Below are 144,179 nucleotides of genomic sequence, written 5' to 3' on the forward strand. Positions count from 1 at the left end.
ACACACACACACACACAGCTGCCATTGTGCAACAAAAGTGTAATCTGACAAGAGGAGAGAAGTTGGCAACATTTGAGGGGAAGTAAAAGCTGACTTTTCACAACAGCATATGTTGAAACACTCATCAGTTACATGTGTTGTGCATAAAAGGTTCATGGTCAATTATGAATAATCTGGAAGTAAACCAAAATGGCTTTACTCTTTCAGTGCCAAGTCAGCTGAGGAAAAAAAGCTGCCTGTAGTGATCAGCTGTTTATTTTTCCACAAGATACGCTTCTTTGTTTGTCTTATTCATCTCCTCTCATCCTTGTTTTACAGATAAGTATGCAGAATTTGACCTGAATGACCAAGGAGAGATTGGTGAGTAGCCAGCATGTGAAACAAACATGTTAACCAAATGCTGACTAGCAGCAGGATACAATTACTATCATTGTGTTGTTATTGTCGGGAACTCTTTCACTCTGGATGGTAGACCCTTCATTAACTCGATAGGTGCTCATACTCTTCCATTAAGTAGACTGCATGAGATGGCGTTATATAGTTTGACACATCAGTGATCATCCAATTAGAAAAACGTATATTATCCAAAATTGTCTTTATGTTTTAAACAAAATGTTGCATTGGGAAAAATACTAAAACTTGTACTTGGAGCGCATGCGTGAAGTCGTGTTTTTTCTCGCTCCCTGTACAGAATTTGGACACCGATTGCCAAAATGTTCAAACATGTTTTATAGGGCTGCATGATTTTGGAAAAAAAATCGTAATTGCGATTTTTCAGACCTGTCTTTCAATTTTGATGCGAGATTCGATTTCAAAAGAAAAGTGACTTTTTCTTTGCTAGTTTTTTTTTTTTGTATAGCTTGATCATAGTGACTTGCAAACTGCGACAAAATAATAACCATAGATCTACAAATAAAAACAGAATACGGCATTGCAGTTGAATTAATGGTCTTTATTGTCATAATACAAAAGTGCAACAATACTGGAGGGCTTCTTCTTTCAGTCAAAAAGTGATTTTGAGAGCAGCTGGCCAGCTGCACTCTTAACATCTGGTAACCGTGACTTGAGCAAAGTCTCCACAATGATTTAACTACAAGAGTCCCGATTGTAGCGCTTTGAACTACTTTAATAACTCCATAACTGTGATCACCATTTCTTTGCGCACTTCTGACATTCCTCAGAGTACAATTTAATTGAGTAATTCCTTTACAATGTAATGAGCCACTGAAATAGTGCCGAGTTTGTTTCGGGGGCTGCAGGAGCCGGGCACACGGATGCTTGACTGCCAGCAGATACTAGCCTATCACGGTTCACTTTATTGGCTAGTGCCATTAATACTTACCTCCGATTGGCTAGCGCCGTTAAAGCCAGAACTGTGACAATTTTTGTTGGCCAAACACAATCATGGTACTATAAATCCTTGAGCAAAAACGCAGGGCCTTGCGATTACACAATCGCACTACGTCACATCGCAATATCAATTTCAGTTAATCATGTCCAGTGTACACTTGACGCCAGAAACGAAATGTCGCCCACCAGTGGCGTCAGACGCAGTTGGCCTCAGGTATGCGCAGGGCCCAACATTTTAAGTCTTCGGTGAAGCACAGGTTAAGGGGCTGGTGACATGTCGGTTAAATGTTTCAAGGGGGTAAATAAGTGGAAAATAGTGTTCAACACTGAATTAGATTATGCGCAGAATTTACAAATTTCACAAAACTAAGCAGGCATCTCTATTTTTGCTTCTGCTCAGATCTGATGGGACTGAAACAGATGATGGAGAAATTGGGCGTTCCCAAGACCCACTTGGAACTGAAGAAGATGATCATGGAGGTGACGGGCGGCACCAGTAGCAACACCATTGACTACAGGGACTTCGTCAAAATGATGCTGGGCAAACGCTCGGCCGTGCTCAAACTGTGAGTCCAAAGCCTTCTAACTATCTGCCGACCGCGTCAGCTGATTGTGACACCCTTCCGCCAGGGGTTGGGGGTTGGAATTGTGATGTCACCGGCACGTGCGCCGCCTCTGTTGTTAATCTCCATAGCAAAATAAACCGCCCTTCGTTATTCTTAGCTACGGGATTAGGTCAGTGTTTATTGGTAAGTCAACGATAACCGAAAATAAGACATTTCCCGCGTTAAAGTCATCTTCATTCCATTAAAGAAAATTGAAAAATTGAAGGCACTGTGACGTTTGCCGCTATTTTGAATCGGGTTATCGCGGATGATCCTTTTTAAAGCAGCCAGCCTCGAGGGGCGAGATGCATGTCATCCCTGCGGGACTAAGCCGGGCGCTCTGTTCAGTTGGCAAATCTCCTTATCCTTAACTGCAGCAAGCACAGAAAATTGCACAACTTTTCCTCCTTTGCCCTCCAAGCATTATTCATGTCAAAATACACCGCCCATTCTCACAGAACTGCCATTAATTCTCATGATTGGATTTGATTATGATTCAAAAGCTTAGGATTCGATCTAATTGAAGTTGGATTGTGTCGTGTCAGGTGTCCTTAAAAAGTTAAAAGTAGAACATTTTCTCCATTAAATATGTGTTTACAATGTCCAACTGAGTACAAAGAGCCTTTAGATTTTTTCTTTACTGCGTCTATCTGCTTTAATCTTACTTCTACCAACGCTGTCCAGGGACACGCAACACATAAGGTAGGAGGAAAGGGCAGAGGTTGGTTTTATTAGTGTAGCGAGAAAATGGCAAAAGTAAGAAGTCCAAACGCCAACCCAAACCCCAAAAAAGAGGAAAAAAGCTGAGTTTATTTGAGTGCGTCTAAGATATACACGTACTCATGAATTATCTGACTGAAGCTGTGCTAATGACTTTAAGCCAGGAGATGGCAGCAGAGTATAACACATTTTCAAATTCCCGACAGCTCTTTTAGGATGCCATTTACATTAGCTTAACATTTTTAGTCCATGTACACACCGCTGCCCGTCAATTTTGAACTCTGATTAGCAGGATGACGCTTTACACTGAAAAATGATAGCGGCAGATAATGAAGGTGCTGTATCTGAGTCAGATCAGCAGGCTTCGCTTGATACTGGTAACCATCGAAAGTAGTACTTGGTGTTTTATGTAGGTGGGAAAACCCCTACCCGACAAACTGGAGAGGGATGGGTGATGCCAGGCTGTACTTGCCTAAGACGCACCACAAGAAGTGATGCCCCCTACGACTCAGGTGGTTAAGGGATTTGGAACAAAAAAATGCTCTTGCTTTCAACACTTTTGATTTAATACTACGTTTGACATCGATGACACTCAATGTCCCACTCCCTACCTGCCTAATTAAATCAAAAATGAGTTTTGGGGTCTTTAGCCGCACTAAATATAAGATTCCCTACCTCTCTAGTTTAATGAAAAGCGGAACTTCAGCGTCTGAAGCTATCAGTGGCCCTGTATGTCACATTCAGTGCCAGGCTATTTAAATGGAAAATGGAAATTTTAACATCTTTAGCCGTCAGTGGAACTGAATGTCAGATTCCCTACCATCCCACTTAAATGAGAAATGGACCTTTGAAGTATGTATTTGAAGATGGCACTGAATGTCACATTCACTGCCAACTACTACTTTTAACGATGTTTTTTTTTTTTTTTTTTTGCAAATTAAGGTAAATGAATAACCGTATATACAAATATATATGTATAATAATTTTGATGTCTTTAGCAGTCAATGGGACTGTCTCAACAAAAATGGTAGAAGAAGAAGCACATCTGCTGATATCTTAGTACGTTTTAGTAGTATGCATCAAAATTCAACTCAGTACTGCTACTCAGAGACAGAAACCAACCGGGTGGCACGCTTTCCAGAAATCGATCTGACTTTCAGATGCTGCTAGCGGGCCAGCATGACCCAGAGAGCTTCCCACGAAACGTCCAAGTGAAACAGATCGGGAGATATTGCTTGGGGGGCTATTGACTGTTTGCCAGGGGAGCAAATGGGGACTCTCCAGGCATTTTACAGTCTGTGCAACTTGACCTGATTATTCTCCCTTGATATTTTTCTCCCCCAAGCTTTCACATATTTTTTTTAGTTTTTCTACTAAATTGAAATGTGAACTCCGCAAGTGAACCTTGGATTTGGCCATGAAGTGATAACTCACATCTTTGTTCCGATAAGATTGTTTATTTTATTTTTTTGGGGACGGAACAACGAGATTACAGAATCACATTCTGAAATCGGACAGCAAAAATGTTGGTGTGTGTCAATGACAAACAATGATACAATATCTGGATTCCTGGTGAGGAATGTAACCATGACTCAGTAAGTCCATCGCAATTTATAAAAACGATCCCAGAGGCAATATTGACGCCATTCCTCACAATCTTCAGAATTCTTTACTGAATGTCGCAAGGTGAACAAATCAGCTCCCTTGAGGCTGTATGCAAAGTGAGAGAAAGGCTTGAATATTTTCAAGGCATTTTTCAGAAGAAAAAAAAATGGAATAAACATCCATTCCTCCTTGATGAACGGACAGCGGTGTACGTTCATGATGTGTACTTTCCGGGAGACCACTGAAAATGCCAGCAGTGGTAGCGGCGTCGAGAACAAAATGAGCATCAGCACCTTGTTCAACATCTGGACACTTTTCTCCGAGGCTTACTGCAGCCCCTGTGCGAGTTTCCCAAAAAAGGAAATGAAAGCTCAAAATAGCTGCCGTTGAAACTAACAGTGCGTGTATTACTGCCCCAGTCACTTGTATGTTCGGAGTTTAGGCACATTTATTTTAGATAAGAACATTTTTAGTATTTTTTTGTTTTATTTTATCCTTTGTAGTTATATTTCAGTTGGTTTTGTTTTCAAGCAACCCAATTTGGAATGAAAATACATCATTGTAGATTAACACCCAAAAATAAATGACAATGTTAAAAGCCTGCTGTTTTATGGTATTAATTGTGAAGATGAAAACAAAAGACAATTTTTCCAATAATTACACTTTAGTTTGTGGGCTGTGCGGATAAAATCCAATATAAGACTACAATCAGCAGATGCTCATTTTTTTTTTAATTCAATATTGGTCACTGCAACACGTAGCAGCCTGGCAATGCACACAACCATTTTGGCAGCCAACCAGTCGGCACATCACTACCACTTATAACAAAGTTAGATCTCGTCTCAGCAGCAGATGGCACCATTAAAATGGATATTACCTGCAGCTAGTATTTGAAAATGTTCTACTTGCTAATTAAGGGCTATACAAATAAACATGACTTGACTTGAATGAAGACATCTTCCGGCTGAAATCATCATTGCAGCCTCTGTCAAGCTGCCTGTGTTAGACGCCCTCGATTAAACTCGTTTTTCAACTTGTTTGGGGTTTAGGTTGGCCTTTATACTGTATTTGAAACGACCCTTTTCTTACTTTCACCATTTTCATCCTAGAATAATAGAAAACCTCAAGCATAAGCATGAAATCCCTCTGCAACCCACCTCCCTCCCATCTCTCCTGCTTCCTAATGTGTGTTACGAGTCCTGAACAGCTCTGCTAAAACTAAGAGATAAGCAGATAGGTGCAGTGTAAAAAAATGTAAATGCTCTTTGAACTCGGGTGGCCATTATTAACATGAACTTATAAGAGAAAATATTCAATTTCAACTTTTTAAGGACACCTCAAACAACACACCCCAGTGGGAAATGGAGGTTTGGTGTGAATAACCGTCAATGGCACGCCGAGTTAATATTTAATACCCCTTGAGATTTTTTGTTATTAACTTTCTTTTGAGTAAACTTGACTTGAGGTAGGGTTGTTGATGAGGCGAGACAAAAAAAACTATGTTTGATCAGTGAGTCTGGACAATAACGGTTTTAATGGATTTCAAACTATAAATTAAAAAGAGGAGCAGATTTTTAAAATTACTCTTAAAAAAAATTTGATTCATTCAATTTCTTGGCCCTATTTTGAAGAGATGACGTCACTTTGTTTAACTGATTTCTTTTCAGAATGTTCTATATTTAATTGGAAAAATCTTTCACCATAACACATTTCTTTCGTCAAATACTGTAAATTCTGGACCACAGAGCACCCAATTAAAAGCCGCATGCTCAAATTTACGAACAAAAAATAGTTTTTGCTCGAACCGCACGGGGTTTAAACAGCCTTATAAATACACCTTTTTGCGTCGGTTTCTTATATTTTAACTCTGGTGGACACCTAGGGCCAACCACATGGGGAGTTTCGCATCGACATATCTGGCTGCAGAACTCTAACAGCGCCATGCCCCGCACACCTGACATTGTTTTCAGCATTGTTGTTTTCAGTTGTGCTCAGAGTTATTTACGACACGTGTTTTCGGACCTTTTGAGATGGCATTTACAAAGATGAGCACATATTAACTACTGCGCAAATGAGATGCGAACAAGAGTGATTGGGTGAAATGCGAGCCCTATATTTCTAGATTACAGCGCCAGGGCAACCTTACTGTGGAGAATAGTGCCAGATTGCAACACAGACATCAAAGTCCTCTTTGTTGTCATTGGTGAATACCGCTTAACCGGACCAAATGGTGACAACCCTTCAAAAATGCTTAAAAAATATATATATATACACATATATATATATATATATATATATATATATATATATATATATATATATATATATATATATATATTTATTTATTTATTTATTTATTTATTTTATTTTATATATTTTTTTTTAATAATTTTATTTATTTTTTTATTTTTTTTTAGACCCGCGAAGCTCTGAACCCACGGACGTGGAACCGCGAAGTAGCGACGCCCCTTCAAAAATGCTTAAAGAAATATCTATTTTTTAATTATTATTGTTACTTTATTATTATTATTTTTTTAGACCTGCGAAGCTCTGAACCCGCAAACGTGGAACCGCGAAGTAGCGAGGTCCCACTGTATTGTGGGATCATTGTAAATGTTCAATAAAGTACTGTTAAACCTCCCATTTTGCTCCTGTTATGTATTATATGTTGGCAAAAACATTCCTCTATTTCTAACGGGGTGTCACAAATGTCTTCAGACGTCACCACGGTGTTTTGTGTTAATTGAAAAAAAAGAACTGCACTGTGTAAAGCCGCAGGGTTTAAAATGCAGCAAAAAAGTAGCAGCTTGTAGTTCTAAATTTGAGGTATTAATAATAAATTAAAGGTTACTCTTTTTCTTGCTTCTACAGAGTCTTGATCTTCGAAGACAAAGCCAACGGGGCCACGTCCTGCAGGCCGGACGGCCCGCCTCCAAAGCGGGACATCTCCAGCTTGCCTTAAGCCTAAAAACCCCGCACACCCCGCACCTCTTCCATGCCTCGACAGGCCACTTTTCAACTTTCTTACCTTGGTGGACCACCGACGGACGGAGGAGGGTATTTTTGTGACGTGTGGTGTGTGAAAGGTGTCCGCTTTGCAAAAGACGGAAGGAGAAAAAAAAAAGTGATGACTGTGAATATCTGTTAGGTGAATTGGAGTATCTGTCGTGTTTGTGTCATCTTTTTTTCTTTTTAGCAATGGTTGAGTGTTGTTTATTAAGGGAAGATGCTTTTTTTTTTCTTTTTAAAGACGCGCACAAGCAGCTTTCTTCATCCCATTTTTGCAACTGTCGTAGAAATTCACGCCGCGCAGAGCTCTAAAGATTGCAATGCCCCCCTCCGCACGGGGCCCCACTTCCAGCCGAGCTGGAACACTGATCTGGAATCAGTAACTAGCTTGCCCAGTCCGCTTTTTGGACTTTTCACTCGCACTGGCGTCGCGGTTTGAGGTCGAGCACACAGGCAGGGACCGACTTATCGATTCACTGGCACAAACGACATTTTTATTGTTATTGCGCGGCAATAACATTACAATCATGTTCCTTCCAAGTGCCTCAGTGCAAAAACAACGGGGAATGCGCGGTCCAAGCAGTAAAAACGACCTTGAAATCTGTGTTTTTTTGTGTGTTATATGTATACAATAATTTTCTTTGGTGTTCAAGTGATCGTGCTTCACCCAGTCACTCCTTTTATAACCCTTTCTCATTGTAAAGGTTGCCGAATCAATATTTAATTTCACTTTGGCATTGCAAGTCACTTAAAGTCCTTACTCAACCCAGGCCTGCAGGTATTGAAGCCCAACCGAGACCAAATAACTTGATATGCGGGACCAAGTTTGGAGCAAACCCTGATTTTTATATTTGATTTGGGAGGAAATGGGTGAATTTGGATGACACCGCCTTCTGCCCACTGTTTTAGGTTCAACAATGCCACTGCCGAGCCCGCCGCCATCACGCGGCACAGACCCCGCTACGCGGAGCATGAGGCTGACGGAAAAAAATAACAATGACGGGGGGTATTTTTTTATTTTAGTTTTTCAATCGCTGAGAGAAACCTGACCCGAACCCAAACGTAACTATTTTTACATTTTTAGGCCTGACTCAACCCTTATTTCGGGCTGAAGATTTTAACTCTATTGTCAACCTCAGACAATTCCTCCCCTTATTAATGGTTGCAATTCCCCTTATTAAGCGACAATACACCTTACAAACGCAAAGCGGCACCTATTTACTCACACCAAGAAAGATTATGTAGAAAACGGCGACAACTTTAGCAATCTCTGACGACGTTGTCTGCTATCAACAATCAAGACAATCCAAACAAGAGCCTAAATGCTGAAGATAAGATTGGTCTAACGAAAAAAACAGTTTATTTTTAAGTTTGAAAAGAAATAATTGTACAAAAATGGTTTTACTGTGTACGCAATTGATCAAACATCGTATGAAATAGGGTTGATACGTATGCATTGACAGGTATGTACTCACAGTATGAGATCTATTGCTAAAATGTGCTAGAACGGATTTCTAGGTTAAATAAAATTGCGAACGTTGGACAATGTTAACATTTTAGTCCCTAAACAAAAATGTATGAAGAAAAAAAGCATATGGCAGCTAGCATGCAGGCTAACACAGCAAGCTACAGCCCAACTTCCAGAGATTTTTTTCTACTGGGTCCGGTGAAGCAGTGTTCCTCAACCTATTTTCTGCGCTAGATCACACTTTTTATTGACTAAATATCGACACAATTACTGTAGAAAATGTTTTGAAATGTATTTTGAAATTAAAAAGCCTAAAATACTTTATTTTACCTTGACTTTTTTTATGTCGGTCGTCAAATCACTTAACCATTTCCTTGGTGTGTTTTGGGCAAGTACAAATCTGGTGAGCCCATCCCTCTCCTGGCCAACATAGAAAAAAATTGTATTTAAAACTGGCAAAATGATTGACCAGTGTTCTTCCAGTAAAATCAGAAAAATTAATAATTTAAATTGTTTCACTTTTAATTTTCTTGAGAAAATGCTCCAACATCATCCAACATGATAACGCAAAAGGTAATTGGCTTTTATGTCAGGTAATTTCCCCCAAAATAACCATCGTTTTTCCTATCATGGATCAATTTCCTGCAGCACACAATATTTCACTGGTTGAGAAACACTGCAGTAGAGAATGCTGATGCTATTTTAGGGTTGATTTAAAAGCTTGTTTATACAAATATAAGTACCTTAGATGTACCACTTTTTACTTTGTCGTGTCCGTGCTGTTATTTGTGTCTCTGCCGCCAATCACACTAGATAACAGTGTCATATTTTGAGGCCCATGTCATTTGTTATTTGTTATCCTTTGAGCCGCGGTTTGCTTTACAGCGTTGAGGCTTTTTTTAAGCATTTAAAAAATGTTTTTTGCAGACACCAAAGGAATTAAAGCACTCTTCTTGAAACGCTGTTTCCTTTGATGATGTTTTAATGTGGTGTTTTTTTAAATCGATGGAGTGGGAAACACTTAAGCAAAGCAATTGGATTTGGTTTCCACTTTCCAGCTCACTTAACCTGTCAAAACACAATAATCTCTGAAAACGGCGATTCAATTACTTTGATTCATTTCCGTTCCGTTCTGTGATTTGCCCTGTTGTAGTCTGCTGCCGTCTAGCGGCAACCAAATGTACTGACAGGAGTGGCGCTAATTTTGAAAAAAATTAATCGTCTTTATTGACATAGATTAAGACGTATGTTCGTTGTTTAGAACGAGATTAAATACTCCAGGAAAAACATGTAATATTTTTTAATGAGCTAAAGGAATTTTAGGATACATATGAAGATTTACGAGGAAGTGCTTGTATCAAAAAAAATATTTTGCAAAAATAAGTATGATTTAAACTATAAATATACATTTTTCTATGCATGGGCAAGATATTATTTTCACAGTGTTGTGGGCTTGTTTATTGTGGTGATGGCCCTGGGGAAGAAATTGTCCCTAGGCATCTTAGTCATTCTTTTAAAGTAGCAGTTTGTATTATTTAGCGCCTGCCACTGGTACAGAAACTCAATTTATTCGGAAAAAAACATGTTGGCTCTGCTGGGGTAACGTAAGCCGGCAATGTCCACCAAAATGGGCAGAGAACAGATTACCGTACTATTTTCTTGGCTGTGTTGATGAGTGTAAAGTTCTCTTGTCTGCTGCCATGCACCCAGCATACCATGTCGGGAGGCCAGGTCACCATACATGCCAACATTTTGACATTAAACAGCGGTAGATTTTATCACACTCACTATGCGCATAATACTACGTCTCCAGAATATTAAACTTAAAAAAAAAAAAAACAATATGTAGTTGTTTAAAACCAGAAGTGGCAAACTTTTACCAAAACTGAAATCTAATGCGATCATTGGAGCAGTTAATTCCCGCACACAAGACTCTTGTTTCAAAATAAAGCAGCTGTAGACTATATTACTAGTCTCGAGTCAACATTTCTTCTGAGTCAATTTGGAAAAGCATTAGATTTATAATAAAATAATCTGTAGGTTTTAAGGAGGAAAGCAGTAGCCTAATACAAAGTGAAAGTGTTTGTAAGTATGGTATGCTTTAAATTTAAGTTTATATCATAGAGGTGGTCTTTGAAGCCGTCAACCGTTCATTTTTACTTCCCATATTTGTTTTTGTACATTGTGGAGATACCAGTGTCTTAAAAATAAGGATGGCCAATTCGGAGCGAGTTTTGCTTATTTGAGCGGGAAGTGCACTGTGAGTGTAAACAGAAGATAAGAAAGTGGTGGCACCCTAGCTTGAAGGGACTGAGTTATTGTGTTTACAGTCTTCGTTTGAAAAAAAGGCAAAAGATTAAAGGAGGGGTGTGTAAACTATAGCCTGTACAAATACACTTAAAATAGTATATGTGAAATTTTTCTGTTGCAGTTAGATTGTAATCCATAACGAGTAAGACCACGGAAGCGGACAACAGATTTGCTAATTATTTTTGCCAAAGTGAGCAACTTTTCTCCTGGTCACACATAATTCAATAAATAGAACATCGAAGGGAAGCCATGTATGTTTTACCAATGGTTTATAACTAGAAATGGGACAAAATTCAACTACAACAGCAGCATGGGGTTCATTTACACAAACTATTCAAAGTGATTTTGTACAAAGTGGGATACTGAAAGTCAGCTAGCCAATTTTAAGTAAACAACCAATTATTTTCCGCAAACACAATATTGTTTATTATTTGTCTTATACAAAAACTGCTACAGGTCAAGTTAAACTCCATCCATTATCTGCACCGTTTATCCTCAGTAGGGTCGCGGGTGTGCTGGAGCCCATCCCAGCGATCTTCGAGCAGTAGGCAGGGGACACAGAGACAGATAACTCACCCGCTCATTCACACCTAGGGACAATCTGGACCGGCCAATTAACCTGACATGCATGTTTTTAGAATGTGGGAGGAAACCGGAGTGCCAGTGCACGGGGAGAACATGCAAAGTCCACTGAATAAAAAATTATATACAGTGTGTATGTCATTGGTATATTACAAATTGTTTTCCGAGATAATGCATTTTAAAAACAGTCCGTCTCGTCCTGAGTTCTGATGTCATGTGAAGAACACCAGCACTCTAGCAACCCAATCACCATATTGAGAATGTCTAGGCGTTGTTTTACAGGTGGGTGAAGAAAAGGTGTAATAAATAGTGAGCAGCCAAAATGGGGCAAACTGGCAAAAATAACACACACAGAGCTAACGGGGGTTAAACCAGCCGGGACACGGCAGGCTAGTTGGCTTCCAAAGATGACAAAACCAGGACAGATCTGCAGAAAAACGGGAGGCTGGCTGACCAAAAACATGCAGTAAGCAGCCAAGATACCCGGAAGCCAACAAAAAACCATTACGATAACAAACAAGAACCTAGCCAGGGAAAAAATAATTTGCACGGCAGGCTAGCCAGCTAGCCGACTGCTAACTGGGCTAACTTGGAAGCCCAGGGGGCCCACACTCTAACGGGTGAGCTATCTAGACAATATTATATGAACTGCAAGACATGCGGCGAAGAACACTATCGTAAAAGTTAAAATCACATACCTAAGAGGAGGAAAAGGCAAAAAAGGAACACGCGGTGTACTGGTGACGTCACAGCTCCAGGGGATATGTGGTCAATCTGTCTACTCTGAGAACTATTTTCTCAAGAGTGATGGCGCGTGGAATATTTTGGAACACACCTACATGAGTGTGGAGAGGAACACTGCACGTTCTGTGCCTGATTGAAAAAAATATTATTTTGTAATGTTTTTAAGTATTTCCAGAATTTGAGTTTTGATTTAGGACAGCACGGCCGCACAGTGGTTAGCGCGTGTGTAGCACAGTTCTGGGGTCATGAGTTCTGAGGTCATGAGATCGAACCTCCTGTGCGGAGTTTGCATGTTCTCCTCGTGCTTGCGTGGGCTTCCTCCGGGCACTCTGGTTTCCTCCCACATTCCAAAAACATGCATATCAGGTTGATTGGCCAATCCAGATTGTACCTAGGTGTGAATGTGCCCTGCGACTGCCTGGCAACCAGTTCAGGGTGTCCACTGCCCGAAGATAGCTGGGATGGGCCCTAGCACCCCCGCGGCCCAACTGAGGATAAGCGGTGCAGATAATGGATGGATGGATGGAGTTTTGATTCAATGATTTTCAATTGACTAAACGATTTAAGTATTGATTTAATGTTTTCCAATTGATTTAATCACAACAGCAGTATAGTTTTATACGAATTTGTTGTGTTTGGTAAATAAATTTTGACCCGAGCATTTCGTAAGTACAGTAGCTCGGATGCTGAAAAAGTGTGAGCGCCCGGTGTAATTCACTATTTGTCAATAAAGCTTTACACAAAGAAAAAAGGACCGGCCCCGCCCACTACGTGAGGCGAGGAGCCTCTGCCGAAGCTGGGAGATCAGTCCATCTGCGCCCGCCGCTCGCTGCCTGGCTAGCGAAGCCAACTGCGGGGAAGATGGCGACGGAGAAAACCAAACACGAGGGCAGAGTCAAAATCGGACATTACATCCTCGGTGACACGCTCGGAGTGGGCACGTTCGGGAAAGTGAAAGGTAAGACGTGACAAGAGAGAACCAACAAGCCCTCCGTCCCCTCACTTCAGTGAAAGATGGTGGCCGGCGGAGCTCTTTAGCATGGCGGCTAATTCAACCAAGCTAACTTGTCAACCCGGCTTCGCACTTGTTGGCTCTCACGCTTACTCAGTTTTGCTCAACTTATTTGCGACAACGCCGGGCAAGGGCTAGTTTTGCTGTCGATCGCCAAAGAGCCGCAAGTCGCTCGGTCAGGTAGCCACTGTGAACTGGAGCTCGTCCTCCCGAGCTAATGATTAAAAACAAACAAACGGTTGCAAAAATCATTTTCCATTAAACACGAACCCTCAACTCAATGAATCGATTCCCGGCCATAGTTTTTTTTTTAAATATATAAATGTTTTAAAAGCAAAGCTTGCTAGGTGCTGTGGGTGCAGTCACGGTGCAATGAAGTTTTAGACTGAGGGGCGAAACCAAATGACGTGACCGACTCTTCAATGAAGTCTTCGGCCATCATTGTTTGTGTGCCTTTGTGTGTTTTTATAGCCTTGAAAGGTTAGAAACTACAGCATTTTCAAGTAGTGTTTTTAAATGTAACGTTCACGTACTGCAAAGACAAAAGTTATTTGCTTTTCCCTCCTTTTCCTTTAATCATTATAACATTCTCAATATCAAGTCTAGTCATGTTTATTTGTGACGCCCTTAATCACAAAGAGTCTCAAAGGGCTGCACAGATTATTGCAAACCACAGACTATTATAATAATAATAATAATAATAATTTCCTTTGTATTGTCATTCTTTGTAACAATGTACACAGAACGAAATGTCGATACACCTGACCCGTTGTAGCGAGTCGGTGCAGCCGCAGCCAGAGGGCGCCGCCATTATACCAATTAGGTATGTGTCGGTCGAGGCGCGAACCAGCGACCTCCCAGTCTCAAAGCCGGCACACTACCATCTAGGCTACTGAGCTGGTTATGACACATTCCCTGATCTAAAACCTTCATGAGGGCAAGGAAAAACTCAAAAACCTCAACATGAGGAAAATGGAGAAACCTTGAGAAGGGCCCGCACGTGAGGTAATCCCCCTTTCAGGATGACCAGGCTGCAATAACAAACAATACACAGCTATTGTCAACATAAAATATGGATTATTCATATGCTATAGAATAAGAGTGTGTTTTAAGCCTAGCTGCATAGGAACAATAAGATTTATTGTATGTGAGAGTTACTAAAATAAAGTATCAATTGTTAGAGAGAAGTATCCATCCATTTTCTGAGAAGCTTATCGCTGCTAGGGTCGCGGGGGTAATGGAGTACATCCCAGCTAACATCGGGCAGGGGGACACCCTGAACTTGTTGCCAGCCTGTCGCAGGGGGCACGGAGACATACAACCATAGAATAATTTGGACCGGCCAATTAACCTGGCATGCAAGCACGGGAGAGAACATACAAATGCATAGTCCGCCACCCCTGCTCTTACCGGTGAGCTCGCCGCTTCTATCAGCGCGGAAAGCAGTTAGCCCCACAATGCTAACAGCGTCATCCGGGATAGATGAGTTTAGCCATGTCTCCGTCAGAATTAAAGCGCAACAGTTCGTCATCTCGCGGTTCGATGTAAGTTCCACTTGTAAATGGTCCAGTTTGTTGTCCAGGGAGTAGCATAAATGGCGGCGCCCTGTACGGCTGCGGCTGCATCTGCTCCCAACAGTTTCTTACATTTTGGTCAAAAACCCCAGTCTTCGACTCAGTTTTTGAGGGCGAACAAAGACAACTCTAACTGCAGATTAATATACGATCGCAGTTTTTTGCTGGATATGCGAACATCCAGAAATCCAGCGCTCGTTGCTACGACCACTCTGGAGTGTTTACTTAGCCTCGGAGTGCTACGTCAACAAGACCCAGCGGCCTACAAAACCATTCCACCTAACGGTCTTTATATTGATGACAAAGACGTATTTTTGAATAGGAACAAGCAGGTTTCTTCCATGTGAGAAATAAAACAACAAATATATATGTTTCCGTAGTGAAGTGGTTAGCACATTTTCCCAAGACGCGGAATGTCACTGGTTCGAGACCAGGTGGAAACAGCTATTGGCCTGGAGAGGGATGGGCCCACAAAAGCATCGGATATATTCAATAGGTTCACTTTGGCTTTATTTGCCCAAGACACACCACAGGAAATGGTGCCCCTAGGACCCTAGTGGTTAAGGGATCCAACAAACCACCCAATCATATATAAAAAAATGTGTTTATAGACCTTAAAGGTATTTCATTTAGTGGAATGTTCAAAATTATCTGAAGTCAAGTCATGTTTATTTGTATAGCTCTTAATCAAGGTAGCACTAAGGTCCAGCAGCAAGAGTGATGACGCGCCGGAGTCCATTGCCAGTAGAAGATCATTTGTTACCTTAATCAGGGTTGTCTCAGTAGAGTGGTTAGCCCTGAATCCTGATTGCATAGATTCAAAAAGATTGTTCTCAGTTATAAAATCATTCAGCTGCTGAAAACATTGTATTGATGATCAAGTATTGTTCATGAATTTAACGTCCATGTACTGCAAAAAAAGTTGCCTTTCTCCTACTTTTTTTCCTAGACGCTATAAAAATGCACAATAGGAATAATTGGGATACTAAAATGAAGTATGAGTGTGTCTTTTATAGCCTTATAGTCTTTTATGGCCCTGAAAAGTTTTACACCTAGTATCAGGTAGAAACATATCTGAAAATTTTGTCGATGACGAAGTGGTGTTTATTAATGTAACATTCACGTACTGCAACATTTAATTTGTTTCTCCTTCGTTTTTTATCTGAAGCACAAGCATTGCTGCATAGTAACAAACAGGTATCGTCTATGTGAGAATAACAAATATAAAGTGTCTCTTATAGCCTTAAAAGATTATAAAACTTGAATTCAGTATAATATGGTTATTATTGTTTTGTAAGGCCATGCATGTAACTGCACTCTAAAACCTGATTTCAAACAAACTAATCGACAGTTTAGTTGCTTCTTTCATGAATTGAATTCTTATTCATGTGAACCTGTTGGATGTATCCGATGCTTTGTGCTCAAACACCTCCTTGATTTTTTTTTCTTATTTGCTGGGGCCGCTATGAACCTTGGTCAACAAACAAATTATACAGCACAACGCTTGCTAACACGCTTTAAAGCACTTCATTGATTGTGGTGTTTGGCAAGAATGCATTTCTATTTAATATAATTTGAAAAGATAAATGCGAGAAATTCCTTACAATTGGTTCATCCCTTTCCAAGCACACTTTTGACCCTTCTCATATAAACGCTTTTTTCTGATTGATCATAAAACCCAAATTCTAATCTTAAACTTAGTATGGTCTGCATCTAAACATCCTAGCAGACAGTTGTGCTGCCTCCAAGCACTAATGCTTCTGATCCATCTGCTAGAGTAAAAGGAAATGAGAGGCACACAAAAATCAATATCCACAGGCCTGCCAATACACAGCTTAAGGGAGAGAAAAAAAACCCTGCCGCTTGATTTTACATCAGTGGAAACAGGATCTACTTGCTTGTTCAATAGCCCAAGCTTTGCTGTGCAACTGACATTGGCCAACATTATACAGCTTATAGCAGGGGTGTCCAAACTTTTCCAAAAGGGGGCCGCATTTGGTCAGTTGAACATGTGTAAGGGCCGGCTACTCAGCCTGGTATTCCTTGACCAGTCCTTAATAAACTCTCCCGTCAAAAGTTTGCAGTGCTAGGCAATCAGCGTCGCAACTTTGTAGCTCGCCTTGGTAGCATTTTCATTTGACTCCCATGGTCTCGTGGATAAGCTCTGCTGTGTCGTTATAACAACTTCTAGTTACTTCACCTTTTTACAGCGTTCTTTTCCAGTTAACTTTTTGAAATTAGCATGGTTCTCTGAAAGCAGATGCAGTTGTTTTGGATTTTGGTTAAAAGAATACTCCACTTGTTTTTTCAACTTGTCCCGGAAGCAGTGGCCTTCACAGTCAACTTTCCTTTTTGTATTTACAGTCGGAAATGGGGTGGGCGAAAATTCTCTCTGAAAACTAAGAGCAATGTAGCCAAAGGCCATCTATGGTGAAATGTTTTGTTTTTGTACAAATTTGTTTTATACTGGCGGCCCACATATTATTAATTTTATTGCAGAGGCCACAGGCCAGTAAACATTTTTATCATGGGCCGTAACTGGACCTAGGCTAGACTTTGGACACGCCTGCCTTATAGTGTATAACTCCATCCAATTATGTTTTTCCTGTGTCATTTGGTGTGCTCCGAGATTGTGGTCTTGAAAACATGTGCTATAACTTAAAACCTTCTTTGTTTAGTCGTAAAAGCTTGGTTTGTTAGAGGTTATAAATGGCACCTTTACCGGCAACGAAATATTTTACTTTTTAAAAGCAAACTGACTCAGGTCTGGTAAATCCATTGCTGTCCTTCACACAGTGGGCCAACATGAGCTGACCAAGCACCAAGTGGCCGTAAAGATCCTGAACAGACAGAAGATCCGTAGTTTGGACGTGGTGGGCAAGATCCGGCGGGAGATCCAGAACCTCAAGCTTTTCAGGCACCCTCACATAATTAAACTGTAAGTCCTAGATTACTATACAACCCACGCGCACATCCTCTAATCCACCCTGCTGCCACATTATTGCCACCCACTGAGCCTTTTCTAGCCTCAAACGGTAGCCTCCAAAGCCCTACTTATTAGGAATGAGATTGTCTGACAAATTATTGTTTAGCATTATTGTTAAATATAGCTTCAATTAATACACCCAAGAGGATCAGTGGAAGAGGTGCAATAATTGAGAAGGTAAAGGGTACATTTAAGCCCTTGTCAAATCATTGATCTAACACGATGGTTATTATTTAGATGGAAATTTTTACTAGGATGCCTTGGTCAGAAAAAACACGCCTTTCTAAGTTAAATGATCCATTGGCATTCCATGCTGGACTCCTGGTGCGTTCATAGACAAAACACACAGTCAGAACGTTGCGATAAACAACGGAAGAGCTCTGGCCTATGAATGTTTTGTGTTTTTCAGTTATGTATGGTCCAAGGCAGAGGTAAATGCATGAATACAAACTACTATATTTTAAGATAAATCCAAACAAAGGTGCTAAATCTTGTCTCAAGACAAAAACTAATCTTCAGTGAATTTGAATACACTGTCTATTGTTTGTTGATATCATAAAACATATGAAATAGTAATGTCAGAGCCCGCGTCTTATATCCTATTTAAATATGTTTCCCTCCCACCATTACTCAAAGCAAGGTGTGAGCAGAGTCCTACTGTAAAATGGTCACAAAATAATGCGAATGAGAAGCCAATGATCATGTATTTACCTTCAAGTATGTGACATGGTCACGGTTTTAACCCTGGGAATCGAGTGGTCATAATTCATCTTACATTCTGTTTTGTAGATGCAAATCTTCATCATCTTTTAAATCTACAAATACTCGTCTTAAAAGCCCATAAGACGTCGGTACTGGCTTTTTTTCATAACTTGCACAACCTACATGCTTGAAACAATACCCACGAAATGATAAAAGGAGGAGGTCACACTCACGTGTGTTCTGATGCATCTTACTGGATACCAAATGGAAAATATATTATTAACATTTCTTCTTTAACATCCTTAAAGTTCGAAATATTCTACAGCGCTCCTGCCACCAGTGGTAGAAACACGGTATTGGCCTCCTATCCTGAGTCGTTAAAATGGTGAATATTATCTGAGAGCCAGATGTACCCATGAAAAGAGCCACACCTGGGTCACGAACCATATGTTCCCAATCCCTGGTCTAATGTTTTAGTCAAATGAATATTTTCACATTAAATTAATCCTAATTTATAATTACCGATAGCATTGCTGTCAGGAACATGGCTGAAAAATCAAAATCGCGGTAAAGGGTCCCACAGCTGTACATACAAAAACCGTTTTCACAAGATGGGAAGGCACACTGGTTGGAGCGCTTGATTGTTTTGGAAGTCTCAGGCGGTTCATTGGAGCAAAGCCACATACTAATTGTGTTTTTAGTGAGCAACTTGCTTTTGAAAAATGCCTCAACTTCCCAAAAGCCGCTTTAGCTTAATATGTCACCTTTCAATCCAAAAGGTAAACAGAGCTGCAAAAATGTTGACGCGTCAGACCCCTGAAGTTCTTAATCAACGGCCAGATTCACTCATCCATGACACGGAGCACGTCTCTAAAGCAGTGGTCGGCAACCTTTTCTGTACCACGGACCGGTTTAACGTCTGACTATTTTCCTGCGGCCCGGCCCGATAAAAACATCAGTAATAATAACAATAATAATTGCAACAAACAAAATCCACTGTGTAATCAGTAATCCACTTGGGAATCTAGATGACATGAAAAAACATTTGATTTTATCTGATCATCACACTATTTTTTTCTAGAATGTTGTGTTTCCTGAACTCTTTCCCATAATGATCCATTACAATGTTGTACAATGTGGCATTGTGAGTAAAAATAGTGTGATTATAAGATAAAATCTTATGCCATTTCGTTCGTCATCTACAATCCTGGTGGTTAGGATTTGGCGCTTTGACCACAGCGGTCCAGGTTTGATTCTTGATGCATCCGGTGTGAGCAAATGAAGTCAACCGTAAAACCTCGATATGACTCGCACCTAAATTTTGATTTATTTTTTGTGGGGAAAGAAAAATGCGTGTAAAATACCGAATGAGGAAAAAATATGGCTTTTTTTTCTTTCGGTGCGGCCCAGTACTGGTCTGCGGCCCGGTGTTTGCCAACCACTGCTCTAAGGCGGTTAGTTTTCACAAGACAAGAATTGTGTAACTCAAGAACTCTATAGAAATTAGCTATTGACGTGTAAATCAGTCAATCGAATTGAATTATGTACAGTTAGAAGTGTTGCAATAAGTATTTAAACTGAGCACAAATTGTTTTACATATCACATTAACAAGTAGCTGACTCAAATCGCAAACCCTGGCTATCATCAAAATGGACTCGGCTTTGTTTACATTGGCGGTGCTGTGCACTCTGCCCCACTGTTGGCAAAGATGGCATCTCTGACACATACAAAGAGGCTGACATTCCTCGACACGGATGACATGACGGCGCTATGCGAGCAATGTGGCACCTAGTGTTCTGTAACGTTGCATATCAAATCTGGGTCAAACTTAATACGGTGGTACCTCTTTATACGAGCACCTCCAAACACGGGAATTTTGATATATGGGCTTTCTTTGCAACAAAAAATGTTGCCCGCCATTCGAAGAAAAATCCAGGTCACGAGCAGTCTGAGGCTACCATTAAAGACCGCTCTTGACCGCTCAGCTTCAGCTGGTTCTAGTTTGCACATGCAACACCCGCAAAAGAATTGTGCTGTAATTTTATTGTTTTTGTTTACGTTCATTTAAAGTTACATCAAAGGTACGGTGTGTAGTTTTAGGTGTCCTTAGAAAATATTTGATTTTTTTAAAAATGATTACTTAAGTATTAACTATGTGTTTAAAATGCCCAACTGAGTTCAAAGAATCCTTTTATATATATTTTCACCGCGCTTATCTGCTTTTATCATCGGTGTTCTGGCTACTCAGCGCTTTAGGCTGGACGGAAAGCGGTAATGGGAGGGTTATAGTGCTGAGTGATTTTCTGGGCGTGCTGATCGGTTTCATTTATTCGAAATAAGTAAGAAAAGGACCGTTTTAAGTACAGTCCAAATGCTAACCCTAACCTTACAAAATATTAAAAAAAGAAGAGTTTATTCGAGCGCTTCTAAGTCATGTACATGCACGTGGCAGACAGGTAGCTTCACAGCGGGTGCCATGATGATTTCAGCCGGAATATGTCATCAGTAAGTAGAATACTTTTTGAAGTAACGGACACCACCTTTAACTTTAATTTAAGTGTACAGTAAGTGCTTACATCTCTCAATCTCACACCAGTCAACCTAAGCCAATTGAATTGAATTGTCTTTATTGTCAATGATATCAACCCTTTTGAAACATTAGACACCACACTCAAGGGAAAACATGTCATAAAGACTGTAAAGAGAAAAATAAGATAAAAGACTGTCGGGATAAATCGCCCTCATTACTAATGGTCGCAATTCCCCTTATTAAGCGATAATAAACCTTACAAACACAACACGGCAACTATTTAGTCACATCAAGACGTACTGTAGAAAACCGTGACAATATTAGCGATCTCTGATGACGTCATCTGCTACCAGGGAGAGAGACAATCCGCATGAGAGCTGAAATGGGCAAGACGAGATCGGTCTTCTTTAAAAATTGTTGTACGGTGTACAAAACGTAAACGATGACAGGTCTGTCCAAACTCCATCACTCCTTGCAATATACCCCCATCCCTTCTTCTGCACAACGCACACACTTTCGTAACAGCGACTCCATCGTTAGTGCTCATAATAACCTGCATTTTCTTCTGTTAATATCATCTTATTTATCTTATTACTGTACTTTTATGTTTGATTAATATTTGATCGTGTTTTTAGTGAGAATGGGAACGGACCAATTAGTTTTTTATTATTTCATATCAGAATAAATTGCCCGTTACACAACCAATCCGAGCTATCAGCACGATCCTGGAAAGAGGTAAGTTTGTATAAAGAGGTACCACTGTAGTCAAAATTGAGGAAATATGTATATTGTGATGTTTCTGAATGGCCAACCAATGACAATCCCTGTAGATATCAAGTCATCAGCACCCCGACAGATATTTTCATGGTGATGGAGTATGTTTCGGGAGGGGAGCTCTTTGACTACATCCTCAAGAACGGAAAGGTAAGCGTTTTTGATATGTCTTCCTCATTTAAGGTTTCTGTTTGATCAGTTTTAAGCTCAGTTGAGGGTATATGAGACCACATCGCCAACTTTGCAAGTATTCCCCTAAGAAGTCGGAACATAGTTCTTACCTGGCACTTTCGCCTTTCCTTTTTCCGGCAGTTGGATGAGAAGGAAAGCCGGCGACTGTTCCAGCAGATCATCTCGGCAGTGGATTATTGTCACCGGCACATGGTGGTGCACCGAGACCTCAAGCCGGAAAACGTCCTGCTCGACGCGCACATGAATGCTAAGATAGCAGATTTTGGTGAGTGGGGGTGACTGATCTACAAAATCATATTTGATCTTTATAAAGGAAAATGAAGGTGTCATAAGTTAGGTATTACAACAAATTTTTAAAAACAATATAATTTTAACAATTATCAACAATATAATATTATTTAAGAATAACCTTTTTGTGCCAGTTCATTATTCTGATCAGTATATAAAGAAGAATTATACAAACTATGGCTGTTTGTGGCACACAACCATATCTTAGCGGTCGGGAGCATATAACAAAAATCATCATCCTTCAGAATGTTCTATATAGTTTAACTTTATTTAAACATCCAAAGATGACAATTTAGAGAGCTAAAAATAAGCTTCATGGGCAATTTGCTATTGTACTTGATACATTGCAAAAAAAAAAAGATACCTTTCTCTGATCTATTTTTCGAATGATTTGTCTTCATAAGAAAGAAAATCAGACACTTTAGGGATAAAGTAGTGAATTTGCTCACTGTTTAATCCATTACCTCACTTGTTAACCAATAGTTGTCATTATCAACCTTTTTTGTCTACATGCACAACATACAGCACAGATAAGATTACTTCCTCTCACCCTACGTGTAAATAACACAAAAAATACAAATGGCAAATAACAACTAGGTCAAAAAGAAAGCAAATAAAAATATGAGATCATATAATACGGTCTAGAATAAAGTGTGCAAAGTGTAAGTCAGAACCTAACGGTGAATCAAACAATTCACTATCTTTTGAGTATGTATATTATGTTGTAGAAAATTTTAAATTCTACTCAATATTATATTAAATACATTCAACAATAATTTGAACGAGCCAATATTTTTATACAAGTTGAAAAATCAAAATATATTTAAAAATATGTACCGTAAATATACAGGACTGTGAATCTTTATATTTTTTATATGATTCAGAAATATTGAAAAAACTAAAATATATTCCTCAGAAAATGCTTAGACAAATATACATCTTTATTGATATTTTTTTTATAAGTGTAAAAAAAAGATCATTTGAAAATACAGGACTGTAACCTCAGACTATGCTTCATATTGTTTTACACCAACAATGGAATGTAAATGTAGTTTGAAATTTAAGTATGTACAAATAATTAATAACAAGATTCTGTGTACTCAATATTGTTTATGTAACATTTTATTTTCAAATGAACTCTTGACGACGTTTGTGGTCGCATTTGTGTACAGGTTTATCGAACATGATGTCAGACGGCGAATTCTTGCGAACGAGTTGTGGTTCACCTAACTACGCTGCTCCTGAAGTGATCTCGGGAAGGTGACTGATGTGCATTAGCTATGTTGGGCACATTACTGAAAAACAGTAATTAGTTACAGTCACTAGTTACTTCATTTGAAATGTAACTTTGTTATTACCTATATTACTGACACCGAAAAAGTAGAGCCTTACTCCGACTTACAATTGACTATTTACTCGCATAGATGACAACCCCCTAAAACGTTTTGCAGTATCCACATAATGAAAGAAAAAAAAACATCTACACAAATGTGGAAGCAGTGAACCCTTTATTGGTTTTGGCCTATGCAATCCTGCGAGTTTGCAAACAAATGCCGAGCCGAGACACTCCTTATCCATTTGGTCTCTGGGCTTCAAACAAGATCTTCTTTTCCAAATTAGGGTACTATCCAAAATGTTTCAGTTTTTCCTCCAGGCATGGTGTTCTGCAAAAATAATTTTACAAATAGAAAGAGCAAAATTCAGTGCACTGTTACTGTTAATTGTTTACATTTGCCCTATTGATAGAGTTGTTGTTCCTGGATTAACCACACCCCCTTCCCCATGTTTTGCCTACCATTCGCTATTTGTAGCAACCAACCAAATATATTTGCATTTAAGATGCCCCCTTTATTTGAACATTTTATTTTATATTTGTTAAGTTGGCGTTGATAAAAGTATTAAGTAGGGATTATACACGCATGAGGAGAAATTCAACACATTTGTACCCTATTATAACTGTTGTACTTTCTAGTTACATATAAACATGCCTAACTGTTGTGTTACTGGCGGATCTAATATTTGCATTTAATGTGAAACGCAGTAACGCTTTATGTAGTAACAACTGTTCAGTTACCAAACCTCATTAATAACGCGTTACAGTACTCGTTACCGTTCCAGGAACGTGTACCTTTGTAACGCGTTTGTCGCAACACTGTTCACTAGAACCACCAAAGCTTCATTGAATAATCCGTCATTATTTCATTTCATCCGTGACGTCAGATTATACGCCGGGCCTGAGGTGGACATCTGGAGCAGCGGCGTGATTCTCTATGCACTGCTGTGCGGCACCCTTCCTTTCGACGATGACCACGTGCCCACGCTCTTTAAGAAGATCTGCGACGGCATCTTCTTCACGCCGCCGTATCTCAACCCGGCCGTCACCAGCCTGCTCAAGCACATGCTGCAGGTGGACCCCATGAAGAGAGCCACCATCAAAGAGATCAGGTGAGAGGCAAGGGTGGGCAAACCATGCGGCCCGGCAGGCTTTATAATCTGGCCGGCCGAACGAAAATGGTCAAAGTATAATGACGGTCTAGAGTACTACTAATTTTTTTTAAAGTAGGGTTTTTAATTTTGGGTGCCAGCTTTGTCCCCATTCTCCTTTTGTGTGTCTACTACAAAATACAAGTACCGTATTTTCCGCACTATAGGTTCCTCTGGATTATAAATCGCACCAGCCAAAAAATGCATAATTAAGAATGAAAAGACACATTGCAGTATGGGTTGCATTTTTGGCGGAAATTTAATTGACAAAATCCCACATCCAAAACATAAAACTCATCTTGAAAGGCAAATTAAAATTAAATAGAGAACAACAGGCTGAATAGGTGTACGGTAGACAAACGTTACATAACTGACTGACATGCCTGGTAATGTCAGTAACAACATAACCTATTAAGAGTTTACTCAGTTAACTCTAGCATAAAGAACATGCTTACCCAACTATCCGTTTTACTCCGAATCCCAAAATCCGAAGAAAATCTTCATCCTCTGTATCACTTTTAAACAAGTTCCCCAACTCTGGGGTTTAGACGATGCGAGCTTCCTTCTTCCACGTCGTCACCTCTCCTCGCTAACTCCAAACCTTCTTTCCTCTGATCATTTACCGTTTTTGGCTGCATCTTTTGCAGCTTGTAATCTGCAGAATGTGATTTTATTTTTTTTGCGCCATTTCTGTCCAGCCCTTTCTCAGTTGTTTTTATAAATTGCCGGCAATGTTTTAATTATCAACACAGACCTAATGTGCACAAAAGTACTACTACAGAAATACTTAAAAATGCTACTTCGTAAATTCTATGGAAATACTCCAGATTAGTATAATTATACTTCAAAATTACTAAGAAAACAACAAAATACTACTACAGAAATACCACTATGAAATACTACAAAATTACTACTAGGAAATACTACTATAGAAATACTACAAAAAATGCTACCACAAATAACACTTAAATACTCCGAATTCCTACTATGGAAATACTACAGAAATACTACGAAAACTCAACTACAGTAATACTGCAAAACTAAATATACTTTGTGAGCATTTTAAAACCAATTTGAGACTAATTTTATTCAAAGCAAATATAAAAAGAAATACAACACGTAGATGTCTGTGTGTCAATTTGCCACGCCACTCCAAATGTTTGAGGTGTGAGGGCTTACGTCCTGGGCTTTGTCCACAGAGAGGACGACTGGTTCAAGCAGGACCTCCCCAAGTACTTATTCCCCGAGGACCCCTCCTACAGCAACAACATGATCGACGACGAGGCTCTGAAGGAAGTGTGCGAGAAATTCGAGTGCGCCGAGGATGAGGTGCTGGCCTGCATTTACAACCGTGACCACCAGGACCCGCTGGCGGTGGCCTACCATCTCATCATCGACAACCGCCGCATCATGAACGAGGCCAAGGACTTCTACCTGGCGTCCAGCCCGCCCGACTCCTTCCTGGATGACCACCTCACCTCGTCGGGGACTTCGGCGGCCGTGGTCAAGCCCCACCCGGAGCGCGTTCCCTTCCTGGTGGCGGAGACGCCGCCTCGACCGCGCCACACACTGGACGAGCTTAACCCCCAAAAGTCCAAGCACCAGGGCGTGAGGCGGGCCAAGTGGCACCTCGGTATCCGCAGCCAGAGCAGACCCAACGACATCATGACCGAAGTGTGCCGCGCCATGAAGCAGCTGGACTACGAGTGGAAGGTGAGACTGCGTATTTACAAGGGCTGGCTATCCATATTAATTTCCTGAATGAATTTGATTTTGATGTACTACAGTTCAGTTCACTGCAATGGAATCCATTATCAAATAATAGAAATACATTCAGGAAAATACGTTCCAAAAAGGTATTCACAAAGACTATTTCTTCATTTCAATTAGGCACTGAGCATGTAGTGTTCCTCACCACGATTATGTAGATATTTTGCCAAATATTCCGCTCGCCTAGTCTCAAAGTTGACTGATCTAGCTATTTTCCTTTAGAGCTGTTATGTCATTGAAGTAACACATCACTTTCAACATGGCGATTGTAGTGAACAGCGATTGCATACCGCTCGTTTCTGATTGTAGAAATGTGAACTTTGCTCTTCCTTACACTGGGGACCTTCTGACTGTTTTGTCCTGGTTGCTTGCTTAGACCTTTAAAAGGAGACTTGAGTAAGTTTAACTTCTGCTGTTAGAGCGTATGTTCCTTCTTTCCGTTCACCTCCTTTTAGAAAGGCAAATGTGGCTTTTCCTTTGTTTTCTTTCCTACATGTGTCGCGGTTGGTATGACTTTGTCCAGCTAGCTCCCCGTTTGCATTGGGGCTACCGAAGGCTCCCTGTTTAGTTTGCTCCCGTTTAGCCCCCAGAATGAGCCCATCTGGGTTTTGGTCACATTTTGCGTGTTTACGAATTCAGGAATACCTTTTATTATATAACAGGTTCCCACGGATTCTTGAAGTCTAAAAATAAGGCCTTAATTGGTATTAAAATGTCCTAAATCCAGTTTTCAAAAATGTTAAAAATGTGAGCACATTCATAAGATTTATATTTGTTTGAACTAAGTCGATTTAGTAAAAAAGGTCATGTTTCATGCATCATGATAAAATCCTTCATGAATGTAGCAGAACAGTTCTATGAAATGAGTAGTTTTCTGCCAGTTTTGAGGATCCACGATGTACTATAAACGTCCTTCTTAATTGTTTTCCATGTCTAAAGCTTTGGAGATTGTTATGATTTTTCAGATCGAAAGTTTTCAACTGGACCAAAATGTGAACTAAATGTTTAAAATTGCCTCTAAGTCATTTAGTGTTTTTTTGTTTTGTTTGTTTCATTTTTTTCTTCAACTTGGTCTTAAATTAAATTTCAAAAGGAATTAAAAAAGTGTCAATGAGTGTTGAATTGAAAGCTGTAGGAACCCTGATGGATGGCATGATAACAAAACCCTGAGAGTTGAAAAATGTTGAACTTTGGGAAAACAAAACGCTCATCAATGACACAGTTTACCCAGCCGTCTTATCACAGTGCACAAGTTATATTGATCAATTTCACATTTATATTTATATTTGAAAAATATTATATTTTTAATATTAAGTTCATGAGACTTTAAATACCGGCAGCCTGCCAGATTCTTCTTATGTATGGGCGTCACTGCGTTTGTAGAACATCAATTTAGTCCATGACTGAAACATTCATTAGTATTTTTTTCCCCTCTTTCAGGTCGTAAATCCCTATTACTTGCGAGTAAAAAGGAAAAACCCGGTGACTGGCATGCAGACCAAGATGAGCCTTCAACTCTACCAGGTGGACAGCCGAACCTACCTCCTCGACTTCAGAAGTATCGACGGTACGTCCTAAGCTCAACAAAATTAGTAACTTGCCTATTACGACGTTTTAACACCCCTGGCAATACAGTGGTACCTTTACTTTCGATCAACCCATCTGACAAAGGTTTCAGTATCTGATGTATCTTCCTTGTTATATGATTAGTTTTCCAGTAGCCGAAGTCAGTGACGCAACCGCTAGAGGTTCACACAGGTACGCACCAACAGCATGCTGCCTGGTTTATCAGCTAGGTGAGGCCCTACTAAACCCCCTGCATTAAATTGTCAAATGGTTTAGTCCATTGATTCTTTGGTTGCAGCAAGGAAATGCTGGAGTCTGCCTAGGTTCACAGTGCAGAGTTTAATGCTCATTTTTTGGGAGATGGTTCGCATTTCCAACTAAATGCCACTTGTATGTGATCTCCTGTGTGAACGCCACAAGTGTCCCGCATGCGCAGAAGAAGACGCGTGATCTCGCACGCAATGCGCTTAGTATTTCATAAAGAACTCATGGATGTTAACGGCAGAGCTTATCTAGCAATTCTAAGGGTATTGTGCTACCGGAGGCAGAACAAGTACATATAAACTTGTAATTTTCAGATGAAGATTAAGTATAAAGAGCACCAGGATTTGAACTATGGCATTTTGTGTGGGTTCATATTTGTAGTGCAGGTGGCATGAATGTGTCTCAACCATTCACGCAGCAGTCTCATTTCAAAAGATCAGATATGTATTTGATTCAAGACCTCATATAAGAGTGGTCTGGTGTTAAAAAAATTGGATATGAGCCGTTCAGATGGACTTTCAACAGATCAGATACAGGTCGCGTTTGTGCAAGAAAATCCGATTTACTGTGGTTTGAACCTAGCCTCTTGACGAAGACAATGATCCAGAGGAGATGGAATCAACTGCTGAAATTAAGGATGCGATCGCTTGCTGGGAAAAACTGCAGGCTTCTATAACAATATCCTAATAAAGCCAGAAGTGAATGGACAATGCAAATGTTTGAAACGTTTTAAAAACATTCTGCTTTTCGGACAGACACAGCAATCGTTGGATCGCTATTTTATGCGTCCAGCAGCACAGTGAGTGGAAAAGAGTCCCAAGTGGATTATATTTTCACTGACTTTATTTTTCATATTCATACGGTTGTCGTTGTTTGAATTGTTGTTGATTCATTTGTACTGTACAGCAACTTTATCATTTGCATTTCTATAGCCTTTTTTTTATATCTATCTATCTCTTGCTCTCTATCTATCTATCTATCTATCTACCTTGGTTATATCCCTCAAGAGGGGTAACCGACAGCAAGACAAACACATACAATAACAAAGAAAATAAAAGGGAAAAAAAACAAACATAACATTTTTTGGACCATGGCCAACCCAAATGCCCAAAAACTCAAACAAGTTAGGCACCTTGGCACCTAAGTCGGTCATGCTTTCGTCCCTCCAGAATGCGGCCATGTCACTTGGGTCAGGGTGACACAACACACTCTTGTTCAACAGCAGGGCCCGACAACTTTCACTAGTTTACCACTGCCGCATCTTAAAGGTGTCCTGCCCATCCCTTAGAACGCGCCCAAACATCCCACTATCCTTTCACAACACCTCTCCACTCATTCCTATCACCAACAATAGCTCTAGCTTTCACTAGATTTAGACCTCTTTCCTGCAGTGCATTCATAACACCATCTATCCACATCAATCGCGGCCTTCCCCTTGGTCTCCTTCCATTTACTTCTGCTCTGTAGATCCTCTTCAACATTCGCCCCTCATCAACCAACCAAGTACTCTCTTATAAACACGCTTGCTCAGTTCCACGACTACTCCAGTTCTGTCTCTCACAATTTAATTTCTCAATCTATCCAATCTTGTCACTCCTAACATACTCCTCAAACACTTCATCTCAAAAACATTTAATTTCCTCCTCAAATCTGCGTTCAGGCTCCAAGTCTCTGCACCATACAACACAGTCGGCACAATCGCACTCTCATACATACCCTTCTTAACATCCATACTCATACTCTTGTTGCTCATCACTCTCCTCAGAGCACCTACAACCTTGCTTCCTTGATTGACTCTGTGCAATACCTCGCACTCCATTCCACCAACTGCAGCCACATCACAACCAAAGTACCTAAAGCTTTCAACTTCTCCCAGCACCTGTCCATGCAACCTAATTTTAACGCCATGCCCACCACGTGAACACTTCATCACCTTACTCCTCCCAACATTCACACATAACTTACGCCTATCACATACTCTTCCAAACTCCGCTACCAACATTCTCAATATTTCCTCAGAATCAGCCAAAAGCGCTGTGTCATCTGCAAACAACAACTGACTTACCTGCCACACAGTTCCACTGTTATCTATCATCTCTACACCTCTGCCAAATACTCTTGCAATATTTATTTATACTATGCGGTATATTTAGGAACATTGACTGAACATTAGTGTGCCTCCAGGTCAGTTCCACTTGATTTAATGGGGCTTTTGGTTGCATTTTATGACTTTGGAACGGATGAATCTCTTTTCCATTGATTTTAATGGGAAAACGTGTTTCGGTTTGCAACCGTTTTATATTACGACCTTACTGCTGGAACCAATTAGATTCGTAAGTAGTGGTACCACTGTATTTCACCTTTATCGCTTACCGGTGTTTTCCCAGACGAGATGTCTGAAACCAAATCCGGCACGGCGACCCCACTCCGTTCTGGATCGGTGGGAAACCACCGTGCGACTGTCAAAAGCGAGACGGATGGCGCCGAATCGCCTGCCGGCGCGGCCCCGCAGCCCAAGACTGGCGCAGAGGGTTCACTAGCGTCTTCGCTCACCTCGTCCATCGACTCGACAGGAGGCGCCGACGTCCTGGCCGTCCCTCGGCCGGGCAGCCACACCATCGAGTTCTTTGAGATGTGCGCTAACCTCATCAAACTGCTCGCACGATAGCTTGCCATAGCCTTGTCCCATCTACCAGTGTTTTTTTTTTTTTTTTAGGTTTGTTCTTTTTTAGCAATAAGCATGCAATTCAACAGCCGCTCGAGCCCCGGACGGCAGAGGGGGAGAGCATATATCAGATGGATACTTTAACACCCTATCGAGTGATTACACTGAAATTGTTGTACTGTCGAGCCAGCTAGCTTCCAGTGCAAAAAATATTGTAAGATCAACTTTTTGTGTTTGTTTTTCCTGTGCGGGAGAAGGAAGAAGAAGCACATTTGCACACTTTATATCATTCCTGCTGCTCTTATTTTGTTTTTTCCCAAGCGACGACGCGCTCTTCGGGCCTGTCAGGAAGTGCAATGATAACCCCGCCCCTTTCCAAAGTCACTTTTTGGGTTGAAGTTATCATAAGTCATAAAGCGAGATGTTGAAATAGTGCTTTAGCGCCATCTTGTGGAGTCTTGGTAGAAAAGGTTCAATCGGGCATTCAACAGCAAAGTAGTGCTTTGACACCTTTATTTCGGGGGGGGGGGTTTAGGTCACTCGCAATTGTGTAGGTGGCTTAAATATATCAACATTCAGGGTGGATTTACACTACAGATCTCAAAGATATCAATGACATCCACCGTTATAGGGACATTGTGTATTATTTTTCCACCAAATGTCACTGTAAGGACTGCAACCCAAAACGAGTGCTAAAAAGCACAAGGAATAATGTAAATGAAGGAGACTCAAAATGACCAAAACACACCATTTTACTTTATGACCATCCTTTTTGAGGTTTTTGGGTACCTGCAGCAGCATGATAGCGGACAATCATGCCAGCTCCGTCTAGGTGAAGCTTATGTAAAATAAACACAAATTCCTTGAACGCTTTTTAAAAAAAAAATGTACTAATACATGCTGTTTCTGGTAATTTTGCTTATTATTCAAATCCATATTGTTAGTTTTAATATTTTTTACCAGGAAGTGCTAAATAATAAACAATGTCCCTTTAACATAATGACACATAAATAACCAAGTAAACAGTCATTGCTTTGAATATAACAAAACAGCCAAGTTCAAATTGCAAAATCAAGGGTGTATAAACTGAGGCACAGGGCCACCTGTGGCCTACTGACTTTGTGCTTTGATACAAATGATATTTGCCCCTAAGATTCTAACTACTCCCATCTGTGCCAGTTGCAAAGTGAAACCACAAAAGGCGCCAACAACTAGTGGATGTGTAATTTTTGTCACCCAAACCTTGCTGTGTAAATCCAGCCCAATTGACAATACAGGGTGTGGTTCCCGAGATCTATTGCTGGATATTTTTTTTTCTCCTATGCCACCTGTCAATCTTAAATTGATCACAGATGGATATATTCTTTTTTCATTTGTTTATCAGCCCGTGTTAAACACCCGAGGCGGGGAGTGTGTGAATTGCCAAGAATCATGTGCCTACTTGATGATAAATGTAAAGGACAGTATTTCAACTTGACAATCTGAAAATTAGCACCCCCCTCGTTTTGGAGCTTTCAAATACTGACCTTTTTTTTTTTTTTTTTTCGTTGTGTATGGCTAACTATTACATAACATTTCTTATTATTTGCTTCTATTACAGTGTAGATCTTCTGGAATTATATTGTAGTGATGAATATTTGCCTTTGTTGTCCGTGCAGTTTGTTATAAATGCCATGACGAAGAATTCCTTACCCTTTTCACGTGTGGATTTCATGACCTTAAAGAACTACATGCAGCTGTTTGTTTTGTTTTTTTCCCAGACAAGCGTTTGAATGTGTCACAAAAATCGAAATTGTTTTATCATCTGCTGTCAGGTTGCCTTATTTGGTGGGAGCGGGGAACCTTCTAAGACCCCAGAAGATTAAATTCATTGTTTTCATTATTAATGCTATTGAAGATTGAAATAGGACCAAAGGTTCCCCGCCACTGCCTCATCTTTACTGTTTTCCGTTTATAACTGTTTTGATTCTGAGTAATGTCACACGTTATTAAAAACAAAAAAATATCTATTTCTTTTATATCCGGTTTTATTTTTCCTAAACTACTTTGGATATCTGATCTGGAGGTGATTGGTCTTTCATTCCTCCCACTCTTGAACAATACATTTTGTTTTCATCAAGCAGTATCAATGGTTGCTGATTTTGACAGGTACAAAATGGAAATATGTTGATTACTACATTTCATTCCCAATGAACATCTAAGTTGACTTTCGGAAAACAAAATGGAATATAGTCAGAATCGTGGATTTTAGGAAAGCGTATAATTTTTGGAAGCTGTTTTTTTTCCTCCCATGTATGCATGTAGAAAATATGAGGGGGGATGTGACGAGTGGATTTTGTCTGTTCCGTGTGTAAAGGGACCCCAGATGAGTGTCGGAATCGTTTGTATACACAAATGCCTAAATAAACTGCTAAATTGCACACAAACTTTTAAGAAGGACTGTCGCTTGAGGATATTTTTTCAGGTTATTTGAATGATTTGGCGCAAACTCCAATATTTAAGGAAAGTTGCCATTTTGAATGTGTCAAATGTGACTAAAACTAATACCGGTTAGTTTGGGTGCCAGAAATCCTTAAAATATTCGTATGTTTTTCTAGGATTGAAAAGTGCTTGCATTTTGGGTGAAGTGGTTGTTGATGCTTGAAACTGTTGCCATGTTTTTTGATGAGTCGGCTTAAAAATAATGCAGACACTGCTCTCTGGCGGCTTTGCTTTGCTATTGTATTTCTCCTTCCCTCACGATTAACGGCAACTGGTATTAATTTGTATGGCATTGTCCTCAAAAAGCGTCATAGTCCCCTACTACGGATCATGCCCAAGAGGACAGTTTGTATGCATCACCTAAACCGGTCACTATAAAATATGTATTATAAAAAGATTGTGCATCAATTATGGACATTTACTATTTCCCAGTGGTAAATTGTAATGGAAAATTTCTGCAGCTGAAAATACGAGCTATGTATAACTAATTTTTACTTAAAACCTAATGCCTTTTCCTATGTATATCAACTACATCCCTAGCGGTATAGTGGTTAGTATTGGGCATTCTCACTGCTGTGATCTGGGTTTGATTCCCATTGCATCCAATGTACAAATGTGGTCAGCGATATGGTCATTGCTTGAATACGATAACATACAACCAAAAAGCCTCTTGTGGAGACAGTAGCTCAACAGAGTGCTTGTCTTGGTGCTGAGAGGTAGCATGTTCAATTACCGGCTTCTCCGAGCTAACTGTCGAAGTGTCCTTGGGCAAGACACTAATTCCCTAATGTCCCAGATAAACATTTAGGCGCCTTGCATGGCTGTTAAAGCTATCAGTGTGTGAGTGTGTGTGTGTGAATGGGTAATTGTGAAGCGCTTTGGGAGGAAAAGCGCTATATTAATGCAGACCATTGTCATTGTCTTCAGTGACTTGAAAAGTGCTATTTAAATGCAGACCATTTAGCATTTATCTCCAAAACAAATATATTTCACGATTTACTCAAAATCTAAAAATAATTTCTTCATAAATGCACACACAACATTAAACATCGCATATATGCATTGCAGATACATTTGGGGCCCCGCAGAGTACACGATTCACACCGGATTTCTCCCTTTACTTGTACTGGATAAATTGGAAAAATTGCTTTGAAAGTCTTTAAAAGTGCTTGTAATTGGCCATGAAAAAGGTTCACCAACCCTCAATGACTATTTTACAATTCTAATTAGCTAGTGTAATTTAAGAACAGTTTGGCACCCAAACAACCTAAAGACATGCATCATCTTAGCTATTAGGCTCACGAGTTTTTTTTTTTTTTCATCAAAACTATAACTTGGTTATGTTTTAACACTCAATCTGTTTTCCAGCTATATACACATTTTGAATATAAATTGATACATAGTTTCTATTGTGCTACCGGAATTTCTTTATCTCTTACATAAAATCATCTCCGAGGGTGGAGTACTTACTGTACTGCACGTGACATATTTTGAGTTGATATAAGATTACTTTGAAGTGTAATATCTGGCATACTTTGGATTGTATTTTTACACCATTTTGTCGAATTATTTGTGTGAAAGATTCAACATATTAAAAGTTCACGTTTAACGAAAACATTGAAACGTAATATTTACGACTTCCGGTTTCAAAGCTGCATCTCTTCTTCGAGGAAGCTCTTTGATGGCACCAACACAACACAGTCAACATTAGAAGCGAATGCTAGCTTTTCCGATATTAATTAATATTTTATTAAATATTACACTTTAAATTCCTTCTAGAGTCGTTTCTGCTAAGGTGATACCGTCATGTCGGAACGCGACAGTAACCCGTTCACGGAGCCGGAGCTCAGCAACCCTTTTCAGGTAAGACTGGTTAGCTAGCTACTTTAGCATAGCTTCGTTTTTTGTTTGTTTTAGTACGACATACTACAAAAACGACGTTAACATATTAATTCGAAGTAACGACGTGTTAAGCAACTTAAATTTGTGAATAGTTCAATATAAATGTTTTAAATGACACCTTTGCTGGAATTTAATATTGTGAAGTCACACGATTTCAATATGAATGACTTGCAGCGATTAATCGGTCAGTTTCATACAAAATGAGGTCAGATTCCAGATTTTGGACTATTACGACAATGCAGGAATGCATTTTCTGCACAATGTGAATTATTCACACAGAACCCTGCAAGGGGTTTCATGTTTGGCGTTCGCTCAAGTACCAGAGGGCAAGCATATGCCACCCACCAGCAAGATCACTACTGTTATCAATTTGACACACTTTCTCTCAAAATCAGGACAAAACATGAAGTAATTTTCCATTGGCAACAACTTTTCATTTTATTTTGTTGTGATCGTTTCCTTTATTGTGTACTATTTACATTTTTTTTTCAAATGAAAAAGGAAGCCTAATAAAAATCCTTACTTTTATTATTTATTATTAAATAGCTTGATTCCCCCCTCACCGATCGTCAAATACAAGGTTATAATGAATTTAACAGCTTTAATAAGCAATTGACAAAACGGAAGGAAATAAAAGGGCTGACAGAAAATAAGCCGGAGTTTATCTTGGTCCCGTTGTCCCTTTGACAATCCAAATTCTTTTCACAATAATCAAGCCATATAATTAGATTTTTATAACCAAGCATTCATCCATCCATCTATTATTTGCACCGCTTATCCTTAGTAGGGTCGCGGGGGTGCTGGAGCCCATCCCAGCTATCTTCGGGCATTGGGCAGGGGACACCCTGAACTGGTTGCCGGCCAGTCGCAGGGCACACAGGGACAGACCATTCGCTTGCTCATTCACACCTAGGGACAATTCCGACCGGCCAATTAACCTGATATGCATGTTTTTGGAATGTGGGATGAAACCGGAGTGCCCGGAGGAAACCCACGCAAGCACGGGGAGAACATGCAAACTCTACACAGGAGGTTTGATCTCATGACCTCAGAACTGTGCTGCACACGTGCCCCAGGCATTCTATTTAGCATAAATCATAAGACAAGAGAAATACAATTTATTTAAAAGAAGAAATCAACATAATCTTGTGTAGTATATTATTTAGATTTCATTAAATAGATATTATTTGTATTCATTTTCATTCATTCTATCACTTTCTGATGACTGTTAAAATTAGCCAGATTATTTGCAGATGTTTTGCACAGTTTAAGAAATATTTTATGGATTATTTTCCTCATTTTATTATTTTTAAATAGACTTCTTTGAGTAAAATGACTCTGATAAACTGTATTGTTTAATAATCAAGTGTGGTGAAATACCATTTTTAATAATATATATATATTTTCAACCCTATCCTGCAATCTTTTTTTTTTTGCAGTTTGGCGTTTTCAGAAAAATCTTGTGTGCATTAAAAATGATAAACCTCATTTTAAGAAATAGTTTAAGAATTATTTTCCCCTTACTTTTTGATTTGAGTTTCTCTTCAAATAATCCTCACAAAATATGTATTATTTGTAATTGTACGTGTATTAATGAAAAATAAAAATAAATTTTGAAATAAAATTCCTAAAATAGTCTACCAAATCAAGCACTTTTGTTTAATTTAAAGATTTTTTTCCCCACCAAAAATTAAAAATCTAAAACATATACAGAAAAATATGGAAACAATTAATCATCCTTAAAACATCTATTTAATATACCATTTTGTCATGTTTTTGCTGTATTGTGTTACGGAAAATATATTTATATTGAATATATAGTTTTTGCTGGGGAGGAGCTCACAGAAATTCATAAAAAGTTGTATATTTGCTTGGTTTTATTGAGAAAATTCTACAAAATTAATATATAATATTATTTACTATTGTTATTTTTACAAAATGTAAGTAGAGGAAATAAAATGCAAAATCAATAATCTCATATTGGTCAGGAAAATATATGTTGTTGTTTTTTAATGAAAAAATTATCTTAATACATCATTCTTTAGAATTGTGTACTTCGAGATGGAAACATGTTTTTTTCCATAGAAGTATTATTATTTTTTTTTTTATATATATACGGTTCACAAATATAATCATTGTGGCACCGCTTCCTGTGTTGTGTCTTGGGCAAGTACAGCCTGGCGGCACCCATCCCTGTTTTGGGTCGTTTTGGGGGGTAGGAGTTTACTCACCCACATAAAACCAATAGAATTAGTTTCTGTGGTTACCAATTGCAGGAGAAGCCTACTTAACTGACTCAGATACAGCACCTTCATCATCTGCTTGCTGTGTTTCTTTTTGGTTATTCACTAGCATCATTTCGTTCTTCAAAGACGAGCTGATCTTGTGATGACAATACGAATACGCGAGCCGTTAAAAACCTGAACTGGCTTTGATTCACATTATTAATGTTTCACAACATCCCTGCTGTGAATTATTTAAGACGGCGATCTGGTGACGAGCTGTAGCTGGCGTTTATGTGTGGGTGCAATGGGGAAAATTCGGAAAGAGGAAGATGCTTATCGCAGTTGGGATCGACGGAGCGCGCGGGACTGATGCTAAGCTAGTAGGTGGGCAGGACCTTGGCGGCGGTGGCGTTGAGCTTAAAGGATGGCGAGCAAGGTACGAGGAGGACTGGTTAATAAGTTAACGTTTTGTTTTTTTACGAATACGTTTTTTTTTCCCAAAAAAACCTATTGCAATACATATCCTTCTGTTAATCAGTGGTGAATTTGTTTTTGTGTGTGCTGTGCCTGAATAAAAATCCACAATTAAATGAATAAAAACTGTACTTACCTATTGAAAAAAATGAATGTATTATTTGACTTTGAAAAACACAATAATTTCTTATTATATGTTGATATTTGTTCAAAAAATATTAATATTCATGTTAGAAATAGAAAGTACAACGTCTCCATTAATTTTCAAGTGATAAAATGAAAAAAAATATATATTTTTGACTAATTAAGTCCTAGAACAAACATAAGGACCTGCCTTTTGCCAATAGGGCAATCACTTTAATTTTACATAATATTCAAAATTATGTATATTTACACAGAAAACATTTTGAAATATACCAGAAAAACAAGGTGAATATATTGTAGAATAAGAAAATAAACAATATGAAATGAGGAAATGATCCGCCTACTCGGTAAGGATGTTCTCGTTTTTTTCGGCGAAGTGTGCCATTTCTGCAAGAAATTTCATGTGATTTACTTTCAAAGTACTGTAATATACTCAAAAGGTACATGAAAAAATCCATTATAAAGTTCCTTGGGTACTGATGGCCTGGAGTAGCAGTCTTTATTTGTTCTTAAAGGGACAGTGTGTATTATTTAGTGCCCGCTAGTAGGAATTAAACCCTAGTTCATTAAGAATATAACATTGACTTAGAAAATAAGCAAAAGTACATAAGTTAAAGGTTTTTTGGTTTTGGTTTGAACAAATTTATTGACACTAAAAACAGAAAACAATCATGACAATCTCAACAGCAATTAAGCACATTCACAATATTATATTCCAATATTACGTTTTTAACAGCAAACACAAAGTGAGGTTTTAGGTGGTTTAGATATTTTGCTTGGAGTTAAAGCTATACACATAATTCGGCTTGACTCGACAATTTTATTTTGCGCCCATAAAGTTTTAACTTAAAGGGACAATGTTTGTACTAGTTAAAGTTCTTAGTGGTCAAAAAAACTTTGTATTTTAAAAGAACAATAGTGAAAATACATGAGCTGTAATACAATCATACATTTTACATAACATGAGCCTGATCTAGAGAGTGCTGACATAATTGTCAGCCATCTTGCTGCTATGGGTAACCCAAAACCTTTAAGAGGGTAGGCCTGGGGTTGCAACTCAATTTAAAAAAAAAAACTAACAATAAATATGTTTTTTGGGGAGCCGCAAAAAAAGAAAAGCCTTACTGTATATAAATTCTTTTTTTTATTTTATAAATGGGATTTATGCACAAAAAATTGTCATTTAATATTTCACATTTATTCTTAAGATTTGAACACATTGGATAACTAAGAATATTTTGGTCCTTCCACAAAAACAATAACTAAAGAAAACAAATATTTCCATCGCTAGTGTTTTCCTTTTTAAGATATTTCTTAAAAAGCTCCAGGAGCCACTCGGGAAGCATTAAAGAGCCACATGGGCGTGGGGCGGCAGTAGCTCAGGGGGTAGAGCGATCGTTTTAGGATTAAGGGATCCCAGTTCGAATCCCGGCTTGTCCGTGTTACATGCCGAAGTGTCCTTGGGTAAGACACTGAAACCCCAATACCCCCAATAAGCAGGTTAGCGCCTTACATGGCTGCACATATCACGGCCGCAATTGGGAAATGTGAAGCAAAATGTAAAGCGCTTTGGGAAGTCATTGACTTTAAAAGCGCTATATAAATGCAGATCATTTCATTTCATTTCACATGCGGCTCTAGAGCCGCAGGTTGCTGACTCCCCAGGCTAGACAGGAGAAAAATATGAATTGCTGCTTTTTGGTCACTAGCCTTGTTTTTACTCCTTCCTTGTGCTTTGTAGCGCACGTTTTCGGCTGCCCGACACAAGACAGCGAAATCTTGTGGTCAAATAATACACACTCCCCCTTTCAAACGTTATTTTTTTCTATGAGCCCGATACTTTTTTGTACGGTCAGTCTGAAAATCTTGCGGTGTGTTTAAGGATCCTTCGGTGACCATGGCGAGACAGACCACAGCGACGGGGTTAGAAGAGTACAATCCCTTCACAGACTCCAAGACGGTGAGTGTTTGAGCGACTGTGAGTGCCTCGTTGTTCGATTCCACTCAGTCTGGTTGGCTTAGCTTCCCGTGAGAGGTTAAGATTGGGCCTTAAAAAAATACAGCCCAACCTGAGCTAGGTCCGCGGATATCATAGCCCGAACCTGAACGATTAAATTAAATTTGCAGGACCGAGCCAAAAGCAAACTCAAAATTTCATTGTTTTTTGGTGAGGACAACAGTTTTCCATCATCTATAGATTTTATTTGGAGTTGACAGGAAATTTCTAAGGCCGTCCGGGTTGAAAATCGGACCTTAAACAACAGATGCAGTACAGTAATTCCTCGTTTAATGTGGTGCAGATACCCCGCGAAATTTGAAACTCCGCTAAGTAGAAACCTTTATTTTAATTATCTATTTATTAATCAAGAGCAAACCCTGTTTACTGGTTCAAGGATTTGATTAAGAATAAAAGTTGTGTACTTTATTAACATTGTTTTACAAAAGACTGTTGTACTTTTAAATTATAACTTCAAAAGTTATGTTGCTGTATTATTGCGAAAGGACCTGATCCACTTCACTTTCCGTGATATTTTGCCTGCCATCATGTGGCCGTTAAGGGAAACTGCATTTACCTCTCAGGTCTGTCCTACTGAAAGCATATAATAATAATAATAACAGAACGAAATGTCGATTGCACCTGACCCGTTGTAGCGAGCCGATGCAGCCGCAGCCAACAGAGGGCGCCGCCGACCACTTTTTAAGTCTTTGGAATGACTCGGCCGGGGCGCGAACCACCGACCTCCCAGTCTCAAAGCGGGCGCCTTACCATCTAGGCTACTGAGCTGGTATACTGTACTCTAATATATTCATAATAAAACATTTTTTAATAAGCCTCAGGGAGCCTGCATGTAAGCATTTGTTTAGCCATTCAGAATGCAGAACACAACGCATGATGAAAATCTGCGAAGAAGTGACCGGCGGTAAGAGGCGTGAAGTAGCATGGAGTCTCTGTACGTCTTTAAGAAGCTAGCGTGGCACTTTATGAGAGAGAGGGAGAGATAAAGAACAGCAATGTCGGGTCATTAATAAAAAAAAAGGCACTGAGAGAGAAGCCCGGCCTGACCCGAACATAATGATTGACATTTTAGACCTCAGGCTTAAGATCTTACCTCTGTTTTCCGTCTAGTCGGCAAAGACGAGCATGCCCCCCGCCGCGGCACCCGGCCCCCCTACGCAGCCGGCCATCATGAAGCCCACCGAGGAGCCTCCCGTCTACTCGCAGACTCGGCCGCAGGTAGTTCTAACTTTTTTTCTTGGCCCCCTTGCACTTAGCTGACGACTTTGAACTTTACTTCAGGAATCGACGGGGGGTGCCAGCGAGCTTTTGAAGAGGCAGGAAGAGCTGGAACGGAAGGCGGCTGAGCTGGATCGGCGGGAGAGGGAGATGCGCTCGCTCAGCGCTTCTGGAGGTGCTTCACAAATTACTTGACGGGCAGTGGGGTAACTAAATTTACAACCAAATATATTTTTTTCTTTACAAACAAACACACTTTTATATTTGACATTGATAAATTGGAACTGTAGTAGACCCCTTAATATAAAGAGAAAACATCAATGGATTTTGAACTTGCAAAGACGGTGAGAGAAGCCTTCAGATAAGGAATTCCGTCACCTAAGCCCTCTCTTTCATTATATCTTCAAGGCTACAAAAAGCAGACCAGCCCTGAGGGGTGTGGATATCAAAGAACATCAACATGAACAAAATAAACTTATCTGATAATACAACTTTTCACGTAGGAAAAATACTCACCTCATCCAACAGGCTCCTAAAAAAGGCAAATATTAAAAACCATGACGGCTGTATTTTTGTTAGATTTTTATAATAGTTATATATTATTTTTCAAAAAGATGTTTTCCTCTTACATTTTTAATTGAAAAAAGATGGGATACATAAAAATAAAATACATATTCTTATAATCTGGTCCACCATCGGACGTAGTAGGGGAGGAAAGCGGTGTCTTGTCAACACTGTGGAATGTGGAGATGGCCCAGGATGTTCTAGAGCAGTGGGCAGAATACTTTGAAGACCTCCTCAATCTCACCAACACGTCTAAGTGTGAAGAAGCAGAGCCTATGGACCCTGAGTTGGGTAATCACATCGCTGTGGTTAAAGCTCCTAGGTGGTTATTCCCTGGGGTTGGATGAGATCTTCCCAGAGTTCATCAAGGCTCTGGATGTATTGGGCTTGACTCGCCCATGTAACACCGCATGGACATTTCGGGACAGTATCTCTGGAGTGGCAGACTGGGGTGAGACAGGAGAGTGTGTTCCAACTACAGTGGGATCACACTTCTCAGCCTCCCTGGTAAGGTCTGTGGGCAGTACTTTGGGAGTATGGGGTACCGGACCGCCTTATCCGGGCTGTGCAGTTCCTACATGACCGGTGCCAGAGTATGGTCCGCATTGCTGGCAGTAGGTCGGATTTGTTTCCAGTGGGAGTTGGACCCCGCCAAGCCTGCCCTTTTTACCGATTCTGTCCATATCTTTTATGGACAGAATTTCTAGGAGCAGTCTTAGCATTGAAGGGGTCCAGTTTAGGATTCAGCATTGTATCTCTGCTTTATGCAGATAATGTGGTTCTGTTGGCTTCTTCAAGCCGTGGTCTTCAGGTCTCACTGGAGCGGTTTGCAGCGGCCAAGATGAAGATCAACACCTACGAGTCCAAGACCATGGTTCTCAGCCGGAAAAGGCTGACCAGCTATTTCCAGGTTGGGGATTAGATCCAAGTAGAGGGGTTCAAGTATCTCGGGGTCCTGTTCAGGTGCGAGGGTAGGATTCAACTCGAGATTGACAGACAGATTGAGGCAGCGTCTGCCGTTGTGAGTAGCCAGCTGAGGTGACTCGGGCATCTGAAGTATATCTTCTGAATGTGTCCCTCTGGAGATGTTTCGGGCATATCCAAATACAGAAAGTTCCCATAGATACTATACGTTATTCATATTTAAAGTCTTCAATAGTTTGTTTTTATTGTTCGGGTTTGTTTTATTGGAAAAACATAAAAATACGTAAAAATGCATGAATATCATGATTTTATTCCAGCATTCCCCTAGAATTGTGTTTTCAAGGGTTGAAAAGTTTTTTAATTTTGTGTGAAGTGCTTGTATAGTGTTGCCATGTTTCTTAACACATCTGCTCAATAATGCGAATACACGGCTTTCTGGTGGCTACGCTTTGTATTTGCATTTCCTATGAAATGTCAGGTGCATGGTCAGTCGTAGGGTCGTTGGGGCACCATTTCCTGTGGTGTGTCTTGAGCAAGTACAGCCTGGTGGTGCTTATCTGCACCTTAACAGGGCACTATGAAATGGGTATTAGTATATCAATTATTATGACATTATTGGCCATGCAAAAAAATAAGGTGGCGTGTTCCCCAGTGGTAAATTGTAATGGGAAGAACTTCCTGCAACTGAAAATGTAAGCTACATACTCAATTTTACCCAACACCTATATGGTGAAAGATTTGTCTCAAATCATATCTGCAATTCATTTAAGATCTGGGGCAGTAAAACTTGTTTTAGAACATTCATATATCCTCTAACTCCTTGCAGGCAGGAAAAATAACTGGCCCCCCTTGCCAGAGAAGTTCCCCGTGGGCCCGTGTTTCTACCACGACATCTCAGTGGACATCCCGGTGGAGTACCAGAAGACGGTCAAGATCATGTACTACCTCTGGATGTGTAAGTGATAACTCTATTCAGTTTTTACTATTGGACACCTGCAAATTAGATTTTATAGGTTAATTATTATTATTTTTGGGCACAGTTATTTGTTGTTTCGACATCGTTGTCGCTATCGGCCAGTCATGTTGCTGTTCTTTGATCACCACACCCTTTAGGGCTGATCTGCTTTTTGTAACCATGAAGATTTATAAAAAAAAAAAAAAAAGATTTGGAAGGCCTTAGAACAGCGATGAAATTCCTTATCTGAAAATGTCTGTCCCTGTCCTCCTTGCGAGTTGAAAATCCATCGATGTCTTCTCTTGTGTCTACTAAACTTTAAACTTAAGCCCCTCCCTACCACTTTGTTTGGTATCTTGTTGTGGTCACAAGGGCGCCGTCATGTTGTTGGCTTGCGCCGTCACATGCCGGTTTCGTAACGACACAAATTATACGCCCGGAATTAAAATGGTGATATAAATAGTGACATCGTGCAATTCGATGATAGAGATCCCTCTGTCTACGCGGTAATGGGGACCAGAACCACCCACATTATTGGCGAAGTAATGTCACACATTTTTTCCCTTTTTTTTTCTTCTTCTTTATTGATGCGCAGACTTGCCCAGAGAACGGTTTGGTCTAAATTCAAACAGTCTTTTACATTTGTCAATGTTTTTCTTTGGGCGGACTTTCATTTAAGGGGCTTGCTGACTTACCCACTGAGAGAGAGAACACATTAGAAAAAAACTACTTATTTTGAATTATTCTATGTCGTTTTTTGGGGGTGAACCTTGATTAAAAGCCTTGCCTGCTAAGAGCGAGCAAGAAAGAGATGGTGAGAGAGATGCATGGTTTAGGCACATGACAAAAGGCGCAAGACACAAACTCTTCTCAGCAAGGTTCAGAAAATGCAGAGCAGGTGTCCGGTCACAGCACAGTATGAAAGACGCTATAATATGAATTGGCCAATTTTCATCAAAGAGCACAAGTCAAGAGGTGCTGGCCAATCGGCATGCATCTTGGCTGTCCGAACTGTTCCTCTGTGGTGCGGGAAGTCAAGTCATGTTTATATGTATAGCCCTAATCACTAGAAGTCTCAAAGGGAATGTACAGACTATAGACTACTATTAGCAGAATGTCCGGTTGACAATTTCCTAAAGGAATCATCAGTTGTTTTTGTTAATTGTATCGCAAATTAGCTTGAATCTTGGCTGCCCGAAATGAAATGAAATGATCTGCATTTATATAGTTGTTCCTTGGTGGTGCAGGAAGCATGAGATGTTTTCTTTTATTCGATCTTTTCTTTTAATGAAATATATTTTCCCGCGAAGGAGTGAACCAGCGATAGCTGAAGTGCAAAGTAGCGAGGGGTTTCTGTACACACCATGGCGTTTGCGATCATTTATATAATGAGAAATCTCAATATTTTGATGAATTTTTGTTAATATACTTTGAAAAATACATTTTTTTAATAATAGAAGTTTTTGAAATTCTGGCGGGACCAATTAAACCCTGGCAGCCCTTCGTATGTATGGGAAACACTCCATTATTTTAAATAATGTCTTTATACATCAATGAGTCAACCTTATTCATTTTTTAAAGGAGGAAGTTTATGCGGCCGTAATGTGCCCCAGGGCTAGGTTTGGACACTCCTGCTATAATCTGCCTTTTTTGCCCTCCAGTCCACACGGGGACGCTGTTGGCCAACCTGGTGGGCTCGGTGGCGTGGTTCGGCGTCGACTCGTCCCGCGGCACCGATTTCGGTCTGGCCATCCTTTGGTTCCTACTCTTCACACCGTGCTCCTTCGTGTGCTGGTACCGGCCCGTCTACGGGGCCTTCAAGTCAGTCTTTCATCCGGCCACGCCCATTTTTCGACCTTGGCCCCGACCTTCACAATGTTCACCTCTTATTCTCCAGGAGCGACAGCTCGTTCCGCTTCTTCCTGTTCTTCTTTGTGTACGTGTGCCAGCTGGGCGTATACGTGATGCAGAGTGTGGGTATCCCCGGATGGGGAGCCTGGTAAGGGACTCATCGCTGCGATGCCTTCAATGCCTTGCGTCGTTTTCACACTTGGCGTTCTCGGCGTCAAATTCATATGAAATAATTATTTGTATGCTAAGAAAAACAACACCTAACCCCTCATTTAAACTAGAAAAACATGATTAGCATTACGATTTAAAAGAAAACATCCATCCATCCATCCATTATCTCCACCTGTTATCCTCAGTAGGGTCGCGGGGGTGCTGGAGCCCATCCCAGCTGTCTTCGGCAGTGGGCAGGGGACACCCTGAACTGGTTACCAACCGGTCGTAGTAAAAAAAAACACCTTACCCCTAATAGCTGCTGTGCAGTTGGCTGAAAATATATTGTTTTTAAAGCCTGTCAAGGATATGTGGTACTCTATATTAGCATAAGAATAACCCTTTTATTGCACAACTCTAAGGATGAATGATGCGATCCATTCTACTTTAATTCAGGGGTCTCAAACTCATTTAACATGGGGGCCTCCAGAACTAGGGTCTGGGTGAAGTTGGGCCTAATTGTGTTTTCCCCCCAAAAAGTTCTGTTAACATTCCATTGAATATGAAAATAAATCAATAAGAAGTTGATTAATGCATAATGCGCTATGGCTGCATTTAAAGGAACAGCTTACCTTGATGGAGATGATATAACTGTCTGCCATCTTGCTAATATATTTACTTGAAAAACCTTGCTAAAGGCAGCGCGAAACATAGAAGAAAAACAGCGCATTATTGTCACTTTGAGTTTCTGTGGATGGTATTAGTGCTTGTTATTTTCAGGGTAATTTCCGTGTGTACACCGGGATACAGCAAAATCAAATACACTGTCCCTTTACCTTTATATCGAGGAGGGGGCTTCAAACTATCATCCTGAGGGCCATTGTTGAAAACTGCACTCACCTTCCGGTTGTGTTCTACAGAAAGCATATATTTTTCCATTATCAATCATTTTTGAAAAAGCGCTAGGCAGCCACGAGGAAAGGGGTCTCAAACGTGGTGCCCACAGGCACCAGGGAGCCCCATAAGGACAGCTGCACTGAAAAAAATATGTGCTAGGTCATTGTGATTGACTAGTAGAATTATTTTTTTGTGATAGACTAAGTCTATTTAATCCTATTTCCAATAATTAACCTGGCAATAACTTAGAATCAATATAGTAAAAAAATAATAAATTGCTATTTTGAAAATGCATATCAAATTGGTAGCCCTTGGCACGAATTAGTAACAAAACATAGCTCTCAGCTTCAAAACGGTTGCAGACATCTCTACTAGAGAGTCACAAAGATGCATGTGGCTCCAGAGCGAGTTTAGTCCAACTTTGTTGACAATAGAAAGCATCCTTCTCTGCGTTTTGTTAACTGGATAACTTTTAGAGAAACTTGAAATGAAAATGAAGTGCGCATACATAATGTACTGTTTTACATATGCGTACAACTCAGAACGCAATATTTTTAACGGACAGGCAGAAAAGGGGCGTGGCAACTAGTAGCCAATTATAATGCAGAACACAATGAGCGATGAAAATTTACAAAGCAGCAAAACCACGATAAACTACGATACAGCTGTATGAGGCGTACCGGGTTGGCCCTCATGTGACCTAACCACGTGACGACACCATGACGGACGGCAGTAAACCGTAGTAAACGGTACTCCCCGTGGGTGAGGCCAGTGAACAGTAGACGACAACAACAAAAGCGGCTATACTATTCAACACCATTGGCGATGTCTAGTCAAACGAATATTGTGAAGCTGTCTATCGAGGTAACTCACCTTGTCCACAAAGAGCGCTATTTAGAGTAAGTGAGAATAGCATTTGCAATGCTAGCTACTAAGCGATACAGTCTTCCTCTTGACATATTCACACATCTAACCCAATTCTCTAGTCTGCTTGACTTCAGTCCACACAATCTATACCACTATGTCGAAAATGGAGTATCCCCATACACCGGTGCTGATGTAAATGCTTATAAAAGTCTAAATGCTTACCAGTTTTCCGAAGCTGGAATTTTGAAGGAATGTAATAGAACAGTAAAGCATGGGGCATCGTATAGAAATCACTTTTGAGCGAAATGACGTTTTCTCTTCTGAACGTTTGTCTCTCATTTTATCCGCCGATAATTTGGCAGTTCATTTCAGCATAATAAACTTTATGGTAGAGCACATAACATTTTTTAATACATGTGATATTCGGAAGCTTACTGTTTGAATCCCTAGTTCATCACAATAAAAGCAGCTCGTATGATGATGTCATAAGAAAATGTAACTGTAGGACACTAATGTAGCTACTTAGCACGAGCTAACTTATTATTTTGAGTGTCTTTGACGTGACCAGTACCTGCTTAGAATTAAATGATCGCAAATACATCAAACGTATTTTGTAAAAAATGTTTGCTGCCAATCTTGGAATACTGTAGGGCTGCCAGTGTGCACCAATGCCTCTGTTTGATTGCAGATAAAAATTGCCACCTTCTGTCTTTATCGGAAGGGATGAAATTACAAATTGGGCTTAGAACCTTGCACACTGCACAGGAATAAATCACCAATGAAAAGAGTCTTGGTTATGTTCTTCTGACGCGATTATTGGCAGGGTTGGGTAGGGTTACTTTAATTTGATTACTTTCAATTACTTTTGGATTACTCCAATAGCAAATATGCTAATAAAAGACAAAAGAAACTAAATATGAATAAAATGACTACGTTTTGTGCAGGCTTGGGGAGTAACGGAATACATGGAACGGCAAAAATGATGTCGGCAAGCTGTTTGGATTTATTTTCATTTTGTTTCTGTCGCATTTGATGTTAGTTTTGCCGGAGATCAAATAGATCAAAGCCAGGAGAGAAAGCTTACCACGTGTTGTGAGTCATCATTTTATTCATATTTAGTTTCTTTTGTCTTTTATTAGCATATTTGCTATTGGAGTAATCCAAAAGTAATTGAAAGTAATCAAGTTAAAGTAATCTTACCCAACCCTGATTATTGGTATTCTTTCTATCTCAACTGCCAATTCACCTGCCGTGCACTCAAGTGCTTCCTGCTGCCCGTCATGGTTCGCATTCTCATTCTGCCAGATCAGGCAATGTGATGTCTTATGCAAAGAGTCAATAAGGCTTTCAAATTTTTGGCTAATTTGGGGGTTTTATGTGCGCCTTAAAGTCCCAAAACTATTATAAATATAAAAATGAAAAAAAAAACGCATGGCCACGAAAATATTCAAATAGAAATAAAAAAAATGTACCAAAACTTCTAGTAAAAAGGCCCTTATAATTATTTGAATACCTTGCCCACTTACGCTCTCATATAATAACACATTGCTGCTTCATCAGCGGATGGATCTCCGCCCTGATGTGCTTGAATGCTAACGTAGCTGCAGGCGTGCTGATGATCCTGGTGGCGGCGCTCTTCACCTCGCTGGCTGTCATGTCGCTCGTCATGTTCAAAAAGGTTCGTATATCACGCCGTCACGCTTTTTTTTGTTCAGGGGTTGTACGGGTGCTTGAAATCATTGAAAATGCTTCAAATTTAATGTGTTTTTAAACAAGCGCTTGAAATTTGAGTGAAGTGCTTGTAAATTCTTGAAATTGTTGCCAAGTTTCACAACGGGTTTACTTGAAAATGATGCTGACACAGCTCTCTTGTGATTTCGTTTTGCTATTTCTTTTCTTCCTTTATTTAATGCCATTACGAAAGAAAACGTTTTCAGAAGCATTGTCTCCGAGAGCCAAAATGTAGAAATGTTTTTCTTGTTTTATTTTAAAAATAATTATAAAGGGATTGTCAATGCTCATTAGTAAGCATCAAGCCTCTGGGAATTTCAGCATAATAAATCACCATTAAGTGGCAGGAGTGGCTTTGATCAGATCTTTGTCCACACATCAAGTAAGCCCCCACTTCTTAGTGTTTCTTCCCTTTACCAGCTAAATTTTCTGTATTTCCTCACGAATAAGTCAAAATGGCTAAAAATGGCTGACACCTTCCAACTTGAGAAAAACATCTGGCATTGAATGTCTTAATGGTGCTGGAGAAATTGAAAATGTGGCTTTGAAATTCCTTAAAGTGCCTGAATTTGGCCTTGTACAAACCCTGTTTATTGATTTGTTTTTTGTAATGGCGCCTTGCCTCCACCAGGTGCACAGCATGTACCGCACCACCGGGGCCAGTTTCCAGAAGGCGCAACAGGAACTGGCAACGGGCGTCATGTCCAATAAAACGGTGCAAACGGCTGCTGCGAACGCCACTTCGAGGGCTGCGCAGGGGGCCTTCAAGGAGCGCATCTAGTTTGTTTGTCCCATTTCCTACACTCCTTTATCCCTTCTTCAAATCCCATCACGATTTGGATTCATACGTCATCATGTTTCACTAGAGGGCGCCGGTTTACCCTCTCATCTCACTGGAAACAATGGCATGAGGTAAACATGAAAGGCATATTTGACCTAGAAATACATTTTTGGAGCTGAGAAATATAGCACTATTACAAAAAATTATTTTCATGAGGTGGGGAAAAAAGAAAATGTATTTTTCTTCGAAAAGTTGTGATATTTCAAAAATTGGGATATAATTGTGAGAAATATATATTAATATAAGAAATAATATATATAACAATATACAGAGACACCTCGCTCTGTCGCGCTTCAGTTATTACTGGTCAATTCTTTCACTGGGAAAAAAGAAATATGTTTTTTTTTTTTTTTTTTTTTAAACCACCAAGGAATGTTTCAGACTTGAGATCTCCGATGCCGATTGACCAAGTTATATCATTGTGTCTCTCATACTGTACTGTAACAGACACCTGCTCTGTGTTCTTCTGCATCTCGCTGAGAAGAGGTTGTGTCTTAGTCATGCTGCCTAAACCCTTCTTTTCTCTCACTCTCTCTGATGGGTGAGAGCAAGGCTTTTAATCGAGGTGTGCAAAAAAAAAAAAAAAGAGACTTATTTAAAATCTAAACTGCGTCCATTTTATTTCTTTCTCTTTCAGTCGAAAAGTCCAATTTAAAAATGCTGCTTACGATTCAAATCAAACTGTCTCACATTGACTCAATAGCAAATCTATCCATTTGTGTTTTTGAGCCACTTATCCTCACTAGGGTCGCTGGGGTGCCATCTTGGAACAGTGGGCAGGGGACACCCTGGACTGGTTTCCGGCCAGTCGCAGGGGACACAGAGACGGACTACTCGCTCGCTCATTCACACCTAGGGACAATTTGGACCGGCCAATTCACCTGACATGCATGTTTTTGGAATGTGGGAGGAAACCGGAGTGCCTGGAGGAAACCCACGCAGGCACGGGGAGATCATGCAAACCCTGCATGGGGAGGCAGCGGTAGCTGGATTTAAACCCTGGACCACTGCAACTTGGGGTTGGGCATAACCACTCAACTGCTGTGCCGCCATATAAAATCGAAATGGTTTCTATTTGTTCTCTCGCGCTCCTTCTTGCTTCTAGCTTGTTCTCTCTTTCTAATGAAAGCCACCCAAAACAAAAAAGGGCAAGATTACTTTGCCAGATTTTCACTTTTCGCGGGTCGTTCTGGTATCCATAAACTGCGGAAAAGAACGAGGGATCTCTGTATATAACAAACAGAACTTACCGTATTTTCAGGACTATTACATTCCTGTGAGCTAGAAGTTTCTTATACAGTGTAATTCGCACCAGACTATAAGTCGCATGAAATAAACTTTGGCTGGAGTTAGGGTCCGGGTGAGGTTGGCGCCATATTGTGTTTTCCAGAGGAAAAGCTTTAAAAAAAAATTTGCTATTCTCAAATATGTCATTAAAATTTCCTATTCAAAATCGGATCTTAAAAGTAAAAAAAAGAATTACAAATTAATATAAAAATGATAAATCAGTCTGTCATAAATTCATCAATAAATTATGTGAGCTTAATTTTTACTAAACTTGAACACAAGGTGGGGTCCCGCGGGCCAAAATTGGCCCATCCGGCCACATGTTTAACACCCCTGACTATAGAAAAAATAAATATAATCTAATAAAAAAAATATTTATCTATTAAAATAATAGATAAAAAAGATGTAATAAATAAAATGCATTTATATATATAAATGAAATGTAATATAAGAATCAATAGAATAACATGAAAGATGGCACTGAATGACACTGAAACTAGAGAACTAAAATATATTAGCTGTAAATTTCAAAAACCACTTTTGATTGAAAAGGGTTTCATCAACATAGTTTAAAAACAAATATATATATTAAATATAAACTTCAAAAGTTTGGGGTCACCCAATTAATCAAATGAGATGCAAAATAAATAGAAAGTATAGGTGAGACATTGAGAAGATCAGGAATAATGTTATCTTTATCCCCAAAACCAAATGATCCTTCACACTTTTAATAGAAATCTCTGATCTATATTAAAAAATCAGTTCTAATTTTGAAAATGTTTGTATCGGAATTACATGAAGTATTCAACTTTTAAGGATAGAAGAAATCTCGTTTTTCATAATTATAATTGTTTGAAAAAAACTGAGAAAGATTGTGTGCTAGAGAGTTAAAAGAAATCGTATTTTACTATATAAGTTTAAGGAGGATTATCATTTTGTAAATATCAAAAAGTGGAAAATTCTTAATACAATGTCATTATTTCGTTTTTATCTTGCTGAATTTGTTATTTAACTGTCTTCTCTGTAAAACTTCCGTCGAATAACACACTAGATATATTTCCTTTGACCGTTATTGGAAATTGAAGCGTTACTGCCCTCTAGTGGCGTGCTTGTGAATAGCCTCACATTTGCATTGTCGATACCTTTTTTTTTTTTTTTTTTTGTTTAAAAAAAAAATCGATCGCGAGAGAGCAAGCTTTCATTTCGATTCGAATTCTGAGTTGTGTCATTCAAGCAGTCGTAGTTTGCGCATCGACTTCCCTCCCACTCGGGATCATCCACAGCCACTCATAATGAAGAATATTATTATTTCTATGATTATTTTTGCCATCGCTTTTAACCACAGTGACTGATGTTGCCACACAAGGAATCCAAGTGCTCTCAATGTGAATGCAAGCGCCTTATACAACAATTCTAAACGAAACACTGGTCTTAAACTTTCATTAAAATATTGTGTTGAATTTTAAAACACTGCTTCAGAGTTTGTCGTTTTTAAATCAGGTTCGTTTCAAGATTTCGGGTAGAGACACTGACAATCCTATTGCTATTTGACCACTTTCTGGTAATGGTGCCAGTTTGGATGACGTCATGATGATGTTTGGATCATTATTGTTCCTAATAAAGGAAAAGAGATTACCTTTGTTGGTCTTAGTTTGCGCTATCGGCCGTGGTCCACTAGAGGGTTTACCTTGTAATGGCTGTGAGGTTACATTAGGTCCGGAAGCTTTAGGACTCACAAGAGGCATAAAATCAATATATTTTAATGATTATTTTGAGATACGAACAATTTATTTGAAGAGAAATTGAAAAGGATCGCCAAACCCGATCTTCAGACAAAATTCTTGAGCGCTTTTTTATATTACTGGGACATTTGAGGATTTGATCAAATAACGCCAGGACCTGTGTCTCAGATCAATACAGTGGTGCCTCTACTTACGAATTGAATTCATTCTGGGAGTAGCTTCGTAACTTGAAACATTTGTAAGTAGAGACACATTTTGAATGTAAATGCGCTAATCTGTTCAAAGCCCCGCTAAAGTATAGTATGATCTTTTTTGATTAAATCATAAGAGTATCAGAACATGAAACAAAAACATGTTAAGATTTGATTATAGCCCAATAAACAAAAAAAAATAGCCCTTTGAGACTCTTTGAGATTAAGGGCTATACAAATAAACTTGTCAAATGTAAAAAAAAAAAAAAGGAAATAATAAAAATATTTAACTTACCTTTTAACTGGTCTCTTTGTTTGCTGGTTCTTAGCAGTATTTTTTGACCTGGCTCTTCTTGAAAAACTGATCCAATAACGTCTGCTTTTGACAATCAGTCAGAAAACCGCCAGGCAGACATCATAGTGAACGATAGCCCAACTTGTCAACAGTTTAACCGGGTGATTCCTTTCTACAAATTCCGAGACTTTGTGGAATTTTTGCTTCGATGTCTTGAATTTGGGCTGATTGAATGATAACTGCGTCGTCCTCCCCGCCATCTTCCCGGAAGAACCCCGCCTCTGAATTCTGAACCGTGATGGTGACACGAAGAACATGCTGGGATACACAAATGCGAACCGGGTGACCAGCCAGTTTGTTTACGTCTTGGAAACTTTGGGGGTGGTTAATAGCAGCGCGTACTGTACTGTATTTTTTTACTTCGTAACTAGAGGAAATATTTTCCCGTTGTATGTAGAGATATTCGTAAATAGAGGTACCCCTGTTATACCCCCTAAAATTGATTTCCATCCTGGAGTAACTTAAGAGTGTTAAGGCTCATTTTAACTGTCATTTTTGTCCTTAATGTTTTTGAAACAATATCACAAAATACCAACCTATTTACCTCTGGGCAAGGGGGTTGAGAGGTGTGCACGCTGTGTATAACTCCGCCCATTCCTACCGCTCACCCAATCAACTTTCTCTGGGTACATGAGTGGAGTTGTCTAGTTTGTTCTGTGGGTTTTCATCTTGAAAGTCTCTCAATGGTGAACATAGATGGTATACCTTCCATAAATTCTTATTTAGCATTGTACCGCCAAAATTTTAGTCGAGACTGTGTCCTATATATACTGGACTGAACCATTTTCATAGTGTCTTCCCAGATAAAATCGTTTGTACATGTAAAAATGCAGTTATGCATGTACAATTTTATCTCCGGGCCAGATGTATTCATGAAAAGAGCTATAGGTTCCCGACCCCTTAATGTTTGTGTTTTGGTGAAGAAAACGTGGTTTTAGTTAAAGTCACAGTAGAGTTCCGGGATACTTCATTTATATGTTCTAAGGTGAAGCTAGCAAAGTGAAATTGTCATATAGTTGGGGGTGGAAACCTCTCATAACTTATGTATAATATACATGCATATTACTAACCTTGGAGAACACACGGGTCATAATTATTTCAAGAAAAGTCTTCCATAGCTCTCCAGTAACAAAAAGATGATATTGTATGTACCTTTGTTGTGATGTAACATGACCTGGTACAGTGGAGTAGCAGATGAATGCAGAGGTGAAGGCCTTTGTGAAGATAACATTGCTATATCTACCATTTTTATTCATGTTCCTTATCAATTGGTCATAGCTATGTAACTTAGCGAAAGTAGCCGTTGTGTGCCATCTTTATATTCGTTGATAATCTCAAGCTTCGTTTCATGGTTATCATGTTTTTGCTCCTCCAGCTCACATCACTTTTGTACCTGTAGCAATTACAGTACCAAAAATACAGCCCTGTATCGCCAACATGCAGATTCTTGACAAAGCACCTGAGATTCTGAACTGAATGAAAACAGGAAAAGGCATTGTGGGAAGGAGTTCAGCCAATAGTATTTTAAATATGCTGTGACTCAGACCAATTACAGCATTTTATATGATGGCAACCAATGGCAGAGAGGCATCTAAGAAACTGTACTTGTCATAGGTGCCAACACCGCAAAAATTGCATTTTTCTATTCTTTTGGGAATGCAAAATATGTATAGTGGGAAAAATACCATAAAGAGGGGCGGAAAAACATCTCACTCCTGAAGGATTTTATACATTTGACTATTAAGGATTTTGTACGATCAAATACAAATTCCATTTAATGCAAAAGATATTCACTGGCGGGGATGTGGGGCAGGTCAGTGCAACCTAGTGGAGAATGATGTTTACAGGAATGGCGGGAACGGGACGTGAGGCTGATAAGATAGTCAGCACATCCGACGACGCAGAAAGGCCCTGATGACGGAGGACGGCAGGCATTGTTATGAGAAACGCTCTCTGCTGTTTTGAGTTTTCCAGACATCGCGGCGAGATGGTGGAGCTCACGTGGGGCTTCATCGGCACGCCCACAGGAGGAGCCGGCACACTATCTTGCGGAACGACGTGGGCCGAGAGGAGAAAGGAGAGGACTCGAAGAGAGGGTTTCCCAGAAACTCCGACGACACTAATTCGGCCATTTTCGGTGGAGTACACTTAGTTAAATTGTTAATGAAATGAAATCTGCCCCCGTGTGAAAATGTCGGCTTTTCTTGTTCATTTTTTCCATCAAGAAATGAGCGCGCATTGTTGGGTGAAAGTAGGTAGTCAAAAAAATTTGGAAAACGATACATTTGAATATTTAACTCCTCACTGTAAAGTGAAACCTCATATGGCAGGGCTGCATTTCAAAATAGGCACCTTCGAATGTTTTACGGGGTTTAGTTTTTGTTTAAAAAAAAAAAATGGCAGTCAATATTGTTCGTTCCACACAGAGTGGCCTTTTTATTGGAGTGGCTTAACCCCTTTGAATTAAAGAGACAGCGAGTGAGCGCGTATTTACACATATTTACAAGAGTCCAGGATACTCAGAGGAGGCAGATGAGGCTCTTGCCCTCCTCGATCTCCTCCTGAACCTTATCGCTGGAGGTGGCGATCTCGGCCTGAGCCGAGAATACGGCGCACAGGAAAGTGAGCGCCGTACCTCCGGCCGCCGTGTAGAAAGCCCAGCCCATGGAACACAAGCCGGCGCGGTACGGCGCCGACTCCATGCCGCAATACAGCCGGACCTTCTCCGAGCCCCAACCGGCCGGATACAGCATCAGGCCCAGGATCAGGAACAGACCTGGATCGGGAGACAGGAGGGGCGGGGCTTATCAATGCGGGCGGTCCGAAGGAAATCCAAAAATCAGCTAGCCTGCGGGGATGTGCACAAATCGACGAGGTGGTGCTACAGCACCTGCCCTTCGAGATCGAGAAATGGACTTTATTTTTCGCACTGTAAGGCACACTACCAAAATAGTCTTTTCATACATAAGGCGCGCTGGACTATAAGGCGCATGGAATTCAAACCAGATTCAGAGCTTGGGTTGCATGAAAACATATACAATCATTTATTTCATTGAACATTAATTAACATTACATTTCACCACGAAAATTAAAGGTACAGTGTGTAATATTTGACCGCTAGACGTCTCCGCATGCTGTTGCGCAACAGAAAACGAGTGCTAAAAGCACAAGAATACAAGCTACGGAGACTCAGAGTGACCAAATCACAAAATTATTTTGTTTCACTTTTTTGCTCACCCTTCCACAAAGAAAATGTTGATACTGATTTTTCCACATACAACACAAATATTCATATTTATAAATAATTTCCAATAATTAAGAAAAGCGTTAAAAGGCAGTATGATTGAGCGCCTCCTAGTGGTTAAAAAAAATGCTTTTTAATTAAGAAAAAAAAACAATTATTAATGATTTAAATAATAAGAAGAAATACATGAACTACCATGCATTTTTAAACATATCCTTCGGTTGACCAAGGGATTTTCTCTCTCTCTCTCTGTCTCTCTCTCAATTTTTTCTATTTCTATCCATTTTTTTCTGCCTTGCCTTTGCATGTTATTCTTTTTTCTCTCTTTCACATGCTTACTCTTTTTTGCTCTCTTTCTATGTCCTTTCTATTCTCTTATGCTTTTGATCTCTCTCACTTTCTTTCCATCTTTGCTTTACTCTTTTTCTCTCTTTCCTTTTCTCCCTCTATTTCCTGTTCTCCCTTACACTACCTCCATCTTTTTATTGCTCTCTCCTTCTCTCAAACTTTCATCTTTTCCTCTTTATTTCTCCTCTCTCTTTTCCTTTTTTTCCTTTCCATCTCTCTCGCTTATGCTCTTACCTTCTTTTTTCTCACTCTCTTTCACATGCTTATTCTTTTTAGCTCTCTTTCTCTCTTTGTGACTTTCTATTCTCTCATGCTTTGGATCTTTCTCCCTCGCATTTTTTCTCTAGTCATTTCCCTTTGTCTCTTTTGTTCTCTTGTTCTCTCATTTTTCCCTCTTTCTTTCTGTTGTGCTTTTTTAATTTTTTCACTCTTTCTCCTTTTTTCTGTCTCTCTTACCTTCTCTCCCTTTCTCTTACTCTGCCTCCCTTGATCTCTTTCTCCCTCTCTCTTTCTCTTAAACGTCTTGTCCAGCCCTTGCGGTAGCTATTTTCTAGCACGTGCTGTCCAGCTAAAACGAGTTTGACACCCCTGCCATACGGCGACATCTAGTTGCCAAATAATACACTCTGTCCCTTTAAGAAAATAGTTCTCACCAGGATTTTCAAGAAGGAAAAAGCAAATTTCTTCAAAATCGTGATGTCTTTTAGGCTTTAAGGCAGCTCACTCTCCACACTAATGTTATCATGATCCGGTTTCCCTGCCCAGAATATCGTTGGGGAATCAAACAGTATCAGAAAGCGGTACTTTTTCATAAAAACGTGCGCCATTGTGCTCGGTTTTTTTGTGCGGAAGGCGTGCTGCGAAGAGGAGGAAATGAAAAGTAGGTCAGAAATTCTTTCCACATGTTGCCGCTCCGCATCGGACGAGCTAACGCTAACAGGCGGAAGGGATGCCAGCTTTAAACGGCGCACGCGACTACTACATTTGGCCCGAATGTATACGCTTCCGTGAAAAAGTATTTGCAGATTTATCCCTCGCAACTATTTCACGTCATCGAAACGATTTGAGTATTAAAATATGACTTGACCACTAGATGTCGTTGCATTAAAGAAAAGCTCTTTTCTTTATTTTTCTCAGTTTTTTTAGATGAGGAAAATGATATGTTGCTTATTTTAGGTGGGGTTTTTTTTTCTCGTTTTAGAACTTTTTACTTTTCATTTTTAATGAAATTATACTTTAAAATGCATTTTTTTTCTATTCTATCATTTAATAAAAAAAAATTGTGTTTGCGGGGAAAATGTGAATAATAGGAAAATCTGTCTTTTCCACTGAATGAGTCAATCTTTCAGGGTTCGCGAACTCAATTTTCTCGGGCGGCCGGCGTAGTTCATAAATAAATTATAAGAATTGAGTATTAAAAATATTAATAAATAGGTTAGTAAAAAATAAATACGACAATAATCCAGCAAACAAGTAAGCACTGAATAAGATCTTAAAAAAGGATTATTTTACCAATACTTAATATGACTTTAAAATTTCATATTAGAGCACGGGCCTCAAGCTATCATCCTGAGGGCTGCAAATGCCTCTATACGCAAGTTTGAGACCCAAAAGTGTACCCAAATTATAAAACATGCAAAATGTAAGAAAATAGTACATAGTTTTTCCATAATATCGATCTATTTCTGAGATAATTCGTTTTGAAGCCTGTCCTGCCTCTGACTTCTTGAAATGAAATGAAATGATCTGCATTTATATAGCGCTTTTCAAGTCAATGACTTCCCAAAGCGCTTTACATTGTGCTTCACATTTCCCAATAGCGGCCGTGATCTGTGCAGCCATGTAAGGCGCTAACCTGCTTATTGGGGGTGATTGGGGGTTCAATGTCTTACCCAAGGACACTTCGACATGTAACACGGACAAGCCGGGATTCGAACTGGGATCCCTTAATCCTAAAACGATCGCTCTATCTCCTGAGCTACTGCCGCCCCAGCTGTGACGTCATGTGAAGAACACCAGCACCCTAGAAAGCCAGCATTTATATCGGTTTAACTAGTCGAAAAGGTTTTGAGTATTTTGAGCAAAATTTTGGTATTTTTTTGGGAAGAATGCATAATCATTGTGTCACAGGTAGATGCCTTAATGTCAGAACAACTTGTGAGCAGCCAAAATGAGGCTAATTTGCAAAGAAATACAGCCAGAGAGCTAACGAGGGCTAATGAACAGGATAGCCGGCTACTATTGAGGACTCACCGGAACGGATCGGCAGAAACATAAGGCTGGCGGACTGAAAACATGCAGTAAAACGCCGGGTTAAACAGGACCAAAAACAGATATGGCAACAAAAACGAACCAGCCGGGGAAAAAAAACAATGGACATGTCAGGCTAGCCGGCTGCTAAACATGGCAAACCTGGACCGATCAGTGGAAACACAGAAGGCTGGCGGACCAAAAACATCCAGTTAGATGCCAGGCTAACCAGCAACCAAAAAACCAAAAAAAAAGATACAGCAACAAACACAAACCAAGCTAGGAAAAAAGCAATGAACACGGCAGGATTGCCGACTACTAATGAGGACTAACCGAGAGTGATTGGCGGAAACACGTAAGGCTGGCGGAGCGAAAACATCCAGTAAGATGCCAGGCTAACCGGGAACCAGGAACCAAAAGAAGATACGGCAACAAGCACAAACCAAGCTAGGAAAAAAAGCAATGGACAGGGCAGGGTTGCCGACTACCAATGAGGACTAACCAAGACTGATCGGCAGAAACACGTAAGGCTGGCGGAGCAAAAACATGCAGTAAGACCCCAGGCTAACCGGGAACCAACAACGAAAAGCAGATGTGGCAACAAACACGAACCAAGCCCAAAATAAACCAGGGAAATGCCAGGCTAGTCGGCTAGTCAGCTGCTAACGAGGCTAACTGGAAGCCTTCCTGCAGCCTCAACGCTAACGGGGAACTAGGGCAATATTACACAAACCGCGAAAAACACAAAGGAAAGGCCATAATTGCCTACCGCATGTCCTGAATTATATTGGAGGTTTTTCTTCTTCAACTCAAGTAATAGAAATGATGAGCTTGTTAGCAAGCTGGGGGAGTTTGGAATGGCCAAAATTGGCGCAGAGAAACCTCAAATACCAGGCAGGACTTGCGGCCCTCAAGGACCGAAGTGCCCAGATCTGGCTACCTAAAAGGTGCCTAAGGAAGAGGAGGCCTTAACCAGGGCAGGTTTACTTATACCGCACGCAGCTTTTGGACATCGAAGAACGCAATTTGGACAAAAATGTCACAAGTTCCCTAGCGACAAGCTGAGCAAAATCCCAATTTTTCCAAGTCATGTTTATTTCTATTTGTATAGCCCTTTACCACAAGAAGTCTCAAAGGGCAAATACAGGGAGTGCAGAATTATTAGGCAAATGAGTATTTTGACCACATCATCCTCTTTATGCATGTTGTCTTACTCCAAGCTGTATAGGCTCGAAAGCCTACTACCAATTAAGCATATCAGGTGATGTGCATCTCTGTAATGAGAAGGGGTGTGGTCTAATGACATCAACACCCTATATCAGGTGTGCATAATTATTAGGCAACTTCCTTTCCTTTGGCAAAATGGGTCAGAAGAGGGACTTGACAGGCTCTGAAAAGTCAAAAATAGTGAGATATCTTGCAGAGGGATGCAGCACTCTTAAAATTGCCAAGCTTCTGAAGCGTGATCATCGAACAATCAAGCGTTACATTCAAAATAGTCAACAGGGTCGCAAGAAGCGTGTAGAAAAACCAAGGCGCAAAATAACTGCCCGTGAACTGAGAAAAGTCAAGCGTACAGCTGCCAAGATGCCACTTGCCACCAGTTTTGCCATATTTCAGAGCTGCAACATCACTGGAGTGCCCAAAAGCACAAGGTGTGCAATACTCAGAGACATGGCCAAGGTAAGAAAGGCTGAAAAACGACCACCACTGAACAAGACACACAAGCTGAAACGTCAAGACTGGGCCAAGAAAAATCTCAAGACGGATTTTTCTAAGGTTTTATGGACTGATGAAATGAGAGTGAGTCTTGATGGGCCAGATGGATGGGCCCGTGGCTGGATCGGTAAAGGGCAGAGAGCTCCAGTCCGCCTCAGACGCCAGCAAGGTGGAGGTGGGGTACTGGTATGGGCTGGTATCATCAAAGATGAGCTTGTGGGGCCTTTTCGGGTTGAGGATGGACGCAAGCTCAACTCCCAGTCCTACTGCCAGTTTCTGGAAGACACCTTCTTCAAGCAGTGGTACAGGAAGAAGTCCGCATCCTTCAAGAAAAACATGATTTTCATGCAGGACAACGCTCCATCACACGCATCCAAGTACTCCACAGCGTGGCTGGCAAGAAAGGGTCTAAAAGAAGAAAAACTAATGACATGGCCTCCTTGTTCACCTGATCTGAACCCCATAGAGAACCTGTGGTCCCTCATCAAATGTGAGATTTACAAGGAGGGAAAACAGTACACCTCTCTGAACAGTGTCTGGGAGGCTGTGGTTGCTGCTGCACGCAATGTTGATCGTGAACAGATCAAAGCACTGACAGAATCCATGGATGGCAGGCTTTTGAGTGTCCTTGCAAAGAAAGGTGGCTATATTGGTCACTGATTTGTTTTTGTTTTGTTTTTGAATGTCAGAAATGTATATTTGTGAATGTTGAGCTGTTATATTGGTTTCCCTGATGAAAATAAATAATTGAAATGGGTATACATTTGTTTTTTGTTAAGTTGCCTAATAATTATGCACAGTAATAGTCACCTGCACACACAGATATCCTCCTAAAATAGCTAAAACTAAAAAAGCCCCACTCCAACTTCCAAAATATTCAGCTTTGATATTAATGAGACTTTTGGGTTCATTAAGAACATGGTTGTTGTTCAATAATAAAATTAATCCTCAAAAATACAACTTGCCTAATAATTCTGCACTCCCTGTAGAAGAGTTAATCAATTATTCATTAATAATAATGTAATAAAATATTTAAATCATCTAAATGGTAGGGTGCAGATCAGTTTACTCCTTTCAAGAGATTGTTTTTATTTTTTTACTTGAAGAAAAAATGTTTAAGAAATCTTGCATCTGGCAGACAATTTTGTTCATTTTTTTTTATCTAAAGATGCTGTCCGGACTTTAAAAATGTTTTACTTGCTTACTCCATCTTGTGGCTTAAATCATCATTGCAGCCTCTGTCAAGATGCTTGCGTGGCACGTGCAAGTACATGCCTTTCTTAGACACGCTCGAATAAAGTCTTTTTTCATCTTTTTGGGGTATGGGTTGGCCTTTAAATTGTATATGTTACCTCCCGTCTCGATTACTGTAATGCACGACTCTCCGGTCTCCCGGAGTCCAAAATCAAGAGCCTTCAGTTGGTACAAAATGCTGCAGCGAGGCTTTGACCTAAGAAAGTTTGATCACATTACCCCGATTTTAGCTAACATGCATTGGCTCCCTGTTAGCTTAAGATGTGATTTTAAGATTCTGTTGGTAGTATACAAAATCATGCACGGACTTTCAGATTTAATTTCGCCCTATGTTCCGGTCCGGAGCCTTCGCTCTGAAAATGCTTGTCTACTCGTGATCCCAAGAGCCAAGAAGAGATCCGCAGGTTCTAAAAACACGCTTCTATTTTATAGCATATGAATAACCTATACTTTATGTTGACAATATCTGTGTATTATTTGTTATTGCAACATCCATTGCAGCCTGGTCATCCTGGAAGGAGGACTATCTCATGTGCGGTCCCTCCTCAAGGTCTCTTCATTTTCATCATATTGAGGTTTTTGAGTTTTTCCTTGCCCTCATGTAGGTTTTAGATCAGGGGATGGTGTCATAATAATAATCTCTGGTCTGTGCAGCCCTTTGAGACTCTTTGTGATTAAGGGCGTCACAAATAAACATGATTTCACTTGACTATTTGAAACAGTCCTTTTCTTACTCTCGCCATTTTCATGATTCACTAACAGAAAATTGTAGGCATGAGCATGAAATCCCTCTCCACCGCACAACATCCTTTCCTGCTTCCTAACGTGTTACGAGTCCCAAACAGAACAACAGAAATGAGCATTATTGCTGTTCACTACCATAGCCATCTGGAGTAAGATCTTCCATTGTTAAGAGTCAAGATTTCATCTGATGACGTCACAGCTCTAAAGGATATGAGCATAATTGGTCAACTTTGAGACTAAATGTCTCAAGCAGTCCAGCGGCTTGTGGAATAATCTATAAAATCTGCATGATTTTGGGGAGGAACACTACACTTTCTGTGCCAAATTTGAAATAAATGGTCTTTTATAATCCCTCAAATGGAAGTTAAATCCAAATAAAACCAGTCAAAATATTGTTGGACTCACCTGCGATGCCCTGCAGCAGGCCGCAAACGTTGAAGATGCTTTTCTTCATGATGCTCTGGAAGCACATGGTGAAGACGGAGATGAAGGCCACGGCGCACAGGAGCAGGATGCCGGCGGCCAGGAAGATGGAGGTGGCCTGCCAGAAACCGCTAGCGATCTCTCCGAAGTGGACGGCGTAGGGTCCGCACAGGACGCCGCCGTGATGCAGGTGCGGCAGTTTGACGCAACGGCCGTAGATGCCCAAGGTGGGACGGTAGGCCTCGCCGGCCGAGGAGGAAGGCGAAGAGGGCCCGTGGTGGTGGTGCTCGGGGGTTCGGGGGAAGCCCACCAACCAGTCGCTGCTCATGAAGGCGATCAGTTCGCCGAAGGCCGCCACGATGCTCAGGAGAGTCCACAGCATGGAGCGGCACGTCACAATCACGTGGCACATGGTCGAAGACTTGAGGTTTCGGTTCCGCCTTTGGTATGCTAGTCCTTTGATATCACAGTCCTCCGTTTCAGATCTTCAATAAGTTCTTGAGTTCTCCGATTCTTCCTTTAATATTTGCTTCGGATCTTAAGTACTCAACTTCTTCTTTCAGTCCTTTTTCGAGATCCTTGTTTCAGATCTTTCCTTTGTTTCAGATCTCAGTAAGTTCTTCAGTACTACAGTCCTTCTAGAACTTATTTCAGATCCTCGTTACGTACTTCAGACCTTGATCTTCTTCAGTACTTCCAAGTCACTTCTGCAACTGTTAGAGAAGTCCTTTTAGTGCCTTCCTTGAGCAGCCCTTTGTTTTTTGTTCTGTTTCTACGGATGAATCAGGCCTTCCTTTAGTCCTTGATTCTGTCCTCCTTCAGGTCTTGTTATTCAGTCCTCGTTAAGTCTTTCCAGACCTTGATTTGACTTTGTTTTAACCGCCCTTTCAGTCTGTTTCTTCTGGCCTGGTTTTACTCCTGCTTTAGTCTTTGGTAAAGTCTGTGTGATCTCCTTTTAGAATTTGTGTTAATTCCTTTTGTATTGTTTTTTTTCTATAGTTTTAATTTAAGATCTAGTGGCTTGTGAAACCCTTGTTCCAGGTTTTCTTCAGTTCTTCTTACAGTACTAGAAGTTCTTGTTTCATTCCGTTTTTAGGTTAAAATAACCACCTTTCAGTCTCTGTTTCTTCAGGCCTTGTTTTAATCCTTCTTTATGTCCTTGTGAACTCCTTTTAGTATTATTAGTAACTCCTTTTTTATTGTTTGATTTAAAATCTAGTGGCTTGTTAAATCCTTGTTTTCCCTTCAATTCTTCTTTCAGTCCTATAAGATCTTGTTTGATTCCTTCATTAAGTCCTTGTTTGAACCCCTCTCCCAGTCTCTTTATTAATTCAGGCCTTGTTTTAGTCCTGTAGGTCCCAAAGGTAGTTCTTATTCGAGTCTGTGTGAACTCCTTTTAGCGACTGTATTTGTTGCTTAAGATCGAGTAGCCTGTTAAATCCTTGTTCGGGTTTTTCAGTTGTTCTTAGAGGCCTACAAGTACCTACAAATTTATTCCTTCTTTAAATCTGTATTGCTCTGCAGGATTGTAGTCCTTTTTTATGTCCCTCTTTTATTCCTTAGTCAAGTCTTAGTGAACTCCTTTCAATTTGTCATTGCTTTAGTTCTAATTTGGGTTTTTTAATAGACAGCTAGATCCTTTTTTTCGGTTCTTCCTCCAACCCTTTGAGTCCTCGTTTCAGTCCAGCTGCGAGTTCTTGTTTTAGTCCTTCTTTGCTTTCTTCAAACCCTTTCACTCCTTCTTCCAGTCCGACATTCACGCCGATTCCGGGTTTTTAATTCCTTGTTTGGTTCATTGTCTTGGTCCTTTTAGTCTTGTCAATCAGTCCTTTATATCTAAAATCGTGTGCTGGGAAAAAAAATCCTTTCAGCTCCTTAGTCAGTTTTTCTGGTCTTTCTCAGTCCAGCTTTTCCTTAGTCCAAATTTAACCATCAACTGCTCTGTTTTGTCTTATCGTCTGACCGCCGTTTGACTCGTTGTCCTCCTCCTGGCAACGGTTCCCGGCTCACATCATTCGAAGGCGGAGTCAGCTGGTCCGCGTGGGACGCACCTGCCAGATAGGGAAATAAAAATAAAGATGAATCACATTTTTATTGCACGGAAACTGACCTACTTGATTACTTTGTAGCATGGGTACTATTTAGACAGGAAAGCCTGGAAAAAAACAGGCTTTTATCGTCTGCGTGAAAGGGGCGTTAGGGTTACGACTTAACTCCGGCTTCCAGCTGGCCCTCAGATGCCGTAAAACTGCCACAGAAAGGCAAACAAACAAACACTCGCCGTGGCAACAGGATAACGGAGTGGCAGCGTTTCCTGTTAGTGACAGTGCGAAAGTATTTATATGTAAAGATAATGAGATCCACGATAAGAAAGCCAGTCAGCGTTTCTCCTGTCGCCCTTTACTTTCTAAGTGCCGGGAAAAAATGATACAGACAAAAGCATCAACAAGCTAGTTTTAAATCAAACATTTCATTATTAGAGTTTCGACTAAATTTTTCCATCCATCCATTTTCTGCACTGCCTATCCTCAGTAGGGTTGCGGGGGTGCTGGAGCCCATCACAGCTATCTTTGGGCAGTGGGCAGGGGACACCCAAAACTGGTTGTCAGCCAGTCACAGGGCACACGGAGACAGACAACTCACTCGCTCATTCACACCTAGGGACAATTTGGACCGACCATGTTTTTGGAATGTGGGAGGAAACCGGAGTGCCCGGGGGAAACCCACGCAAGCACGGGGAGAACATGCAAACTCCACACAGGAAGGTTTGATCCCATGACCTCAGAACTGTGCCGCACACGCGCTAACCACTGCGCTGCCGAGCTGCGGTTAAATTCATATGAGGTTGAAAATTGTTTCTTTAAACCAGGGGTGTCAAACTAATTTTAGCTGGGAGGGTACATGCTAGAAAAACAAATCTCACATGGGCTGGACTAGTAGGTTTAAGATAAAGCGAGAGAGAAACAGAGAAGGAAAGACATGAATGAGAGAGAGAGAGAAAGAAAAATAGCACGAGAGAGAGAGAGATAGCACGAGAGAGAAACAGAGAGAGAGATAGTATGAGATATATATATATATATATATATATATATATATATAGCACAAGAGAAAGAGAGACAGAGAGAGAGATGGAGCACGATAGAGAGCGAGAGAGAGAGATATAGCACGAAAGAGAGAGAGAGAGATAGTAAGAAAGAGAGAGATAGATAGCACGAGAGCGAGAGAGAGAGGACGAGAGAGAGGTGGCACAAGAGATACAGCACGAGAGAGAGAAAAAGACAGAGAAAGAGACAGAGCACAAGAGAGAGAGATAGCATGAGAGAGAGATATTTAGTAGGAGAGAGAGAGAGAGAGAGATAGCACGGAAGAGATATAGCATAAGAAAGAGAGAGAGAGAAAGAGAGAGAGATAGCGTGAAAGAGATATAGCACAAGAGAGAGAGAGAGAGAGAGGAACAGAGAGATAGCATGAGAGAGAGATATTTATAGCACAAGAGAGAGGGAAAGGAGAGAGAGAGCGAGAGACATAGAGCATGACAGAGAGAACAAGAAGGAGATATAGTACAAAATAGAGAGAGATAAAGAACGAGAGAGAGAGAGAGAGAGATAGATAGCACGAAAAAGATATAGCACGACAGAGAGAGATAGAGAGACACAGAGAGAGAGACATAATAGGAGAGGGAGAGAGAGAGATATACAGCACGTGAAAGAGAGAGAGAGAAGGTAAGAGACAGAATAGGGAAGAAAGAGTTAAGTAAACAAATTGCACAAAAGAGAGATATAGCACAAGAGAGAGAAAAGGAGGTGACCGTGTGGGGTACGAACCGGAACGACGGCTGCACTGCCGCCACAAAGGGTTCAGGCACTAGCTGGCCAACCCACTTATTCCCTGGTACACCCTGAATCCAGTTATACTTCAAATCACTCAAGAGACTTACTCTACGTAAAGTAATGCTGCCATTTTGAAAACACGGAGATCTGGATTTTCTGACATTTATCGATCAGAGATCGATAAAGACAAAACGAAAAATAAATTTATGACAAAGTCTATACTTTTTTTAGTTAACTTATTATACAGTTCTTACCAATATCACACAGATAAGACAAAAAAGAATTAAGACATCTGAGAGTTAGATTTAACACTTGTAGACAAAATACAAGACCTTTTCAAGGCCTTAATTTATATTTATCAAATTTAAGACATTTTCAAGATTTAAGACCTTGGGAAACCCTCGTAAACTGTCATAGAAAAATGAGCATTCAAGTTCCCATTTTTTATGTTCTTGAAATCCTGCTCAGGACCACCATTGAATTTTCCCTAACTGTTGTCATGTAAACGTAACCCCAAGTCTACAAAGGAAAAGACTTGTTCTGCTTTGGCACACATTTGGATCTTTCCTCATTTTTACGAGCTAATTGTCTTATAAACACACGTTAACAGTTCTTTGGAAAAAGAAACAAACGGTCTTTTCAGGTCTTTGGTGCTTATTTCTTTACTTAGTCGCTGTCGTATAAACAAAGGCTAACTCAATAGGATGGGAATTGTTTTAGTGGACCACCGTTTACGGAACATTTTCAGCATTTTAACTACCTTTCAACCCGTAATCCCGCCTGTTTTTAAGGTCTACCTCCTGAAACACAGCTGCAGCTCTGTAGAAGTCTGCTAGTGATCCTGTTCAGCTGTGTCGGAGGAAGGTTACATGAAAGACAGGCAAGACGATGGCCACCAATGTTCCCTCTAAATTGCGCACTACCCAGAGCTTTGCCGCGCACAAGAAAATCTAGCCAGCTCACAAAAATCAGGGCTCGAAATTGCTAATCGAGAAGCGAATTAAGTCAAAATTACAGTGCATGAAGGTAAAAATACACGGGTTCCCCTGACGCTGTGTTCTAAATGCGGTACTTTGAAGTCAAGGTCAAAGTAAAACGAAATTGAGTAAAGTCGGTAGAGTTTTTTGAGAACCAGCTTCTTTGGCGCGGCTCACTAAAAGGAACCGGCTCTTTCGGGTCCTAAACGGCTCTTCAGGTTGTTTTTGCTTCTTTCGTCCCTATATGACCAAATATTATGTAAGATTATGCACAAAATGACTTAAAGGAAGGGGGAATAGAACAAAAATAGAAAAAAATACCAAAATGAAAAAGTAGTGAAAAGCTGAGAAAAAAAGAAACAAAAGGAAGAGAAAAAAGAAGGAAAAATTCAGAAAAAAGCCAGAAAAAAGGGAAAAAAACAAAGGAAAAAAAGTAAATAGAGAACAAAAAGAAAAAGTAACAGATAGGAAAAAATAAACACAATTAGATTTTTTTAAAGGACTTTAATTTTTTTTTTTAAAAAACAGAAAAATGAAGAAAAAGTTTGTGTTGCATTCAAATAGTTTCCAATTATACCAAGTCAATCGTGTTGCCAACATTGTACTTCCATTAAAAATGTGATTAAATACAGTTCCGTATCGTGCAACCGACGAAATAAGCCCCCAAAAATGTTAGTAGTATGCGACAAAAGATACCAGGAAAAAAAAGAAATGGAAATCTTGTGAAAGAATTGTTGCAAAAACAAATAACGTTTGTAGGCCGTACAACCTTTGCAATAATACATGAGTCAATTCATTCAATGGTGAAATTTTTTTTGCATTGCCGGAAACTCGGCAAAATGTAACGTGATATCAAGTTTTGGACATATCTGATAATGACTTAGTTGCCACACTTGGGATTGCTGTTGCTCACTGTTGTTTCAAGCGTTGCTCACCGACTTTGTGTGAACGCTCAGACCCGTGCAAAATTACAGGGAACATTGATGGCCACCAATGCTTAGCAGATGAGCAATCGCAGCCAAGGGGTACAAAGGTGAAGCGTCCCGCCGCGACCTGGCATCCATTCCTGCAGCTGCTCACAATTACCGGGGCGGAATCACAAGTTTCGTGAACGTTTTCCTGACAGTGAGGAATTAGGCCGGCCAAAAATGTTTGACCCTCGAGAGAGTCAAACAAAAGCCTCATCAAAGGCGGCCCTGGGACCATGCCAACTCTCAAAGGCGTCTGGTCGATTGCGGCCAGCACTGGCGCGATTGAACATCGGGGTCGTCGCTGGCTGAAAAGCAGAGGCGGGACTTGAAGGAGGACTGAGAACATCAAAGACACATCAAAGGCGATTTGTAGAAACCATGGGGCAGGGGTCACTAATGTAGTGGCTGAAAGCACCAGATAACACCTAGGAACACCCAAGTAGCCTGCAGACTGCTCACCAGGGATGGGTCATTGAAACGTTTTGAAAATTGTATTCTTAACTGTTACGAGAACTAATTGACATGATCAGTGTCTTTATCAATTCTTCCAAAATCATTTTTAAAATTAGCCTATAATTTACACGTGTACATCACTCAGTTCTCTTATGGAAGGCAGAAGTTTTAGAGGTTGACTGAGCCTATTTGGACCCTACTTCTAATACTTAGAACCTTGTAGTGTTTCTCATACCATAAGAAGATCCTGGCGGGCTGCCAGGGTTTAAATCGTCCCGCCAGAGTCTCATAAACTTGTATTATTAAAGTGTGCACTCGGGTGTTTGTCCCACCCCGCCTGCATTGTGATTAGACGGCCGGGTAGAATGTGACATATGACGAGAATCGAGTTTTCCCCAAGTTGCGCACCCCTGCTCTCTCTCACCCAGCGCCTTCAGCAACTCTCTAAGTTTATGCCTGGGTTGTGACTGACAGGCACACTTTTGTCAACCCTATCTACATGACCTGCTCCTGCATTCTGCCTGGCAGGCAGAAAAGAGGGCTAAATGTATGTTCCTACCCCTACTAGAAGCAAAACTGAGGTGTGGACGTTTTTTTCCAACAACAGAAAAGGACATGGTCAGGTGTCATTTGTGTGGTCACGTGGTATGCTACTGCTGCAAATATACATATACACATGAAAAAGCTGCGGTTCCTGAACAAAAACCTGTACATCTTTTGTCACTATGGCAAGAGAGCCAATGAAAGAAAGTTGACACTTTATTTGCACTACTGACTTTATTTATCTTTATAGAGCACATTATTTTATGAAATGTTTATTTTTCAGTACAAAACAATAAAGGTTACTTATACAAGCCTTAGACATACAAAATATAGCACTGAAGCATTTTACGAACAAATTCAACTTACGAACGATCCTCCGGGACCTATCTCGTTCGTAAGTGGGGCCAGGGTTGGGTAGGGTTACTTTAACTGGATTACTTTCAATTACTTTTGGATTACTCCAATACCAAATATGCTAATAAAAGACAAAATAAACCAAATATGAATAAAATGACTAAATTTTGTGCAGGCTTGGGGAGTAACAGAATACATGGAACGGCAAAAATGATGTTGGCAAGCTGTTTGGATTTATTTTCATTTTGTTTCTGTCGCATTTTATGTTAGTTTTGCCAGAGATCAAAGAGATCAAAGCCAGGAGAGAAAGCTTACCACGTGTTGTGAGTCATAATTGTATTCATATTTAGTTTCTTTTGTTTTTTTTTAGCATATTTGGTATTGGAGTAATCCAAAAGTAATTGAAAGTAATCAAGTTAAAGTAACCCTACCCAACCCTGAGTGGGGCAGCGTCTGTAAACACTGTCCCTTTCAAAACATAGGTGACTTCTAGTTTAGAGTACTTTGATGCTAAGATTCCACAAAGGTGTGTTGCGCAACCATGGAAGTGCGTCAAATTGCAAAAAAAATCCGAAATCAAATAAATAAGTTTAAACACATAACACCCACTTGAAGTAGATGACGCACTCTGTAATCAATTGAGGCCTGGCATCAATTTAAAAGAAATTTGAGAAAAGGCCAAACGTCTTTTATGTTCGCAAAGGCCAAACTTTCCACAAACTTGCTGTATCAGATCTTTGTGTCGATTCCAAGCATCCACAATGGAGCCGTTTGTGCTAGCTTATCAGCAGTCACGTGAGCCCCGGGCAGCCGTTACGCTATCGGGCCGACCTCGGGTCAGATGTTTAATGGAGAGCCTCAGGGTCGCAGTTTTATTTTTTGTTTTTTCTCCCCCCCCCTGCTCTTATCTCTTCTTTGCATGCAAAACAAGGCAGGAACTCTAGTGTTTCCTTTTAGACTTCACAACATGACCTACATGAGGAAGAGTGTGTGGAAAAGCCCACACAGTGAGGAGATGGTTGATTGAAATGACAGGAAAACACTAAATAATCCGAGCGAATTTTTCATTTTTACGTTTTCTTGTAGTGTAAACAAAACCTGGGGTCTATTGGAATGCTGCTCGTGCGCAGTAGTCTTGTGGCTGCTTTGCTTGGATCAGCAGCGAAGAGAGAAGCACAAGAGAAAAAAAGGGTCAAAAAATGAGTTGCACCCTATATAGCTTTATTTCTATCTTTCTTTCTTTCTTTTGCCTCTTTCTCCCTCTCGTTCTTCATTTCCGTTTTCAATTTCTCTCATGTCTCTATGTCTCTCTACACTATTCTCTTTTTTGTCCTGTTTTTCTTTTACTCTCTCTTGACATCTACCTTTTCTATCTCCTTTGCCCCCTTTCCTTTCACTCTCTTATTTCTCACTCTTCTTTTTCTTTTTCTATTTCTGTTTTTCTTTCTCTTTCTTCAACTCTTGCAGCTCTCCTATTCTTTTATCTACCTTGTGTTATCTTTCTTTCTGTCTTACTCCCTCTCTTCCATTCTCTCTTGTGCTTTATTTATCTGTATTTCTCCCTACTTTTCTCTTGTTTTTCTTTGTTGATCTATTTTTCTTTTTTCTCTCTCGTTAGCTTTCTTCCTCTCTCTATCTTACTTAGATCTCCTCTTTTTTTCTGTAGCTCGCTCTCCTTTTCTCTTAGTTTCTAGCTTTTTCTTCCCGTTTTTCTCTCTCGTGTTATCTTTCTTTCTCTCAGTCTTATTCTGTACTTTTCTTTTTCTCTTCCTTTTTTCTCCCTCTATTCCTTTCTCTCTTTATTTCTTTTGCTTTATTTCTCTCTATTTTTCTTTATTTTTCTCTTGTTTTTTCTTTCTTGATCTATTTTTTATCCCTCTTGTTAGCTTTATTTCCCTCGTTTTCTATATCTTATTTCTAGTTCTCTCTTTCTTACGCTTTCTCTCTTTTATCGCTCTTGCTCCCACTCTTTCTCCCTTTCACTCCCTTTTTCTCTTTCTTGCTCTCTTTTGCTCTGTCTAAATAAGACAGGGACTCTAGTTTTTCCCATTAGACTTCACAACATGACCTACATGAGGAAGAAAGGGTGGAAAAGACCACACAGTGAGGATATGGTTGACTGAAATGACAGGAAAACACTAAAATCGAAGCAAAATGTTCATTTTTACCACTTTGTCATTGTGTGAACAGATTCTGAGGCCTACTTAGAATACTACTTATGCGATGAAGTTTTGTTCCAGCTTTGCTTGGATGAACTTTTAAAGAATTCTTGTCACACAACTTTTCAATACCGCTATTTGTTGAAGAAAATTTGTTAGAATCAAACAAAGTTGCATGATGTATTCGTGTGTCTTTATATTTTCTTTTGGACTGATCAATCCTAATCATTATCAATTGACTGCAAAATTGATCATTCAAAGCTCAAATACAATTCGTTTAAGAGTATTGTTTTATTTAGGATAGTTGCTGGTGAGAAAAAGAGGCTATTTTGAACTTATTTCTGTGGGAAACCATGGGCACCACCTGCTGCCCGAATCGGTAACCACCAATAAGATTCTAAACCAAATAAACATAATTTAAAAGCAATTTTCTCTACACCAGCATTGAATGATGGGTTTATGAAAAATGCATTATTCTGTATTAAAACGATAGAATATTATTTGAAGGACTAAGTGGTCAAACAAAAATAGTTTATGCTTCAAAATTAAAGAAAAAATATTTTAAAATTCGGAATTGTTGTTAGGTGCAATGCTTTGGACAAGTGAATTAAATAAAATAATATAGTTATAGGTATAGTTAGCATAGTATAGTTTTAAAAGAAATGATAAAACTTCATAAAAAGATTAGTTTGTTTAAACTTTTGGGGATTATGTCAAGGAAAACTGGTCCAATATTAATTCATCTCCAAACCATTTAGGCTAATGCTAACTTATAAAGTGAAAACCCACACTGGGGCTAACGGGAATTAGCATAAAAGTCTGAAACACTTAAAATTAACAAATACAAATTTTAAAAAAGAAAATTGTCAAGTATACTGCAAAAAAGTCAAAAAAAATGTGCATGATTATGAAAATAACCCACAAAATTTTAGGGCTTTCTTGCCAGCAGAATTGTTGGATAGTATTGTATAAATGACAAAAAATGGCGTCCTGGTGGTTTGGATACAGAAGTCCTGCTCCCGAAAGGTGAAGCCAGCAACAATGAACAATGGTTTAGTAGGTCGCGTGTAGATTTGTCACATATGAAGGAAATATTGCTGCTGTAATCAGAGCAGGACAGCAAAGTCAGCTTTTCCACGAGCAGTCAGGCCAATCTTTCCTAACACTTCAGCACATCTGCAGCCATGTTTTGATCGGCACTGGATTACATCAGCTCCGCCGCACCACGTGTCCAGAAGAAAATCACCCAGTTCGGTAGCGAAAAAAACAAACACGAGTCCGCCCGTCTAGGAGGAGGCTCGTGGTCCAGTTTTTCAGGGCGGGCGGTCCTGAAGTGTCCCGCCTTAAGCTTTTCTCCTGTTCCTCTGATTGGGTAACCTGCCTGGGGTAGGGAGGGAGGCGGTAGGTCAGTCTTTGAAAGAGTCCACATGGTGGCCACACTTGTGCGGCGAATCTGGGTTAAAATAACAAGCAGGGCTGGATCTCCCCTCTTTTGTCTCTCCGGGCTTTCTGTCAGCGCTCTTGGCCCTCGTCCAAGAGCTACATCCCGTCATGTGGCCCCGCAAGGACTGTTCGCAATCAAAGCCGATGAGCTCACCCGCTTGGTCAACCTCCTCCGGGTTTGCTCAGATAAGAGCGCTCGCCGATGTCAAGAAGCCTGTCCGGACGTGCGGCAGATTCACTGCCCTGCCGCCGGACTGACCTTTATGTTCACCTGCAAATGTGTTCCACATGCAGAAAAACAAAGTGGCGGCCAAGCATGAAAGGCCAGAGGGATAAGGCCTCTCAATAGGACCGGATCCAGACCGAGTGCTGACTACTAAGCACCTGTGTTTGTGGCAGCCTCATGTACATTCACCAAAATGACAGAAAACAGCGTCAAGCGGTGTAGGGATTGGGGTTTTATGGTTTGATTCAAGTCAGGCTTCAGTCGCCAACTGAAGGACTTGCACAGATAAATCTTATGGAAGATTTGACTGACCCCAAATTCATAAAAGATGAATCTACTTTAACTTGGACTTGGGAAAAGTATGACAAATTCCAGAAAACCGAAACATACCGAAACCAAAGCACCTATTCCAATAGAAGAACAATTACTGTATTTTCCTCATTATAAGACGCACCCCCCCAAAAAGTACTCATTTGTATTATAAATGCATAAGCTGCACATGAAACTGAGACTACTGTAAGAGCGAAAAAACTGTATGGAATGGGGATCAAACTCAAGTTGTGGTGGTTGGACCGCCAACAGTTGAAGATATACCATTAGAGCTGACCCCATTATCACACTATTTTTACTCATGGTGCTAAGCAACACTGATTTGCACAGAGCCTTCTGAAAGGTTAAAACAACATCTCCACTTCTTCACCCCTCGGTTGAATATGTATGTGTACGTAAAAGAGCTTGTATAGTATTTTGGCGAAAGACTTTATTAACATTGTTTGTGAAGAAGTAGACTAACCTTTCAGAATGCACTATGCAAATGTATGTTCTTGGCACAGTGATAATGAAATAGAGTCGAATGCCTTGCCACATGTCATTTGTACCAGTGGTGGTCTTGTAGTAGAGTGTTGGCACTCTCACTACTCTGGTTCGAGTCCCGTTGCATACAAAGTTTTTAAACTTGGGTCGATCAATCATTGCATAATTATTTCTCAAATGTGGTAATATACCGTAAAAACGTATATGGTAACGCATTTTTGGCAATGATTGTATTTTTTAGGTGTTCCTTATGGTCCAGAAAATATGGTACTACATTCCATATAGGACTATAAACATCAATAAATATTCCTAATTATAAACAGTGAACCCTCATTTATTGTGGTGGTTACGTTTCAGAAATAACGCGTTTTTGGCAAAATCAGTGAAGTGGAAATGTTTATTTTTTTACAATTATACAAGGCAATACCTTTTGTCCGTGCAGAATGTTTTGTTTCATGTTTGAGAAACTTGAAATTGCAAGAGAATTTGCACGCACGTGAAGTTAATTTAGCAAGCTGTTGTGTGTATACATATTGAACCAAAACAAATAGACGCACAGGGAGAGGAAGCAGAGAGTGGTTAGCCAATCAGAATGCAAAACACAATGCAGATCAGTGAAGAAGCAAAACTGTGAAAAGTTACCTACGTTTTAACGAGAGTTCACTGTTGTGTCCCAGGCTCATTGCTATGCATTAAAATGTGAAACTAAATATTGTAGTTCATTACCGTTTTTTAGTGTTCTTGAGCAAGGCACTAACTGTTATTTGATCTATCATCATTCTTCATGGTCGTGGCCGCCAACTTATTTATAAATAATCAACAGTTAAGCTATGTAGTCAAGTACTTAAACATGAACTGGGCTTCAAATCTCTAATACATTGACTGCTCTTTATTCAACTCTTACCCCAGAAGACAGCCAAATATACGGGTTAAAATTGCATAGGACTAGGAAATTAATTCAGTGAAATTCTTGTGCTATACTACAATGAAGCTTACTGTAGCTTTTCATTTATGTGTTTCAACAGTCTTATCTCTCAGAGGATTTGAAGCACATTTTTAGCTTTACCATCAAACGCATATGTCTTTGATGCAGGGTCCCAAAGTAAAAACTGCATGCCTAAAGTTTTTCCACTAGGTTTTGGCCTTGGAAAGTAGAACAGTAAATCTAAAGGCATTTGCAGCAGATAAACATTCCTTGGATTCAAGAGAAGCAATAAAAAAGACAAAGTAGTTAAAGTGTCGCTGGTGGGCCTGATTACAGACGCCGCATCACAAATGTTCAATGAAATTGTCAGAAAGTGACAATCGGTGTGTGTCAAAGACGAAGAGAACAACGTTCAGACTCAGTCGAGAAGGCTTGCATCAAAGCGGGCCGAGAAAGCAACGACACGGGGCGTAAAACATTAGCGCCGCCTGTCGGTTTCGCATGACAAGGTGATCAATGGTCTTGTGAAAACCTGACTGTCAAGATGCAGATGCAGAAGAGACTAGAGAAAGAACACCCTTGACACATTGATGGTGTATGCTTAAAGTGAGACTCTTGAAGGTTATCTTGTGAAAAACAGAAGTTAAACCTTATGTTAAAATATATTTGTTGCTTCCGTGGTTTTGTTCATGGGCAACCGCATCATGGCTGACTTGCTTATCACGTTAAGTCACTAAGTTTGTTTCAACAGTGACCAACATCTTTTGCAAAAGTTTGTCAAAATCCCTGTTGTTTTCCTGTATTCTTTGGCTAGTCTTTTCTGTTTCTTTCTGAGGGACAACTCTACTGGGACCATGTATATTTGTTCAACCTTGGAGGACAAATGCAGGTCTTTGTCTTTGAACGAAGGTTACATCACTACCGCCGGGTCGACTTGTGTGGAAAGAGATGGGCGCCGAAGAGCAAACGTGAGGAAAAAAGAAAGATGGAAGATACAGATGGAGAACGGAACATTTGGCACCGGATGGAACCCGTCGCTAGTTTTCCTACGGAGAGAGAAAAAATAATAAAATTGCGTAACGGCCACATAAAAGCCTGCTGTGAGATGCAGGTTGCCAAGCAACGTCTCAAAAAGGCAATAACAAACGCACTGGGGCAAAGTATCCGATGGCTTACGGTCGTACTTTAAAGACGTGATATAGACAATTCAAAGGGAAATGGGTGGACGTTGTCTGCAACCGGAGAAGCTGAGCATCATGACCATCTGGAGCCCATGAAGACCCCTGGACCTGCATGTGAAGGCAGATGTGAAATATGCAAACAATCATGGGAAAGCGCAGCAGGCCAAATGAAGACTCAGCATGTTTATATTAATCAAAGTGTACTTAAAAACAATGCTTTACATTGTTTGGATAAAAAGCCTTGGGACAGAGTTCAAAGTGCGAATGATAAATCTTAAAAAATAACTAGTCAAATCAGTTTCAGAGCAAATGCCAGCGCCTCAATTATTTCTATAAGGATCTCCAATAGGCAGAATAATTAAAGTTAGAGAAAGTAAGGAAAATGTGGAGTTTTCCCAACACATAACTGAAATCGGGTATGTAGAGGGGCCAGAGCGGGGCACCACTTAAGCATAAACACACAAACGGATGTGTTGAGGTAAGGAAATCCCAATAGTGACGTCCAGGGGAAGTCGGCGTGGGAAATAGAGCAAAAGAATAGTAGTTGCTGTAAAAGGGCAACGCACCTGTGTAGGCTGTGGACCAAAAACACCTCACAGGGGATCTGGTGAGTCTATTGGATAGTGTGGTTTGGAAAGAAACTTCTCCCAATCACCACCGTCAATTAGAATTTCACACGTGGCAAAAAAGAACAATAGTGCTTAAAGTGAAACTGCTAAATTGGGGGTTCCTTCACACCTCTATCTACGTATTTGCTGGGGAGCTCTGAGGGGCCCCGAGCAAGTCGGTTTCCCACTGTTAGCACTCTAGAGTGCAGGGGCCCTCAGGCCCGACACTACATCCATTATGTTTAACTGTTTCCAGCCCCACCTCAGCCCCGAAAATAGCCAGAGGAACCATAAACGTGGAAAGGGATGGAAGAGAAAACCCTCCCGTTGCTGCAAATCTCCCTGCTTTTGTTTTCCAGAGCAGACACGGGAAATCAGTTGCCCGCAGAGTTTGCACGGAGGGTATTTTGTCAGATATTGGGAAGCATTGTTCCCACAGTCTTTTGTACAGACGATGAGCGCACCTTAATCCCGACTTTTCATGAGTCTCTAACCTGCTGAGATTCCCACAAAAGACACGAGCATAGAACTCTGGAGAGGGTTTATCTGAACAGCCTCAGGGGAAGCGTAGGATGACCGAGGTATATCCAACAGAGAAGAGAAACAAAACACCAGAACAATGCCAACGAAACCCACTGGGAGCAAAATAGGTGGTCGCTATTGGCACCTTACTTTAATGCAACAGGATTAAGGAACTTATTTCAGATTTTTACACTCTGGTCCCTTACACAAAGAGGGTACGGTCTTTTAAGTTTCTGAGACAACCTGTAGGGATGTTCAGACCCTCTGATGGAGTGTGGCAATTGCTCTTGATACAACAAAGTAACAAAGTGTGTGTAGAGTCTACAATTTCAAATCTTGGTCCTGGTTATACTCAAGGGGTCAATGGGACCCTGCTTTGATTACAGCTCTGATAATAACAGCTGCAATAGGTTGACAAGCAAAGCGCTATGCCACCTTGGTCCTTGTTGTTTGCTAGGATCAGGGAGTAAGTTTACATGCAGGCAATAACCTGATCGGAAACGGAATATTGACAGTATACTAAATATGTAAAACCACATCAACGCGCACAATAACGCAATTAAGGTCAAAGTCTAGCTGAGAGTATTTGATTTAAAGAAGTTGAGTTATTCCTTTCATTTTCCAATTACTCGTTCATAAACACGCATTCAAGTAATCGGATTGCTTGTGTGCATGCGGTTTCCCGTCATCCGGGATATTATGCTCGAAGCCTTGTGGGACTTGCAGCACAGAGCCAAATGAAACACACAAACTTATCTTACTGGCTAAAAAAGCCTCATGTGATTTGGTTGATGTCTATGTGACATTTCTATGTTATTTTCTGTCCCAAATCCATTATTGATATCTGATATCAGTCTGACCCTGTCTTACAATAGAACAAGAACAGAGGAGTAATAGTCCAAGTTCAAGTAGTCCAAGTTTCAAGAAAAATGCTGAACTTTGCAATAACCAAAGAATAAAAACAAGGTAAAAATAACAGGAAGCTTGTGGGTTGCATCATCAACTATTTTGAGTCAGGACATGACAAATGATCACCTTGTTTATTATCGAATGGGGGTTTTCCATTTTTAAAATGACCTTCACAGGTGGTCCCAGCTCCCTAACGTCCACACTATTGTTTTTTCCCCCATATTGGAAAAACATACACCACTCCAAAAGCCCTTCCTCAGACACCCCCGACTTCCTACTCCGACCTGATAAATACCAGCCGACCAAGTTAGCCTGAGTCAGTGGAAGATGACGGCTTGCCTCCATTACCCAAACATATAACTTAAATGTAGTGTGTCAGGTACAAAAAAGATGAATCGGCATCTGGTCCAGTTGTGAAGCTTTCTTGATGATTGACGGTGCCCTACACTAGTAGGGAACAAAGGCAGGAATGGGAATAGCTTTGTAGTCCCTCTCATAGGAGACCCAAAAATATCAAAGCAGGAAAAGCAGGAAGTCTGGTTTGTTTTTAAGTCTAAAGGCCTCTTTTTGGAAACCCTCGCCAAAGTGTTGAGACCAAATGAAAGACGTAAGGAGAAGCTGCCAAATCAATGCGTTGAAAGGGATGAGGAGTCGACTATTGATAGAGATTAATGGATGAAAAAAAGCGCCTGAGCTTGTGATGATGACTCGTCTGGTCATCAAATTGTCACATCATTCTTATGCCGTTTTACTAAGGCACTGATTGAGAAAACAGAGTGACTAGTTTCAACAATGGGTTAAACCATATTTACAAAGAAGACTGGTTACCTTCCTTAGAGGTTGTGTTTTAAGGGTCAGTGGTACCGCCCCACACAACACAGTGATGCCTGTCGTGCCGCTGGGACCTTTCTATCAGCACTTTTGAGTTATTCCGAGTAATATGAATTTGTGTTAAAGTTACTCGAAGTAGATACATATTGACATCCAGTCCACCTCAAGTTTCTTCATTTGCTTTACAGGAAAAATAGTCAATGACCACTCCGAGGCTAAACTTGTTTGTCAAAACAGAGATCCTAAGTGAGGTAAATTGCTTGAAACGGAGACTCAACTTTTGTCGTGATTTACACTTAACTTGGACGATATGGTGACTTGGCTGGTAAACAAAGTAATTCATTACAAATGTATTTTATTTTAGGTGCAGGTTGGATCTGGGGACCAATAGGTGAACTTGTCCAGAAGGTTTTCACTGGTACATAGTTAAATATTTTTCCATCTGCTCCCTGTCATGACTAGCCTGATAAAATAGGCAATTGACTTTTTAAAGGGAGTTTGAAAAATAGTTTTGGGTTTAATTCATTTAAAACACAAAGTCACGAATAATTGCGTTTCATTGAAATCGTTTGGGACATTAGTCACAGAGAGGCTATACAATGTTTTTTCCATAAGGTATTGGTCACTGGTAAACTAGGTCATCTACTTGGGAATGTAATCCTCCTTTAGGCCACTCTGCTTCTCTCGAAAGTAAAGAGTGAATACGTAAGGCTTGAGATAATTAACTAATGGCTCGCCCCTCCTTTTACAAGATCCAGACCGCGGTTCACTCGGAGTTCACCGGAGTCGATACAAAAGCAGAGTGAAAAATCATCATCCCTGGTCAAAAGGAGTAGCTTGCAATGTTTTAACTCTTATACAAAGTACAAATACTTCTACACTGAGTAAGACATATTGTACCTATATCCCGAAATTCACAGGGATTTCGGAGAATAAAAAAACAGTAATCCATATAAAATTTCGATTAAAATTTACAGGAAAGAGATTAACACAAGATTTGTATTTATTAAAAAAGTACGCAAATTCGAGGCTACTAGCACTTATTCAATAACAAAAAAATCGGAAATCAAATGAAGCAGGGGAGCCAAGATTGAAGTTTTCGTAAAAAAAAAACCTCTGAAATAAGCTTGGAATAACAGTCAATACCCCCACAGGCTTTGGCGGGATTGCACTCAGCTTGAGCATTTTCTGAATCTTTTGTCCTCCCGACTCTGGCGTTCCTTTTTAGGTCATAAAATAAATAAAAGGGTTTGTTTTGGAGACGCTTTGTCGGAAATCCTGGAAACACGGCGGATTTCAGGTCCTGAACTAGCGAGATGAGTTTTGGCAACTATTATCGACACTTGTATTCAAAACCTTTTCGAGTGACGTGCTTGGCTCGCAAATCCCACTTGGCAAAGCGCTTCAATTGTGAATGCTGAACACTTCCACAGCTGGTGGGGACCATTATTATGCGAGCCTGGGGGGATGTCTGCAGGTATGCTCACAGCAGCCAGCAACGCCACAAAAGACTCTATTCAGACACTCTTCGGGGTATCCGAGGGTTTTAAATTAGGGGGAACTACCTGTGGTGGGACCTTCAACAAGGTCTTTGGTCAAGAACTGACCTTGTCCAGTTTCCCTTTTTTACTGCAGTCATCAAATTTTGCCTTCGCGTTGCCATTTCGCCTTGACAAAATAGTCATGAGAAGTCTTAAAGATTCCAAAGAAATTGACAAAAAAAAGGTTTAAAACTCAAAACAGATAACTTCAAGAGTCTACCTTAATCACACATCCGTGCCAATTGGTGTTGTCTTTCTGGGCAATATTAACTTTTTATTCAAACAATGAATACTTTACAAAATGACCACCCCATTTTTTTAAATTTAAAACGGGGGACAATAACGTGGTACCCAAGGGGTTCTGAAAATAGCTCACCAGTAAAATTTTATATTTTCTAGGGAATGCATGACGAAAATTGGTAGGCCTTCGTACTAATCAGTGAGGAAAAAGTAGGTCTCAGTTTCAAGGAATCTTGTGACCCCCTGATCTAGGACAAACAAGTATATTGTACAGTATTTTCTGTTTTTATGATATAGGTGCCCTTTTGATGAATTAGCCAACCCAGTGGTCGGCAACCCGCAGGCTGCGGACTGGTACCGGGCCAATTTGCACCGGGCTGCAACAAAAGACTAAAAAGTACCTTATTTTTTCCTTATACCGTATCTATTCATAGCCAACACCAAATTTTTGTAACCCAAAAAAATACCTCTGAGTTTGGGAGCGCAAAATATAGTATTAGGGTACTATATCACCATATCACTGACCGAAATCAAGCAGCGCCGAAGTGCAGCTTCGGGTTTACTTTGGGCCCTCAAATGAACTTATTCGGTCAGGCCCCTATAACCGCAGGCCGGGTCAGGTAGGGCTTAATTTTTCAGGCCCGATTTTACCTCTACTAGACCCCTAGGGCTCAAGTGATTACACCCGGGTTTTGGGCATTTTGTTATTATTATTATAGCCGGGAAGCAAGAATATAGTCAATGTTGCCAACTACTGAGCTAACCAACAGATAGCCTCAGGATACAGATAGCATCAACTGGTGCGTTAGGACCCAAAAGTGGGCTGTGAACATGTTTTTAGTGCCTTGCCAAAGTAATGCTGAGAAGAAAAAAAACAGGGGCCCAATTACACTCCTAAACAGTAGATGGCAATAATGCCCTGCTCAATTGGAACGTTTGAGAGGGACCACATCTCATTTTCTGGTGATAGTCTTGGTTTTATTGCCTATTACTGCCCGTAATAATGGGTCCCAAGAAAGTTAGTGATGAAAAGTGAAAAATGGGGACAACAACGATTGAGTCAAAGAAGGTAACGATTGCAAAAAAAAAAAAAAAGCGACAATGGTGTGCGATTGTCTGCCATTGAAGGCCTGTGGGAAAGTAGGGTAAACGGTTTAAACATATTTACCTTTTTTTATAAGTATTTTAATCTTTATCTCATCTCATCAGCCGTACCGCTTATCCTCATTAGGGTCGCGGGGGGGCTGGAGCCCATCCCAGCCATCTTCGGGCAGTGGGCAGGGGACACCCTGAACTGGTTGCCAGCCAATTGCAGGGCACACAGGGACAGACAACTCATTCGCTCATTCACACCTAGGGACAATTTAGACCGGCCAATTCACCTGAAATGCATGTTTTTGGAACGTGGGAGGAAACCGGAGTGCCCGGAGGAAACCCACGCAAGCACGGGGAGAACATACAAACTCCGCACAGGAAGTCTGGAGCTGGATTTGAACCCACGACAGGTTCCCATGACATGAACTGTGCCGCATTTTAATCTTTATTTAATATATAATTAAATAACTATAGATGTCTAGGTACATGCTTTATTAATATTTTGAATATTAAATATTGGCTGGTTAGAGCACTTTAGGGGGTTGCTTATATGTAAGGGAGGCTTACTGTATATTCAAGTATAAACGGTACTTGAATTCATTATGATTGTTCTGGTTATTTTGTTTTTTGAAAAAAAGTATAGTCTACCATCTCCACTTCAAACCGCACGATACTTTCATTGGATACATTTGATAAGTGTATTTTATTTTTTTATTGTTTGGGTTCCAGTTCGTCTTTAGGGTGCAATGTTGGGTCCTGAAGTCAGACTAGTTGAGAACAACTTGTTTTCATTCACTGCTACATCCAACCCACCAATGGTTGGTTTAGGTAAAGCTTTTAATTGTCACTACAGGGTTTCCTTCAAGGGATTTATAAGCCAGGCAGCCCACCAGAATTTTGTTCATAATACTAAGATTACTCAATAAAATCACAAACAAATAAGCAACAATTAGAAGACATGATCTCAGACTGAACCCTATGATACAAGGCTGTCTTTTTTCTTTTTCTTTTTCATTTGGCGTGACATCACACGGCTAACCTCCATGCTAATCCCTCTCATTAGCCCTTTCAAAAAAAAAAAACACTTCACACAGCTGCAAGCTCCTCAGAAAAAGATGCCGTCTGCTCCCCGGGGCTCACGCTGATTACACACTGGGCGGCTAATGCAATGAACGTCCCAGTAGTAGCCAATTTCCTCCGCTAAGAGTGCGTTTTTTTGTCAGTACTGCTAATGTTCGTGTGCTCGGACCGCACACTCGCACACAAAATGACATCATGGCACAGTGATGAAGCCGGACGTGCAGCAGATGGCTGCCCATTTGGGAAAGCTCATTTATAATTGTTAATTCTTCCCCAAAAATCTCGGGATGAAGAATGAGAGAAGGAATAGATCATTGCAAAAGAATGATGACTAATACAATGGACTAATTCAACTTTTTTTCGCACAAAAGCAGGTGGGGTCGTTTTTTACCCTGCAGCAACGGCCGTTCAGCTTTGAACAGTGCTGATGGAACCGTTTCAAACTGTTTACAGCAGTCTCTCGCTATATCGCCCTTTACTTTTTGCGGTTATGCTACTCTAAGGATTTTTAGCATGTACCGTGGTCTGCATTCTGATTGGCTAAACCGTCGCCCCGCCCTTTTTTTGCCTACGCGTCATTAGCATTGTGGTCTAATTTCTACAAATACGTAAAACAGCCTTAGAAAACTCCATTACGTACATGCAAATCTTTTTCAATTTCGAGTTTCTTTAAACCCATAATTGCAACAAAACTCAAAGTTGGACTACTCCACATAGTAAAGGAAGGTAACAGCATTTTTATGTCACATATCTGTTCTGCTATAACATCCAACTGATTGCGCCAAAATATAATCTGAAGTCGATAGTTTTGAAACGTTCACATTTTTAATACAGCCAGCCAAACAAAAATGGCGAAAATATCATGATAATTTATCGTCAGACCGATAACATAAGTGCATTAGTCAACTTTGGGCTGAACTGATAGTACTTTTAGTTGTTGTTTGGCATGTTGGATGTCTTTAAAGCTGATCCCAAGAGCCAAGAAGAAATCTGCAGGTTCGAGAGTATTCTCTTTTTGGGCACCGGGGCTGTGGATTTCTGTGGCCTCTGAGACTTAATCTGCAACCTCAGAGCAAGTGTTTAAATCTAGGCTTAAAACACACTTAAACTCAACAGCTTATGAATGATGTCGACTCTAGAAAGCTGTCAACTTTTTTGGTTAAACAAATGCTTGAACTTGTAAATCAGGTTTGTTCTTTGGTTTTAATGTGTAATAGACTAGTATTTAATAAATAAAAGTGTCTACCTTGCGGGTGTTGACTATCGCAAGACCTCTTTGGAATGCAACCCTGCAAAAAACGTGGGCTTAATGTTATCAGAAGTCTAAAAATATCTGACAATCTTTGAACATGTACCATAACAGGATCAATGATTCTCAAAACAAGAGGCGTTATTTTTAGCTGTCGAGTGGCGCCGCTAGCCCACTTAACAAAAAGTATCACAAGTTGCATTTTCATGCTTTAACTCTTATCATCAAAAAATAGTAGCATGAATAATGGGCTATTGTGGACTTACTGGTTAGTCACAATATTCTGATAAGGCAGTGGTGTAAAAGTCAAATAGACAGAGGGCTGTATCTAAAATTTGACCACAAGCTGGAATAATTGATTATTAAAAATGAAAGAAGCTGCAAATACCAGTGACTAATGTGCTCATCTAAGCTAGCTACCCCTAAAGCAATGCTAGACAATACAAAAGCTACAGCTAACTGTTTAAGATACATATGTGCTCAGTTGAGGCTGGAGAAGGCCATAAATAAAGAAAATAATAGTTAAAATAAGAAAAAAAAAAGATTTACTTGCAGTGCGTTAACTTTCAATCTTACAATGTTTTAATTGAGCAATATGAGTGGTTAGTGCTAGTTGCTAATACTAATTCAGCTATTGACAGCCTCTGTGATGTCAGCTTCCTAAGTAAAGTTATTTATCCTAGTTCCGATTGGCGACCCCTAAAGCATTGACAATACAGATACTTGCGCTAAATATATTCTCACTACTGAATATAATTATTGTTTGTGGTAATTAATGTACATTCATTTTTTCAATTTCTTTCAGTTGACAAGATTGATGCTGAAACCTGCCTCATTGACACACGCCGGTATTATTCAGGCACCATCAGTAGCAAAAGTGGGCTAAATTGACTTCCAAGAAGTAGTTGTAGCAATCTTTTATTGTTCACTTTGGTGAAATATTTTTTTTACAGTATTTGGCTTTGTGTGTATCTGAACAGGATGGCTGATAGTAAGAGTCCCGACTCCTAGGCTGTGGAATATGGCTGAGAGTAAGAGTCCCGACTCCTAGGCTTTTAATCCGGAGATGGAATAGGAGCTTGCTCTGTCCACTCCACGCATCGGCCCGGTATTGCAGTACCTCCGGGAACGGTGCATTCGTAATGATCGCAGCAAGGCTTTAGGGCTAGGACCTTAGCTTGGCCTTTTGGCTGAGAGTAAGTGTCCCGGCTCCTAGGCTTTTTGGCGTATTATGAACTGACCGATAACGGATAATGGATAATGAATAACGAAGATAGAACAATAACCCTTAAAAACCCCATAATCATACTGAAATCAAATCTAATTACCGTATTTATTGAAGTATGACACACCTTTTATTTTTACCTAAAATAAAATATCTCAGTTTGGGAGTGCATTATTAGGCTTTACAGTTGTGCAATGATTGATCAGTCGAAAAATATGGCCGACCACAATCGAGTAACATTGGATTCAACGAGAATCAAACCCAGATCAGTGAGCACGCCGAACCCTAACCACTAGTGATAAAGGTGACACACAAAAAAGCATTCAATTGTATCTCATTATCATGTTATTTTTACTCATGGTACAAGAAACAAATGTTAGAGAACGCTGTCAATAAATTATTTTAATCATGGCCACGCATATTCAACGAATTTTGTCACTTACAACGCTTAGTTTGAGCTAAGACAAAGTGAAACAAAATTGTATACATATCTTTTATCAAAATTTAGGAGTGAGCGTTATACACACGTGTGAGTTGTATACACTAATTTCTGTTATAAACTGTTAAAAACAAGAAGTGCAAAAATCTATTGACCAAGAACAACATTTTCTTCAAGAAGTATTATACAGCAAAGAAAAATACACAACGATTCCTGGTGTATGATACAATACTGTATCGAGATCCTCTCAGGAGCCATAGAAAAGGTTGACTTCCACATACCTGTGATAAGGGAAAAGTGTTTACATGCCAATAGAATTAGCAATGCCTGTATAGTTGTTTTTTTGTTGTTGTGTTGTGAAGATAGTGCGAACCCTTAATACAGAACAGAAATCCTAAGAACAGGGTTCTTACACCGTTTTCATGTCCCAATTCAAGCACTTTAAGGACTTTCAAGGCAATTTTTTCAATTTCTATGGGACCATTAAAAGACTAAATCCAGTGTCAATTGTGTATTTTCCAGAGCCACAATTATATCTGTTCATATGTGATTCTAAATTTTGCGAGTGCATTTATCAAGACATGACTTTTAGATCTTAAGTAATTGGGAATATATTTATCTTTGAGACAAATTTCTCACTGTATAGATGTTCGGTTAAAATGATGAGTAATATGTAGCTTACATTTACAGTTGAAGGAAGTTCTTCCTGTTACAATTTATTAATAGGAAACGCTATCTTCATTGTTTGCATGGCCCATAATAAATGTCCATAATTGTTATGTAATCCTTGCACTAAAACACATTTTATAGTTTAGGTGTAGCATGCAGTTGTCCTCTTGAGGGCCACCCGTAGGGGACAATGATGCTTCATAGGACAATGCTGTACAAATTAATGTCAGCAGCCGTTAATCACAAGGGAAGAAATGCAATGGCAAAAGCTATGCTACAAGAGAGCAGACTTGTTGAGAAAAATGGCAAAGGTTTAAGCATTAAATAAGCACTTCACCCAAAACGAAAGCGTTTTTTTCAATCCTAAAATTCAAGCATTTTTAAGGATTTCAAGCACCCTTTACGAACCCTGCAAGAAGATCACACAAGGATTTTAAAATGTATTTTTTTAAAAACGTCTGACTGACTTCATAAACAATCCAAACGCTATTCTTGCTACCTTCACAGACACAAAATGTCGTAAAAATAAAGTCATAACAAACGATAACCTGGGAAGAAAAAATACCTGGAGCTTAGCCAAATATGTCGAGCGCTAACTAACAAATGACGACAAGAACGGAAATTGTATTTATGTGTATTGCGGTTTCAAATGTAAACGCTGAGGGATGGATGGAGGTCAGTTGAAGTTGTTTAGAGGAAAAAAAATGAGCAGAACGATTTCTAAGGCAACAGGCGGGAAGTCGTTGCAAGTGAAGGTTGGTGGGGGGGCTATTTTGTAAAAGGGCGGGGGGCAACTCCAGACGCCTGCCCCCAGGAGATGGATCACAGATGTCTGACCCTGGAACGCTGCAGTTAATTGTGAAACGAAAAGCCTCGCCTTGGCTTTTCTGTTTTTATCTCCGACGTTTTGTCCCTTAGATCTTGTCTTTGTGCCTCAATATGCGGTAAATAACTTTGAGAAATTGAGACAGGGGTGTCCAAATGTTTGCCCTTACGCGGCCCAATGAGTATTCTTAACGGCCCGCACCATATACTAATAACAACGTTTGTTCCCAATGCACAGTGTTTTAATATCCAAAGATGCAAATTAACCATTACAACTTAATTACTCAATACAGTGGTACCTCTTTGTACAAGCACCTCTAAACTCAAGTATTTCGGTATTCCAGTTTTATTTGCAACAAGAATCTTGCTTGCTATATGAAGGAAAATCCAGTTTGTGAGCAGTCCCAGAGGTTACCAATAGAGACCGCTAGAGACCGTTCGCCGTTCATGATTGCTCACATATTAGCCTGTTTAGTTTGCGCATGCAATCTACAACAGATTAAAAAGGGTGTTGTTTCTTCTGTGTGTGTTTGTTCATTTAAAGTTATAGTAACTTTATTTATACGTGTACTTTAAGCTCTTAAGAATTATACCATATAAATGATTGCAAATTCTCCTTTTCAAGTAATAATCAAACATTTTGAATACAAAAAGCATCTATTTATTCACAGTGAGGCAGACTAAGTAGAATACTGCGACAATATTGGCAATCTACGATGACGTCATCTTCTACCAGTGACTAAGAGGATCTGGATTAAAGCCGAAATGGGCAAGACGAGATTGGTCTTTTTTCATTTCCTTTTCCTGTATAAAAATGGTTACACAGCGAACACAACTTGAAATAAAACATATAAAATATGGGGAAAACATATACGTTGACAGGCCTGCGATCTCCGTGAATCCTTGCACCAGATCCCCCCTTTCTTCCTCACTATGTGCACATTTTTACGGAACTCCCTCCATGGTAAGTGCACATAATACATTCGCATTTAGTTCGTTATTATCATTTAATGTATCCTATTACTGCATTTTTATGTTCTAAGAACTATTTGAATGTGTTTTAGTGATCAGGAAGAAGTGATTGATAGCGATTTTGGGTTCCCTTTAATTCTTTTGGGAGGTCTGGAATTAGTTTATTTTGTATCGGGAAAATATGCTTGTTACTTGAGAAATTCAAACTACGAACTCAATCCTGGAACAATTTAAGCTCTAAGAAGAGGTACCACTGTGTTACCTTTTCAGAAAATGTATCATTTTGGTAAAATGTTTAAACCAGGGGTCTCAAATTTGGCTTTCTTAGGGGCTGCTGGAGCTAAGGTCTGGCTGGGTGAGGTTGGGTCGAATAAGGTTTTCCACAAAAAAACACATTAATACAGTATCTTTGTATCTGATGGAAAAAAAAAATAAAATAAAATAAACATTCCACGCTTCTCAAATTTATTTTTTGAATTATCAATTTGTAGTATACAAAATAATGCATGGACTTGCTCCCTCATATTTTTCAGATTTAATTTCGCCCTATGATCTGGTCCGGAGCCTTCACTCTGAAAATGCTGGTCTACTAGTGATCCCAAGAGGCAAGAAGAGATTTGCAGGTTCAAGAGCGTTCTCCATTCGGGCCCCAGTGCTGCGGAATGCTCTTCCCCCTGAGATTAGTTCAGCCACCCCAGTGGAACTGTTTAAATCTAATCCTAAAACACACTTCTATTCTAAAGCATATGAATAACCTATATTTTATGTTGACAATATCTGTGTATTATTTGTTATTGCATCATCCATTGCAGCCTGGTCATCCTGGAAGGGGGACTATCTCATGTGCGGTCCCTCCTCAAGGTTTCTTCATTTTCCTCAAGTTGAGGTTTTTGAGTAGGTTTTAGACCAGGGGATGGTGTAATAATAGTCTGTGGTTTGCGATAATCTGTGGTCTGTGCAGCCCTTTGAGACTCTTTGTGATTAAGGGTGTCACAAATAAACATGACTTGACATAAAAAAAAAATCTAAAAATAAAAATAAAAAACCTTTAATCAAGCATTAGTATATGTTGTAAATAGTAAGTAGTAAATAAGTAGTCATAGGTAGTAAATAATTCCATAATTCACTTTACATTTACATTAAACTTTCACATAAGGGCAAAGGCTTCAAACTCTCCTCCCATAGGCCACGGGTTTGAGATCCCTGGTTTAAACTAACAATATAGAAGAGTAACTGGGTTTTACAAAGAAAAACAAAGGAAAGAAAAACAAAAGGGACATCTGCATGTGCTTGATAAAGAGGTGTAAAGATGGACCATTTCAGTTTAAACATTACATGAAATATTTTTTTTTCACAAAAACAGCTTAGGTCAGCTTAGGTGAAGAAAAAAAATACAAACAACAAAGGTTTTAAACTAATCATTTTAAGAAGCGAAAAATGATTAAAAAAAATGTGATCTGTTTTATCAGAAAACAGCACATAATTTAGAGACCAAATTTCCAAATTTAATTTAATAATAACCATAATAAATCAAAGTGTTTTGCAGAAAATCTCTAACTCATAAATACATAGTCAGAACAGTACCCAAGTTGCAATGTTGCATGGAAAATGCTGTAAAAGTGATAAAATAAGATTTAAGAGAAAATATCATTTTTCAAATTTAGTTATGAACAAAAACAATTTCCAATCTTTCACTAATATTTTAAGTTTGTCTTCCATCTCAATTTTCAGAAATGAACAATAAAACTATCGTTCTATTCCCACGGTGTTCATTCACTTTCGAGAAATAGGTAGCTTGTTTCGATTCCACACTGGTGTCGAAAAATCAGACGATTAAAGAAAACAAGGCTCGGGCCAAGGCTTAACTCGTGTTTTATGTTAGCTTGGTGCAATTGCTAGCGTGCACGTGTGCACGGGGTCCCGCGGGTCACGTAACATTACCCCGAGTCAGTCTGCAAGTCACCTGGAGAGTCGGCACACTACAAATCAAATGGCAGCTGCTCGGCCCATTAGCTGGTCCTGTGCTATGTGAACACAACACCAAATTAACTTTTACACCACACACACATAAGCTGCACAGTCTAGCTGACTTTTTTTCTGCAATTAAATAGAACAAAAGTCCAAACTCATGATGAAATGAAACAGATAGTTATGTTAGCGACAAGCTTTCGTTGACCTCTGGTTGTTGGGACCAAAAGAAAACCTTTTCATGGTCAAATACGAGAACTTTTTAAGGACTTTCAAAGCAAATTTTCCAATTTCTCCAGTACCAGTAAAATAAATCCAGGGTAAATCGTGTAAGTTGCAGAGCCACAAATATATCTGCAATTTACAAATATGTGTGCATTTATCAAGACATGATTTTTAGATCTTGAGTAAATTGTGAATTTTTTTGGGGGGGGGGGGTCTAAACAATACGTGTCGAAGTATTTCTGGGACAAATCTCCCCTCTTATATGGTTGATGTGTAAAAATGAGTAATAATATGTAGCTTAAATTTTCAGTTGCAGGAAATGTCCCATTGCAATTTACCACCCGGAAACGCCACCTTATTTTTTTGCATGACCCATAATAAATGTCCAAAATTGATATGGAAATCTTCCACTAATACACAATTTGTAGTGCCCTGTTAGGTTGTAGCATGCACCTGTCCTCTTTGGCGCAACCCGTAGGGGGAAATAACGCTTCATAAGACAATGCCGTACAAACTCATGCCAGCTGCCATTAATCACGAGGGATAAAGTAATGCAATGGCAAAGGAAAGAAACCAGAGAGCTGTGTCTGTGTCATTTTTAAACAGACTTGTTGAGAACCATGGCCAGAATTGAAAGTTTTTACAAAAACTTCATTTTAAATTAAGCATGTCAAGAATTTCAAGCACCTCTTCGAACCTTGTTAATAGCGGTGCAGCTAATGAGATGAGATGAGATATATATATATATATATATATATATATATAGATAGATATAATGTTAACTTGTACTACCTATTTGTTTTGCATACTAGATATTTATAGTGTGCAATAATTTTCGGACTTTAAGGCGCACCTAAAAAAAAACAAATTAGCCAGAAACTTGAAAGTGAGCCTTATTGACCCTTTGCACGAGACATCACTGGCACAATGAGAACCGTGATGAACGGCAAGCAGCACTTGAGTGCACGGCAGTTGACTAGGCAGTTGAGTTAAAACAAATCACAATTACCACGCCACAAGGACATAACCGCCACGTTTTACTGTGGGGATTAATTCCTGTGCGGTGGGCAAGGTTCTAAACTTGATTTGGAATTGTATGTCTTTTGATGGAGACAGAAGACAGCAATGTTTATCTGTTGTCAAACAAAGGGACTGGTGTTGTGCCAAGGCAACACTGACAGGCTGGCAGTCCTTAAGTATTCCAGGATTTGTATTTGTATTTATTATTATTCAGCCAGTATCAGTCATCAACATGATATCTACCGGAAATCATTTTGTCACGCGAAGCTATCGACGTGACTCGTCGCCTTCGATCGGCGCCGGGTTTTTTAGACCCAACTGCTGTGTTGGGAGTCATTAGGTGACCAAACGCCCCAATTCCAACCCTTAATGCCGAGCGCCAAGCAGGGAGGCAATGGGTACCAATGTTGTTTGCAGCTAACATTTTTTTACAATTATGTTTGGTGTATTTCCGAGCAATTTTATGTTAAGTATGTACGAGTCACGTCAAAGACGCTCAATATACTATGTTAGTAAGTGCTATCTAGATACATTAGTGTCTTACCTTTGACCATTTCTAACCAGGTAAATAAGCTGCTTTTGTTGTGATTAACCAGGGATTTAAACAGTAGTTTCACATGTATTGAAAACTGTTTTGTGCTCGACCATAAAGCTCATTACACCAAAATGATCTGCCATATTCTCATTCGATAAACAGGATATGAATGTTCAGAAGATAAAACGTAACTGCGACAAAGTAAACATTTTCAAAGTGCTCAAAAGTGATCTCTATTCAGGGTGCAAATGTGCCGTGCTTTACATTGTCCAAAAATGTAAATACCAATTCTTTTAAGTAAAGTTTGCGCCTAGGGGACAATTGACGCCAGGGTGAATTTGTCGGCAAAAGGAAGCATAGTAACGGATACCAGCTACTGGTAAGCATCCAGACTTTTATAAGCTTTTAGACCAGCACCAGTGTATGGGGATACTACATTTACGATATAGCAATATGGATCGTGTGGACTTAAGTCAGGCAGACTGGACCATTTGTTTAGATGTGTGAATATGTCAAACTGTATGGCTTGGTAGCATTGCTAATGCTATCCTCAGTTTCTCTAAATAGCGCCAACAGGGTGAGCAAGCCCATCATACACCTGCACAACATTTGTTTGACTAGTCATCGCCAATGGTGTTGAATGGTTTTGGTGTTGTTGTGTTTGGCCTCATCCATTGTTTACTACGGGTTACCACCGTCCGTCACGTGGTTAAGTCTTGTGTGTGCAAAGGGTCAATGCATATCTATCGTTATTTTCCCATTATCTTCCGAAATAATGCATAGGGAAGACAGACTATCTCGTTTTTGACTTCCTGAGCTGTGCCATAATAAGAGTAACATCGGCACAATTACAATCCAGTCACCATATTGGTTTACGTGCTAATTAGTCGAAGAGGTTACGAGTGTTTAAAACCAAGTTTTAGTAGATTTTTGTGGAGGTTGCATTGGCATTGTGTCGCAGGTCGATGCAGTTATGGTTCACAAAACGGTGACCAGCCAAAATGGGGCTAATTGGAAAAAATAACACACACAGAGCTAACGGGGGCTAATCCAGCCAGCAATAAACCAATGGGCACAGCAGACTAGCCGACTGCTAAAGAGGGATAACCGGGACTGATCGTCAGAAAAACGTGGCTGGCTGAACAAAAACATAAGTAAGCAACCAAACTAGAGGCCAAAAAACGAAAAACGGCTACTGCAACAATCACGAACCAAGCAAAATTAGCGATGGACACAGCAGGCTAGTCGGCTCCAGTGTTGTGCCGAAAAATGTTACAATTCCTCAAAAGGTAGAACAGCATTCCTGACGCTAGTGGTAGAAACACCGTGCAGTCCCGGCGAAAATGCGTTTAAGTTAATTTTATCTCCGAGCTCTGTGGCTCTTTCATGAGTACATCTGGCTCATGAGACATACGTGCCCGTCCCTGACTTACAGCAAAGTGTTGGATGTTATTTGCAGCGCGCACCAGCTGCAAGGCTTTTCCGCGACTCGGAGCCGCATAACCATCAAACATTAGCATACAGCTGTGTCATGCATCGGTTCAACCCGCCTGGGGCATATTGACGCTTTTGATGGAAGGGACCCCAACATTTTGGGGCGGCAAGATTCGTCGTCAAACCGACCCAATGTCGACATCTGCCACGCATTCCCGAGAATAATGAACGCCGCCCCCTTCTGAAGAACTGGACAAAAAAAATGAAACTTGCCCCTTCCCCCACAAGTCATTCACTGACTTCTTTCTTTCTTGCCTTCTTTCAGGGGGACTGCTTTGTTTTGGTCAGGGACCCCACCCTGTAAGCTCCAGGGGCCGCGGTCTAGTGGGGGGGAACCCCACCCTCCTCGTACCCCCACCCCCAACAAAGAGCCGCCTAATCTCATCAAGAGTGCATGACTGCCTTGGCAATAAAGTTTCACGCCAGTTTGTCGACTGCAAAATCAGCTGTTTGGCAGGAGAAAGAGGACAGGAAGCCACGTGGGAACAAGCGGAGCTGCTTGATGCATGCTTGCAATGTTATGAGGGGGGTTAGATGGATCGTTTATAATATACCCGATTTTTTTCGTGTATAACGCACTCCTGTGTATCACGCACAGCCCTCATTTTTTATTAAAAAGCAGTATGGACATTTTTAGTTCACCTATACTCAGCTCAAACTAAGTATTGTAAGTGACAAACACTGTTGGATATGTGTGGCCATGATTAAAATAATTTACTGACCATGCAAACAATGAACACAATACCAACATAAAACATATAATGTATTTATTTAATGTCCTTCTTAGTCCAATTCATCATCAAATACACATAAGAGTTGTTCCCTTCATGGTGCTTTTTGCCTTTATTTATGTCTTTCAGGACGACTTGGTTTTCGCCATTCTTCCAACATTCGTCCCAGGTACCATTAGTAAAATAGGGTGATGATGAGATAAAACCATGCCTTTTTGTATTTCATTTATATCACTAGTGGCCTAGTGGTTAAGTGTCAGTGCTCCCACCACCGCAACACGGGTTCAATTCTCATTGCGTACAACGTTTTGCGATTGCGGTCAGCAATATTTTTTGACTGTAAAATCATTGTAAAAAGACAGTAATATACTACTATAATGCGCACCCATGCTTCTTTTATTTGGTATAAAACTGCAGGTTATGTACAAATAAATGCGGTATTTCAGTATTTATAACTTCTTTATTAACTATTTAATTCAGTTGCGATTGTAAGACTATCGATCTATCTATCTACCTTGGTCACATCGTACGAGAGGCGTGACCGACAGCAAAACAAACACATACAATAACAAAGAAAAATAAAAAAGAGAAAACATAGCAAAAAACACACACAAACATTTTTGGACCATGGCCAACCCAAATGCCCAAACATGTTAGGCACCTTGGCACCCAAGTTGGTCATGCTTTCGTCCCTCCAGATAAAACGGGACACAAGAAAGCAGCCGTGTCACTCAGGTCAGGGTGACACAACACACTCTTCTGTTCAGTAGCAGGGCCCGCCAGCTTTCACTGGTTTACCCCTGCCGCATCATACAGGTGCCCTGCCCATCCCTTAGAACGGGCCCAAACATCCCACTATCCTTTCACAACACCTCTCCACTCATTCCTATCACCAACAAGGGCTCTAGCTTCCACTAGATTTAGACCTCTGTAACATGCAAACTCCGCACAGGAAAGCAGGTAGCTGGATTTGATCCCATGACCTCAGAACTGTACCGCAGATGCGCTAACCACTCATCCGCCGTGCCGCCCACATCTTACCTATGTTTTTCATGTATATGTTCACTATGTTTTGTGTATTGTTACCAACGTAAAATCTATTGCACCTGGTCATCCTTGTGAAGCCCCTTTCTCAAGGTTCTTTATTTTCCTTATGTTGAGATTTTTGAGTTTTACCTTTCCAGCATGTTAGTCCAAGATCAAGGGATGGTGTAATTGTGACCTGTGTTGTCCTTTTAGACGTTTTGTGATTAAGGGCTATAAAAATAAATGTGACTTGACTTGTCGCAGGGACATAGTACCAGCATGACATTTAAAATCTGATTCATTATCAGATATACCGAAGAATTTTTTATTTGGCATGCCTTTCTCACATTTATGTCTTTCAGGACGACTTTCCGTTTTCTCCATTCTATTACATTCGTCTCTCGTACGTGAGCAAAAATAGTGTGATAAAGAGATAAAATCGAAAGCATTTTTGTATGGCATCCAAGTCTAAAAGTTAGGATTCTGCAATTTCACCGCTGCGACCCGGGTTCACTTACCGTGGCATCCAATGTTTTGCGATTGTGGTCAGCGATATTTGTATATATTTGCACAAAAATAGTTATGTACTAATGTAAAACACGCACCCAAACCTTCAAGTTTTTTTTCGGTAAAAAAAGGGTGTTGTACACGAGTAAATACAGTATTAAAAAAATACATATTCAAAATAGGATGATTGTACTTTTATGACAATAATGTTTTTTCAATCAAGAAATAAAAAGACAACCAATAAAGAGCTTTTCCCTGGAAAAAGTTCTTGAAACAATAAACTCTCACATCAAACCAGCGGGCAAAAAAGGTTTGCTCCACTTAGACGAGGCCACAAATCAGCTTGCCAGGAAGCAATATTGGAATATTGCCGGTTGCCGGCTGCACTTTGTCACATTTCACATGGATGTGACCTGTTTTGTTTTTTTTAATTTATCTTGGGGGATGCCGTCTGGAAATTTGGGTGAACGAGTCAAACTTTTGTGAAACTGCTTTATATAAAGGATAAGCCATCATCGAAAATTACAAGCTGTCATTTTATGAACATTCAAAAACATGACGCAACCAGAAATGTATTGGAATAAAACTGGGAAAAACTGTATTTTTACACACAAAATACATCCAAAGCATACTATAAGTCGAATATGTCAAGCCACAATTTACTTCTTTAATCGAGAAAGAATATATAGTTTCACATTTAGAATAGGAATGACTAATACCGTTTTTATGGACTGGTATGCTCAATTCTTGAGTAAGCATTGATAACAATATCGCAGGTACAAAGATCGTCCTCCCACCAGACGCAGAATTCAAAGAAGGCTCACAAATTCCGACGTAATACTATTGTCCAAAAATTTTAAATAAAATAATTTACAATACAATATTCCTCAAATTTTCCGGTCAATTTTAAAAAAAGCAACACGCGTGCTGATATTAGAATCCGTAATCATTTTAGGAGCGATATCATAATTTATGCTGGGTATCATCACTGATACCATTACATTGTATTGCTACTCGTCCATCGTTCTATGAGAAATATGTTGAAGTATTTTTCAAAAGAGAAAGTGATATTGAGAGGAAAAAATACTATTAGGGAAAAAATACTTGCATCAGTAGACTAGAATGATAATGTGTCTAGAAACACCTAGGAAAGGTTAACTGATAAAACCGATTCAAATAGAGGTTTAGTAAGATTAGGCTTAAGAAAATATGATTTATGTAAAAAGTAAGCAGTTACTGTATTTTAGACAATACAGAGGCTAGAATATTTCAAGTATCACTCAATATATTTCAAGTATCTATGAAAACTGGAACAGCATGAAACTAAAATGAGATATAATCATGAAAAATGTTGTAATTCTACATGATAGGAAATCTGGCATATGTTTGAAAAACAAATAATCACCGATCACCCAAAAAAAAATATTTTTTAGGATTATTTTATTTTGTTTAATTGTGGCCATGAGAAAAATACGAACTTCATTTTTATTCTCTAAAAAAAAATTATTTTTTCCCCAAAAAATAACATTTTCTTCTGAAGGGGAAAATAATCGTAACTTGTAGTTTATGCATGTGTTTATCTTTTTTTTTTTTATATATTCTCAAAAATGCTCCGGAACTTTCCAAGAAGGATTTCAAAGTTTATGAGCTAAAAACCAAAGCGAAGACAACTTCTGAAGAGCATGAAAGGCTCACCACGAAAAAGCCCACGTGTGGGGAGTTAGTCGTCTTCAGCCGTGCCGTACACTCTAATTTCTGTCCGACTGCACGCGTAACTAGAGGACGATCATCTTTTTCCGCGCTTTGAAAGTGTCGTAACGCGGCCTACTCAGAGCATCTGCCAAGAATGACAACACGGCACTTTTTGAGGCCTGAAAAAAGTGATGTTTTATAAATGAACGGTGGATTTGTTCTATGCGTTTCAATGGGGTTCTAAGACGGAACCCTGGGGGACGCCGCACATTAGAGAAACTACTAGCAAAGTATAACACACAATAGAACCCCAAAAGGGTCTGCCTTTTATCCAGGATAATGCAGAATCTATTGGGGGTCATTTATTTGCGTTTAAATTCATGCAAACATTTTTAGGCGTGGTTGGAATTATTATGCTTTTGGCCTTAACAGCGCGACACCCAACACCAAAGTGCTTTGTCACAACTGACAACACTTTCACCCGCAGTCACAAAAGAAGAGCAACTTTAGACATCCCCCTTTCCACTAGACAACAAATCAGAGGCGGTGACGCGTTAGCTAAGGTTCATGACACTTTGAAATGCTGCGCTGAGCAAAAAGAGAAAATTCAACAATTTATTTGATGCTGGTACACACCATTAACACAGAAACCAATGTACTGTATTGATCTTCGATGATTTTGTTTTGTCGAATCGAGGTAACATCAACGGTTACGCATCTGAGAATTTATGACAATAATGACACAATCACGATTATCCACATTTGGGTCACCAGTCAGGTCCGCATTTGATTTTTTTGTGAAGAGTTTTTTTCTGTATTGATCAACTAAAAGCAGACATTTGAAATATTATTGCTCATCATTCTTTATGCTCTCAGCCCCATCAATTATTTAAGAAAATGCCTTCCTTTGTTTTTGTTTCACCAAGCCCAAAGTCAACAGTTTGTGCAGAACAACTCTGCAAACAACTGTTTAAACATTTTATCATGCGTCAAACCAAAAACTAGCCAACACATATTGGTATCGATCCACTTTCCTTCGTAAATGGCAGTTGAATTTCATACGGTCAACCTATACGTTTTCCTCACATCTTTCACATTTTGTGATCATTTCAAACAGCGTATAACAATTTTGTACGGGAAAAAAATGACGACAGGGTCATCGTAGATTCTACATAGTCTTTCTTGGTGTAAGTAAATAGGTGCCACTTTATGTATGTGAGGTTTGTTATTGCTTACTAAGGGGAATTGTAATCATTGACAAAGAGGAGCAAAGGCTAGCCTAAGGTTGACAGGTATGGTGTTTTATCGATGGGATGCATTAAGTAGAGCGTTTTTAAACAAATGTATAAATAAATCTAAACGTATGTTGATTTATTTCCTGTTAGAACACTCAAGTGTTGAAAACATACGTTTTTACGATATGTTAACGTCAATTTTTTATTATCAAGGGGTGGATTCAGTGTTGACTAAAGAAAGCTTGGTCGTCACCTCAAATGATCTTAACACATTTTCAAATCAAATAAACAACAGTTATCATATAGAAAGCTAACACTGATTGGTATGGATCCAATATCAATCTTGCATGGCAGTTTACGGCCCAAGTTGTGTTTTATTGATTAGCTGTTTTAAGTAGAATGTCTCATCTCATCTCATCAGCTGTACCGCTTAACCTTATTACGGTCGCGGGGGGCTGGAGCCCATCCCAGCCATCTCCGGGCAGGGGACACCCTGAACTGGTTGCCAGCCAATTGCAGGGCACACGTGGACAGACAACTCACTTGCTCAGTCACACCTAGGGACAATTTGGACCGGCCAATTCACCTGAAATGCATGTCTTTGGAATGGGGGAGGAAACCGGAGTGCCCGGAGGAAACCCACGCAAGCACATACAAACTCCGCACAGTAAGGCCGGTAGTTGGATTTCAACCCACGCAGGAGGTTCCCATGACCTCAGAACTGTGCCGCACACGCGCTAACCACTGCGCCGCCGTGCTGCCCTAAGTAGAATGCTTTAAAACAAATGTATGGATACATCAATATTAGTTTTGATCTATTTGCTTATAAAATAATACCAATTGCATATTACCCTATTTTTATTACAGTGTGCATTTTATGTAGCACGATTTAAATACTCTAAATCAACACGTTACATTGGGTATTTATATTCCTTTTACTTTATTATTGTTTTATTTTCAACACAAGCATACTGCTGGAAGTGTGAATTTCCCTACGGGGATGAATAAAGAATCTATCTATCTATCAATGCTCAAAACATACATTTTTCTCATTTGTCGGGGTAATTTATTTACCAGCAGCAGATTCATCACAAATATTGACAAAAGAAAGCTTAATCGTCACTTCAAATTATTTCAACACTGTTTCAAATCAAATAAACAACTGTTTAACAATTTTATCATACATGAAGCCAACGCTGATTTGCAGTTTACAGCTGATTTGTGACCCAAGTTGTGTTTTATCGATGAGCTGTAATAAGTTGAATGTTTTAAAACAAAAATATAAATACATTTAAACTTATATTGATTTATTTGTTGTTAGAATATTACTATCTATGTTCAAAACATACATGTTTACCATTTGTTGACATCATTTTTATACGAAGGGGCAGATCCAGCACAATGTTAATTAAAGAAAGCTTGGTCGTATCTTAAATAGTCTTAACACGTTTTCAAATCAAATAAACAACTGTTTAACAATTGTATGATACACGAGGCAAACACTGATTGGTATCGATCCACTATCGATCTCCCATAGCAGTTTACAGCTGATTTGTGACCCAAGTTGTGTTTTATCGATGAACTGTATTAAGTAGAACGTTTTAAAACACAAATATCGAAAAATGCAAACAAATATTGATTGATTTACTGTTAGAATACCTTTGTTCAAAATATAATTTTTTTACCATTTGTTGACGTCGTTTTTTTCACCAAGGGGGAGATTCAGCACAAATGTTGAATGAAGAAAGCTTGGTCTTCACTTCAAACTATCTGAACACGTTTTTAAAACCAATAAAAAGTATTAATAGAACACTTTTAAACTATATTTGACACAAGTAACAAAAATGAAGAAATGTAAAGACACTTAAACCGAAATGAAGTGTTTCGCTAAACTTACGTGGATTCAAAAGATGCTGAGGAAAGGATTATTTGTCACCTCCCGAAGGAGATAGGACTCCTTTTGTTAAACTTGCCGGAAGTTTTCCCTTCTATTTAGGCGTGGGGTGAGGACTTTTGGAGCGAAGGTTTTCCTCAAGCCTGGAGCCTCCCTCTGCTTTTGGTGAGTTCCACGTCCTCCGGCGGACCGCAGAAGAATGAATGGCCACCGCCAGCCTCCACGAAGCAGGGCGGCCCAAGCCGCTGGCTAACCGCTGCTTGAGTGGGCGGGATCGACTGGGCGGTGAGTAGCCAATCAGCGGTCGGCTCCAGGCGAACACAAATCAAAAGTGACCTAAGGTCCCAGTAGCCAATCAAGACACTACATCGAGTTTATAACGTAAATCGAGAAGTTCGGCGTTAAAAACGACTGCAGTGAACCTTCGTTATAACGCGGTCCTCTATTCGCGATTTTGCGACTTCACTGATTTTGCATCGTGTATGTGTTATGCGAGGGGGAATTTATGCTCAGAGCTTTGGGGGAGCTGAGCACCAAGAGTGTATGGCTGGATTAGTTTACTTTTTAATTTCATTTAAAGTGGTTTGGAAAAATTCAACACCAGTGGCATCACCAGACATCTCAAATCAAATGCACGGGAACAGGGGGAAAACTATTGTTACCCCCCTTCATTTTTTACACAACACTAACAGACTTTAAACAGAACTAAAAGCACACCCAGCAGCAGCTTGTATCAGATTTCATTATTTAAAACAATGGACAGCCTGCTTCCTTCTAGACGCTTGTGATTGGTCGATAATATGCATTTCATGGATTCTGTGTTGTTGACTTTGTAATTGAAATTTGTTGAGTATTCATAGTTCCTGTGTGACGTCACAACATCCCGGTATTTTCTGACCCAGCTATAATCCTGATGACATATTATTGGCACCGGGTAGCAGCGAAGAGTCAACCCGGGATAACAAAGTAAAAGTGGTCTTCTCTTGCATATTCATTGAGCGTGAGAACAATAGCACCCAATAACTATGTTAACGTGAAGAATGTCAACAACATTTCGACCCATTTTTGGAAAAAAAATGAAATTGTTCCAATTTTGCAATTCGGAGTATATATTGTTGCTCTGCTTTTTCTCTAGATGTGTCAATAATGTTGTGGTTGAATATGTACATGTATCGTATTTCTACACCAATACGGCGCACTCTCCTTAGCTTGTTTTATTTCTGTATTTATCAACACACACGGCGCACCAGCCCATCGGGCGCGAGTGCAACAATCACACAACCAAGCATACATGTGCGGATATTTAATAAAAACAACGGGAGAAAAAAATGAGTTTGGTTGTGGAATAGTATTTATCACAGAGTAAAACACTAGGATATAACAAAATTATAAAAAAAGAGAGCAAAACTGAGTATGTAAAATTGCTTAACAAATTTGCGTTATGCACTTGCATATTATCTTGCATTTTTAAGACTTTCTGAAAACTGTTGACAAAATGTTCTGCCACAACAAAAGTATTTAATTGTATAATAATATTGTACTGTAATTGTAAAAAAACATTTTTCTACTTCACTGATTTAGCTAATTCCAGGTTATTTTTGGAACACAACCCCGCAATAAACAAGAGAATGCTTTGTATGTTGTAAGTATATATTAACTAAATGCTATAGTAGATAAAATACTCCAATATTTTTTTTTATCTATTTAAAAATATTTTGGCATTCACCAAAATAAAGCGAGCTACATGATTAGTCTGTTCCTTGCCCTAGTCATATTTTACTTTTAATTATTTCGTAGCCTTGAAACATACGTCTACAGCAGGGGTGTCAAACTCATTTGAGCTCGGGGGCCACACGATAGAACAAACATTCTCTCGGGGGCCGGACTAGTAGAATAAAGAGAAAGAGAGAAGGGGACAGAGAAAGAGAGAGGGGGGGGGAGAGTGAAGGGGAAAGCGAGAGGGGAAAGTGAGAGAAAGAGAGAGCGAAAAGCGAGAGAAAGAGAGCAAAAGTGAGAGAAAGAGAGAGCAAAAGTGAGAGAAAGAGAAAAAAGCAAGAGCAAGAGAGAGAGAGCGAAACGCAAGAGAGAGCAAAAGTGAGAGAAAGAGAGAAAAAAGCAAGAGTAAGAGAGAGAGCGAAACGCAAGAAAGAGCGAATACCGAAAGAGATAAAAAAGCAAAGAGGAGCAAAAAGCGAGGGAGAGAGAGAGAAAAGCTAGAGCAAAAGACAGAGAGAAAAGTGATAGTGAAAGAGAGAAAGGGACTGAAAGCAAGAGAGTGAGAGAGAAAGCGGAAAGCAAGCGAGAGAGAGAAAGCGAAAAGCAAGAGAGAAAGAGAGAGAAGCAAAAGAAAGAAAGAGAGAAAAGCGAGAGAGACAGTGAGAGCGAGGGAGAGAGCGAGCGAGAGAGAAAAGCAAGAGAGAGTGAGAGAAATACAAGTACAGCGCTTGTTCGAGGCACCCGGCTTCGGCAACATCAAGTGTACATATTTCAACCTGCAGTTCGTTTTTCTCTTGAGCTTCCTCAGCATTTTGCGGGCCAGATTCAATCCCTTACCGGGCCTAATCTGGCCTGCGGGCCGCCTGTTTGACACCCCTGGTCTACAGTATTCAATAGCTTAGGAATGACCTATATATCACGTTGACAATATTTGTGTATTATTTCTTATTGCAGCATCCTTTGCAGCCTGGTCATCCTGGAAGGGGGGTTACCTCAGGTTTCTTCATTTTCCTCATGTTGAGGTTTTTGAGTTTTTCCTTGCCTTAATGTAGGTTTTAGATCAGGGGATGGTGTACTAATAGTTTGTAGTTTGCAATAATCTATGGTCTGTGCAGCCCTTTGAGACTCCTCATGATGAAGGGCGTCATAAATAAACATGACTTATATTTATTGTATTTTAACCATCGTGTGTCTGTGTATTAGGTGTTTCGGGTTGTCAACTGGGGATAAAGGAGGGGATTTCTACACTAGATATTTCTATACAATATTATGATAGGCTTATTGCCTGAAAAGAGCTTTACAGATAAATCTGATTACATTTCTGTAAGTAGCCAATCAGGAAAGTACAGTAGAATACTACTGTTCACAAAAGCTATTACTTAAAAATTGATCTTTCGAATTATCGTTATCAAAAAGTCCCAATTGCATATTTCTTTAAAAGCAAACGCCTCGGATGTATTATTTTCTTTCCGATTTTTTGGGCATGTCCTATTTACGATTTGTGTGTCTACATTTTAACGATTCGAAAGCATCGGCTAGAATATCGGCAAGCAGCTGAGAACTCCCTGTTGTCGTCTGGCTTTGTGTTGCAGCCATCTCAGTTTCAATCCGAGTCTTAACCTTTTTATCAGGAAGGCTAACAGCTGAGCGGATAGCTGACATTCTGAGGAGAGACAGTATTTGGTGCTGAGCTTAAGTCAATGCTTCACTATTATTTGCTGTCACGCCCCCCCTCAGAAGAAATCCTCTGAGAGATGTATATTTCTTATTAAGTCACTTAAAGTGGTCACAAATAATTGGTGGGGACAAAACAACGATTGCTCGCTACTGGTGTTAAAATGTCACCTCGGTCTTAGAAAGTTTCTTTGTCTCCCTCCCTTGACACGATGGGTTAAAGGTCGCCGGCCCCGCATTAAGGTTCAGGGGGAAGGGTTTTTTTCCCCACTCGGCGAGGTCAAACACCGAGAGGTCAAGGTTCAAAGGGTATATACGTCCAAGGAAAATTAGCTTCTCCCTCTCCAATTCCAGGGTTGCAAATGACTCCCTCAAGTGGAGCAATATGCCAAATTCCTCACCCGCAGATTGCAAATAGCGCACAGTCATTTGAATCCAAAGAATGTTTCCTAAGATGTGTTCGACTTCCCTTCGATCCATCAATGTTCAGACAAGTTTTTGTTCCAATAATGCACCATTGTTTTTCGTCAATTCTAATGCTGAGAAAGAAGAAAAATGAATGAAAAATTAAACGGTGCGTCACATTTCATTTAGACCAGGGGTCGCGAACCTGTGGCTGGCAAGCCATGGTATGTCTCTTTTCTTTGGTAAATATGGCTCGGAGATAAAATGCTACACTTGCAAATTTCCTCTGTAACAATCAAATTCTGATAAGCTCAAAATCTAGTTTGGTGCATGCATAACCGAAGAAACACTGATAATAAAAGCTATTCAGTCCACTATAAAAAGGGCACAGGGTTAACTACGGTTTACAGTGAAGGTGTCACACACAAAAAAAAGACCCATTTTGGCTGTACATCGCTAAACAAATTTTAATAAAGTGTGTTGATTGTTGAAGCACTTTATGATAAAAACCCACAGAACAAACTGCAAACATCCAAAATCGCCAGCCAAGCTCACAGAAATTTGGGTGAGCATGCCCCTCTTACACGTGCCCACTGCACTGAAGGGAAATACGTCCATAAATTTTCCATTTGCATTTTTTGGTGACATTTTTACAAAAGAACTCTGCTTGGATATTGTTTTTAAACAATTATTCACAGAAAAAATGAAGGTCAAAATGAGCCTCAACTGTGGGAGGGAGACAAGTTTAAAGTGGTATATTTGTTGATACTGGACACAGGCTCCCGGCTTTATTATTATTTCATAAACTTTATCAAACCATTTAACATCACACAGTGAAATGAGGCGTTGAAAATTTTGTTTCTGTCAGGAGAGTCGGTTTGGCGTATTTCTAAGCAGATTTGTTCAGAAACATTGCAACAATTTCAAGCATTTGCAAACACTTCACCTAAGCACTTTTCAATCCTCGAAAACACCAATAAAATGCAAGCATTTTCAATGATTTCAAGCACCTGTACGAACCCTGATCAATGCCATACGTTAACATGTCAACTGGGCTTTAAATGAAGTATGTGGACTTTCTGACGTTGTGTGGATTTTTTTTTAAATAGAAAATGTGCAGTCTGAAGGAAGATCCCATTGGATTAGAAAACTCTCTGACCAAAAGCGTCCCAGAAGTACAAATAAGTCCCAATTCCTCTTCATCTCTAGGCCCAAGGTCCCCAGGCTCCAGTGGGACCTGGATCACAACGCGGGTCCTCGTCAGGGAAGTGGACTGGGAGGGCGCTCTTCTGGTATTGCTTAAGCCGGCCCAGGAGGCGGTCGACCACAGCGGGATAGAGAGCCGACACTTCATTTCTCTCCTCGGGGTCCTTCTCCACGTCGAACAGCATCACAGGTTTTAGGGAATCGGCAAATGGAGGGAATGAAACGTTCTGGCCGGGCCGTGGAAACCAAACGTCGCAACCTGGACCGTATGGAGTGAATAAATGTGCTGTAATATTCCGCATTATAAACGCACAACCCCAAAATAGCCTTTCGTCATATATTTTTCCTAAATAAGGCTGCATGATTAACCGAAATCCAATCGATATTGCGATATGAGATAGTGTGATTGTGTAATTGCAAGACACTGTGTTTTTCTTTAAGGACTTATAGTTCCATGTTTGTGAGTGATGGAGTTTTTGGCCAACCACAACTGCACTAGCCAATAAGGGCGAAGCAAAGATTGTAAGCGGCCAGGGTTGGGTAGGGTTACTTTAACTTGATTACTTTCAATGACTTTTGGATTACTCCAATACCAAATATGCTAATAAAAGACAAAAGAAACTAAATATGAATAAAATGATGACTTACAACACGTGGTAAGCTTTCTCTCCTGGCTTTGATCTCTTTGATCTCCGGCAAAACTAACATAAAATGCGACAGAAACAAAATGAAAATAAATCCAAACAGCTTGCCAACATCATTTTTGCCGTTCCATGTGTTCCGTTACTCCCCAAGCCTGCACAAAATTTAGTTATTTTATTCCTATTTAGTTTCATTTGTCTTTTATTAGCATATTTGGTATTGGAGTAATCCAAAAGTAATTCAAAGTAATCAAGTTAAAGTAACCCTACCCAACCCTGTAAGCGGCACACTATGCCAAACATCCACGTGCAAAATAGACAGCCACCCCAGAAGAGGGCGCTGTATTCTTAAGGTTAAAGTATGTCAATATGATTAACTCTGGTGTTTTCTTCTTAATATTCCACCACTCAATGGCACTGTATCGTCCGATGCGAACGAAAACCAGTGCCAAGAGCACTGCGTAGTAGCGTGATGCTAGAAAAACATGGCAGCAATTTCTAGGAAGGGATCAACATTGGCTCGATAGTTCATGTATTTTTACCTAGTCTTCAAATGAATGTGTGTTCTTTTATCTGAATAAAAGTTTTTTTGTACCACTAGGGGGCTCTAAATATCACACACTGTTTCTTTAAAAGCAATTTTTCTATTTTTTTATATACAGCTTACATGGAATTGTGAATAAAAAAAGACATTTAATTTTTCTACTGTTGGGACCAATCTAGGACAGTCATAACATTTAAAGTTTAATAAAACTTCATTCGAGGGGATTTTTTCGTTTTTTTTTTTAACAATACAGTGGCGGGTCATGTACTCACAAACAAAAAAACTAGTCAAGAAAATGCAATTTTCTTTAAAATCGAAAATTGCAGTATTGGTCTGAAAAATGGACTATAAGGCTCATGGTATTAAAACTACAGTGTGCATTTTGTTAATGGTATATATTAGTGCAATGATTTATCAATGAGTGCCCCTGACCAAAATTGCAAAATATTTTATGCAACGGGAATCGAACTTAGGTCGAGAAAGCTGAACCCTAACCACTAGACGGCTGGTGATACAGGTTGGAGAACACAGAAAGTCGTCCCGGAATACATAGATAAACACAAAAAAGCGCAACAAAGGGGAAACAATTTTTGAGTGTAGGTGAGTACAAACTTGTGTTATAATGAGACAAGATCCAAACCATTTTCGTATGTCATCTGTGGTCGGGGGGTTAAGTGCCGGCACCCTTACCGCCGCAACCCGGGTTCAACTCCTGTTGCATACAATGTTTTGCAATTAAGGTCAGTGCCGTTTTTTTTGATTGACCAATCGTTGCGCGAATACGGTGGTGCGCTGTAAAACCTTGTGCAGTAAGGCAAACCTATAAATACTGTATGCATTTCAAATCTTAGTTGCCGTATTTTGCGATATTATAAGGCGCTCTGGCACGCTTTCAAATTTCTGGCCAATTTTGGGTCTTATGTGCGCCTTTCTTCTCAACATCACAAGGAGCTAACCTGGGTATCCCGTAAGCAGCTTCCAGTTTGAGGACCTGATGGCAGCGTGAATAGACACATTAAAGCCAGAACGAATGACCCCACCCTCGTCATCTAAAGCTCCTAGGTGCTTTGAGCCAGGACCTGCACGGACAAAAGGACATTAATAAACATTTTATTACCATTACCAAAAGAACATTTATACTCAAAATATATTGATACATGGCCCCATTCATTCTTTCCTTTACGCATATCAGTTGTCCTGGTGCGTTGCAGAAAAACAGCCCCAATACACGATGTTTCCACCCCCATGCTTAACAGTGGGTATGGATTTCTTCGGAATCTAATATTTGCATCCACAGTTGATTTCTTTCCACCAAGCATTTTACCTATTGCAGATTCAGTCTACCTAGCCCTGTGCAGGTATACAATGTTGTCTCTGGTGAGCTCTTTGGTCTTCTCCGTAGTGGTGTATGGAGTTTGATGAAGTGAGGTAGTGGACAGGTGTCTTTAAGACCAATAACGAATTAAAACAAGTGCCATTAATAAAGGTAACGAGTGGAGCCTCGTTAGACCTTATTAGACTTCGTTAGAAGAAATTAGACCTCTTTGACAGTCAGAAATCTGGCCTATCTAATTTTTCAAGTAGAAGAACCCTCACAATTCCAGCTTGACTAAATACTTGTTGCCCCACTGCATAAGTCGCATCAGAGTACGAGTCGCATCCTCGGCCAAAATATGAAAAAACGGCGACCTTTACTCGGAATGCTCTTTCCCCTGAGATCCGTTCTGCAACCTCAGTGGAAATGTTTAAATCTAGGCTTAAAACACACTTCTACTCTATAGCATATTAATAACCTATACTTTTCTTGGACAATATCTCTGTATTATTTGTGATTGCAACATCCTTTGCTGTCTGGTAATCCTGAAGGGGGATGCCACATGTGTGGTCCCTTCTCAAGGTTTTTTCATTTTCCTCATGTTGAGGTTTTTTTGAGTTTTTCCCTGCCCTCATGTTGGTCCCAGATCAGGGGATGGTGTAATAATAGTCTGAAAAAATAGTCTGTGTAATAACCTGTGAAGCCCTTTGAGACTCTTTGATTGAGGGCTGTACAAATAAAAATGACTTGACTTTATGTGTCACTGACTTACTTACACGGTGCGATGTCGACGTACATGGGGTCAATATTGTGCAGCAGCTCCAGCCTGGGCGAGGCAAATCCTTTGCTGGAATATAAACGGAGGTGTTTTAAACACACACAAACCCCATCAACCACACACAAGCGGGATGTGTAAATCCAAAACAGCGCACCCGCCCGCCATGCGCTCCCACCGCAGAGAACACGCACCGACCGCAGCGTCTGATAACACAAATAACTTTCCGCCGCCCGCTTTCGCTCTTTGCTACCAATTAAAAATCTGAGGGGCGGCGGCCAATGGGAGGCGAGCGGTCGGGAATGGCGAGGTAGCATTTTGTGGTGAGGTGACCTTCATTTTCACCCCCTCCTTTGGCCGCTTCTACATTTAGAAAACAGGAGCAGCGTCAAAGTGGGCTGTGAAGGAAAAACAAACGTGGAGGGGCTGCGGAATGTCAGGCCTGTATGATTCGGAATTCCGGGAAAAACTCCCTGCTTCGACGGGGTTCGATGACGCTTCACGGGACTACGCCATACAAACTAATGCCAGCTGCTGTTAGTCAAGAGCGAAGAGGGAATGCAATAACAATGCAATACCACGTGAGCAGGAGTTGGCGTGATTTTTAAGCAGAATTTATTTATTTTTCTTTATTTATTGCAGGGGTGTCAAGAAGATTTGAGAGAAAGAGGGAAGCAAGAGGGAGGGACTGAAAGGGAAGAACAGATAAATAAAAAGAGAATTTGAGAAAGAGAAAGAAATTAAAAAAGAGGGAAAGAGAGAGAATGAAAGAAAACAAATTAGAAAGTTGCGCAGAAAGAGAGAAAGACAGGCCGATCCTGTGTCTCAACAACGCCAGATCCATTACCCATGAAACAAATGACCTGGAAATGCAACTCGAGGGAAACCGCTACACTTTGGACGGTTTTATCTTGATCATCGCAGAGACCTGGCTAAATTTTAGGTTTACCCAATGCTAGCATGCAGCTAGCCGGTCGCTTTCTAAGTCGCTTTCTTGCCCTGAAAGCAAAAGCCCTGCAATTTAGTTGCACTTTTGTACAACGGCCATAAGGACCATTCATTCAACTGCAATTCTGTGTTAGCTATTTTGTCAGTGATATACTCTCAGTCAGTCAGGACGTCATCTCAAAGTAAGTCTCACACGAGGGGCGTTTACGAAGGTGCGACACTACTATTCCAATTTTTGTTGGGGGTTCTGGTCCCCATTAACCACAATAACTGAGGCATTACTGTATGCTTCTCCTTCCTTATAAGACCTAAATAAGTATTTTTTTTCCGGCTCCAGAAAAATGTTTTGGTCTTCTTTCAACATTTTGGGTGACCGACGCCTGGACTACGTCATTGATCAGGTCCTTCCAGACTGAGCGTCACTTACCTGATAGCGTTCCAAACGTCAAATCCGTCAAGAGGTTTGGTGGTGTTGAGACTTCCTCCCGCCAGCCCCACCAGCGTGGGCAGCCAATCGGAGACATGGATCAGTTCCCGGCTGGTCCTCCTAGGCTGCTTAAGGAGCGGGCCTGAGACAAATCCCACGCCGCGGACTCCGCCTTCCCACAGAGACCACTTCCTGCCTCGCAGTGGCCAATTGCTGCCTCCGGAAAGCGTTTGACCGCCGTTATCTGTCCAACGGGACCAAGCATGACACAGTTGAGAGAAGGGTTTCTCGACTTGTGGGTTGCAGACCTGTTTTCAGTGGATCACAGAATATTAGCAACTACATGATCTTGGTTTCCTCTATTTCGTTTTTTAAGGTTACATTGTTCATTGATCTTAAAGCCGCAATGTGTAATTTTTGACGAGTAGATGGCACTGTGTTGTTGGGAGAGAACAAGGGCCAGTGATAAACGGCACAGCGTGGGCGGCAAGATTCTACGGTGAAAAATAGATTTTGTTTTCAATTTTCTAAGCCTGTGATTTTTTATAAAAATTAACATTGGTATAATCAGAGCCTTTGCTCTGAAAATGCTGGTCTACTAGTGTTCCCAAGAGCCAAGAAGAGATCCGCAGGTTCGAGAGCTTTCTCCATTCGAGCCCCTGTGGAATGCTCTGGCCCCTGAGATTCGATCTGCAACTTCAGTGGAACTGTTTAAATGTAGGCATAAAACACACTTCTGTTCTATAGTTTATGAATGACCGAAATTTCAAGTTGACAATATCTGTGTACTGTTTGTTATTGCAACATCCATTGCAGCCTGGTCATCCTGGATGGGGGATAACCTCAAGGTTTCTTCATTTTCCTCATATTGAGGTTTTTGAATTTTTTCCTGCCTTCATGTAGGTTTTAGATCAGGGGATGGTGTCATAGTAAGCTGTAGTTTGCAATAATTTGTGGTCTGTGCAGCCCTTTGAGACTCCTTGTGATTAAGGGCGTCACGAATAAACATGACTTTACTTAATAGATTATGTATTTTGCCTAGTATTCAAATCAATGTTTTTTACGGGATTAAAGTTTTTTGTACCACTAAGCACTAAATATTACACACTATCCCTTTAAAAAACATTGTGTACCTGCATTCATATTTAGTTTATCTTGTCTTTTATTAGCGTATTTCATATTAAAGTAATACAAAAGTAATTGTAAGTAATCAATGTACATTAGTTTAATATTAACATATTGTCCTATTCTCATATTAAAATTTGCATCTTACCCTATTTTTATTTCAGTGTGTATTTTATGTAGCACTATCTAAATACTCTATATCAACGCGTTACATTGGGTATTTATGTATTATATTCCTTTATTATCGTTTTATTTTCAACACAAGGATACTGCTGGAAGTGTGAATTTCCGTACGGGGATGAATAAAGGATCTATCTACCTGTATCTATGTATCTATCTATGATGGTATTCTGATTACAGGTAATTAGTCACTGTATCGGATTACATTTTTAAAGTCATCCTCCTAACCCTGCACTGCAAACATCACAAAGAACATTTATTTAACAGTGTCTCATGAAAAAGAGCGTCTCCGGCAGTTCTGAGGTCATGGGTCCAAATCCAGTTTGCATGTTCTCACTGTTAGCGCATGTGACTCCGGTTTCCTCCCACTTTCCCAAAATATGCATGTCAGTTGAATTGGTGGCTCCATATTGTCCTTATGTGTGAATGAGAGAGTGAACTGTATGTCTCTCTTTGCTCTGCGATTGCCTGGCAACCAGTTCAGGGTGTCCCCTGCCCACTGTCTGAAGTTAACTGGGCTGGGCTCCAGGCCCCTCACGACCATAGTGAGGATAAGCGGTGCAAATAATGGATGGATGTCTCCTGAACTTTAGGATTGGGTGGCCGTCTTGCAGCCGATTTAGGAATTTCTGCTGCACTCTACTGGACAGGCATAGTACTACAACTACTTTTCGATAATACGTTTTGAATTTAATCACAAAGACAAAAAAAGAAGAGCTTTTTTTCGGGCAGAATATCAAAATTTACAAAAAATTTAATAAAAATAATTGAACAGTTTTTATGTGAATAAAATCAAATCAAATGTCATAGCTTTTCAATAACGTCTCAGTGGTATTGAAGTAGTTTGACCTATGAAGGAAAACATATTTAGCAATTCTAAAATCCATCTGTTACTATTAGAGATTAAACATGTTATAAAAATAATTAATACCATATATTATTTTACAAGAGAGGAATGAATAGAAAGTTTTTCATCACATTTCAGTAACAAAGGTACGTTTTCAATATTTCCAATCAAACTAATAATGTCCATGTAATAGGAGAGTATTTTTTTAAGATAAAATGTCATCATGAGAATAAATATTGATCTCAAAAGTGAATGTATGGTTTATTTAAAGGGACAGTGTGTAATATTTAATGCCTCCCAGTTAAAAAAAAAAACAACAATATTGATTTGAATATTAAGCAAAAACCCCTGACCTACCATACCAATATTATTTTATATTAAAAAAAATTCTAAATAGAGGAATTTGTATTTCTTTTACATAGTGGAATCCCTACCTAAGGTCGCTGCCATGTTTATCTAGCAACTTGCTGCTACGCTGAGCTCTGTGGCACTGGTTTTTGCTCGCACTAGACAATACAGTGCCATCTGGTGGTAAAATATAACACACTAGGCTTTAGTTAAAAAACATAATATGACAATAAAATACTGGCATAAAAAAAATCCTACAAATAATATTCGTTATAAAAAATAATGCCATATACTACTTAGTTTCAGAACAGATTATTTAGTACTCACCAATAACGAGTGCTGACACCATTAGTACTTTAGATATACAATGAAATGAAATGATCTGCATTTATATAGCGCTTTTTCAAGTCAATGACTTCCCAAAGCGCTTTACAGTGTGCTTCACATTTCCCAATAGCGGCCGTGCAGCCATGTAAGGCGCTAACCTGCATATTGTGGGTATTAGGGGTTCAGTGTCTTACCCAAGGACACTTCGACATGTAACAAGGAGGAGCCGGGATTCGAACTGCGATCTCTTGATCCCAAGACGAGCGCTCTACCTCCTGAGCTACAAGACTTCCACCTAACACAAATGTATATAATCAAATTAAAGAAATGTTCCTTTTTTGGAAAAAAAAAATGTACGTTCTGTATTGAACAGCCAATAACACAGCAGCCAATATCACTACCAGTTGCAAGCACTGACAAACTGATATATCAACTTGAATTAACGTTATTGTCATTGATATCAACGTAGTGAAACCTTTTATGCAACAAAATTAGACATGGCACTCCAGGGTAAACACATAAAGACTTTAAAGAGAACAAAATATAGTATCAGTCTGATACCGATACCTGGTATCGGTATATTTAGTTTGCACCTCTGTGTGCATGTGTCTACCTGTGGAGAAGACGAGCACAGTGTTGCCCCAGAGCCCAGCATGCTGCAGGGCCAGGCTGATATTTCCCACCGCTTCATCCATGGCTGCCACCATCCCGGCATAAATACGACGGTGCGGGTCCTGGATGAAGGCGTAGGGCGCCGTGTAGCGCTCCGGCACCTGCAGGGGTGCGTGCACAGCCTGCAGCGCCACATACAGGAAGAGAGGCTGAAAAAGAAGTTGTTGTTTTAAATACAGTGCCGTATTTGCCCCCTTCCTGAATTCGGTTGTTTCATTTTTATAGTTATCACTCAAAAAGATTTCAGATCATCGTACTCATTTCATTATCAGCCAGAGACAACCCAAGGAAATACAAAATGCAGTTTTAAATGTTGGTTCTATTAATGAAGAAAAAATATATCAAAACCTATCAGGTCCTATGTGAAAATGTAAATACCCCTGAACCTAATAGCGAATTGCGCCACCTTTGGCAGCGATAACAGAAATAAAATATTTACAATAATCTGCAGTGAGTCTTTCCCAACGCCATAGAGGAATTTTGGCCCACTCTTCTTTGCAAAACTGTTTCAAATCTGCCACATTGGAGGGTTTTCTAGCATGAACTGCCCGTTTAAGGTCACACCACAGCATCTCAATTGGATTTAGATCCGGATTTTGACTTGTCCACTGTATAATCTTCATTTTGTTTTGTTTTTTGAGCCATGCAGAGCTGGACTTGCTGGTCTGTGTGGGCAAAAACCGATGGCCGGGCATTTTTTTTCAGGATCCTCAGGCTAACAGCAGAATTCATTATTCCGTCAACCAGCGAAGCAGCCCAGTTAAGGTCAGTGTTCATGACTCCACCATAAGAGGTACACTGGCCAAAAATGGCCTCCATAAGATTCCCAGGTTCCCAGGTGAAAGCCACTGCTGTCACAAGATAACAGAGTCGTCTCACATTTGCAAAAAAAACATCTTGATTATGCTCAAGACTTTTCGAGAAACATCCTATTGACTGATGATTTAAAGATTCAATTTTTTGGAAGGAGTGCAGCCCGTGTGTTACATCTGGCTTAAAGATAGCACAGCATTTAAAAAAACCTGATCCCAACTGTAAAGCATGGATGTGGCGGAGTGATGGTCTGGGGTTGCTTTGCTGCCTCAGGACCAGGACAACTTGCTGTGGTTAAAAGAATGATTCATTCTTGTGTTTACCAGAAGATCCTGAAGAAGAACGTCCGGCCATCAGTTTGCGCCCTTAAACTCAAGCGGTCTTGGATCATGCAGCAGGACAACGATCCAAAACACACCAGCAAGTCCATCTTTGAATGGTTCGAAAAAACAAAATGAAGGTTTTGGAGTGGCCAAGTCAAAGTCTAAATCAAATTGAGATTCTCTGGTGTGACCTTAAAAGGGCAATTCATGCTAGAAAACCCTCTAATATAGCAGATTTGAAACGATTTTGCGAAGAGTAGTGAGCCAAAATTCCTCCACAGCGTTGTGAAAGACTCATTACCAACTATCGTAAACGTTTGATATGTGTTATCGTTGCCAAAGTTAGCTTCAAGGGGCAATTACTTTTTTACATAGGGACGGATAGGTTTGTATTTTTTTGTGCGTAAATAAATGTAATCAACATTTCAAAACTGCATTTTGTATTTCCTGAGGTCATCTCTTTGTGATCTTAAAATAGGTTTCATGATCTGAAACATTTGTGAGTGATAAATATGTAAAAAAAACACAGAAATTGGCACTGAACACTCATTTTAAAGCGAAACATACAAATATTGGTAGAAAAATGACGGGAGAGTCGAAGCTTGAGCCACCTTTTTGGGGTCATGGTGAGCAATGATCCGGATGGCTTTCTGGCTGAACAGCTCGGTGGAATATTCGCCTTTATATCCCGGGGCGGGAGCTTCATCCTCCCTCAAGTCCAAAGCACAGCGGCTCAAATTGAGAGCAGCGATGTGGCTGCAGCGTATGTGGGTGAGGTAGTCCTCGCTGCCTGTTAAATAGCCTGGATAACAGATCAAATTCTCAGTGGTGAAAGTGCACCTGAGGTCATTCAATGCCATTGAGGGTTAAAAAAATCCTTTCTGGGCTGTTGTGAACTAAATACAGTAGATACGGTGCCTCGCTACACTAAGTTTTCACTTCAGGGTATGGATTCAGATGTTCTTTCTGCCCGCTTTGCAACATTTTCCCCACTATACAACATTGACAACAAATTATTTGTTTATAAAATCAAAACATAGCAGTGTTTGGGAACCATTGATTTACATTGGGGCAGCATGGTGGAGCAGTGGTAAGTGCGTGTGCAGCACAGTTCTGAGGTCATGGGATCGAACCTCCTGTGTGGACGTGTTTGCGTGGGTTTCCTCCGGGTACTCCGGTTTCCTCCCACATTCCAAAAACATGAATGTTAGGCTAATTGACCGGACCAAATTGTCCCTAGGAGTGAATGAGCGAGTGAGATGTCTGTCCCTGTGTGCCCTGCGACTGGCTGGCAACAAGTTCAGGGTCTCCCCTGCCCACTGCCCGAAGATAGCTGGGATGGGCTCCAGCATCTCCGCGACCCTACTGAGGATAAGCGGTCCAGATAATGGATGAATGGATGGAGGACTTACATAGATATTGGACACAGGCTCTGGCATTATTATTATTTCAGATTTTATCGAATCACCAAAAGTCACACAGTGAAATAAGATGTGCTGAAGAAATTACTTTAGTCTGAAGACCGGGTTTTGCGATTTTGTTCAATTTTGTGGCGCTTTGGGTTGAAAAGGTTCCCGACCCCTACTCTAAGAGCTTCTAAGAGGATGTACCACTGTTGAACAAAGAAGTAGTATTGCAACATATGGTATGATGAAAACAAACCAAAATAGGAATGGAAGCCACGACGGGTAGGCAGACAGTCCTTCTTGTACATGCCCAGATGCCACTTGCCCACCATGTGCGTGGCGTAGCCCGCTTCGGATAAAAACTCAGGCAACAGCTTCTCATCCGGTGGCACGCAGTACGGCTGGCAAGGCCAGATGATCTGGTGCTGCATGCCTGTGTGGATCTGAAATCAATAGAGTGTGCCAGTGAAGGATCAGATCAAGTATTGTCAGATCATCAAAAATAGTGAATCCCACTTGGGTGATACGTTTTGTGAAAAATGACACAGGATTAGATGGAGGATCTTGGGCCTGAACTGTACTCGAATGGGCTTAAATTGTCAATCATTAAGTCGAGCCAGCCGGCCTTCTTTAGCGGCAAATTAAAGTTTCGGGTTTATTTCGGGTTCGGTTATCAAATCAAGTCAATCCGTCGGGTTTGGGCGGGTTCGGGTTAATATACCTGTGACTCAGGACCGATCTTACCTCTACTCAGGATTATTGTGTTGTGCGATAGACAAGATTGAATTAAGACAGAGGGGAGCAGAAAATGACAAAGCTTCTCAGCATACATTGTCCTGATTTTTTTTGTTCTAACCTTTCTCTTGTTAGGGTCCCCACTGTCACGTTTTGGATTTTATGTACATGCAAAAACCACATACATTAGTTTATTTCAGCGGTAGCTGGACTTGAAACATGAACCTCTACACTGTGGGGCTGTGCGCTAACCACCCAGCCGCCATGCCGCCCTTGGGATGTCTCTATCAACAAAATAAAATAAAAAGTAATATTGATGGTACATTATAAAATACTCCGATTGAAGTTGTTGAACTTGTGTTGTTAGGAGGGCGACACGGCAACACAGTGATTAACGCATGCGTGGCACAGTTCGTAGGTCATGGGTTCAAATCCAGCTACCAGCCTTCCTGTGCAGGGTTTGCATGTTCTCCGGTTTGCATGGGTTTCCTCCGGGCATGTCAGGTTATTTGGCTGGTCCAAGTTGTCACTAGATGTGAATGAGCAAGTGAGTTGTCTGTTCCTGTGTGCCCTGCGACTGGCTGGCAACCTGTTCTTTAAGTTTATGTATAAAAATGACCCAGTTTGAGTCTTAAGTTCAGTGGGTGAACAGTTACAGTGCCTTGTACAGTAAAACCTGATTGTCCAAAAGTAGTTTCCTGCCTCAGGACTTAACTATAGGGTGTCCCCTGCCCACTGTCCGAAGATAGCTGGGGTGGGCTCCGGCAACCCCGCAGACCTATTGAAGATAAGTGGTGCAGATAATGGAAGGATGGATGTACTGTATTGTTAGGGCTTGGAGTAATTTCGTGTAGAACCGCCACTGCCTGACCTAATGCATATCAAAAGTTTAGCCCTTTGCACTCATAAGTTAAAAAATAGCTCAGAGTTTCAAAAAGGTTTGTGTCCCCTAGAATACAGTATAGTCCGTGGGTCTTACCTGATACCGTCCAGTCATGAGTTGGTTCCTAGACGGGGTACAAAGAGGCTGAACGTAGTAGTTGTCCAGTCGAACCCCTGCAGCAGACAGTTTATCCAGGTTAGGTGTGTTGATCTCCGAGCCATGATAGCCCACGTCGTACCAGCCCAAGTCATCCGCCAAGATGAACACAATGTGCGGCTGCTTGGAGCCCAGCACGACGATGGGGACCACGAAGGTCCAGAGCAAAGCCAATAAAATATGTATTTCAGGCATGTCACCATTCGGATTTAAAATAAAACGTTTAAAGGGTGTCTAAAAATGAAGCAAGAAGCCAGTAAAGAGTCAAACCGCAGATACACGGCGGATGTGAATGTTTCGCAAAACTGAAGACCAAAAAACGGCATCTTGATGTAGAAATTGAACAGGAACTTTTCGTAAAACGATCCGCCGACTCAGCAGCCAATCAGGTGACTTGAAACGACGTGTCCAGGTCACGTGACAAATAAGGAAGCGGAAGCAGTCGAAATCAAAACAACTGTGATAAATACGATTTAGAACCCTTTATTTAAATGTACATAATGCACCCAAAGTTAAAGAAACAGACTTTACAAACTTAAATCACATTTGGCCCTCAAACAATTGTTTTAAATTACGTTTTGAAATTGTAAATGGTCTGCATTTATATAGCGCTATTCATTTCCAAAATGAATTATAATATGTGCTCATTTTGCAACAATGATACCGAAACGTGTACGTAAAGCAAAAATAAAAATGATTTGTGTAAAAAATAATAATAATAATAATTTACTAAATAAACAACACAAACAATTCTTTCAGCGGCAGCGCGTGTGCGGCTTAGTTCTGAGGTCATTAGATCGAACCTCCTGAGTGGAGTTTGCATGTTCTCCCTGTGCTTGCATGGGTTTCCTCTGGGCACTCTGGTTTCCTCCCACATTCCAAAAACATGCATGTTAGGTTAATTGGACGGTCTGATTTGTCCATAGGTGTGAATGAGCGAGTGAATCGTCTGTCTCTGTGTGCCCTGCGACTGGCTGGCAACCAGTTCAGGGTGTCCCCTGCCCACTGCCTGAAAATAGCTGGGATAGGCCCCAGCACCCCCGCGACCCTACTGAGGATAAGCGGTGCAAATAATAAATAGATGGATGGAGAGAGAGAGAGAGAGAGAGAGAGAGAGAGAGAGAGAGAGAGAGAGAGAGAGAGAGAGAGAGAGAGAGAGATGCCGTAATTTAGAGTTTGAAAATGATCAAAAAAACAATAAAACACAGGGAAAAGGAATACGTTTTCTTATGCTGTTGCTTCGGCAAATTAGAAGTTGTAATAAGGTGATTCTTCTGTTAAGCCCCATTGTGTAATATCTGACCACTAGATTGTCTAATGTGAACGAAAACCAGTGCCACAGAGCACAGTGTAGCAACAAGAATGCAGACAAACATGGCAGAGACCTGAAGTAGGAATTACATTCTTTGAAAGAAATATAAAATCAATGTTTTTTTACTGAATGAGGTAAAAGTAGGAGCCAGTAAATATAACACACTGTCCCTTTAAATATGATGTGTTGGGGTTGTTTGACTATATTTGTTGTTTTATTAATTTCTTGATGAACAGAATTTTATATAAAAAGAATCATAAATGCCCAACTGAGTCCCAAGAGCCCATTTGTTTTATTTTCTTTTATCTAACTTTTAGCAGAGCTGTTTGTTACGAAACACATTTGGTTCAAGGAAGGAAGGGTGAGGGGGACTACTGGAGAGTGATCTCATGCTTGTCCCTGTAGGATTTATTTTTTTAAATTTGTCTATTTAGCATGAAAATGGTGAAAGTAAGAAAAGGCCCACCTAAAGTAGAGTCCAAACGCCAACCCAAACCCCAAGAAAAATGAAAAAAAGAACACCCTTATTCGGGCCCGTCCCACAGATGCATGTACTTGCACGGGCATCATGAATAAGCTGACTGAGGCTGCAATAATGACACAAAGATGGCGACAGAGAGTAACAAAGCTCCAAATTCTGTAAAGCTCCGACAACAAATTCCATCTCTCAAAATATGAACGTACAGCATATTGTTTATTCCACACATGCGTAAAAAATGATTATATACAAACGTTTAATCATGTCACTTAATTAGAGGCGAGTAGCGTCATTTCTGTAATGGTACCAAACAAAATGTAAACCATAGATTAACAACATTTCGTAAGACGTTCTGGTGGAAGTACATCATAAAACCGTGTCCAAGCCACATGATACATAGCAGCCATATTCATGTCCCTATGCTTTGCTCTTGGCTTTGTTCTGCAGGCGGGTCCGAGTGGGCTCCGTGAGAACCAAAGGTTCCTGGATGACCACAGCCGGGTACTTCCTCCCAAGCAGCTCCACATCCACTTTGTGGCCCACGGAGGAAAGTCCCACGGGCAGGTAGGCAAACGCCAGGCTGTGCTTGGCGCTGTAGCTGTAGGCCCCCGATGTCGTGTTGCCCACCACCTGATTGTGTTCCCAAACAGAATTTCTTTTCAATCGGGCACAGAATGAAAAGCGTTCCTCCCTCCAATTATGCAAATCTGTTCCAAAATATTTCACTTGCAGGGGGACTCGAGAAATTTAGTCTCAAAGTTGACTGATTGACCTCATATCCCCTAGAGATGTGACGTCATTGAAGGAACACTTTCAAAATGGTGGATCCCATTAACACTAGGGATCGACCATGATGGGTTTTTTAGGGCCGATACAATATCGATTAATGGTATTAAGAGGAGGCAGATAATCGATATTTGCAGCCGATATTCATATGCTATAAAAGCTTAAAAATTGGCATAATAAATGTTTAATAATGCGAAAAAATATATATCTCATCTCATTAGCTGCACCGCTTATCCTCAGTAGGGTCGCGGGGTTGCTGGAGCCCATCCCAGCAATCATCGGGCAGTGGGCAGGGGACACCCTGAACTGGTTGCCAGCCAATCGCAGGGCACACAGGGACAGACAACTCGCTCGCTCATCCACACCTAGGGACAATTTGGACCGGCCAATCCACCTGAAATGCATGTCTTTGGAATGTGGGAGGAAACCGGAGTGCCCGGAGGAAACCCACGCATGGGGAGAACATACAAACTCCGCACAGTAAGTCCGGTAGCTGGATTTGGATATGTACATATATATATATATATATATATATATATATATATATATATATATATATATATATATATATATATATATATATATATATATATATATATTTGTTGTAAATTCAAACAAACTTAAATTGCCTTGTGAAACCTTTTACAGTAAAAAAAGAAGGAATTTCAACACAACTAACGTGAATTATCTTTCACTTAAACCAAAAACTAACAGGGCAGGAAATAAAATTTGGCTTAGCAGCAACTTATATATAGGCACATAAACTATTCACAATAACCTAAAGAAATAAAATACAATACAACCATGATTTAAATTAATGGAATTTAAACAGAGCTCGCAAATTGAAGCATGTGGGCATTTCCTTTTTAAAGCCAAGATGACAAACTAATGTTACGATAAGAGCTCATCACGTCAACTTTAGCGTGCTTTTTATCATCTCAATCACAAATAGACATGCTTGATTGATAAACTAATGTTATGATAAGAGCTAATTCAAAAGTCCCCACCTGAACTTACCTCTCCAAAACAAGTTACCTGCCCTTTTTACGCTATCTCTTAAACAGACACAAACATTTCTACGATGGTGAAGGCATGTCGGGAAAAGTTAGCTTAGCTGCCTGGTTCAGTGGCTCCGCCCCCGTTGGCTGAGCTACTCAGAGGGCACGGGGTGGGTAGCAGGAAAGAGGAGGAGTGGAGTGAAGGAGAAGGCGCAAGGGAGAGTCAACACTACATGAAACTTAATTGGCTTGTTGAATGATAAAAAAATGCTTAGGAGCTGGTGTTCCTCTGATGACGTCACAATTCAGGATGGCAAAGACAAAACAGGCTGTCTTCAAAATGCATTATCTCAGAACATAATTGAAATACACCGATGAAAAATATGTAGATTTTCTGCAAAGAAACTTGCACAATTACCTCCCATTTTGCACGTTTAAGGATTTCGGAATACCTTTAGGGTACACGGGTTACTGGAAAGCAGCTGGCATTCGCTCACCTTTCCATCGCACCACACTGTCTCGTTGCCCTCAGGGTCCACGTCGTGTGTCTCCACCGCGAGGTAGGACAACTTCCTCTTCAAGCCCTTGGATTTAATCTCTTGAAGTGCGGCTTTTCCAATGAAGTCCGCATGCTGCTCCAATGACAATGAGTTAAAAAAAAGGTTTTGTGATTCAATGTTTGGGGACAGTTAACCCCAAGGTCATCTGATCTTGGATTCCCAACAATCGTGGTTTGGAGTTCTCATCGTACCAAGGATAATCCTCAATCAAATTTTAGTTTTGGTCAAAATAAAGCCTGATATTTTAAAAAGGTATACAAACAATCAGCATAAAATGTAGAACGACAGATGGATAATTAACAAATTAGGTTATAATAAAAAAGAAAAAAACAGAAAAACGTAAAAAAAAATCTATTAAATATCAATTGAATAGACTAAAAAGTTTTTAATTGAGACTTAAAAAAAGGCACATGTTAAATTAGTGAGAATTCAGTGCAGCCATTGGAAATAAATGGCTTTTCTTGCACGTTTTGGCCTCTTTAGGACAGAGTTGAGTCTTGTTTGTACGGTGTGAACACCGAGAATAGAAGATGCAATCATCTTAAAGGGACAGTTTGTAATATATAGTGCCTCCTACTGGTACAACAAGCTGTCATTCATTAAAAAAAACAGCGATTTGAATACTAGGCAAAAATACCTGAACTATCATACCAATGTTAATTTTTATAAGAAAAAAAAATCGAGAAATTTGCCACCGTTTGTCCGGCATCTTGCTGCTACACTGTCCTTTTTGGCACTGGTTTTCGTTCGCTATAGACAATACAGTGCCAGAGTGGTGTTCAAATATTACACACTGGGGCTTTAAAGTAGCTCATTACTAGGGGAGGAATTCATCTGTGAATATCTCTTGTTATTGTGAAGATTTGTTATTTTTACTAAAAACACGCTTCAAGTACCATATATGCTAATTGACTATTAGCGTTTGAATGGGCTCCATTATTGCTTTTGAACATAAGCGCTCTGCTAGCAATTTTAAAATGAAACCGGTATGTATTTAATGTTTTTGAGTGTTTAATAGTTTAGTTTAATAGTTATCCTTAGTTCATCATTTTATACAGATTAATAACAACACTAATAACCCTACTTATCATGTATTGTGTTAGGTTTAAGCATTTCTACCTTATTAAGTTTGATGAAGTAATCCAAGCCCGCTTCCAGAGGGTTGGTGTCACAGTTCATCTGTAGGGATGAGTTAATCAGTTACCTTAATGTCTCAAATGCTTTAAACATGCATATATTAGTCCTTTGTACCTCAGCTCCCCATCCTCTGAAGCCCTTCTCCAGCCTGAGGGACGCCATGGCATAGGTCCCAAAATTGTCTATGCCTTCCGATTTTCCTGCTTCCATTATGGCCTGGTACACAGTCGCCATGTCTTTCTGAGCAATGTACAGCTCCCATCCCAGTTCACCTGAGCAGTACATGCACCAAAATGGTCAACAAAAATGCTAAATGGCGCAAGAACACCCATCCATCCATCCATTTTCTGCACCACTTATACTCAGTAGAATCACAGGGGTGCTGGAGCCCATCCCAGCTGTCTTCGGGCAGTGGGCAGGGGACACCCTGAACTGGTTGCCGGCCAGTTGCAGGGCACACAGAGAGAGACAACTCACTCGCTCATTCACACCTAGGGACAATTTGGACTGGACAATTAACCTGAAATGCATGTTTTTGGATGTCGGAGGAAACCAGAGTGCCCGGAGGAAACCCACTCAAGCAGGTGGAGAACATGCAAACTCCACACTAGAAAGTTTGATCCTACGACCTCAGAACTCTGACGCGGATGCGCTAACCACTCATCCACCATGCCGCCCGGCGTGAGAACAGTACTAACATAATGCACACAATGCACAAAGATACGACTTGAAACGGGCAACGCACCAGTGTAGGAGATCCTGATGGCTCTGAGAGTAACACCTGCCATTTGGATCGACTTGCACTGGAGAAACTTAAACGCAGAATGGCTCATATCTTCCTGAGTGAGCTTTTGAAGGACTTTACGAGACATGGGACCAGCGACGCCCAGGACGCCGATTTCGTCCGTCACGTTGGCAATGTCAACATCGTAGCTGCCGGATGCCACTTCTCCCTCGATCCACCTAAACAAAACTGTTTTCAGGGATCTCACATTGACCTGTTACTTGAAACTGATCTGAGTTGAAGCTTCCAAAAAAAGGCTTTAATTTATAGCATAGTGATCGCAGCCAAAAGCAGAGTTGTACAGACAGCTGCTGTACGCTTTGGGATTTGAACATTGTAAATAAGTTTTCTCTTAATTGCCATGGTTATTTTCCACACCCAACTAGACCTGGGGGCATCAATAACAACAAAAAAGGGCATGTACAGTCCCCTGATGATAACAGAAAAGCATTAAAACTGGACCTTGAGCTTTTTTGCATGAGGGAATATTTTACCTGAGATCATGAAGCTCTGATCCTGAGCCAGTGATTAGCAAAAACTCTCCTGGCGCCAACTGGGTGATTGTGACCTCAGCGTAGACTCTACCAGTGGGTGTCAACATGTGACTGATGTTCGTCTGGCCCACCTGGAACCACAGGAAAGTGACGTCCGGGACTCACCTGAACTTTGTAATTCATTGTTTGACGAAAGCCCTCACCTTGGGCATTGAGTTTGCAAACAAGTAGTCCAACAACTTCAGAGAATCTTTGCCTTTCACGATGAACTTGCCGAAAGGGGTCAAGTCAATCACGCCAACCTTCTCCATCACGAGCTTGCATTCCCTACCGACAGGTTCGAACCAGTTGGTGCGCCTGAAACTGGGCCTGGCGACGGATAAAAAAGAAAATCAGCATTTGTTCTATTTCCCTATGCTGCTTTTATTGTCTCCTACTTGTATTCGGTGTCATCCCCTGGCTTGTAAAACCAGTGAGGCTGTTCCCAACCGGCATGGAAACCCATGGATGCCTTGTCCTTGAGAATATCATAAATGCCACTTTTACGGTAGGTTGGTCGGCCAGCAAAGCGCTCTTCTTTGGGATAGCCCACTAGGAGAGTAAAGCATCAGACCTGTGTCATTTCATCCTATAATCTGGACTGAGAGTAATTGGAACCAAACCTAAATTCAGCCACATCTTGGCCTGCCCGAATCTTATTTCATCCAGTATTATATCCTTACCTACATTATTGAAGCCATAGGATTCTCTGGCTTTGGCACACAGTATAGGCACATCCACCCAGTTCCCGTAGCGGTTTGGGTCACATTCAATCAGGTCGTACGGAGGCTCGCCGTTTCTAATCCAGTCGCTCAGGAATTTTCCGATCCCGCCGGCGTGGATCACTCCATACCTGAGCATACGATGTTGTCAGAACGGCAATTTTCTGTTGTTCCTGTCTCTCATACCCGAAGCCGATGGCTGTCCAGTAGTTGTGGACCCCTTGATGTGGTCCAACCATGGGAAGTAAATCAGGGGTGTACGTGATGGGGCCGGACACAATATTGATGATGTCGGCTTTCTTTAGTACTGGGACCATCTCCATGGCCATTTCCACATGCTCCATGATACGGTCTAGGTCAGACTCAAACAACTCCTTGCCAAATCCTACAGTGGTACAGAATTATCAATTTCTAGAATCTTGCAACCCTAATTTGTAAATAGGGTAATAAAGGCCTCCTTTATCACATTGCAACAACAAATTGGGCCAAGAAAACCGATCAACAAGGGTCTCACCGACCTGGGGGTACACCGTCTCGAACCCAAGAGTCTTGTAGGACCATTTTCTCCATCTTTTCATAGGGCCCAAACAAAAGACCATCTCTTTCTTGACGAAGGTAGTAAGAGCCTTCCAGGTCTCTGATGACGGCTAGCTCCTTTTTCAGAGCCTTCACCTCTGGCACGGTTGCTGTTACCACGTACTGGTGGTGCACAGGGATGGTAGGATGCTCAAAACCAATTAGTTTCCCTACCTCACGGGCCCAGAATCCTGAAATGACAAACGTTGATGGGAGAAAACTATTGAAAATTGTGTCATTTTCCGAAATGAGGACATCGGAATACGGACATCTCGGAAAAATAGAAACGATGAAAGCAAGAAACACAGTACTGTATTCCCTGTTTATAGACTTAGGTCAGACTGATGCTAGCTAGAGCTTTAAAAAACGTAGTATGTGCAATGTTTTTTTTTTGTTCGCACAATTAAATTCGTTTTTTCACTTAGGGTAGGTGTATTTCCAAATTCCTTTCATCAAGCCTGATGCTTGTTGTCCTGTCATTACAAAAATATAGGTCAAAAGTACAAGGTTTATGCGGAGTTGCCATCTACACACTCAAGTAAAGTACTGATCAAATGAATTTAAGAATAAAACAGTAATACATGTGCCCCAAAATAGAAATTGCACATGTCCTCACATCAAATGTTAATTCTAGACGAGTTAATAACGCTTTATATATAGCATAGCAGTGGTCATTTGTCATATATGTTGAAACTGATCTTATTGGGTCGCCTAACATTACAGGCTCTCATTTATGAGGGCTAACTTTCATTAGAGCATTTGACATGAATTGACCTCGCAACTTTAGACTATGCGTTTTCTCATCTCATCTCATTAGCTACACCGCTTATCCTCAGTAGGGTCGCGGGGGTGCTGGAGCCCATCCCAGCAATCATCGGGCAGTGGGCAGGGGGCACCCTGAACTGGTTGCCAGCCAATCGCAGGGCACTATGCGTTTTGCTAGTTTGCAATATGTTGCAATTTACATTTATTGTCCGGCTCAGGTCAATGGTTGCTATCTAAGACCTGCTAACTCTAATTAGAATCGGGGATGGCCGGACTACCTCCCGTCTCGATTACTGTAATGCACTACTCTCCGGTCTCCTGAAGTCCAAAATCAAGAGCCTTCAGCTGGTACAAAATGCTGCAGCGAGGCTTTTGACCAAGACAAGAAAGTTTGATCACATTATCGCGGTTTTTGCTAACCTGCATTTGCTCCCTGTTAGCTTAAGATGTGATTTTAAGGTTCTGTAGGTATTATACCAAATCATGCATGGACTTGCTCCCTCATAACTTTCAGATTTAATGTCCGGGTCCGGAGCCTTCGCTCTGAAAATGCTGGTCTACTAGTGATCCCAAGAGCCAAGAAGAGATCCGCAGGTTCGAGATTGTTCTCCATTCGGGCCCCAGTGCTGTGGAATGCTCATCCCCCTGAGATTCGATCTGCAAACCTTAGTGGAGCTGTTTGAATCTAGGCTTAAAACACACTTCTATTCTATAGCATATGAATAACCTATATTTTATGTTGACAATAGCTGTGTATTATTTGTTATTGCAACATCCATTGCAGCCTGGTCATCCTAGAAGGGGGATTACCTCATGTGCGTACCCTTCTCAAAGTTTCTTCATTTTCCTCATTTTGAGGTTTTTTTTAGTTTTTCCTTGCCCTCAGGTAGGTTTTAGATCAGGGGATGTTGTAATAATAGTCTATTGTTTGCAATAATCTGTGGTCTGTGATTGAGGGCTATACAAACAAACATGCCTCGACTTCATTGTAGGGATTTGTGTACATTCTTAACCAGGCCAACATGACTGGATCAGGATCGATTGTTTTTTATAAAAAAAAAAAAATCTCATCTAATGCATAAGACCAAAACTGTCTGGAGACTGGCTGCTTCCACAAACGAAGAAGAAATGGGCACACTCCTGAATGCATGCTGCAGTTGCGTATAACGCAGTGACAAAGAGTTGACGTTTAACTTGTCTAACCTAAACTAAGAGGTCGATGACAAGAATATTACATCCACATTTAATGATTTATTCTTAGTTGACAAAAACAATCGGATCAGCAAAGGAATGGTTTTCGGCCGTGGAATCTTTATTGGTATTGGACCAGAAAAAGTAGTATTGAGCCACCACTAATTAGCATCCACTAAAAGTCATATAGGTATTTGCAAATGTTTGCTTTGGTGAGGCTACAAAACAATGTCATACTTGTTCTCCAGCTGGGCAAAAAGTGTTATAGTTCGTTTACTGTGACGTTAATTATTGGACAAGGTGTCTGCACGCATGCATACAAGTAGGTTATGGAAAATGCCTGCTAAAAAGACAAACATGCTATCAAAATCCCCTTTGAAAACCACTTGAACCCAGTTTGAGCTAGTTTTCCCTCAACTCAACCACGGATGGTCCGCTTGGGCAAAGGTCTAAGTGTTAGATAAGATTTTATTGAATCCTGGCTGAAAATGTGTCGTCCACACTGTACTGTTATTTGTTCTGTCTTGCACAATAACCTTCTCACTAGCAAGAGGTTGAATTTCCAAAATATTTCATACATTTTCAAGAAAGTGGTTTACATCTATCTCACCATATTGTAGCTTTTGAAGCTTTTTGTTTTAAAGTATAAATCCTCATTTAGGTTCTCGGTGATTGAAGCAATTTGCATTGGAACATTCAAGGTAACCGGGACTGGAGTGATGCGTACTCGTCGACCAAAATGTTCGAATGGACGAAGACTGTATCCAAACCTGTGGCGTTGACAACGCGGTTGGCTCGAATGGTTCCGTGAGGTGTCTGTACATCCCATTTGCCGTCAGCTGTAGGCGTAAGGCCAGTAACCGGGGCCGGGTTGTAGATTTGAGCACCATACATTCGGGCACCAGCCGCCAGCGCCATAGTTAGAGAGTAAGGGTCTATGTGGCCATCTCCTGGAGTATACAAGCCAGCCAAAACCTAAAAACAAGACCATAGCAGGACCAAACAAATTGGTTCACTGTTACAGAGGTTAGACATTGCTAAGGTAACTCCCGTTTTGACTTTGAGACTCTTTGTGATTAAGGGCTATGCAAATAAAAATGACTTGACTCTACCTTGTCCATGTTGAGCAGGGGGAATAGTTCCTGAACTTTCTCAGGCCCGATCATGTACTGCTCGGTTACGTGCCAGTGGGTGCGGGTCATCTGGTACCTCATCTCGTCTACACGTGCAGGCGTCGACGCGATGCGAACGCTGCCCGGCTGGTGGAATCCCACCGCCTGGTCACAGAGAAATAAAAGTCATGGAGACAACTGGACTCTTCTTGATTGTCAAACATATTTCAGCCCTAATCATTCTTCTGAATTTGGTGTCTCTGCTGGTTGTGTCCTCTAGAATGGTCACAGGCATGTATGAGCCACAATTGGCCCAAAGACTCTAACGAAGTTCATTTAAATCACTTCTAGGAGATACAACCACCACCAGAGACATAAATCGGGAGCCTTCAAAACTGAAATTTAGAAATGAAGAGGCAACGACGGTCCGATCGCCTAGAATTAGCATCTTCGTTCAGACCAACCGAGACTTGGGGGTGTTTACCTGTCCGGTCTCGGATTCCAGTTTCTCGTACAGTTTAATGCTGTCATAGTGGACTTTCTTGAGGTTGATGCCCGGATGGTAATAAGTGGTCAACCCGGCCTATAATGACAAAAGCCACAAAACAAAGGTAACTCTCCCCGAGGATTAAAAAGAGATGTCAGGTCATGGAGTTGTAAAAATGTATGCAAAATGGAACGCTAAGTACCGCATGCCAAGTCGATCCAGCGGTCAGTTCAGACTTCTCCAGCAGGACCACATCCTTCATGCCACTTTTGGCCAGATGGTAGGCCAAACTGGTGCCCACGCAACCCCCTCCAATGACCACAGTCTCTGCCGTGTCCTTCCATCGTTTACCCAATGTGAAAGATGAATCACTGACGGAAGGTGAACACCAATTGTAAAAGTCAAACTTTTTTCCTTCTATGAAATAAAAATGTAAACTAAATCAAGAACAGCGCCTCTTCTGGTTGCACTGAGATGTTTGCATGATGTTTTGAACCTTATTCGTTGTCATTTTTCTATGCACTGACACGTTTTCACTTCGGAGAGCAAATCAACTGATGTTTCTCCTCACCTTTCTCTTCTCCTGGAAGAGGAGCTGATCGTCCTCGAAGGCAAAAGGAAATCAGGGGGGCCGGCGTGGCCCCTGGAACGCAGGTGCACCTTAACCAGCTTCAGCATGCGAGTCGACATGACTCCCAGAAGGAAAAAAGGAAAGCCGGAGGCCGGGGAAATTGACGGTAAAGTTATAAACGCCCCACTGGCCCTCCAACTGGACTTTGGACCCTCCCCACGGGGTCGTCGGACATCTGAGGACGTAACTTTACCTCCCCCTCCCGCCCTCCTCCAATGTAGGTCACATATGCCACTGGAGCACTATTATTGTATTTGAACTTTTTCATAACATTTATTTTTGAAGGAAAACAAATGGAAAATGAAGGAAAAGTTAGGTGGCTTACCATATTTTCTAGTCTATAAGGCGCACCTAAAAACAAATATTTCCCAGAAATGAGAAAATGTGCCTTATAATCAGGTACACAATACCGACCTGAAATACAGTAAATAATTCTGAAATGCAAAACAATTCCATACAATGAAATGCTTCTATAATTGGTTACCATCTATGCACCACCCAAGTTAATTTAGGTGTTAAAATCGGATTTTCTTATATTTATTTTCCTATAAACTGGAATTTCTCTTTTTTTTATACCGTCCTTGTGGTTGTAGTTTCATGCACCTTATATTCAGGTGAAATAAATAGCTAACAGAGGAATATTTTGAGGGTGTGCCTTATAGTGCAGAAATTACGGTACTTTAGAGCCAGATATAGCTGATTCTTGTTTAATTGAAATATTTTAGTTTAAAATAGTTTGTACAGACTTGAGGTAAAAAAAATACAAAATGAGTAAATACACAAACATAATTGAGATTTATGACAGGATAAGTGATACAGAATCAATGATTAAATCACAAGATAAGCAGTAAAAATGAATTATAATCTATTTAAAAATGAGATTAAATCATACTTAAAGGGACAGTGTGTTATTTATTACCCCCTATTGGTAAAAAAAAAACCTTCAATTATTAAACAAACAATAATAGAATAGAATAGAATATACCTTTATTGTCATTGTTACAAAATGGGTTAACATATTGTGACAAAATTGGGCATGACACTCCAGTTTCACACATTCACAGTCAGGTAAAAAGCCAAGAAGATAAAGGAACAGAGAAGATAAGGTTATAAAACAAGGAGGATAAGGCTATAGTTATAATTTACATGATATTTACACGAGAAATGTCGGCATGTGGGATGTTACATACAGTTGGTATCGTAAGGGTTGTGCAATTTTGCATTTGGTGCAAAAGTCATCATAGTGCAAAAAAAAAAATAGTCAACATATGCATTGGTGCAAACATAGTCATCATAGTGCAGAAAAAAAAAATCAATGGTCCCCATTGTGCAAGGTGAGCAGTAAACATAGTGCAGTCAACATGTGCAAGAACATAGACGTGAGTACTATTTTACATTCGTGTGAGGTAGTGTTTTTGCAAGAGTTTTTCAGTTTTTTGTGCGGTGTCTGTTTAGGGTGGTAATGGCTGTGGGGAAGAAACTGTCTCTGAGTCTGTTTGTTTTTGCTTTGTGTGACCTGTAGCGCTTGCCGGAAGGCAGCAGGTTGAAGAGGTGGTGGTCGGGGTGAGAAAAGTCCTGATGATGTTTTTTGCTCTGCTGAGGTAGCGAGAGCAGGCAATGTCCTCCAGACTGGGCAGAGAGCAACCGACGATTTTCTGGGCTGTTTTGATGACCCTCTGTAGCATTTTCCTGTCTGCTGCTGTGCACCCAGCATACCACACCGTAATGCAGTATGTTAGAATGCTCTCCACTGTGGCTTTGTAAAAGGACACCTGCGGCTGTTGTTTTAGATTATTTTTCCTGAGCACTCTCAGGAAATGCAGTCGCTGCTGGGCCTTCCCTACCACCGCTCTGGTGTTTGCAGACCAGGAGAGGTCGTCGGAGATGTGCACACCCAGAAATTTGAAGGAGTGGACTCTCTCTACACAGTCTCCTTTTATATAATAATAGTGTTAGGAATTTAGAGAAAAATACACGAACTACCATATAAACATGCATTTTATATAGTCTGGGTTGAGAAATGTTCTTTTATTTTACCCGACCATGAGGCTCTCTTAAGGGGGAACAGACATGTTTGTCTGCCATCTTGCTTCTACGGGTACCCCAAAAAACTCAAAAAGGTTTGGGGGCTTAGCTAGTAAATTAAGGTACTATAAATATCAATAAATGAAAAAATATATATTTCCACCTGCTGGAATGCAAAAAAGTCCTGTCAATATCTAACAGAAATGTGTCAAAAAACTCCACAAGCGGAACAAAACTAGTTAATGGTCAACTCGCTCTAATTTCATGCTCAGCCAAGGACAACCCATTGAGTTTCCACAGAGACGCATTTTATCTTTGTGCTACCTGAGCTCTTTTTTTCACTTTGCATGTCTACACTGGGAGAATCAGTGCTCCGTTTACCGCCTGGTTGAAAACAACTTTGCTTTTATTATTACCTGTGTTGGGAATAACGCCGTTTTCTGGAACGGGATAATCGAACTCGTTATTTTTTCCACTGTTACGACGGCCGTTATCGGTACTGGCGACCAAAAGCGGTGCGTTACTTTGAATAAAGCGGTATTCCGCTCCGTCACTTTTTTGAAGGATATGTCGCCATTTAAAATAGCGACTACCATATAGCAAGACAGCGATTACGAATATAGTGTTTACAGAAAAGAAAGAAGAAAGAAAAGGCGGATGAGGGCTGATGCGGCAACCGACTCATGTTGTTTGCGAACGAAACGGCTTTGTGAGCCGTCTCTTGGAAGTGGGAGTCGGCTACCCACCAATCGAGAGCCAGTTCCCTTTAAAACGCTATATTTCTCATGTGATTGGTCAAAATCGATTTTTTGAAGGGATTCTGTGTCGTTGAATTTGTTGAGTATAAAAAAGGTTGAAATTTGTTGTCTATGTTATAGTTTTCTCTGTAGATTTATAAATATTTTAAATTATGTTTTCTATGTTTTTCATGCGCAGTGATGGATGGAAATACAATACAAAAACCTAGAAAAAACGTGAATAAAACCGTAGATCTTTGAAATGTGACTGTGTGTGTGTGTGTGAATGATTACTTGTGTATTAAAAATAGAAAAAACGGTTAAACAAGTTAATTTCATAGCATGGGAGTCTGAGAAATACTCAACTAAAAATAGCTAACTTTACACTCTCTCTCTCTTTTCTCTCTCTCTTTCTTTTCCACCCCTTTCCTCCCACTCTGTCTCTGTCTCTTTCACTCTCTGTGTCTCCTTTTCTCTTCCTTTGTTGCTCTTTGTCTCTTTCTCTCTCTGTGTCTTTTAACCTCTTTGCTCTAACTTCCTTTTTTCCTTCTTATTTTCTTTTCTCTTTCTCTCTTCATACCTTTTGCGCTTTCTTTTCTCCTTTCTCTCCTTCTGTCTTTCTATTTCTCTTTATGATTTCTTTCTTCCTCTCCCTTTCTTTTGCCCCTCTCTCCCGACTTTTTATCTTCTCTCTCCCTCTCTCTCTTTTTCTTTCTTTGTCCCGCCCTTTCTCCTTTTCCCTCCCTCTTTCTCTTATTTCTTTATCTCTCTTTTTCTTTCTCTGTCATGTCATGCACAGTTGTCATGGCATCCAGCTAGCCCCGCCCCTTGACACCATCTGAGACGCATTGAACTGATTGTGTGGAGTACTTAAACGCTCCTTTTGGGACTGCCCGTGGCCAGACCATTGCTTAAACTTAAGGAAAACCTGTTCATGCCTGTTTGTTCTGAGTAATGCCTAGTTTGTAATTTTGATTACCTTTGAACCTGTTTTGTTTTGTCTTCGGTCCGTTTGTGTGTTGGACAACTTTTATTTCTCAATTAAAGTGAAAGATCGGCTACGCAAATGAGTTCCGACTTCCTGCTTCCTGGTCCGTTTCCCGACATTCTCTTTAATCTACTAGTCCAATGTTTGTTCTATCGTGTGGCCCCGAGTTAAAATGAGTTTGACACCCCTGGTTTATATCATGGCAGGGACCTTAAACCATTCGTTCACGGAAATAGTTACTTTCCCTAGTAACGAGTTACTTTTACTATAGAGTAACTCAGTTACTAACTTAGTTGCTTTTTGGAAGAAGTAGTGAGTAACTATCATTAATTACTTTTTGAAAGTAATGTGTCTAACACTGTAAGAATTAAACATATTTCACTTGAATGACTATTTTTGTTTATGGTCACATTTTGTACAAAATTACAAATTCTTGTTTAAATTGTTGTTAAATTATACTGCATACGATAACTGTTCCGCCTTTGACAAACATCTAGGGGTCTTCGAAGAGGTTTTTCTTGTGGTTAACTGTTTATTAACTTTAGTGGTAAAACCATAGTCATAATGGTAATATACGCACTATGAAAAAAATGATTTTAACTTTGATATATTTATTATTTATGCAACTCTTACTCTAACTGTAGTTTTAATTCCTTGCGCCTAATATATGAAAATTATATCACAAGAGGCTATTTTTTTAGGTTCGCCTTTATAATCCAGTGCGCCTTTTAGGGCAGAAAATGTGGTCTATAAAAAGGCTGTTTTTTGGGGAGTGCGCCTTATAATCCAGTGTGCCGTATAGGACAGAACATATGGAATATAAACGTACGCGAATCCTGAAGTCAGAGTTTGAGTGGGCAAAGTGTGACAGGGGGTGGTCGAAATGTGATGAGTCTGTAAGGCTGGTTGTTCTAAAAGTGAAACTGCAACCCCCCATCCCTCTCATCCCCCATTTGGCTGGTATAAAAGATCCACAGCCGCCTGGAGTGGGCCCTTCGCCATCTCCGGGAAGACGACACACAAACATGGCACCAGCAGGGAAAAAGAAGGTACACTGTGTTCTTATTGTGTAGTTTGTGTTGCCTGTGAAGGTTTTTATTGTGAAGAACTACGACTACTGTGATTTATTTGCTCAGATATAAATGCAGTGTTCATTTTACCTCTAAAAAGTGATGAGTCCCGGGGACTCGCATGCTCAAAAATCTATGGGTCCCAACAGAGATCTATGGGTCCCCAAAATTTAGTGTTATCGAGGTTGAAATTGTAAATCGGTGACAAATACATAATAAAAATCTATATATTCATTCAGTTTTAATCATCAAATTATTAATTCATTTTCTGCATCAAATTGTTGGTAATATACCGATTAAAGGGATAACGACAAATCTGTCTTTTTTTCATTTTCTTCTTTTATGCTTCCTTTTTTTCTTAACTTCTTTATACAACATCATAATTCGTAATATAATGCATCAAAGCAAGTGAGCCGTTTGAGAGCCGGCTCTCTTGAATGAGTTGAGCCGAAAAAGCCGGTTCTCTAAAAAGAGACGGACTTTTCACCACACAACCCGAGATCGGCGTGCAGACAAAAACTCGAACCGCGAGACCAAAACAACATCTGCCGGATCTGCCTGACGAAAAGTTTGGAGTGCGGTAAATCTTTGTTTAAAAAAAAATGTAATCGGGTAATAATGACAATTTTGTGTGAAAAAAGTTGTGTCCCGGGGATGCACGTTGATTTGAGACTATGCGTCCCCAGCAAAAATGACGCAGGGACGCGGGCAAACGAGAACACTGTAAATGTGAGTATTTTTTATTTTGGTTTTCTTTAATGTCATTGATATCAAGGTTGGGAAACGTTGTATGCACCTAAATTAGACATGGCATGAATGCTAAATTCCTAAATGTTCCATATCGTCACAGACCAGGAACGGAGACGGGACCCAATAGCGTTCGTTTTACTCAGTTTTATTGAGAAGGAGAACAGGACTTGCATCCATGATCCGATGATCGTCGGTCACGTGTAGCAGGTAGCTGGAATGTGAAAGTGGCACTTCCGTGTCGAGCGAAGGTAGTTGTTGACAGCGAGAAAAACAGGTCGATGGCCGAGGCAGTGGAGCAAAACTTAAACAGGTCCAGATAAGAGGTAGGCAATGGGAATCAGACAGTGAACGGGCAGGATAGAGAGTCACAAAAGCTTGCCTAGCTGGGAGCATAGGTTCGCAGACGATCTGACGAGTTATTTCAGGAGTTTTAAAAGAGTCCAACAGCAAATCAGGGTCCGTGGCCTCAGGTGCCCCGCATCAGTAATCATGACACATATAGTTAACACATGTTTTATTTTATTTTTTATATTTACATAAATAAATGGTTTTTGAAGTTGCTAAACTTGTTAGAAGGCCAAAGAAGTAAGAAATTAGTGAAATGTTCTGTACTTGAGAATGCCCCTCCAATCGACATACCGTAAATTCCGGACTATAAGCCGCTACTTTTTCCCAAAACTTTCAACCCTGCGGCTTATTCAATGATGCGGCCAATTTATGTCATTTTTCTAACGGCCGCCAGCGGCGCTCGAGTACAAAAGGTAAGATTTAGAACGGTGGAATATATGCGTCGAGGAAGACTGCAACTTCTTAGCTTGAATAGCAGCGAGAAATCTTTCACTAAAACTGGGGCAAAGGTATCTGCGCCCATACCTGGTATCTGTAATCTCCCATCTCTAAATACAAAGATAATCCCTCTACCATCTACCACTTGTATCAAACTCAAGGCCCGTGGGCCAAATGCGGCCCGCCACATCATTTTATGTGGCCCATGATACAATACTAAGAGGAAAAACATGAGCCGCAATAACCTGCAGTTTTAAATGTGCCCACTGGATGTAGCCAAAGCAGGGCACACCCACTGTAGTTGCATTTGCTTACTATCACTAATCAACCAGAGAACATTAAGGAAACCAATTCTGAGGTTATTTTATGCAAAATCAAAGCCACAAACGCGCAGTTTAAGGCAATACGAAAAACACAACATTTCTAAAATGGTACCTGGGTGTTTTTGCAGAAGTTTAAAGTTTGAAGAAGCTTTAACTTCTTTCTGTAATAGATATGAAATATTACAGCAAAGTTACCATATTCAGACGAATATTTTCATAATAAAATAAAAATAAATAGCAAAAAGGCTTTTAAATCTTTAAATCCATGATTACATTTAGTGATTAAATGCTATTTTTGTCACATTTCAGTCTGCATGTGTTTCTCCCTGGTTAAATAAATTGTAGTGGAAATGAATTCAATTCTAGTTTTGGCTTTTTTTTAGTAATAAAATCGCACATTCCTGAATCACTGTAATTGCGAGCCTCCGAAAAGACCCCCAGCCCTCCTGCAATGACACACTTCATGATTAACTAGTCTGGCCTCCTTGCATTAGTATTTAAAGACGGATATTTTCAAAGAAATACGTTTAAATCTTAATCCAATATGTTCTTTCATAGTGGATTCATTTAATGTCCAATAATTATTCCTTTCCTTTTATGTTGTTACGGTTCTAGTCCACTAGAGGGCTGCAAGTACCAATACCTCAATATGGGCTGGTATCTGTACTCTTTCATCCCTAAATTTAATGACAGTCCATCTATCATATATCCAGTTTTTTATTATGTAATATAATTGTTTGTTTTATTTGGCAATAGTTACATTCTTGATTATTTTTTAACTATATTTACCGTCTTTTGAATGTTTTACCCCAAGAGTGAGTCATTTTTAGTGAATACATAAAATGGCTTCTTCAGGGATTCTTCTTTCAGTGCAAGTAAAATAAATTAAAAAGGTAAAAATGCACGAAAGAGTGAAAAACGTTTTAAAAAAAATATTATATATTATATATACATACATATATATATGAAAGATTTATAATAAATATGTCCATATTCACAGTAGCGGTTGTAAAGAACATTATGCGCATAGACGGTGAAGATGGGAGTTCAGGGAGATAATGGATTTCAGGAAGAAGCTGTGCCTCATTCTGTTGGTTCTTCTGGTTTCAACTCGGATGCCGTTTTTCTGGTTTTCCAGGGTATCCTGGAGCGACTCAACGCCGGCGAGGTGGTCATTGGCGATGGAGGCTTCGTTTTTGCTCTGGAGAAGCGAGGCTACGTCAAGGCGGGGCCGTGGACCCCCGAGGCCGCCGCCGAGCACCCCGAAGCGGGTATGCTGCTCCTATGGAGTCCTGTTTGAGTATTTTTTTACTCATACACCCCCAGACACTTTCTTTAAAGGTCTAGCAAACGAGTGCTGATCATTTTAGACTTTTTTCTATCATTTTCCAAAAACCCATAGAACTGTCTGGATTACAAGGCGCACCTAAAAACCCCAATTTGGCCAAACATTTGAACGTAAGCCTTATATACTGGGAAAAAAGGTGGATAAAATTGAAAATGCATTGTCACAATTACATGATACTGCACACGGTAACTATTCTGCCATTGAGAAACATATAGAGTGGCCTTCGAGTGCCTTATTATTAACATGCTAATCGTTTATTGCTATGCAAGTCCTCTTTTCTTGTTTCTTTGGACAATGATTGTCTGTAAGCAGTGTTGGGAGTAACGCCGTTATAAATAACGCCGTTACGTTTCAGTAACAGCGTTATGCAACTAATTATTTATTCCACAATTACAACGCCGTTATCGGTACTGATGGTCAAAATCGGTGCGTTACCTTGAATAAAGCAATTTTCCGCTCTCCTTCGGGTTTATCTACGGCCACATCTTTTCGGATGATTTCGCCATTCAAAATAGTGATTACCATATGGTTAAATAGCGATCACGAATGTAGTATCTATTAAAGCACCGAAAGAAAAGGCGAACGTGGGCTGATTTGCAAACTCGTGTCGTTCATAAACGAAACGTCTTAATGAGCTGGCTCTTGGGAGTGGGAGCCGGGTACCAACCAATAAAAAGCTAACTTCAAGACGCTATATTTCTATGTGATTGGTCAAAATCCATCTATTTTCAGGGATTCTGTGCCATTGACTTTGAATTTGTAGAGTATTAAAAAAAATGACGCGCCCTATATTTCCAGTGTGCCTTATGGTATATAAAAAGGCTATTTTTGGGGGTGCGCTTTATAATCCAGTGCGCTTTATAGGGCAAATAATTGGAATATATTAAATTTTTAATCCTCCTTTTGTGTTAGACTTTATGTAACACACCTTGTTTTGATTTATTTTTTAACTCTTGGTGACCTTGTTAGGCTCCCTTATCCATGGCAATATCTTTTTTTTTTTTTTTTTGATTGTGGGTCTCCCCTTAATTTCAATTCATGGTAAAACGACCCTCAAAAATGTGGAATTACGGAGAGGTTTTGTGACACATATGCAGGATAATAATTACTAATGTTTTTTTTCCATTTGAATATTATTAAAAGGACAGTATGTACTATTTAATGCCTCCTGGTGGTACAAAAAAACTAACCCTAACATTCAGTGAGAAAAAACATTGATTTGAATATTCGGCAAAAATACATGAACTATTATACTAATGTAATTTTTATATAGGTTGAGACATTTGTATTTCAGTGGAATCCCCACTTAGGTCACTGCCATGTTCGTCCGGCATCCTGCTGCCAGCTGTGCTCTGTGGCACTGGCCCTCGCTCGCATGAGACAACACAGTGCCATCTAGTGGAAAAATACTACACACTGTGGCTTTATCCATAAACATCTCAGGCTTTTGGGTGCTACCACAAGTATTTTTAAAAATGTATGGTTATATGATGGCTCATTTAGTTTTGCATATTATCAATATTGTTCTTTTTTCAATCAATACAGTTTTTTACCACAAGGAGGCACCACATAATACACAATGTCGTACAATATAATACAGGTCTCAAATATCTGAAATCTAGGAAAAACAGTAAAATTCTTCTCTGAGTTTAGGAAATGTCAATTATTCTCTTTAGAAAGTCAATGACAACAAAACAAATTTATATTGTTACTTTTTTAGTTTTTAAATATTGTATGTTTTTATACAACACTTTCAATTGCATTTTATCGAATGAAAAGACTTAAAATAGAAGTGTTAAGTTTAGACTTTAGCAGACATTAAGAAAGGAGAGAAAATTCTTCTCTGAGTTTAGGAAATGTAAATTATTCTCTTTAGAAAGTCAATGACAACAAAACAAATTTATATTGTTACTTTTTTTAGTTTTCAAATATTGTATGTTTTTATACAACACTTTCAATTGCATTTTATGGAATGAAAAGACTTAAAATAGAAGTGTTAAGTTTAGACTTTAGTAGACATTAAGAAAGGAGAGAAGACATCAATGGATTTTGAACTTGCAAGGAGAACAAGAAAGCCCAAACCTCAGATATGAAATTCCAACTGTTTCTAATGGCCCTCCCCAGACCTCTTTTTTTGTAATTTAATCTTCAAAATTACATAAAAGTTGACCAGACGATGGGGTGTGGCTATCAAAGAACAGCAACATGATTGGCCAATAGTGACAGTGATGCAAATAGTCAATGACAGTCAAAACAAAATAGTGGTCAAAATAACAAACAGAGGGCAGAAATAACAAACAACTATGTGCAATAATAATGGACAAGATAACAAACAGCCCTGGTTATCTCATTTGGAGGTGTTTGATATTAAAAACAGAATAAACAATTTACTGATTCCCACCTTTTCGTATCCCAGCACAGAAACAAAGAAATCAGTTCTATATTGGGACATGCAACAAATTACTTGCTTAAAGATGGGGTGCGTCGTTTCAGGTCCCTTTAGAAAGTTTAAAAATAAATATTTTCTCTACTAAGTTTGTGATAACACTGCACAACTGAGTTCAAAGAGCCTTTATTGTTTTCTCACTGTGCCTATCTGCTTTTATCTTACTTTTATCATTGGTCTTCCGGCCACGAAGCGCATTACGCTGGAGGAAAGAGAGGGGGCAGGGAGGGGGTGATTTCCCGCGTGTGCTCGCGGTTTTCTTTTAGTCCAGGATGAAAACGGTGAAAGTAAGAAAAGGGCTGTTGAAAATGCCAACCCAAACCCCATAAAGGGTGAAAAGGGAAGAGCTTATTCGAGCGCTTCTAAGAATTTCACATACTTGCACAAGCAACAAAAGAGGCTGCAATGCTGATTTCAGCCAGAAGGTGGCAAGCAGTGAGTAGAATATTTTCTCAAACACACCAAAAAGAAGCAAAAAAAAAAAACACTTTTTTTGAAAAGATTTGTGTTATTTTAAATCCTATATCTCGTGCTTTTCAGTGCGGCAATTGCACAGGGAGTTCCTCAGGGCTGGGTCTAACGTCATGCAGACTTTTACCTTCTACGCCAGCGACGACAAGCTTGTGAACAGGGGACACACTCAGAGCTTCACCGTAAGATACTTTTTTATCGTTGCATGATTAATATAGGGTGAGCATGCAGCCTCTAACTCACAGGTGTCAAACAGGCGGCCCACGGGCCGGATCAGGCCCGCTAGGGGATTGGATCCGGCCCGCGAGACAACGCTTAGAGAAGCGCAAGAGAAAAAGAGCTGTAGGTTGAAATAGGTCCACTTGATGTTGCCAAAGCCAGGTGCCTCTCACAAACGCTGCACTTGTATTTCTCTCTCTCTCTCTAATCTCTTTCTCTCTCTCTCTTCCTCCATTTTTCTCTCATTCTCTCTATCTCTCTCTCTTTCACTCTCTCTGTCTCTTTTTCTCTTTCTTTGTTCCTTTTTGTCTCTTTCTCTATGTCTTTTTACCTTTTTTTGCTCCCTTCATTTTTTCCTTTACTCTCTCTCCCTTACTTTCCCCTTCTGTCTTTCCCCTTTCTCTTTCTCACCTTCTCTCTTCTCTCCTCTTTTTCTCTCTTTCTATTTCTCTTTCGATTTCATTCTTTCTTTCTTTCCCCCTCTCTCACTATTTCTGTTTTTATCTCTTGTTTCTCACGCTCTCTCTCTCTCTCTCTCTCTCTTTCTCTTTTTTGTCCCACCCTCTCTACCTTTCTCTCCCTATCTTTCTCTTATTTCTTTCTCTCTTTTTTTTCTTTCTCTCTAATCTACTAAACCGGCCCCCGAGAGAATGTTTGATCTATCGTGTGGCCCCCGAGCTTAAATGAGTTTGACACCCCTGCTCTAACTATATAAAATAGTTCAGCCTGCACATGATCATCCTCTCAACTGACCCTTTAGCTCCTGTTACCGCCTTTGCCCCTTTTATATCCACAGCTGCCGGACAGCTTTTGGTGTGCGTGGCAGGCAAATTGTGTCAAATGAATCCACTCTTGCATTTTAAAGGAGGGCAGAGTTTTTCTACCGCCGCATGTTCGAATCAACATAAGGGTCGCGAGACCAGAGGGGTAAAAACAAGCGCCGGAGTGAACGCCTTATGTTTTCATTACAATAAAACAAATACAATACATATAACAGAATATTCTGGGCTTGTGAGAAGACAACATGGCTGTAATGGTTTAAAAATGACTGACGGTCATTCATATACCAGGC

The 144,179-nt window shown here is 40.2% G+C and overlaps 7 protein-coding genes and 1 pseudogene across 8 annotated transcripts in view; 5 read left to right on the forward strand and 3 right to left on the reverse strand.

The window, feature by feature from the left end:
- Positions 1 to 9,716, forward strand: part of aif1l (allograft inflammatory factor 1 like) — a 16,097-nt gene extending 6,381 nt beyond the window's left edge. Inside the window, exons 4-6 of the mRNA XM_088356169.1 lie at positions 319 to 360; positions 1,751 to 1,916; positions 7,152 to 9,716. Of these exons, the coding sequence (XP_088212295.1) occupies positions 319 to 360; positions 1,751 to 1,916; positions 7,152 to 7,242 (299 nt within the window). The 3' untranslated portion in view covers positions 7,243 to 9,716. The remainder of the gene's footprint in view (positions 1 to 318; positions 361 to 1,750; positions 1,917 to 7,151) is intronic.
- Positions 9,717 to 13,174: 3,458 nt separating this feature from the next.
- On the forward strand, positions 13,175 to 33,207 carry prkaa1 (protein kinase, AMP-activated, alpha 1 catalytic subunit). Its single transcript, XM_088355940.1, has 9 exons — positions 13,175 to 13,351; positions 17,776 to 17,917; positions 22,029 to 22,122; positions 22,285 to 22,429; positions 23,625 to 23,712; positions 24,673 to 24,897; positions 26,136 to 26,649; positions 28,147 to 28,273; positions 30,924 to 33,207. The coding sequence occupies exons 1-9, from the start codon at positions 13,255 to 13,257 to the stop codon at positions 31,202 to 31,204; spliced, it is 1,713 nt and encodes a 570-aa protein (XP_088212066.1). The 5' UTR covers positions 13,175 to 13,254; the 3' UTR covers positions 31,205 to 33,207.
- Positions 33,208 to 35,213: 2,006 nt separating this feature from the next.
- Positions 35,214 to 53,364, forward strand: LOC148350352 (secretory carrier-associated membrane protein 1-like). 2 transcript variants are annotated; one of them, XM_088356039.1, is made up of 9 exons: positions 35,214 to 35,545; positions 40,310 to 40,387; positions 41,555 to 41,662; positions 41,726 to 41,837; positions 43,977 to 44,105; positions 45,767 to 45,926; positions 46,003 to 46,104; positions 49,431 to 49,548; positions 50,233 to 53,364. In XM_088356039.1, exons 1-9 carry the CDS (start codon positions 35,489 to 35,491, stop codon positions 50,380 to 50,382), a joined length of 1,014 nt encoding a protein of 337 aa, XP_088212165.1. In that variant the 5' UTR covers positions 35,214 to 35,488; the 3' UTR covers positions 50,383 to 53,364. The 2 variants fall into 2 exon arrangements, with proteins under 2 accessions (XP_088212165.1, XP_088212166.1); XM_088356040.1 differs by lacking the exon at positions 35,214 to 35,545 and adding an exon at positions 38,118 to 38,245.
- Positions 53,365 to 56,426: 3,062 nt separating this feature from the next.
- On the reverse strand, positions 56,427 to 102,677 carry lhfpl2a (LHFPL tetraspan subfamily member 2a). The gene is made up of 3 exons (XM_088319946.1): positions 102,410 to 102,677; positions 63,982 to 66,050; positions 56,427 to 56,793 (listed from the first exon to the last, which is right to left on the reverse strand). The coding sequence occupies exons 2-3, from the start codon at positions 64,409 to 64,411 to the stop codon at positions 56,537 to 56,539; spliced, it is 687 nt and encodes a 228-aa protein (XP_088176072.1). The 5' UTR covers positions 64,412 to 66,050; positions 102,410 to 102,677; the 3' UTR covers positions 56,427 to 56,536.
- On the forward strand, positions 87,003 to 87,084 carry LOC148350354 (U2 spliceosomal RNA; annotated as a pseudogene).
- Positions 102,678 to 106,656: 3,979 nt separating the features above from the next.
- Positions 106,657 to 120,269, reverse strand: arsb (arylsulfatase B). The gene is made up of 8 exons (XM_088355808.1): positions 119,813 to 120,269; positions 118,355 to 118,541; positions 117,304 to 117,494; positions 115,498 to 115,705; positions 112,058 to 112,301; positions 110,684 to 110,754; positions 109,549 to 109,671; positions 106,657 to 107,666 (listed from the first exon to the last, which is right to left on the reverse strand). The coding sequence occupies exons 1-8, from the start codon at positions 120,065 to 120,067 to the stop codon at positions 107,407 to 107,409; spliced, it is 1,539 nt and encodes a 512-aa protein (XP_088211934.1). The 5' UTR covers positions 120,068 to 120,269; the 3' UTR covers positions 106,657 to 107,406.
- A 1,588-nt stretch (positions 120,270 to 121,857) lies between these two features.
- On the reverse strand, positions 121,858 to 132,052 carry dmgdh (dimethylglycine dehydrogenase). Its single transcript, XM_088355806.1, has 16 exons — positions 131,885 to 132,052; positions 131,516 to 131,684; positions 131,311 to 131,409; positions 130,827 to 130,991; positions 130,485 to 130,689; positions 127,701 to 127,949; positions 127,369 to 127,567; positions 127,144 to 127,313; positions 126,859 to 127,012; positions 126,625 to 126,790; positions 126,422 to 126,552; positions 125,889 to 126,106; positions 125,258 to 125,415; positions 125,126 to 125,185; positions 123,944 to 124,078; positions 121,858 to 122,292 (listed from the first exon to the last, which is right to left on the reverse strand). The coding sequence occupies exons 1-16, from the start codon at positions 132,001 to 132,003 to the stop codon at positions 122,080 to 122,082; spliced, it is 2,610 nt and encodes an 869-aa protein (XP_088211932.1). The 5' UTR covers positions 132,004 to 132,052; the 3' UTR covers positions 121,858 to 122,079.
- Positions 132,053 to 136,640: 4,588 nt separating this feature from the next.
- The window catches only part of bhmt (betaine--homocysteine S-methyltransferase), a 14,872-nt gene continuing 7,333 nt past the window's right edge, over positions 136,641 to 144,179 (forward strand). The window contains exons 1-3 of the mRNA XM_088355385.1: positions 136,641 to 136,743; positions 139,762 to 139,894; positions 142,958 to 143,070. Coding sequence (XP_088211511.1) covers positions 136,720 to 136,743; positions 139,762 to 139,894; positions 142,958 to 143,070 — 270 coding nt within the window. The 5' untranslated portion in view covers positions 136,641 to 136,719. The remainder of the gene's footprint in view (positions 136,744 to 139,761; positions 139,895 to 142,957; positions 143,071 to 144,179) is intronic.

This window comes from Urocampus carinirostris, chromosome 16 (assembly GCF_059441175.1).
Source record: "Urocampus carinirostris isolate Australia breed hairy pipefish chromosome 16, RoL_Ucar_1.0, whole genome shotgun sequence".
Classification (NCBI taxonomy): Eukaryota; Metazoa; Chordata; class Actinopteri; order Syngnathiformes; family Syngnathidae; genus Urocampus; species Urocampus carinirostris.

Coding starts and splice junctions, on each gene's coding strand:
- prkaa1 (XM_088355940.1), top strand. CDS start 13,255: ATGGCGACGGAGAAAACCAAACACGAGGGCAGAGTCAAAATCGGACAT. Junction 22,123..22,284: donor ACATCCTCAAGAACGGAAAG/GTAAGCGTTTTT, acceptor TTTTTCCGGCAG/TTGGATGAGAAGGAAAGCCG. Junction 28,274..30,923: donor CGACTTCAGAAGTATCGACG/GTACGTCCTAAG, acceptor GTGTTTTCCCAG/ACGAGATGTCTGAAACCAAA.
- LOC148350352 (XM_088356039.1), top strand. CDS start 35,489: ATGTCGGAACGCGACAGTAACCCGTTCACGGAGCCGGAGCTCAGCAAC. Junction 40,388..41,554: donor CCTTCACAGACTCCAAGACG/GTGAGTGTTTGA, acceptor TTTTCCGTCTAG/TCGGCAAAGACGAGCATGCC. Junction 49,549..50,232: donor CGCTCGTCATGTTCAAAAAG/GTTCGTATATCA, acceptor TGCCTCCACCAG/GTGCACAGCATGTACCGCAC.
- lhfpl2a (XM_088319946.1), bottom strand. CDS start 64,411: ATGTGCCACGTGATTGTGACGTGCCGCTCCATGCTGTGGACTCTCCTG. Junction 56,794..63,981: donor CCTGCTGCAGGGCATCGCAG/GTGAGTCCAACA, acceptor CTCCCGATCCAG/GTCTGTTCCTGATCCTGGGC.
- arsb (XM_088355808.1), bottom strand. CDS start 120,067: ATGCCTGAAATACATATTTTATTGGCTTTGCTCTGGACCTTCGTGGTC. Junction 117,495..118,354: donor TGGCTTCCATTCCTATTTTG/GTTTGTTTTCAT, acceptor TCTGTTATCCAG/GCTATTTAACAGGCAGCGAG. Junction 109,672..110,683: donor GTACGTCGACATCGCACCGT/GTAAGTAAGTCA, acceptor TTGTCCGTGCAG/GTCCTGGCTCAAAGCACCTA.
- dmgdh (XM_088355806.1), bottom strand. CDS start 132,003: ATGTCGACTCGCATGCTGAAGCTGGTTAAGGTGCACCTGCGTTCCAGG. Junction 130,992..131,310: donor TGGAATCCGAGACCGGACAG/GTAAACACCCCC, acceptor CTCTGTGACCAG/GCGGTGGGATTCCACCAGCC. Junction 127,568..127,700: donor TCGAGACGGTGTACCCCCAG/GTCGGTGAGACC, acceptor GTACCACTGTAG/GATTTGGCAAGGAGTTGTTT.